The sequence below is a fragment of the Phalacrocorax aristotelis genome, chromosome 16 (assembly GCF_949628215.1).
Source record: "Phalacrocorax aristotelis chromosome 16, bGulAri2.1, whole genome shotgun sequence".
Taxonomy (NCBI): Eukaryota; Metazoa; Chordata; class Aves; order Suliformes; family Phalacrocoracidae; genus Phalacrocorax; species Phalacrocorax aristotelis.
Window position 1 is genome coordinate 13,063,878 of NC_134291.1, and position 129,372 is coordinate 13,193,249.

General features: G+C 56.8%; 6 protein-coding genes across 20 annotated transcripts; 5 read left to right on the top strand and 1 right to left on the bottom strand.

Moving 5' to 3' along the window:
* Nucleotides 1-5,368: 5,368 nt before the first annotated feature.
* On the top strand, nt 5,369-34,858 carry PRPSAP1 (phosphoribosyl pyrophosphate synthetase associated protein 1). 5 transcript variants are annotated; one of them, XM_075110980.1, is made up of 11 exons: nt 5,369-6,035; nt 6,734-6,845; nt 15,508-15,560; nt 17,157-17,223; nt 21,551-21,723; nt 22,112-22,227; nt 23,156-23,211; nt 23,765-23,910; nt 30,140-30,210; nt 30,904-31,050; nt 31,734-34,858. In XM_075110980.1, exons 2-11 carry the CDS (start codon nt 6,763-6,765, stop codon nt 31,890-31,892), a joined length of 1,071 nt encoding a protein of 356 aa, XP_074967081.1. In that variant the 5' UTR covers nt 5,369-6,035; nt 6,734-6,762; the 3' UTR covers nt 31,893-34,858. The 5 variants fall into 5 exon arrangements, with proteins under 5 accessions (XP_074967081.1, XP_074967082.1, XP_074967083.1 ...); XM_075110981.1 differs by lacking the exon at nt 5,369-6,035 and adding an exon at nt 6,139-6,601; XM_075110982.1 differs by lacking the exon at nt 5,369-6,035 and adding an exon at nt 6,162-6,179.
* A 494-nt stretch (nt 34,859-35,352) lies between these two features.
* Nucleotides 35,353-47,041, top strand: QRICH2 (glutamine rich 2). The gene is made up of 19 exons (XM_075111327.1): nt 35,353-35,930; nt 36,934-37,038; nt 37,546-37,614; nt 37,824-37,868; nt 38,816-40,451; nt 40,559-40,653; nt 40,786-40,877; nt 41,021-41,135; nt 41,306-41,509; nt 41,780-41,902; nt 42,144-42,218; nt 42,514-42,678; nt 42,835-42,956; nt 43,989-44,054; nt 44,355-44,456; nt 45,018-45,171; nt 45,347-45,434; nt 45,574-45,681; nt 46,061-47,041. The coding sequence occupies exons 1-19, from the start codon at nt 35,559-35,561 to the stop codon at nt 46,258-46,260; spliced, it is 3,936 nt and encodes a 1,311-aa protein (XP_074967428.1). The 5' UTR covers nt 35,353-35,558; the 3' UTR covers nt 46,261-47,041.
* Nucleotides 47,042-48,627: 1,586 nt separating this feature from the next.
* On the bottom strand, nt 48,628-54,248 carry UBALD2 (UBA like domain containing 2). The gene is made up of 3 exons (XM_075111179.1): nt 54,018-54,248; nt 53,307-53,369; nt 48,628-49,777 (listed from the first exon to the last, which is right to left on the bottom strand). Exons 1-3 carry the CDS (start codon nt 54,135-54,137, stop codon nt 49,457-49,459), a joined length of 504 nt encoding a protein of 167 aa, XP_074967280.1. The 5' UTR covers nt 54,138-54,248; the 3' UTR covers nt 48,628-49,456.
* A 4,089-nt stretch (nt 54,249-58,337) lies between these two features.
* On the top strand, nt 58,338-82,954 carry RNF157 (ring finger protein 157). Of its 5 annotated transcripts, none has more exons than XM_075111113.1 (20): nt 58,338-58,557; nt 64,085-64,203; nt 68,629-68,717; nt 69,274-69,420; nt 69,918-70,035; nt 70,136-70,202; nt 70,349-70,392; nt 70,794-70,841; nt 71,139-71,210; nt 71,788-71,947; nt 72,190-72,302; nt 72,611-72,849; nt 72,944-73,052; nt 73,251-73,362; nt 73,708-73,931; nt 74,082-74,147; nt 74,472-74,520; nt 76,030-76,140; nt 79,848-79,888; nt 80,335-80,425. In XM_075111113.1, exons 1-19 carry the CDS (start codon nt 58,470-58,472, stop codon nt 79,886-79,888), a joined length of 2,016 nt encoding a protein of 671 aa, XP_074967214.1. In that variant the 5' UTR covers nt 58,338-58,469; the 3' UTR covers nt 80,335-80,425. The 5 variants fall into 5 exon arrangements, with proteins under 5 accessions (XP_074967214.1, XP_074967212.1, XP_074967213.1 ...); XM_075111115.1 differs by having other exon boundaries at nt 58,384-58,557; nt 73,738-73,931; XM_075111111.1 differs by lacking the exon at nt 79,848-79,888 and having other exon boundaries at nt 73,711-73,931; nt 80,335-82,954.
* Nucleotides 82,955-84,864: 1,910 nt separating this feature from the next.
* Nucleotides 84,865-92,477, top strand: FOXJ1 (forkhead box J1). Its single transcript, XM_075111117.1, has 3 exons — nt 84,865-84,947; nt 86,102-86,675; nt 89,524-92,477. Exons 2-3 carry the CDS (start codon nt 86,145-86,147, stop codon nt 90,322-90,324), a joined length of 1,332 nt encoding a protein of 443 aa, XP_074967218.1. The 5' UTR covers nt 84,865-84,947; nt 86,102-86,144; the 3' UTR covers nt 90,325-92,477.
* Nucleotides 92,478-101,622: 9,145 nt separating this feature from the next.
* On the top strand, nt 101,623-124,774 carry EXOC7 (exocyst complex component 7). Of its 7 annotated transcripts, XM_075111621.1 has the most exons (21): nt 101,623-101,825; nt 102,607-102,672; nt 103,764-103,948; nt 104,619-104,724; nt 105,250-105,472; nt 106,761-106,928; nt 107,985-107,996; nt 113,005-113,097; nt 114,069-114,137; nt 115,489-115,634; nt 115,971-116,123; nt 116,825-116,923; nt 117,545-117,607; nt 117,927-117,993; nt 121,454-121,519; nt 122,228-122,348; nt 122,775-122,870; nt 123,157-123,220; nt 123,768-123,809; nt 123,991-124,124; nt 124,524-124,774. In XM_075111621.1, the coding sequence occupies exons 1-21, from the start codon at nt 101,628-101,630 to the stop codon at nt 124,624-124,626; spliced, it is 2,274 nt and encodes a 757-aa protein (XP_074967722.1). In that variant the 5' UTR covers nt 101,623-101,627; the 3' UTR covers nt 124,627-124,774. The 7 variants fall into 7 exon arrangements, with proteins under 7 accessions (XP_074967722.1, XP_074967724.1, XP_074967726.1 ...); XM_075111623.1 differs by lacking the exon at nt 114,069-114,137; XM_075111625.1 differs by lacking the exon at nt 113,005-113,097.
* Nucleotides 124,775-129,372: the final 4,598 nt, after the last annotated feature.

Below are 129,372 nucleotides of genomic sequence, written 5' to 3' on the forward strand. Positions count from 1 at the left end.
CATGGCAGAGGATGTGAGAGCATCTGTCACGCTGCTCCTGGCAGGTGCCACGTCGTGACAGGGCTGCTCTGGGCTCTGTCCTCACCATGCTACATCCGTCGGTGGCTCTGTGCCGCAGAGATCCCCCTCACCCTGCCTGCCTGTGCTTTAGATTGGAGTCGAATGCCCGGCTGGGCTCCACAGCCACGGCCGTGCTGCGGGCTGGGGAAAGGGGCTGAGAGCGGCTTCATCGCGAGCTGTCGAAGCCGGCAATGCCGCAGCACTTGGGCACGGGAAGGGTTAGCGCAGGGATGCCCGTGGGGGGATGCCCAGGGCACGGAGGGGGCTGCAGCCAGGTTATCCCTGGATGGGGAATGGGACCGGCACACTCTCAGCCTCCGTGACAGCACATCACACCCAGGCAGAGCTTTCCCGTGTCGGTGCTGGTCTATGGGGACTTCACGTGAGCCCGTCCCAATGCCATGCCACCCTTGGCAGATGCCCGCTCTGTGCCGCAGCCAGCCCACTGCCCACCACCAGCCCCACGCGGGTCCCTTTGCTCTCTGTAGCCGTGGGCTGTTTCCACCCGGTCCCGCGCGGATGTCACTTGTTTGCCTCCAGATGCGATATCTAATGCGGAAGTGGGATCGCTTCCGTCACCGCTCCGTGCTGATAAACAATTGTTTGGGGCTATCTTAATTATGAGAGCCTTAATGAGCTCCCTTGACCCGACTGGCAGCCTGAAGGGTGCTCAGCAGCCAGGGCTCCCGCACCGTGGGCAGGCATCTGCCCGTCGGGTTTATCCTGATCGGCTCCATTCCCGCCCGCCCAGCACCGCGGAGGCCACGTGTGCGGGAGGGCAGCATGGGGACGTGGTGTGGGGACGCAGCATGGAGCCGGCGTGCCGGTGGGGACAGCGGGTGGTGAATCCCCCTACCTCCTTTCTCATTGCAAAGGGGGCTCACCCGGGGCACAGGGTGTCTGGTCCAGCTGTGACCACGGAGGCCACCAGGATCCCTTCAGGAGCAAACACTCCTCAAGCCCCTTCCTGGGAGCACTTGCGGGGTACCCCAGGCCTGAGAGACGTCATCTGGGGGAGGAGGCTTCCACATCCAGAGCGCCCTGCCCCGGCCTTTCTGGAGAAGGTGATGGATGCTCTGTGTTTGGGGAAACTGAGGCAGAAGCAGCAGACAAGGTTTGCCCTGAGTTGTGCAAGAAGCCAAAGGTTAAATATGGCAATTAAGCACCCCCTCAGCTCCCTCCTGCCCCCAGGCCCTTCCTGCTCCTGCCCCCAGCTGCTAGAGGAGCTGGTCCCCCCAAGGAACATGTCCTGGGGGAAGAAAGCAGAGAGGCTGGGGGCTTCCCAGCCCTGCCATAACCCTTTGCCACCCCAGGCTGATGCTTCCCAGCTGCAACACAGAGCCACGGCTCTCTGTGCCAGGGCAGGCCCGGATTTCAGGCTCCTGCTGCCTACACACAGCGACAGGCAGCCCCGGAGGAGGCGTGCAGAGGACACAGCTCTGCTGCAGGATGAACTGCAGCATTTCGCTTCGAGGCACGCAGCTCCTCCAGATCCCTGCCTGTCCGTTGGTCCACTGGCAGCCACCTGGGGACGGGAAGGGGATGCATGCATCCCAGATCCATCGCTTTTAGCATCGTTCCCACTGCTGAAGGTACATGTCTCAAGGTGGAGCCAGAAATAGCGCGGCTCTGCGCTGCATCGGGGCTGGCAGGGCTGCAGGGTTTGGCAGGGGGACAGGCACCGACTGCAGCAGTGGGAACTTTCCAGCCAGCGCCCGCGGGAGCGGCCGGTGCGGAGACGGAACCGTTTCGGGGCAGACCCAGCCCCGGGACTGTGGCTCGGCCCCTCAGCCCCCAGCCGCGGGGGCTCGCAGGCAGCGGTCACCTTGCAGCTCCCCGGGGAGATGCTGGTGCCGACGCAGGGGACCAGCACTGAGCAGGAGGGGACAGAAATAACAGAAGGTATCTCCTGCAGGAGAGCGACTGGGATCGTGAGGCGCATGAGCGGGACAGAGGTTTCGGTTCTGCTACCAATTTGCTGCAGGACTCTGGCGAGTGGTTGCACCGCGGTCTCTGCCTCCGTGTCACCCGGGCAGCAGGGATCACCCACAATCCTGGCTTCGCATCGGGCCCAGGGCTTGACCCAGGAGGTTTCTCAGCCTCTGAGGAGCTGGGGGTTACGGCAGCTCTTAAATCACAGCCAGGCTCTGCAACCCACCGTGGGCTGGGCTGCTACCCAGCCCTGACCCTCGGCTGAGCCCTCAGTGGTCACTGGAACAGTCCAGCACCACGGGGCTTTACGGGAAGCCCTGCACAACACTGGGAAGCTGGGCTCATTCCTCCCAGCTCATGATTTACTCAAGAATATTTCTGAGGTCAGTCGTCCTCAGGGGAGACACTCCCGAACGCCCCCCGAGAAGCTGCTGAGTCTGGAGTAACCGCATGCACCGCTCGCTCAGCCAAAAAGTCACTCCAGTGACTAGCCCTGGCGTCAGAGGGATTGAGGATGAAGTGCTGCTATTTGATCTCCCCCTTTGCTGGGAGAAGCCAGATTTCAGGACATTGCAGGGTTTTCACCACTTCCCAGTAGCGGTTTCCTGCCATGATGTGAGCGCAGGCATTTTTGGGAGGTGAGTCAGAGGCTGCAATGAGAACCACCTGGCTGGGCTGGGAGGCTTGATCCCGATCCCAGGGCTGAGCGGGATCCCCGCTGCGATGCTCAGCATGTGCGGGCAGCATCCCCGGGACAGAATTACTTAGGGGGGACACAGCGTCCCACCACAGCCCACCATTCCTGGCCTGGGTAAGAAGAGGGATTTGCTGCTGCAGTTCCCGCAGCTCCTCTTCCCTTGCCGGGCTGGGATCAGTGTGCTCCGGCCACCCCACCCGGGCTCCAGGGAGGAACTCGGTGAAGGAGAAAGGGCAGAACTTCACCCAGCTCTGCAGGAAGCTGCCCGCAATGGCTGTCCTGCCCCGACACCATGTCGGCCCCGTGCGAGAAACCACCCCAAAGCCCCCCGACGTGCACGGGGCAGCACCGAGCCTCTGGTTTTCTCCAGGGTGAGGCGTAGGTCTTGGCAGGGCTGAGAAACTGCCCTCCTTGGTCACTGAAATTCAACAAATAAAGCCAGATCCTGGTAAAGGAACCTGCCAGGTTTTCCCTGCTGGACTTCACCAGTTTCTTCTATTAAAAATGCACGACCCCCTGCTCACCCACCCCCCCCAACATTACACAAACTCCTCTGCTCAGCGAATAACTGCATCACAGCCAGAGAGTGAGACTGAGCCTGGATAAGCCTTTTCAAAGGAGCTAAACCTGCTTAAAGCCAGCACTGTTCCCTGACCCACCCTCCTAATCCTGCCAGGCTGATAATGAAATAATAAAGGGCTGCAAAGCCTTGCTCTCCGTGCACTGTGGGGGAGGTTTCTGCTGCCTCTGTACATGCCAGGAGCTGGGACATTAATTACCCCCTAAGTAAACAGAATTGCTTCTTTCTCCTCCTTTGCCTGGCTGTAAAACCAGGTGTGACCATCAGCCTGCAGAGCAGCAAAACCAGAGTCGCTCCCTTTTCCAGGAGAAAGGTTGGTTGTTGCCCTGCCTGGGCTCCTCAGGGACTGATCCCAACCCCACAGCTCCACCAGCCACCCTGGTGGGACCCACAGGGCGGCCCCCGCGAGGCTGCTGGGCCTCTCCCCGCAGGGATGAAGCTGAGGACACCAGGGGGGAACCTCAGGAACACGGGAGTGGGGTGGGTTTGGGGCAGACATGTTGTCAAGCCCCTCCGAGGCAACTGTGCGCAGAGGTGCTACCCGGGGACTGCTGTGCCGGTGACCGCCCAGCAGCAGAACGCACAAACTCGTTGCATCTCAGCCCCAGCAGCTGGGAAAGCTTGGGGAGGTGACAGCACAGGCAGGATCTGTCCCCTGTGGGCGGGACGGCTCTGAGCACCCCGTGGGGCAGCAGGAATGAGGACCAGAAGATGGTGCCAGGGTTCGAAGAGGGCAAAGCGGAGGCTGAGGGCTCTCAAAGAGGCCACGGCATCAGCCCCAGGCTGGTGTGCCAAGGCTGCCAGGTGGGAAGGGGTTAAACAGCCCTGTCTTCTCAGCACACCTGAATTGCAGGCCAAGCCAGGAGGGAAGGGCTTTAAAAGAGGAGGACAGCAGTAAGGCGCTTCCCTAGGGGCTTGGGAGGGAGCTGGTGGGAGGCTGAGCACACTGCAGAGGTGCTGTGCCACGGCCCCCAGAACGCTGCGTCCTCCCCTTGCTCTCCCCTTCCTGGGTGCAGCTCTGGGGTTTGTTCCCTGCTGTTGCCTTTCCTAGGGTGTCCCTGCAGGAGCCTGTCCCTGCTGTCCCCATCCCTTGGGGTGTCCCTGCTCCCCTGGGAGCTGCCATTCCTCTGGCGGGTGCAGGAGGAACCTCAGGAAGCAGCCAACTTCCTACATCCCAAAAATAGTCTGCCCCCCCTAGTTTTTTCCCCAGCTTCTTCCTTTTGAAGGGCAAAGCCAGCAACTTGTGACAAGTGAACGGCTGCAGCGTGGATGCCATGATCGCTGTCATATGATTATGCCTTGCAGGGCAGCAGTGGCTGTCACTAAACGCACACGGCGTGTGTGGCCGAGGGAGAGCCTGGCCCAGGCTTGGGGGTGCCTGTGAGGGGGTATCGGGGTGCCTGTTGAACAGATGCTGCTGGTTCATCCCAAGCTGCAGGGTTATCGCCAGCCTGAAGGCTGGATTAGCATCACCTGCCCGCTGCGCTGCCTTCTCAGAGTGAATCCAGGCAGCTGGCACTGTTGTACACCAGGTAAATAACTGCGGGGCTGGTCCTGAGCGATCGTGGAAGGAGATGCGGGATGGAAGCACACCGCAGGGCCAAACACACGCCATCAGGCATGGTGAAGGGAGACAAAACTTTTTGTCCTGGTGCTCGGGCAGTGCAGCAGTGCCGTACAGAGGGGACACTTGTACTGTGCACTGAGGATGCTGCATTTTAACAAATGCTGGAGAGACACAATCTTTAATGAAGTGTTCAGCAGAAAGGGACTGACGGTGGCACTGCAGCGCCCAGCTAAACATGAAATGTTTCTGACAGGAGCCATCACTGGAGCTCCCACCGCTGTCACGTACCCAACCCTGAGCAGCTGGCACACACCAGAGCAGCCTGGCAGCGGAGAGAGATGCTACGGAGTAACCGAGGCATGTGTACATCCTGCATCCTCCGTGTCCTGAACAAAGCCCGCTGCGACCTCCCTGCTCTTCACTGGGAGGAAACAGGCCAAGGGACGAGGACCTGACACAGCGGCTCGGAAAGCTGCCGGGAAAAACCTCTCCCTCCAGGGCAAACAAAGCGACGCGGGGTGATCCTGGTGATGAAATCAATGCAGTTCACACTTCCTGCGACATGAAGTGTGTTCTCTGGGCTTGGAAGGGTCAGCACAGAGCTCTGCCAGGCGGGCTGGAGCAGAAGTTTTCTGCTTAGATAAGTCATTTAGCGCCTGCACCCACGAGGGACTTTGTCCTCGCATCCAAGGAGCCCGGAGGACCTTGGCGAGCCCAGGAGCGAGCGTTCCCTTGGGAAATGGTGCAGAGACCAGGCTTAGCTCCAGCAGCACCTCCTGAGGGCCGCCATCCCGCCGCCACCATAGCACTGGGGTGCTGAGAGGAGCACCAGGCTCAGCGTGCGGCCCGGCAGAACTCCTCCCGAACACCGTGGGGCCCCGGGAGGGCTCAGGCTTAGGCCCTATGGGGCGGGAGGCCTCGGGCCTGGAGCCAGTGGGGCAGGCCGACCCCACAGCCGGCCCCACAGCGCTCCCACCCGCCTGCCATAGAGTAAGACCAGAGCGCCGCCGCACAGCTTCCGTCGGGCCGCGGAGCGGACGCCATCTTAGGCGCGGGCAGTGAAGCCGCCGCACTGAAGCCGTGCTTCTCACGGCCGGGTAGAAGCGGGAGGCGGCCGCGCTGCCAGCCGCGCTCGGGAAGCGCGCGGTGCCGCCCGACGAGGAGGGAGAGTTTTCGCCGTTCTCACGCTTCCTCCTCAGGTACCGGCGCTGTTCGGGCAGTGGCTGATGCCCCTCTCCCGCTGAGGGGAGAGCGCGGCCGCCGTGCCCTCACCTAAGATGGCAGCGGGGGCGGTCTCCGCCCGCGGAGAAGATGGCGGCCGAGGGGAGCGGCGCTCTAGCCGGGTGGCGGAACTCTCTTGGCTGGGCGAGGGGAGCGGGAGGAGACGCCGCCGGCCCCGGAGGGACCCCCGCCACGGGGACCCCCCCTACAGCCTTTCTACCTCACAGGGGAACCCCCCCCAGACCCCCCCATACCTTCCCGTGCCCCCCTCAGGTCACCCCCACCTTCCCCAGCCAAGGGAACCCCTTTCTGCCTTGCTGCCCCCGCCCCATTTTGGGGGTCTCCCTCCCCCCCTCCGGTGCAGGAGGTGCCTCTGGGTGAGCCTGGGGCGGGTGGGGGTCGGGGTGACCCGGGGCTCCTGGGGGCTGCTCTGCAGGCAGTGTGCTGCGCCCCCCCCCCCCGGCTGCTCCATTTTATTTTAATAGTCGTATTTCCCACCCCGCATTTTATACTTTGCCACAGGAGAGGACCAGGAAGACCGTAGGTAGCGGAAGGGTTCCCCTCCTCCTCCTCCCCCTCCCCACCCCTTAAGGGGCGGCGATCGTGGCGGAGAGGAAGAAAAGGATGCCACGGAAGCTGTTGTTGCCTTATAAATCTGTTTTTTCTCACTTTCGAGCTCCACGGGGGTCGCATGACTCTTTGGCGATGAACGCAGCCAGAAGTGGCTACCGGGTCTTTTCGGCCAACTCCACGGCAGCCTGCACCGAGCTGGCGAAGAGGATCACGGAGTAAGTTCCCTCTCTTTCGAGTTGCTTTCCCCCCCAGAGCTCCTCCGAGCAGGCAGGCTATCTTCCAAGCGGCTGGGGAGGCTTTTGGCGTCCTACCGCCTTCCCAAGCCAACGCTGTTTGCTGCGAACACCTTTGCTGCAGAGGGTTTGCGCTGGGAGCCTTCAGCAGCTCTGTCCTCCTCCTCCTCGGCGCTGGCTCATCCCTCCCGACGACTCAGTTTGCCCCAGCGACGAATATGGACCGGCTGCTTTCTGCCTCTTGCGTCTCTGACATCCGTTTCCATGCTGGAAAGGCTGGGTTGCAGCAAAGGCTGTTACTTTTGGGGAGGGAGAAGGTGAAACTCGGCTGAACGAACCTCGGAAAGCGTTTTAGCTGTTTTGGGAGATGCTCAAAACTTTCTCCGCTGTTTTTGATGGGAATGGGCTGGTGAGCTGGTGCACCCAACAGCTTCGCTGCTTGGGGCGCAGGGAGCGTCGCCTGTGCGGACCTCGGTGCAACGCCGGCAGTTGCACGGACCAAAGCGGGCTGGCGAATCCACGCTTTTGTGGGGTGGGAGAGGTGGGCAGCACGGGCTGACAGAAGAGAGTTTAGTTTGGGGATAGAAGTGTGCCCATTTTGGGCTTTTTTCCAGCCCATCGATTTGGGCAGAGTTTGACCTTGGCTTGGCAGGGATGGATGCGCTGGGTTCTGCTGAAGGAGGTGTGTAACAGCTGGCTCCAAAACGGGGCTCTTGCTGTGCAGAGGGGCACCGAGCTTACCCCACACTTGATCTTTTGTTTTGAATTAGTTTGGTTCAAATCAGGGCGCTCCCGGTCGAAGGGGCTTTTCTGAGACGGGCATCTGTGTATTGGGGAGCTGTCATCCTAAAGCAGGGTTTGGTTGGCCTTTCTGCTGCTTCTCAGCTACAGCTGCTCCCAAAGTCGAGGGGGCTCAGTGCTTGTTTGCGTGCTGCAGCAGATAGTACCCTTGCTACGCATTCAGCTTGTTCCTGTCTCCAAGGGCATGCTTAAATTGGAAATATTACTAAATACAGGTGTGCTGCCCCCTTAAACCGGAAGAACATTTTGCTATTTGTCCAGCTAGCGTAATAAACAGTGTGTTCAATCCTTAGCACAGATTATCTCCATGAAGCTGACTTGGCTGTTTGGCTGGGATTTCTGGTGCTGATGCGATGACTGTTGGGTAATAGTGATGGACTTCTCTGGGTGCGAGGCAAAGAGGGAAATCCTTGTGTTTGGGAGTGGAAAGCTTTTTTTTGGTTCGTGTGTTTTTGCTCTCATTTGGTCAGTTCCCTATCACTTTCTGTTCACTGATACAGCTCTGAAAATAGGCTCTCTATATAAAAAAGTAAGCTTTGCTGCAACAGATGGGACATGGTTTTACAAGGCCTGTCCTGTTGCGTCAATGCAGAACGTAACAGAAGTCCCCCAGGGACGAGCTCCAAGTTCTCAGGACTGAAAGAGCAAATGGGCAATCTTTATTCTCTGCTCTTTGTCTTAAAAATAACTCACTTTTTTTTTTTTAAGATGTAACGAGCAGAGGCACGGAGCAGGCTTCCCCGGGCTGCGGCACACACAGCTGGCTGTGTGATGTGCTGCTGTAACCCTCTGCAGGGTTCCCAGGTTCCTCAAGGGTGAACGACAGTGGGATCACCCTGAAGGTTCCTCTGAGGGTGAACCACAGCAGGATCCAGAGAGCAACCTCCCAGCTGTCCTTCACAAAGTAAACTTTTAATAGAGGCGATGTGGGCTTTTTGCCTTAGCTCTAATGTCCGCGAGGAAGTTGGATGCTCTGGTGGTGGTATGAGCACAACGGTAGGAGACACGGCTACAGCTTAAGCTGAGACTTAAGGACACGTAGCTTTACTGTCTGTAAAATGGGCATAGTTGCCACTCTGAGATGGCAAGATGTGAAGCATTACACACGGGTGAGGTTTTGTTGGAGGGGTGCAAAATCTGGAACCATCAATAGTATGGATTTTCCCCCAGTAAAAAGTCTCCCAAACCCGAAGGTGTTTTCAGCACCTTGCGTGGTGGTGTTGCGCTGACCTCAGGGACTCAGGGGCTGCTTCAACACGTTTATAATACATCCGTGTTTTTCCAGGTCACAAAAAAAAAGATGCGTGACTGCTGGCTTTCCCCGTGTCGCATCCCAGCCTTACCTTGCTGGGGAGGTCAGTTGCACCTTTTATTAGAGTTGGAGCAGCCTTACAAGGGTGAGTCTGTCCTCTAATATTGTGCGTTCTTTTTAAAGTTTTTTTATGACCTTTAGTATAAGTAGTAAAAGAACTTTAAAACAACACGCAATATTAGGAGTAGGGCCCCTTGAGACACTTGTCCGTCTAGGCTGTGTCGCTCTTTGCCTGTAGGTATGATGTTAAAACGGATACTTGCAGAGTCCTGGCTTATCCTTTTTTAAAACCTCAAGCCTGGGGGGGGAGCAGTGTGACATAAGCCAGACATCTGAAAGCTGTTCAATCTCCTCGCTTCATTTCACGCAAAACTTCCAGAGTTGCTTTCGATTCAGGCTCTGAGCGTGGCGTTGTGGCACGCTTCCAGTCTTCACAATTTCCCATTACGCCTTCTGGGCTGGTTGGGGGCCCCCCGCAGCCAAAGGGTTGGGGGCCCAACTTCCACTTTGCGTTTTCAGAGCTTTTGCTTACGTTAGCGTCTGTCAGGGAGAGGAGTTTGTGCTGGTTTATAAGAACCAAATACCTTGTGAAACTTTAAACAGTAAAGATGCTCCTTAGATTCAGGAGCCCTAAAATATAAAAAACCTCATACTTTTATTTGTATCTTATAAATTGAGGGATGCTTTGGTTTTTTAATTGTTTCCCAGATGGAAAGACAACTCCTGTAATTAGGCCACTTGGCACCTGATTACAAGCTGCATTTGTAGGTGAGAAAGGTAATTTCTGTGACCAGTGCTGATCCCTAACGGGCCTTCTGTGCTGCTGGGGAGAGGGAGGACTAGCAAGCCTTTTTAGTCTCGGGAGTCCAATAGATGCATTTAGATCTCCCTCTGCCTGCAGTGTTTGGCACACAGGGTATAAATATTAACGTTTTACTCCCTGCTTGTGTGCTTGGGTTGGAGGGTATTGCTGATTGAGGCTTGCTGGTGCCTCCCCAGCGTCCCGCAGGTCTGCGTTATGTGGGATGTGATACTATCGTGAACCCTTGGCAGACTGGATGAGGGTATTCTAGACGTTCGTTTGGTTCGCAGCACGGAAAATGCTGGTGATCTCAAGATAAAAGCAATGCCGTGAGCCTAAACAACGTGAGTAATGAGGGGAAGATGGAGACCTGTGTTCTGACCTCTTGTCCTCGGGGGCTGGGTACAGAGCACTAAAAGCAGGGTGGTGTTCTCTGTCAAGGAGCGGGAGGCAAGCCCTGCTTTCCGAAGAGTCTGTATGTTAGGAGGGCTTGCAGCAGCCTCCCTCAGCTGAAGGAGAATTTCTCATGGGATGGAAGAAGAGTAATGTCTTTAGGTCATCTTGCCAGCATGTGAGAGGATGGCACAGAGGAGTCAGATCACAGCAACCTTGCGATGTTGCTCTCCCCCATCTCCAATCCTTGTTCTTGCCTTCTGGAAAGAGCTCTTGAGTGATGCTACAGGAGGAGAGGAGGTGACGCCAACCTTTTTCCGTCTCAGAAGACGCAGCACTGTGGCAGGAGGCTAACATATGATGGAGTGAAACTGCATCAAAGGGTTTTAGAAAGGAAAAAGAATAGCCAGCTAACAAGTGCTGTAGCTGGAGAGGGTTACAGACGGGGGATGGCGCTGGAGTAGGGTGAGTGTGGAGCAGTTGGCCTTTGAGGTTTTCTGTGCAGCTTACATGGAGCGAGCACTGTGGCTGAGCAGATTGGCTTCGCGTGGTAGCTGGCTGTGCTGGCCGGTGCCAGGTTTAGGGGAAGTTCCTTCACAAGGAGCAGACTGGTAGGACTAGAGGAAAATCTGTGTGGTGTTTGCTGGCAATTCAGCTGCACGGCTTTGGCATGGCTGGAACAAATGATGCAAGTGCTGGATGGCTCTGGGTCCAAGGGGCAGATGAGCAGCAGGGACTGTTCTTCAAGTATCCAGTCGTGCCGGGTGAAGGAGGAGAGCTAAAGGAGAGCTCAGTTATAAGGATATTTGAGCAAGGATATTGCCTTGTGTCCAGGAAGCTGCTGTTCCCTTTCGCTTTCCTGGCTTGTTCCTGAAGCAGGAGATCAGGAAATACACCGTAGAGCTGCCGCTGTGCTGGCTGGGCCAGCTGACTGATCTTCATTTGAAGATTTGCTCAAGTTTGGAAAGCAATTCAAAGCCAGGCTGTGGCTTGCTTTGGCCACGGTCAAGCACGGAGCAGATCCTCTGCTGTCAGCTCCAGCTCCTTCTGGAGTCTGCAGCGGTTCGTGGAGTCTGCAGGTATGGGGAGAGTCGGGTATTTGCAGAGCTGAGACCAGTGAAAGTGTAATGAAGAGGATATTGCCAAAATAAAATCATATCACGGTCAAGGGCTTTGTCTGTGCGCAGATTTCTGTTCAAATCGAATGTTTGCACTGCGAGCTGGCTGGAAGCTTCCTTTCGGGGGTAACTTTACAAATGTCTTTTAGGTGCTTGTCACAGAGTGGGAGAAGGAAACACAGCCCGGGCTGAGAGCCCTTCCCAGCGGTACCGAAACGTGCTTTGATGGCATGAAATACTGCAAGCGCACTTGCCTCTTGAATTTTGATTCAGCTAAATGTCAAGTCTCTTTTAACTGACTGTTCTTTTTCTGGAGAGCCTGGTACAGTGGTTTTTGACAGTCTTCGGAGGAGCGTTTTGAAGTACAGTTTAATACAACCTTATAGTGTTTCCTAAAATACTGCAGTGTGTCACTTCCTTGTTTAAACTATAGGTGATTTCTGAGCTGTTCGCGTTTAGGCTGTGAATTTGAGGCAGATTTTATAAACGCTTTTGTATCCACATCTTAATATCCTCTTGGCATGTGTTGAGACTGCAGAAGGTTAGATCATCTTTCCTGGACAATGTTTACAGAGACTGATATTCCAGATCAATATAAATTTTTACTGGCCAGTTGCTCTGAGTAGGATTTTTAAAGCTATAATGAGAATTTTTCTCTTAGATGCTATCAAGTCCTAGAGGAGTCGGTTTAGTGATGGAGCTGGTGCGAGGACGGCCGAGCAGAGCAAGGAGCAGTGCGTGGTCACACAGGGAGAGCTTACGCTGAGGTGGCATTAAAAACTTTAAAAGCTGGGAACAGCCTGGAGTAGTAATCGTGACCCGGCTGTGCCCAGCCCTCTGCGCTGAGCTTGGCAGGGCTGCATGTGCAGAGCTGTTTTAACAGATCCCAGTTCTGAAGACTGCTGCTTTTAAAAACAAAAACAATGCCAAACTGAGTTTCTGTCTCTCTTGGATGGAGAAGAGAGCTTCCAGAAGTGAACAACTCCCCTGATGTCTGCTTGGCGCTGGTTAACAAGTGAGATTTCTGCAAATACTGTAAAATCAGCCTGAAGGTTCTCCAGTCTTAAGTGCTTCGGTATCGGCAAAAGCCCCCGCCTCCCTGTAGCCAAATACCACATCGCACTGCAGGGATTTTGTCGATGGAGCTTGTTTTGCTTGGCGAAGTGACTTGTCTAGAGGACCTAGAGTATTACTTTTGCCAGAAGAAGCTGTTCCTGTCTGCGGGGCTGTGTGCTCTGGGTCAGCCTTTTCTTTCCTAGTGTAGATCTCGTGTCTGCAGACAAGTCATCCGGTAATTGTGATACCCTCTGTTCAGGACTAACAGCCTGACTGTATGAAGCAGAGTTCTTGCTGTCAGTTTAGTTCCTCTATTGCCTAAAGCAGCGAGCAATTGTGAGCTTCTGCATGGAGAGGATTTAGAGAGAGAGGAGCTGGGGACGGAGGGGAAAAAGGGAGAGGTGACAGGAAGGCGGGATTTATCTTTGAACGCTATGGTTGCTCTCAGGCTGCGTAGTGGCTAAGGGTGTGCTCTGCCCTTGACTTCTGTGGAAATCTCCCTTTTGACCCAAGTCCTGTGGAATTCAGTGTTTTACAACAGGAGAAGCACAAATAGTCCCTTCTTTAACAGCCTTGGCCAAACCAAGGTTTTATCAGACTCCTGCACTGGCTGAAGTCTCTGCTTACGCAAAGCCTTCAGAAATGGATTTAGTGGAAGGTGTGCCCCTTGGGTAAACATACCTCAACTGCTTTGGTGGAGCTGCCTCATGGTCCATCGGCCGTGCCCGCAGCTTGCGGGGCTGCAGAGCGCTGCAGGTGGGGTGATGTGTGACTTTTGGGGGCAGCTTTATCTCGTATCCTTCCCATGGCCGCCCCTCTTGTTTACTTGCAGTCAACAGTTGGAGCAGAGGTGGGATTTATTGGCTGACCAGAGCAATCTGCTACCGTTCATGCCTTTAAGTTGGCAGCTGCTTGCTGTCTCTTCTGCTGCTATCTGCACCCAGGTTTGACAAGCTGAGCTGTTCAGTGTCCCTCTTTCTGTCAGGGAGCAAACTTGCCTTTCCGATTGCTTGTTTCGGCAGCACAGACACGGCATTGCTGCTGTACGACCTGAATTGGGGACTGCTGGGCTCTGGTTTCTTCTTGCCAGCTACATCCTCGCAGAGCATCGCAAACCTCCGCTGTGTTTGTTCGCCACCTCTTAGCATTGGAAGTGCCACCCTCCAAGGGGCGTTTGGCTGAGATGTGTCCAGCTGGGTTGTTTTTGAAGCTTTCTTTCTTTCCATGAGATGCAGGATTGACAAAGGGCACTTGCACGGTCTCGTTAATGGAGTTTTTTTTTCCAGTGGCGAGGTAGGAACGTGCTGTCTGCTGTGAAGTCAGGGCGCACGTGCCTCCAAAGGGAGCTTGCAAGACTTGCCGTGCAGTTGTGGAGGAACAAGTGTGAGTCATTAAACATTTCCCCCCACACACTGGTTTGTTTTGTGTGCGTGTGATTCTTGAGCTTGTTTAGACTTGGATGCCTTGGCAGCGATTAGGACGAAGCTTAGTGGTTGCAAATCCCTGACTGTCATTGGAAAGGCAGCGGGATCCCAAAGGGTGGCAGTAAGTGCTCGATGGATCCCGTCTGCAAAACTCACCTTTACCGTGCACCTGTCCCCAGGCTTGCCGTCGCTTGACGAGCTGCCAAGGTCTTTTTTGAAGATCTGAAGGTACTGAGGATGCCTTTGTAGTGCAGCAGCAAGTTTTAACCCAGCGGGGCTGGTGAGAGAAGCCAAATTAGAGGTTTGGGTGGCTTGCCTGCTCTGGGCGATGCTCCAGTCGGTGCCCGAGCTGGGCTGGTTACAATCTCGCACGTACGGTTCTCGATGCAGGAGTTTACTTACCGGTCCCAGCCGTGGCATAATGTGCTGCCAGACACACAATCGGGAATGTCTGTGTGCCAAATACATGCTTTGTAGCCAGATAAGCAAATATATCACGTTACATTCGAGTATCTGTTATCGCAGCTGTCCCGGGCACGTTTTCCAGGCCAGCTTCTAGCTGAGACCTCCAGCTTACGGGCTCATATCTGAGCCCAGCGGTTGCTGGTGGGCCAGCAGCACGCCAGCGTCAGGCTGTCTTGCTCATTGACTCCTGAAAAAAACATATCTTTGTGACAATGTCAGTACGAGGCTGAGTCTGTGGCTAAGGAGATCGAGAGAGACTGACTGCTGAAGGCAGTAGACCCGGGGAGAGCCGGCGACAGATGTGGGCTCTTTAGTTAGGATTCGTCCTGATTCACAAAATTTTGGCATGTGTCCCGGTAAATACAGTATATGTGCGGGCAGGAAACTACTGCCGTAATCAGCATGTTGAGCAAAGGTATTTTGCAGGCATAAACTGTTTCCTAATCCAGCATGTGGGCATGGCCACCGAGCAGACCCTAGAAGAGAGGAGGGTCTTGCCCTGTGCTCCAGCCAGCTGAGTGGCAGCATCACACCTATCCCAAGCGTCTCACCGCTGCGGGGTCTCTCAGCTGAGGCTCACACTTAAGGCACACGTGCCTCTAAATACTTACTAATGGATTTCTTGTCAGTACAGTTAAATACAGAAGTGTCACCCGAGGGAATAGTCTGCCTTTAGGAGCCTTTGAAAATGCTCTTCAAAATTAATTTCTTACATAAGAAAGAAATAAAAAAAAAAAGGGGGGGGAGCGACTGTAATCTTTGTTGTGATGAATGTTGTAGGTTTGACATTTTGAGAAGGAGTAATTTGAAAAAAATCAGAATTTTTTTTTTAAGTTAAAATCTCAACCAGCTGAGTTGTTTGGGGGGCAGGGGAGAAAAAGATGTGGGAGTCAGCAAAGGTGACTCAGTTGCCATTAATGAAGCCTTGAGTAAATCATTAATGTTTAGTTCCACAGCAGATCCCCCTAAGGTGGCAGTGCATAGGCTAGCAAGATGTCCTCTGCCATCAGGAGGCCCAGCCTCTGCTCAGACGTACAAGGACAGGCTCTTTGAGTACGGTGTGGACCTGCCGCAGAGCAGCTTGCCCCAGCGTCCGTCGGAGGGAAGGAGACCCCCGGGGAAGGGGAGGACGCGTAGTTCCGCAGCCTGGCTGGCGCGCTCGGCTCCCTGTTAGGCACTGCTGCGCTTTGTTGGTGTGTGATGGCTGGTCCAGCCTCTCCCTTGGATCCCTAACTGCTGGGTTCCTCCATTTTTTCCTTTTTTTCCTCTCTAGGCGTCTTGGTGCTGAGCTGGGGAAATCCGTGGTGTACCAGGAAACCAACGGAGGTAAGATAAATCTTTATTTGCAACTGTTTTGAGGTAATATTAGAAATGCTGGGTAACTCCATTCATTGGCCAAACCTGAGTAACAAGTGCAGTGATTGAGCTGTGATGTTACTGCTGCTCCTGGCAGAGCTAAACCTCCGTGGCCGACCTTTGACAAAGCGATTAAATGCGTTCCTTCTTTCCCCCTGTTATCTCGTTTGTCTGCCATTAGCTAACTGCCGGCTAAAGGAGAGTCCTACTTCGGGTGTTAGCTGCTGCAGAGTCTTATATGCTTTTGTGCTTAGCAAAACATCGCCCAGGTTTAAAAGTAATGGCCTGCTTTCTAAGTGTCTGCCTTGCAAACTTTTAGATTATCCCTCCTCCCAGCCCTCCCCCGCCACAGGCAGTTTGCAGCTGCCCTAGCAAGGACCTGTCCCCTTGCTTTAAAGAATGCAAATGCAGGGCTCTGCTGGGGAGCTGCCACTTGGAGCCTGCTTTTGTCTCTTTAAATGTAGCAAGTGTTTTCAGACGCTGGGCTAAAACACAAGGATATTGGCTAACAGAGGTCAGTGGCTAAGAGTCATTTACTGTTTCAAAGCCTCGGCTACCATATTTGCAAGAGAGACTAGAACCAGAGAGCTGATAGAGGCGAGAGGAAGGGATGGAGATGGTGCTGGCTCGGCGTGAGGATTTATGATAGTGCTGCTGCCCTTGCAGCCAGAACGGGCCGTGCGGTGTGTAAGCTGCCGTGGTTATGGTTGGGTTGGCTGTTGTGCTCACACTAGTGAGAGCTCGCTGCCCGTCAGGGTTAGTTTTAAATCAGGTCGCTTGCTCCAAGGTCTGGAGTTGTTCCTCATCACTGCACAGCAAACGAGTCTGCTTTCGGCAGAGTCCCTTAAGGTTAGACTTTGAATTTGGTAGCTGGGTAGGTATTTCTCTCCTTTCGCTTATCCCTGCCCTTTAGTCCACGGCTGTGTAGGAGATGAGTGGCTAAGGCACCTCGGGAAACCTGGCGTCATTGCTTTGGCTTTGCAGAGCTGCTTTGCGGCTTGGCTTTTGCATTTTAGTCTGGGACCGTAGGAATTGTGTTCAGCAGAGACCCGGGTTTCCAGCTGGTGTTGAAATGTCTTGACCTTGGTGGGGAAGTTGGGGAGTTCTCCTGAACTCTGTGCTGCTGGTGTTGCCTTGGGCTGTCCAGCCTGTACGGAGCTGTCGGGGCCATCGAGTCCTAGAGGTTGTTCTGCTTTTGGGTGGCTCATTGTTCACCAATGAATGTGGTATTGACAGCTTTGGGCACGGAGGAGTGAAAAGGATCTCTCATTGAGAGTTAGGTAATTGTCTTCTATGTGTAAAAGAACCGCTGTTCAGCCTGGCTTTGCGTTGTGAATGCACTAACTCACTGGTGTGTCATGCGAGCTCTTTACTTCTCAGGACCAGCCCTTGGCAAACCCACCTGGCTTCTCTGTGTGTGCGTAGTGGTGTATGTGCACAAAGGGCAAAGGGGCAAGTCCTCTTCTGCCCCGGCTGGTGGGCAGAGTTGCTGCTGAAGCATGGCATGTTACCGCTGTAAATCTGATGTTTGGAAACAAAATTGACTGTGTTTTCAATCCTCTCCAGAAACAAGAGTTGAGATAAAAGAGTCCGTCCGGGGACAGGATATCTTCATTATACAGACAATCCCCAGGTAAGGGACTTGTGGCTCCGTTTTACAGCTGTGATACGCTTTGAATCTCCGGTTCAGCGGTGTTCGGTAGGTTTGCTCGCCGTTAGCCAGCACGATAACCGCTCTGTTTCCAGTGTTGTCACTGCTTTGCCTTACATTTAAGACACCACATAGCGTTAAGCTGTTAAAATTCCCAGAGGATCGCTTGTGCCACAGCGAACTGAGAAGCTTCCCATCAAATAGCTTAAGTGTGTCACTTGAGGCAAGAACAAGTATGACTGATGGCTTCAAGTGAAACATCCCTGGTCTGTGTGTTGGTGTCCTTGCAGGCTCAGTTGCTTGGTGATTTCTGACTGGCATTTCTATTTCAGGATGTGTAATTTCCTCTGCCTTCCAATTACCAAGCAGCAGAGCCAGAAACAAACAGCAGCTATTGTTTCCGTTACCGGCTGGATTACTCTTCACCTTTCAGTGTAGTGATGCGAAACTGAACTCAGGTGGAAGCCTGTGGATTCCCTCCTGTGTTCTAGGGTTCTTAATGGTGTTGGGTCTCTTAAGTGAGCCTGTTTCGTTTTTATTTTGGGCTGTTCTAGCCTTCGAGTAAGAGGAAAAAGAAGTGCTGTGAGTAACCAGGGGCCTAGACTAGAAAACCAGCTGCTAACCCCAGGAACCTTGCTGCTCACTGGCTGAGGAAGAGTGTCACGAGATCGCACTGGGTTGGTGGGAAGGAAGCCTACATACGAATGGTAACTGCAAAATGACAACCTATGAGCAGGGGAGGTGCTGTTTTCAGAGATGAGGTATGGATAGGATGCCTTTGTGCAATTAGCAAAACAAGGCTATTCCTGCTCTGATAGCTTTTTTCCAAGTTACCAAATTCTGCTCAAATTTTGGAGATCACAAGAACTAATAAGCATCAGAGCTCAAGCAGGTAGCAGAATACCCTTCAAACAGAATTTTTCCTTGCTTGCCAAAAAAATAGAGCCCAGTTAGATTTCAAGTTCATTTCTCTTTGTAATGCTTGGCCTGTTGTTACAGAAATCAGTAGGAGTACAAGATCAGCTTGCTCACTTCTGGAGTTCCTCTTCCAGGCTGAGACATTTTCCTAGAGCTCATCTCTCTGCAGAGAGATGCTCCAAGTGTTTCCTCCCTCAGGGAGCAACTAAATCTTTGCAAGATGAAATTCCACTGGTGCAGGGTTATGTTTTGGGTGAATAGTGCCATTGTTGTCCCTTGCGAGAGAGTTCTCTGAAATAACTTGTAACCCAGAGCTCTGTAAACATAAAACAAACTGATAAGGTGTTCAGAGAGAGACAACTCAAAGCATTAGGGACAGCAATAGTTTTGGGATGGAAGAACCTCCCCTGCTTTTAACTTGTTGATCCCCTTGTTTTTCCATAAACTGAATTCAATGTTGTGAGCCAAGAAATGCATCCTTTTTAGCCAGAATGTTCAAGGCCCTCCAGGTGAGGGGCCACCATTGTGCAGCCAAGTCATCTTTTATTTTAAGCTGCAGCTGTGCCTTGCTGCATTGCTTGAGGGACAGGTTCAAGGGCATCTCACTTTAGCAGCAGGTTTCAGGGAGCTTTTCAGGAGTAAAAACAGCATCTCTGTTGAATAATCTGAGAATAGGACTTCTGCACTCAATAGCAGTTTGAAAAACAAATAAAATACTAGGACTTAGTAGGAAAGGTAGAGAGGGAAACTACTTTGTTATGCTGCAGTGTGAATTCACAGTCTGCATCTTAAATGCACAGAGAAAGACTGGCAAGACCTGAATATTTGATACAAGCTCCCTGTCCAAAAAGCATATAGCAGAACTAAAAACATTACAAAGACAGGTATCGTCCAGGACTGTTGGTGTGTGGGCTAGCATTTGTATGAGGGAAGCCAAATAGCTCATGTTTAGACCGTAGAAAATGAAGGACGTGGTGATTTAGTGATACACTAAAAGCAAAAGGAGTCTTCTGGTGCTGAGAGTTGGTGCTGGTTGTTGCAAAGTCGACTGGCAGCTTCACGTACGCCATTTGCTCAGCCCCGAGAACAGGGGTGGCTCAGGCAGGGACGGGGAGCAGCGAGGGAGGCTCCAGGCTGCTGGAGAGGGGTGGTAAGTAGGGCGTGGGGGAGAGCTGAGCTGGCTCTAAATGTCCTGGTAATGAGCTGACGGTCCCTGTGTGCGGCCTTGGCTCGGGCTTTCCAGCAGTAACTGTGAACACGGGGTCAAGGCAGGCGGTGGGGAGGGCAGCAGGGAGACTGGGATGCTCTCCTGGGTAACTGTTTTGGAGATGCTGTGGTGGGGGTTCCAGTGCAGATGTTATTCCCCTCAGTTGATCCCCACCCCGAGCCGGGCCCTTGGTTCATGTCGGTGCCCCTTCTGGAGCAGTGGATCGGTGTGACGGCTGGCTCAGCGCGAAGCATCCAGGAGGGTGCTCCTTGCCTCGGTGAGCCCCCAGCCCACCCACCTGGGCCCTCCTGGAGGGACAGATGCTTCCACCTCTGCCTAATGCCTGTGCTGGGTGGTCTGCTGGAGCTTCCCAGAGTCCAGAATGGGGTCCTGCTGGAATATTGAGAGGTGCTCCTCCTCCAGTAATGTCTCCATCGATATGGCTACCCATGTCCCACAGCAGCACCAGGACCGCTGGCACCTTCTGAAATCAGTGGTAACCCTTTCTCCCAGGAGCAGTCTTGTTCTCTCTTTGTTTTCCATGGGAATATATATATATTTTTTTAAAAAGTAATTTGAAAAATAATGAGGGAATATATTGAATTTCTGAGATGAACCTTAAATAGGCTTAAACTTGGCCACTTTTCTTTTATACAACACTGATAGTAGCATCTTCTTCTCCTCTCGCGACCCCACTGGCACAGCTAAAACACCAAAGGGAAGAAACAGTTCTTTGTTTGGCTGTTGCCCTACGTGGCAGGGGGCTATGTTTTATGTAATTCTTGGCTGGGTGCTTCAGAGCTAACAAAGCTTTCTTGTGTGTAAACGCATTGTGCGCGAGGGCTGGCGGGGCCAGCGGGAGAACAGAGACCCAGAGCGCTCGCAAATGAAGAGACACGAACGGAGGTTAATTTCCAAAGGAAGGGGGAGCGATGGAGAAATGGAAATGGTTAGAGGTTTGTCACGGGTCACACAGACGGGGAGTCGGAACACAGTATCTCCGAGCTCTTGTGGAAGCCGTCGCCGGTGGTCAGGAGGCAAACGGGTCCTTGAGCAGTGCCTCGGTGATGTGCAAAAAAGCTCTGCGGAGCTTTAAGCTGCTCTGTGCTGTTTATTCCTCTGCTGCTGTGTGGAAAGATGGCTCTGTCAGCCCCTGCTCCGTCACCATGGGCTCCACGGCTGAGCTACCGCCAGCATTGCCCTCCTGGGGACCGGTCTGGGGATGTGGTGTGTCACTTGAGGCTGTCCATGCTGAAAACCCCCAAGCAAAGGTGTCTGCATTGTAGGAGGATCGCCTGTCCCTCTGTCTTCTCTGAAGCGCATGTTCTTCAGTTCCCAGGTGGTCTCGAGTCAGTTTGTGACGATGCAGACAGTGTCTCTTGGTGTTGGTTTTATGGAACTAAAGGGGCTTGGGTTTTTTTCCCCTTCCCCAAATGAATGAAAATGCAGATCAATGCACTCCTGCTGGGCCACACCAGTCATCATGGAGAAACTAACTGAAAATGAGGTTTATGTGTATTCCTTGCTGTGGTCTACAGATAATGTTCTGCCTCGGTTGGTTTTTGTGTTTTTTTTCTTTCAAGCAACAGTCATTTAGCATTTACTGCGCTGCTGTTCCTTCCATCTCTAGATAAGCTAGATACCGTGGAGATGCTGACCTCCACCAAAGTGATGCTCTGGACTTTGTACTGCTCCAAAATGCAGTATTTCTTAAGGCAGGAAAAATAACCTGCCTTACATTGTTAAAAATAAAAATACCCTAATAAATCTAGTGTGGATGAAGTTGTGTTGGCTGCGTGTGTGCTGCTGCTTTAAAAGACTATTTTATTTCAAAATACACTCTAAGAAGTGACATTTGTTCCAACATAAGTGAAAAAAGGCCTTTTTTTCTGTTGTGATGATGGAGGGAAATCGTCATACGCCTCATGTTAGAAGAAAAAAAATCAAATTCTAGTCCACAGCTCTTGAGTACTTGAGCCACGTCCTGCGCATATAAGAGTTGATCATAATGTGCTGTGGCATGATGGAAGGAGCTCTGCAATTACAATCTGGGTCCTGCATCCATTAGCGTAAGATGTACCACTATTTGCTTGAAAGTCTGGTGAGGAGAGGTATGGGTATAAAAGGAAAAGGAGTTACACTGGGAAAACACCTACTAATACTTGGACTGGTTTTCAAATCTAGAGATGTGAATACCGCTGTCATGGAGCTGCTGATAATGGCGTATGCACTGAAGACTTCCTGTGCCAGGAACATCATTGGGGTCATCCCTTACTTCCCCTACAGCAAACAGAGCAAAATGAGGAAGAGGGGCTCTATAGTCTGCAAGCTGCTGGCCTCGATGCTCGCCAAGGCAGGTGAGTGTCACAGGGAGCAGCAGCATGGCAGGCTTGGACGCTGCGGTGCATCTGTCTGTCCTTCCGTTCTTCTCCCGTTCGATGTGGGGACGTGCTGCCGAGCCCTTGAGCCACCTTGCGGGTATTCATTTTCTTCATCTAGATTTTATCTCTTTGTAACTTGCACTTGGGAAGTGGCCTGGAAGTGTTGTACCGAAATACAGTGTCGGCCTAGTGCTGTGGCTTATCGCATGCCTGTTTCTCACTCTTTTACATTAACCTGTTTATTTTATCACATGGCATAATAGTCTGAGTAACAGCTAAGACAGTCTGGAAAATGGAGATATTCAAGGATCTCCAGCCATATGGGAGGTCGTCCCAATGAATCGTTTTGGTTTTTTTTCCTTAGGTTTAACACACATTATCACTATGGACCTTCATCAAAAGGAAATTCAAGGCTTCTTCAGCTTCCCAGTAGACAACCTGAGAGCATCCCCTTTCTTGCTTCAGTATATACAGGAAGAAGTGAGGTTACTCTAGTTCTATATATATCAACTTGTCTTAACTTGTCTTAATGTGATAGCAGCACTGGGCCTCCGCCTATGCAGAGGTTGTGTTGTCAGGCTAGCTCAGTCTTCTCTTAATGAACTCTCTTGGGGGGTACCTATAGCATGTTTATTAGGAAAGTGGGAAATGTTATATTTTATGATTGTACCTGGATAGAAATTGAACTCTTGACCATAAGCAGAAGATGAGTTTGCTCTCTGTAGAGTCAGTGCCATTTGAGAGATGCTATTTATGCTCCTGCCTCTAATCACCTTTTAAATCCCGTTAAACTGTCTCCCTTCGCCCTTTGTTCTCTGGTGGATGTCTGACTGCTCTGAATTATTGATAGACTTTGTCTTGGGCTGAGTGTAGGAATGCTGAGTGCAGCAGGACTGGGAGCAGGGCACAGAGGTTTTATTTTCCATGTGCAAAAGATGATGATTTATGCCCATCCGGTGAGAGCAGGGCTTCCCCATACGGGGAGAGCGGGCGCTGGGTTCAGACCTTCCCCTGCAGACAGAATTAGCCGCCGCCAGCCCATGTAGGGTAGGTTAAGCACGGTGACCGTGCTGTTGGGAGCCGGGGTTTGATACCTCTGGCCCCCAGGGCCCATCACCGCACCTTCCTCTTCCTCCCCACGCTGCGTGTGGTGCCCTGTGGCTCGGACGGCTGTGCTCAGCACTGCAGAGTAGGACCTGCAGCATCGCCTGTACTAATATTTGTGTTGCATTTGGGGCAGAATACACAAATACTGCTGTTGAAAACGAGTGTGATTGCCTCTAGTTTCTTGCCACAGAATGAAGATCTGGGTCTGGGGGGGGAGTGGACACGGTTATTCAGCCATGTATCAAATGAGTTACTCGCTAGCAAGAAAGTCTTTACTTAAATAACTTTTTATCTCATCCAGATTCCGGATTACAGAAATGCAGTTATTGTAGCCAAATCTCCTGATGCAGCTAAAAGGTAAATGGATGCTTTGCTAGCTGGCTAGAAATAACTTGGAAAAGATGTGGGCTAATGGGAAATACACTAGGAAAAAATATGGGAAATATACTGGGACAAATATGGGAGAGTCACAAATGGATCAGCGGTCTGGTCCTGAAGTCCTTTGTGGCTGGAAACAGATGCCTGCCATGGTGTGGATAGGCAGCTGAATTCTGCAGTCCCAACCCTGTTGGGGTAAACTCTGGAGGTCTCTGCTGCTGCAGAGCTGGGTGGTTCCCCTGGGCCAGGATCAGACCTGCTGCATGAGTTTCAGCAGTGCCTGACCGTCTCAGAAAGCATTTAGCATATGGAGGAGCGCGAGGAGACCCCTGTGGTGGAGCCAAGGGGTAGAGTGGGCTGTGGGATATTAAGGAAGAATGAAAAGTCACTTCCAGTGAAGCTTCTTGCTGGGGAACAGCCACAGAGGGTGCAGCCTTTGCCTGCCGTGTTGGGTCTGGGAGGGCCCTGCTGCACTGGGCTGTGAAGCTGCATCAGGCCAACATCTTCCTGACATGCTGTGGTTGTCCTGCAGGGCTCAGTCTTACGCTGAGAGACTACGGCTGGGACTGGCAGTGATCCATGGAGAGGCTCAGTGTACAGAGCAGGACATGGATGATGGACGTCACTCCCCTCCCATGGTCAAAAATGCAACTGTGCATCCTGGTCTGGAGCTGCCGTGTAAGATTAAGCTTCTCTGCTTACCTTTGGGCAAAAAAGAGAAAAGTTTGGTGGGAAGTGGCTGTTGGTTTAGCTGTGTAGGTATAACCAGCCTAATGGCAGTTGGACCAGTGGGATTTTTCTCATGGAAAGGTTGGTATCAGTGAGTTGTAAGAGAAGGTACAGGGAAAGGTTTTTATTTGGCTCTTTCTGGCCGTGCAGAGCATCAGTATTGTTCTCCTTGGCTGTGCCCACTCAACAGTGTCAGACTGACAAACCCCTGTTAAAGGTGGGGCTTTTACGGCGCTCAGCAACAGAATTCATTGAGCTGATGAAACAGAAGAGAAATGCAAAAGTGTAACTGACAGGGGAACAGCCACTGGGACAGGCTGCTGTCCCCAGCGCGGAGGGGAGGGCTGGCCTTCGGCTTCCCCTCCTGCTGCAGCCATTGTTACTGCTGGAAGTTTTCTTCATCTTGGCAGCCAGGTGATCGTGTTCCAGTGTGCGTGTTGACAAGGTTCTAAGGTTTGTGGGGCTAGGGTGAATAGGTTCTCCGGGAGAGTTGCTGAGCCGCTTCCTGTGTTCTTGCCATCGATCGATAAGATGCTGATTTGGGAGCACAGAGCAAAGAAAAAAGGAGGAAACCTGTGTTCTAGGAAATGCCATCCTCTTAAGATTGCTTGTATTCCTGCAACAGCAGCAGTCAAGTAACAACAGTACAATCAAAGCCCAGCTCCCTCCTGGGAGGATTTTAGCTTTCTAGGTAGATGGTAGGTGGTAGGACAGAAATGGAGTGCAGTGAATGTGGCTGAGAAGTGCCCGTGGGAAAGGATGCATGCTGCTGTGTGTGGTGAGGAGCTATCTATCCATCATGCAGCCAAACTTAATTATACCAGCAGTGGCTAGAGCTACTGATAAGCGTCTCCTCTCTTCTTTTGAAGTTTAGGGAGAACACCCAACCAGTTTGTGGGCAGGTCGTGAAGGGGAGGCAAGTAGGACTTCAGGCATTTTCCATTACCCCAGTCATTGCTCACTGTAACACAATCAGTCAAACAATGCTTACGTTGCTGGTGAAACTCCTCTTGGGCCTTGGGGGACAGGTGGGGTTTGGCAGTGAAGTTTGGGACCTCATCTTGATCATCCCCCTTCTGACAAGGGGTTTTTTTTTTTTCATGCCCTTGCAACAAAACAGGAGTTTGTGTGGTTACTCTTAGCCTTTTCCTTCCCCTCCTACTCTGAAGAGGATGCTGTCCTCCTAAATATCACTAGCTGTCATTTGTCTGCTGCTGGGGCATTGATGTGACTGTATTTTTATTTCCAACCACGTAGCTTTAAGGAAGCTCAACTGTGGGAGCTTGTGCTGCTGGAGAGACCTGGAAATGGTGGCTCATAGAGAAATGTGCCTTTGTCCAGTTCAATAATGATTCCAGTGGAAAATTGCTTTCACTCCTCAGCTATCCAAACACAAACTATTTTGCTGTACGTGTCACCACTTCCTTGTTTTATCTCCTGCAGAAACTGAGCTCTTGACTAATGTCGCTACATTCCTGCATATGCCTAAGGCACAAATGTAAAACAGACGAGCTGTGGCTTGGTAGCTGTCTGTCGGCAAGATGTGGTGTGGATTATGGGGCAACCTTGTCCAAAATGCTCAGTAGGAAGTTGTTTTTCTCTAAGGTTTTCTAATCTGATAATACCTGGTTTTGAGCGAGCTGGGCTCCGTTACTGGAGGTGCAGAATACTGAGGTAATACCTGTCTAGAACAGTCTCTAAGCTTCTAGTGCGTCCTGCTTGTGTCGCGGCCTCTGCCAAGGAACCGCGCTCTGCCAGACAGGGGTGAAAATGCAGCTATGGTTAGGGTGGCAATGCTGTGAGTGTCTGTACTTACCCTCTCTGCTACACCTCCTTTCTTGTCCGATTCAGTCATTTGAAAAGCATCTTCCCACCTCAAGTGGCACGTCAGGCAACCCTTGATCAGCCCTTCCTGCCGTGGGCACCGTCACCAGCAATGCCGGTGGTATAAGGTCTGATGGCAGAGGGAAGCAGGGTTCAGCTATGTCCCTGTGTTGTTTGTGAAAGGCAGGACACGTGCTACTCGCCCAGAGCCGTAGAGGCTTCCTTACACCAAAACTGGCCAGAAAAACCTCTGGTTGTCAGAACAGAACGAGTCCCCTGGGTCTGGGCAGTTAGCGGGCGGGTGTACTCCTGGAGGGTGGCTCAGAGTAACCGTGGAGCGTCCTGCTCTGGGCTGCAGCCGGATCGGTGGGGAGCATCCTATCCTCCCTCTCTAGACTCTGCAGTTCAGGCTCCCCAGCAGTTGTGTTACAGTCAGAAGAGAGGCGAAACCCGTGTCTGGGAGCAGCCCTGGAGCCCTGCAGCGATGGCTTATGCTTTATGCCATTCTTTATGGGCTTCCTAGTGAATTGGCTGGGCTCCTGTGCCCTGGCACGTACCTTTTCTCCCTATTCTAGCGGAGATCGTGTGCCTTTAATTACGAAGTGTTATGCAGTGTAATAGCTTATTTATTGTCCTGAGAGTGTAGCCTGATGCCGTGCTCTGATTTGGTGTCATACGGAGCCGTAACACAAAAATGCCAAAGGTGCTTCCAGTTGCACTTCTTAAAGCGCTGTGCTGAAGCGGCAGCAACAGCTCCCGTCACTCAAAACCCAGAAATCGGAGCCTCTGAGACAGGATGTCACTCCGAGGTTATTCTCTTTGATTGTGTGCTCTTTGTGTCTCAAAGCTTGCAGCTGGCTTGGGGCTGTGCTTTAACAAACGCATGCGGACTCTTTGCGTGTTTCCTCGTCCTTGAGAAAAGGAGTGGAGCACCATCTGTTAAATCATTTCAGTGGCTTTGAAATTCAGTACTTTATACAAATAGCTAATGGCCTGCTTCATACCCAGAGCCCAGCACACTGCCGTGAAGGAAGAAAATTTGGGTGGAAAGCTGGACTGACTGTAGGTCTGTTCCTAGTTCCCTACCCCCATCTCTCTCCTGTGTTTAGGCTGGGCACAGGGCTGTTATCTGTCCTTGCAGGTCTATCTCTTCACAAAACAGTTTGTTCTTGAGCAGCCTTTTGCTCACAGACTCTGTTGTAAATGCAGCATTATTTTTCTTGGTGATTAGCACTTTAATGCATGCTGTCAGCTCCAAACAGAATTTGTTTAGCGTTTCTTAGCCCATTTTTGACCGCTTAATTAAAGCAACAGGTTTATGCACCTGGGAATGCTGTTGGTTCGGGCCAGTGATAATCTTGCCTTTAACGCGTGGGACTTTGGCGTGTATTACTCACATCAGCATGGGAGCACAGGGTAGAGCATTGGGCTAATGAACTTATTTCCCCACCACCCCTCAGTGTTCTTTTATATTCTTGTTTTGTAAAAATGGTGGTTGGTTTGGGTTTTTTTCCCCTCTTTTCTTTATACTTCCCCCCCCCCAGAAGCTACAGGTACCGCAAACATCTTTTCTGACTCCCCAGAAAGAAAAACAGCAACTCTTTTAACCTGAACTCATCCATAATCCAAGGGGTTTCACCACGCAGAACTACAGCTGTGGCTTACTTCTGTTGCCCTCTTTTGTCTACGTACAAATAGAGGTTTTGTCTGGGAGGAAAATGTTCTTTTTTTATTGGAAGCATTTTTCAAGCCACCTTCTCGTAGCAATTTTGACTCGCACATCTTGATGTGTCCAAAGATTTTGAAGAAAAAGAAACTGGCCGCAGTAACCCTTGCATAAGCGCTCATCGCATTGGAGCAGTTCTCTTGAGATTTGATGTGGTTGTGGGCAGATCTTTGGCTTGCAATTTTTTTTCTTTTCTTTGCAGAGAAAATTGAACAAGAAAAAGGGAGAGCGTCTCTTTAGGATCCGGGTAGGTCGACATGTTGCCTACCATATTTTAAAAATAGAGCAAAATTGAAATATAGCATTTAAAAACAGAGAGATGTGAAGCACTGCTAATGCTGCTAGCTGTGTGTTAGCCTTTAAGCATAGCAAGGAATGTGTCTGCTTCCTTTATGGAATAGGAGGATACTGATTTGCTAAAACTTCATGCGTTTGTGAGTAAAATAGTGCTGAATTTCAGCTTCCTGGGCCTGTTCGCCATTTGCTCAGGGAAGAGTTTGCCCTAGCCTGGCTGTGGTAAACAGCAATGGTACTCATCTGAGAATGCACACCAAGGACGGGATGGCAGCCAGGTGCAATCCTTTTGGTATTCCACAGCTCCCACCAGAAGTTCTATTACTGTCCAAACGAGATAATAAGCTAATAACTAAGCAGATAGGTAGGGCCTGTAATTGAAATTTATGGTCTGCTTATCTCTTGTGACGCTTAATCCTAGTTCATTACAAGTACACTTCCTTCTCGTAAGAGTATTTTCCCTTTAGGATTTAGACGTGACTTTACATTTGATAGGAGACTCAGAAACAACAGTGCAAGGGAGGCTGGGGAATCTGGGCTCCAAAGAGCAATTAACTCTGAAGCCCGAGGTAGCTGTGACTTTAACTGCCAAACCTAGCAATGAGTAATGTAACTTTGGTCAAAACAGAACTATCGGACACCTTTCATACCCTTTTAGTAGGCTTACGGAAAACCAGTCCGTGGAGTGGGTCGTGTGTATGAAGAGCAGCTCTTCGCACGAATCTTTGGAGCTGTGGTCCTTATAATTGCTTTCATCACATCCCTCAGTCTGACTCACTCACCCAGCTGTGCTTGCACTCTAAGCATTCCCAGGCACTGATGAGTTGTGGGAATAGCACTGGATCAGCCTGCTGTGCAGGACGGGGAGTTTCGTGTAGGACTTTTTTGACCCAGGAGGGAAGAAATCAATATTCATACATGCTTTCTGATGGGCGATGACTTGTGTTCTCATGCTGCTCAAGTGTTTTATTGAAGTAGGTTATCTTAAAGGAGAAAAAATCTTGCTATCTAGGGTGTCTGAAATGCCTCGGCACTTGGCAAGCCTCCGTGGCCAGAATCCTGGCAAGACCTGAGGTTCTGAAGAGGAGGGGTACGAAGTGCCTCACTAGGACACTTTGCTGCACTCCCCATAGCATAAAATCGGGGCGGGGGGTGTGCGGGTGGGCCAGGTAGGTGTTACAAGATGCTGGACGTTCCTCTTTGCTTCAGTGGTTAGGTCAGCCCAGATTATCACCTAATGACACGTGCGTGCCCACCACCGCTCCGCTCCGTGCTGGGAGCTTTTGTACTGCATCCACTGTATAAACCGGCACCCTCGGGCAAGTGAGAGGCTTGGCTTGGGGACAGCGGGTGCCTGGCCAGTTTCAGAGGCTGACTGCTGTTTGGTGCAAGTCTGAAGACTGTGTTACATCTGGGCACTCTCAGTGCATCCTAGTTCGTCTCTGTTTTCTATACTGCTGCTGGAAGCTTGTTAGGGTAAAGGATAAAGCCCATTACACATATAGTTTTTGTATGAACCGTGTCGGTGCCAGAGTAGAGTCAGGAGCGAGTGGAACCGTATTTCCCGGTACATCTCTTCACCGTGTGTCAGGTAGCACAGACCACCAATGTATCCTTTTGCTTCTGATTGTCCTGAGGTTGTAGAACTGAGTTTGAACTGGATTTCGTCCTGCTCTTTCCATTAATCCACTTAACAACAAAAGAAAACCCAGCAAGTTTGCTTCTGCAAACTTCCTTAAGCTTTCTTTGCCTGAGCAGGTATTATTAAGGTCCTTACGTCCTCTGAAAGAACCTTGTGTTTGGTGATTTGAGAGGAAGCAAGCAAGCTGCAGTGCGAGTCTCAAATCCCTCAGATGAATTAGTGAGTCCAGCAGGTGAAAAATTGCACCTTGTAAAGCGTATGCCCTTCGAGAGGTGTTGCTTGGAGAAGCCCATTTCTTGTTCCCCATCATGAGGTACCCCTTTGTTCAAGTCCTGTTCTGGAGCACAAAGGAAGTCACTAACATCTCCCGAGAACAGGTGCTGCTTTGTTGCTCTCCTTGCACAGGGGTCTGTTAGATATTTGGATTTGGTTGCTGTCTCCGAGGTCAATACGAGGTCCCCACAGAAACTGAGAGTTTAATCTTTATGCAGCAGTGCTATTCATCTAAGGAGGAAAATGATGGTTAAACGAGTGGTTACTCACTGAGGTGGGTGTCTGGATAATGCAAAGCACATGTTTGTGTCTGTGCACCAATATAAGACGTAGTTAGGGGCTGGGCCTCTTGTGTGGTGGAGCTGTTGTGGTTTGACTCAAGGCTAACTGACCTGGGCTTTTTTTTATTGCTTCTTTAGTGATGATGGCCAAGGAGAAACCGCCAATAACTGTGGTTGGAGATGTTGGAGGAAGAATTGCCATCATTGTGGTATGAGTGTGATGGAGAGGTGGGGCGGGGGGTGGCTTTCTCCCAGCATCTTTTCTTGAGCTGCTTAATCCCAGAGGGCAGGAGGGACTGCTGGTGTAGGGGTGGGAACGTGAGTGGTTCCACTGTTCTCTGCAGTTTTGCTGGTGGCTTTGGTGATTTCAGCTTTCTGTTGAAAACCTTGCACTTGGAGCTCTGAAATCTCCTTGCTCCCTTGAATGTCTGCAAATGTCAGATGTCTACGAATACTCTAAATATAGGACATGCAGAGATATCTCCTGAAGCGTTTAAAAGCACCCCAAACAAACAAACAAAAAAATCTTGCTGAGCTTCTCGTGCTTGCTGTGCCACGCTGCAGTGTAAGTCATCAGCATGCAGCTACTATCACCATGGGGAAAAAAAAACCTTGCTGAAGATAAGCTCGGTTTGTGTCTGTGCACATGCAGGGACTGATTTGTTTCCAAGACACAATATTTGTTCTGCGTGCTAGCAAAAGGGTCGGTGAATTAGGGAAATGGCATTCACAGGTGTACGTTGTGCACGTGGCTGTCCTTGCATCTCGACAGCAGCTGAAGTAGCCAGGGATTATTTTTTTTGGCTGTGTGCATGGCCAAAGCTGCAGTACCTTGCAGATCCACTCCTGCCCTATAGACGTGGTAAACTTCTGGTTTTCATGTTATTTCTGTTTCTTCTCAGGACGACATCATCGATGATGTGGAAAGCTTTGTAGCTGCTGCAGAGATCCTGAAGGAGCGGGGAGCCTACAAGATTTTTGTGATGGCTACTCATGGGCTCCTGTCAGCAGATGCCCCCCGTCTCATAGAGGAATCCTCCATCGATGAGGTGCGTCCGCTTCCTGGACTGCGGAGGAAGGGCTGGCTCTGGTGGCTGGGTTGACCTAAGGCATGAAAACCCACAAACTGATGCTCTTCCCCTGCCACATAGCTCATCTCTGAAATGAGTGGTTTCATCAGGTGCTTTCAGTTAGCTGGTTCTTCACTGAAGGGAAAAAAAAAAAGCATGTGATTAATACTTGTTCAGCTCAGTTCTGCTTCTCTGTGTATGTTTTCCCCCAGTGCATAGATATTAGTCATCTGTGCCCGGACACTTCCCTTACCACAGCTGGGTGCTTGTGACTGCTTTCTCACTGTACAGACCTACCTGTCCCTCTCCCCCAGCTGATGATGGGCTGTTGGGTACATGAAGAGGATAAGATTTCAAACCTCGCCCTTAGTAACAAACTTGTCAGACCCTGTGATCTAAATGGACCCGTCAGCCTGTGTGGAGGTGGCTGTTGTAGGGGGCTGGTTACGCCGGTCCCCTCAACAGATTGACTGGCACGTAGGGGAGACCATTTATTTGAATCTTTTTTTTTTTTTTTTTTTCCCTAACATACAAGGATTTCTCCCCCTGAACTGTGAAACAGCAGGCACGTGCCACTCGTGGAGTTAATCGAGGGCAGCTGTTGAGGGGAGTGAGCGTATCAGCAGCACGGCTAATGGTCTTTTCTTTCTGGCACTCCGTAGGTGGTGGTAACCAACACAGTTCCTCACGAGGTACAGAAGCTGCAGTGCCCCAAGATAAAGACTGTGGATATCAGTTTGATTCTCTCTGAAGCCATCCGACGAATCCACAACGGCGAGTCCATGGCCTATCTCTTTCGCAACATCACTGTCGATGACTAGACCTGGCGCTGCCCCTGTCCTGGCTTCCACAAGAGAAGGAAATATGCATGAAAAGGCAATACCATAACTTATAGGCATAACACAACTGTTTATTCTTGTAGGAGCATGAAGGTTTTCAGGGTCTTGAGCCATGAGATCTAATAGACAAAAATCAACCTGACCAGCACTTTACAGGTGACTAGAAGAGGCCACTGGCAATGGGGAGGACTACATCTTAATTAAGAGAGATGGAGAAATGAGGTGATGTTGAATTTTTAAGTTCCTTTAATTTTTTTTTAGTGTGTTATCTCTTGCCCTGTAGGGAGGGAAAGAAAAGCAAAAAAAGTAGCAGCTGTCAGCTTATGAGAAGGGAATAGAGACTGCTCTTTGCTGCGTGTGGGCAGCGCGAGGAGACAGCCTCTGGGTTTCTGTTTCTGACCGTGACTCGCAGAAGGGAGTGTTTCACTCAAGCAGCTGCGCAGGACTGCTTGCCGCTGGCAGGGCCGATCGGCAGAGCAGCTCCTCGCCAGCTGAGTGGCCTCTCATCTCTTGCACACCACAGCCAGGACTTTCATCAAAACTAAGTCAGCGGGACATCCAGAAAGGGCAGCTTAGGGCAGCCCATTTGCGGGGCTGCTTGCATCCTTGTGTCGGGGCTCTGGCAACAGGCTCCCGTGTGCCTCCCAGCAGGGCAAGGGGTGCTAGTTAACGTGCTGGCCTTTTCATTTTGCAAGCCTTGGATCATTATTGTTCTTCGGTGGCAAGTCACGTGAGGGCCTAGGTCCTCGCTTGACCACTTGTCTGCACTGCAAAACCAGGCGCGGTGTCTGGAGTTGCCGGGGGCTGGTGAGTTGCGGCAGCCTTGTGGGGAAGGGGAGTGGAAAAAGATCTGCCTCTAATGCAGCTGTGCTCTCCAAAACACTAACACTTGAACCTGCAATAAAAAGCATAGGATTTTTCATTTTTGGTGCTTCCCGTGAGCCCTGTACCCTCTGAGGAGCTGCGCAGTCTGTACCATGGGGCTGTTGCTGTAAACGGGCTCACTTGGCAGCCTGTGGCCTTCTTCCATGGGGAAGCAGGACTCGCTGCTTGCTTCTTTCTTGAGTGACACTAATCCTTTGCTGGAGGGGACACTTGAGAAAGCCACACAAGGGGCTTGTGAAGGGCTTTGTCTCCAAGATGATATAAGAATAGATCCCCAAGCGGTGATCTTCCCCCTTGCTGAGGCAAACAACCACGCTCCAGTAAAACCTATAGCACTTTCTAGCCTGGTGATGTGAGGAACAAATCCTGCTTGGAGGCAGTTGCTTCAAAAGAGCACTGCTGCTGATGGGCTGTCTCAGGCAGGCAGTTGTTCTGTTTTGCTTATCCTTCTCTTCCATTCCAGTATCTAAAATGTGCACAGTGCCGAGGGGCAGGCAGTGGCTCTGTGAGCAGGAGAAGCCTTGAACAGCAGGCAAACGAGCGTGCCTCAGCCCTGTAGCTGGTGAGGGTACACAAAAGCCCAGAGCCGTGGGATCATCTCCCCTATTGGGCACAGATTAAACCTCCAAGCCACATCCCATCAGGGCTGGGTGAGGGCTTAAGGCTGTTGCTGGTTTTTCCTGCATTTTCAAAGTACTACAAACAAATCACAGCCGTACTCTGTGACCACCGTGTGGCTCCTTGGCCTGGTGGAGTAACAGTACTGTGCTGTACCCGTTATTGAACGGATCGACTGAAGCGTGTGAAGTCCCTGTAGATGTCTGCGTGCTCCCTCGCTCTGAGCCAGTACTGGCCCATGCTCTTCATACTGGAAACCAGTGTTAAAAATGTGAGGTGTATTGCTCTCCTCTCCCCTTCAAACTGCTTGTCAGACCTGCCAGAAGCAAGGTCAGGGTTGGTGGAGTGCTGTTGCCCCGTTCAGCCTTGCTTTTATGGGGCTGTATTTGGGTGGAAGCTGTGGAACCACAGCACCGGTGAGCAGTGGGTTGTGCTGGTGTCCCCCGGGTCGCGCTAAGGACAGCAACCCAAGTTACCCACAGTCTTCGCTTCAAACCTTATCCTGGCTAGAGGCCAAAAGCAGTTGGCTAAAGTGAAGCCAGGGGACATTCACACCTCAGAGTCCCTAACTGCTTTAGGAAAACTGGTGTCCTGTATTTGCTAGGCCCACAAGGTCGGGGGTGACGGTGGGTTGGGGCCAGTGTGTGCTAGGACGCAGCATCTGCCTGCCCTGAGCCAGCCTGGACCTCGGTTGCCATCCCATCAGCATGAAACCTCAGCATCTTCCCTTCTGCTACACCATCCCCCCTCCGTGTGCTGCTGTGGTCCACTGCTGTTTTAGGGGTCTTACAGCTTTTCCTGCCACTCCTGAGCCCTGCCTAGAGAGCTTGACCAGTCCCTGGGTGTAGCTGTAGAGCTCCTGAGCCCACAGCTCTGCTGCTTCCTCGGGTTAAGGCTTAGGATCCTGCCTAAGAGGGTCAGCTTCTTGCCTCAGTGCATCTTGTTCCCACCTCTAAATCTCTCTACTCCCTCCCTGAATGCAATCCTCCCAGCTTGGAAGAGAAAAATACACGTGCAGAGCAGATCTCTGTGTTTTAATGCCCAAAAGCAGATACCTCCTACAAGCGAGGCGCAGGCTCTGTTCCCTGCTTGCCCATCCTCATCCTTGCTTGGAGCTCGTTGTCAGTGCTCTGGGGGTGTCCTGGGCCGGCCTGGGGGCTTGTGAGGGAAGAGATGGTGTCACTGATTATTTTTTAAGTGCTTGTCTGACAGATCGCTGGCGTTCAAAGATTTTCCCCAACATTTGAACACTTCCTCGGGCTGCCTGGATGTGTTGATCTGCGTTCTTGTTCCCTGCTGTGGGGCGAGATGCTAGAAATCCATGTGGTGCTGCTGCCAGCAGCAGCCTTCCGCCATTCCCACGCCTGGGGGAGAGGGTAAAGCCTGTCATGCGTGTGATGCCTAAAAATACACAAATAAATTGAGGTGCTCCTGCACCAGGACCCCTCGGCTGCTGGGTGGCTTCGGGCCGGGCGGTGGGTCCCTCTGCCGGGACAGCTCACCCTGCGGGGGAGCCGCGTCACCCCGGGCGCGGGCTGCGTGACGCTACTTCGAAATATTAGACGTCACCGGTGGCGTTTTAGGGCTGGAAGTGGGAAAGGCGGGGGGGGGAGGGGGGGGGAGGCGCGGCGGCCGCCGGGGGCGGGGCGTCGCATGGCAACGGCGGACGCTACCCGCCCTGCCGCGACACGGGCAGCCGGCTCGGCCAATGGGCGGCGAGGAGGGGCGGGTGGTGGCCAATGAGGAAAGAGAAGGGGCGGGGCGGGGCGCGGGCGGGGACCGCTGGCCGCGGGTGCGGGGTCGGGGGGCTCGGGGTGTGGGGGGACCGGGGGGCTTGGGCCGGGGATGGGAGGGGTCCGGGGGGGCAGGGCTGGGGACTCGCGGGGGAGCGGGTGGGGGGAGGCCGGGGATGGGGCCGGGGGCGGCGGGGAAGGGGACATATCCCCCCGGAGAAAGCCCTGCCGCCGGGGTGCGCCCCGCCGGTTTGATCGCTTTCTGCGGCGGGGAGGAGGAGGAGGAGGAGGAGGAAGGCTGCTGGCTGCCCACCCCCTCCGCCCCCCAGGGTCCCTCCAGCCAGCAAAGCTCCTGTCGTCGTGTCCCCCCCCCCCCAGGTCGGGCTCGGTGGTCCCGGGCCGGGCAGCCGCGATGGCCGCGCTCAGCCTGTCCCAGCTGCTGGACGTCGCCATCGGGACGCCCGAGGTCGGGGCCGTCAACTTCACGGCGCTGCACAGCCTGTTGCAGGCCGTGCTGGGGCACCTGGGCCTGCAGGACCGGCCCGCCCGGCAGCGGGGGCACAGCCCCAGCCCCCTCCCGCGGGGGGACCCGCCTGCCGAGGCTCACCGCGGCCGGGAGGAGGAGGGGGACCGGGACCGGGGCGCGGGGCAGCACCCCCGGGAGCCGGGGGAGCGGCTGCCCGGGAAGGACCCGCTGCAGGGGACCCCCCCGGTCGCCTCCGTGGCCCCCGACCTGGGTCAGATGAAGGAGAAGATCGAAGCGAACGAGAGCAGCATCTCCAAGGTAGAGGCTCTTGCCGGTCCCCTGGGTGCTCCCCCACGAGGATGCTCTCCGCCGGGGTCTGCGCCACTGTCGCGCTGCCCTTAGACCAAGGTCTGGTTTAAGCCCGAGCTCATGGTGGCACGTGGGGCTCCGCTGCAGGAAAGGGATGGAGTTTTGGGGAGGAAGAGCTGGGTCTGAAACACTGCTCCAGTTGCTCTGGGTCTTCCCCACATTGCCACCAGCAAGTCGTAGTGGGTCCAACATAGCAGCTGGTGCCCTCGGCTCTGCCGGCTGTGGGTTCAGCATCGCTGCAGGTCCGGCCCCACTGCCCGCTCCATCCCTCCCTTCCCTGCTCCTGACCTACGGCCGGGTACCGCGGCCGCTCCTCAGGCAGCTGAGAGGCTCCATCAGCACCTCACGGGTCTCATCTCCCACTGCAAATCCCCTTGGCTCACCCAAGGGCTAAACCCAGCACTGATGGGACCGGAGACGGGCCTCATCCTGCATGGCACCAAGCTGTTCATGGCTGCGCTTCGCCTGAGCATCCCCAGTGGGAAGAAATAAGCTCAGGTTCAAGGAAACAGCCACCTTCAGCGCTGCAGGGCCGGATCCTGCCGGGGCTGGGACACTTACAGAGAAGGCAGCAGGGAGGGAGGGTTTCCCTGGCAGGTCCCCAACCGATCGCTCCTCGCTTCGTTAGTGGCGGTTGCCGCTGCCCTCCCAGGCCAGGCTGTGCTTGAGGGGATGGCAGCGGCTCTTGGCCCTTCGGATGGGCTTCATTAGTCTTGCACAGAGCCTGACACGGGCAGGCAGGGCTGGATGCATCCCTGCTGGCTCGGGTTGCGCGGTGGGGGTCTCTGGGGCAGAACTGGGGTTCTCTGGGGAGCTGCTGCTCCTTGGCTGTTGAAGATGTGATGAATGGTAAGTGCTGCCCACAGTGCCCTGTGCAGGTCACAGCAGGGTAAAGGTCCCAGTCCCTGGGGACCCTCCCCTGAGGCTTACCCCCACCACCCCCCTCTCCCAGGCCATGGCTCTCTCCCAGGATCTCCTCGAGGAGATTGGCGGGATGAAGGCGGCGCAGTCCCGCATGGGAGAGGACATCCGGACGATCCAGGAGGTGCTTGGCTTGGTGAGCTGCTGCCGGTGCCCCCCGGGAGGGAGCTGAGCCCTCACCCCTCACCCTGCCCCTCTCGCATCGTCCTGCTGCCCCTGCCCTGCAGCCCGGGTGTCGCCTGGCGTGAAGGGCACTGGGGGGAAGAGTGGGAAGCGTCTCCCAAGGCAGGGAGCGGGGGAGCTCAGTCCAGCCCACCCGGAGCCCCCCACTCTGCCTACCAGCACTGCCTGGGGAGGGTGGAAAGAGGCACTGCTGCCCGCAGTCAGGCTGGTGCTAACGAGGTACCTGCGTGCATCAACCAAAGTGATGCTAAGGCAGTTCTTAACTAAACAGCCGTAAAAAAAGAAATGTGGGTGCTGGGAAGGAGGTGGGACAAAGACCTACCTGTGCAATACAGCCAGAGCCCCCAGGCACAGCCCTGCCCAGCATCCCTCTGTCTTGTGCCCAAGTTAATCTGCAGATGCTACTTTTAAATCCCACTGTCATGTCCGGACTGCCGTCCCTCTCCTCCCTCTGCTCCAGGGGAACCTCCAGGACGCTGCTGGCCGACTGCCAGGCCTCCGCGACCAGACAGCGTTGGACAGTGATGTGGTATGGCCGCACGCACGCCTGGATCACGCCCGGGCACAGGAGGCAGCCGCGTCTCTGGCTCCCCTGGGGGGTCCAGTGCGCCCAGTCCCTCCGCATCAGGGCATGGTCCCAGCAGCACTGGGCAGCCACGCTGGGAGGTCAGCGCTCCTGTGGGTCCCATCGCCAGGCTATGTGTCCCGGGCTGACCCCTTGATCCCTTCCTTCCCCAGAAAAAGCTGAAGGAAAGGCTGAGCCTCTACCCGGCCCCGGAGGAGGTGAGCAACATGGTGCGCTGGGAGGTGCTGGAGGATTGTCTGGTGGGCAGCAAAGCAGGAGGAGGAGGAGGAGGAGGAGGAGGAGGAGGAGGAGGAGCAGGAGGAGGCCGAGGTCGAGGTCTGTTGGTGGTGAGTGCTGGGGGATCCTGGCTGCGGGAGCAGGACCCAGTGGGACCGCAGTCCCCAGCGCCTCCAGCCGCTGCACGCCCTGGGGCCTCTGCAGAGGATTGCTCAGCGCTTCTTTTCCCTGCACATCCTGCTGGGAGGCAGGACCTGGCACAGGCAGAGCCAGGGCATCTCCTCAGCTGGCCCAACAGACAGACCTCCATCGCCTGTGCCATTGACATCCCATAACAGCTCCTCCATGGGGCAAGCGAGCACCCAAAGCCCTCGGGGTGACCGCACAGCCCCGTGTCCTTGCTTGACTTTGGGCAGGACCACAGCTCCCTGCCCTCCCGGTCTCTGGGGCTGGTGGGTTGGTGCAGGGGACAGCAGAGGGATGTTTTGGGGCAAACCCCAGCATTTTGCACCATGAGTTGGTTTCCAAATCCCGCCTGGGGCTGCTGCTCCTGAAACGCAGGCACAGCCCATTGGGCTGGGAAGCGGGTCTGGTCCAGTACTGAATCCCACTGCTAGAGGAAAAAATGCCTTGCTGTTGTATCAGGTGGCATCAGCAGGGTGTTTGCTGGTCCCCTGGATCAGCTGCTAAAACCACCGTGCAGGCGCGGAGATGACCAAAGCACTAAGGGAGCTGGGGAGGGATGGGGCAGATGTGGCCACAGGAGCGCAGGGGTCTCCGTAGAGTGGGTAGTCTTCGCCTTTGGGCTCTCGTGAGGTTCTTAGGTTTGGCTTCATGAGTTGGGGGGGTTTGGGACAGGGTGGGGGGCCCTGGGTCTGCCCTTGCTGCCCTTCTGCCCATAAACCTGCTCCCCTTTGCCTCCTCTTAGGAGGGCAGTGGGGGCCAGTCTGCCCCCGCCAAGACCCCTACTTCAGATGTGGACCCCCCATGTGGGGCAAGCTCAGCGCTGGGGCTGAAAGGACCAGGGACACAGCCTGCACCCAGGACCAGCAAAGGGATCAGCAAGGGGACTCCAGGAGTACAGCCTGGCTCCCTGGGGATGCAAGCAGGGATGCAGAGAATACCAGAAACCCCTGAGAAGTGGGCAGGCACACCCTCAGATCGGACGGGGACTTCTGATGCCAGCACCACCACCCCAGGGATGCAGCCAGGATCCCCCGGCACCCAGATCACCACCCCAGGGATGCAGCCAGGATCCCCCGGCACCCAGACCACCACCCCAGGGATGCAGCCAGGATCCCCCGGCACCCAGACCACCACCCCGGGGATGCAGCCAGGATCCCCCGGCACCCAGACCACCACCCCGGGGATGCAGCCAGGATCCCCCGGCACCCAGACCACCACCCCAGGGATGCAGCCAGGATCCCCCGGCACCCAGACCACCACCCCGGGGATGCAGCCAGGATCCCCCGGCACCCAGACCACCACCCCAGGGATGCAGCCAGGATCCCCCGGCACCCAGACCACCACCCCGGGGATGCAGCCAGGATCCCCCGGCACCCAGACCACCACCCCAGGGATGCAGCCAGGATCCCCCGGCACCCAGACCACCACCCCAGGGATGCAGCCAGGATCCCCTGGCACCCAGACCACCACCCCGGGGATGCAGCCAGGATCCCCCGGCACCCAGACCACCACCCCGGGGATGCAGCCAGGATCCCCCGGCACCCAGACCACCACCCCAGGGATGCAGCCAGGATCCCCCGGCACCCAGACCACCACCCCAGGGATGCAGCCAGGATCCCCTGGCACCCAGACCACCACCCCGGGGATGCAGCCAGGATCCCCCGGCACCCAGACCACCACCCCGGGGATGCAGCCAGGATCCCCCGGCACCCAGACCACCACCCCAGGGATGCAGCCAGGATCCCCCGGCACCCAGACCACCACCCCAGGGATGCAGCCAGGATCCCCTGGCACCCAGACCACCACCCCGGGGATGCAGCCAGGATCCCCCGGCACCCAGACCACCACCCCGGGGATGCAGCCAGGATCCCCCGGCACCCAGACCACCACCCCGGGGATGCAGCCAGCACCTCCAGGGACCCAAGGAGGGCAAGCAGGGGTTCAGCCAAGCCTTCCCTACATGGAACCCAGCCTTCCTGGCACTGAGAAGGTCCCTGCTGAAGCCACCCCTGGTGCTCTGGGGACACAGAAGGATGCCACAAGCCCCAGGGAGGGAGGCAAGGCTTTTCCCAGCACACAGCTTGCCCGGGCAGGCCAGCCAGCAGTGGGGACCCTCTCACCGACAGCCCAGGGGTTTGAGATCCCCCTTGATGCCGCTCCCAAGGCCAAGTCCCCTTCGCAAGAGCCAGAAGTGCCCTGGGGGTCCTTGGCCTCCAACAGCGCCTCCAGCCGCTACGCAGAGACGGTGGAGGCTCTCCATCAGATCGGGCAGCTCGGCCACCTCTACGCTGCCCTGAAGGAGCAGGTGGCCCAGCTGGAAACCACCAAGTCAGACCAGGCTGAGCTTGAGAAGCTGCGCCTACTCTTCCCAGAGGCAGGTGGGAGCCCTGGGGGGGCTGGCAGGGGGCGTTTGGCACCTGGAGCCTGGCCCTGAGGGCGAGACTCCCTCACCGACAGCATGTCCCCTTGGACCATGTCCCTCTAGACCAGGAGAACAGTACCAGCATCCTGGCCGACCTCCGGGGCCAGGTATCATCCCTGCAGGGCCTGGCCAGTGACCTGCAGGGCGAGAAGGAGAAGGTGAGCCAGCAGCGGTCCCCGAGGGGGCTGCGGTGATGCCAGGGGTTTGGGGGGGGGTGCGACTGAAGGGTCCCTGTGCTGGGACGGCGCAGGGGGGCCATGCCCTGACTCTGCTGCCACCACTGTCCCCAGATCAGGCAGCTGGAGGATGCCCTTGGAAAGCTGGGGGTGGCCGGAGCCGACTGGAAAGCAGAAGGCAGTGACCAGATCACCCTGCAACTGGGGTAAAAAGATGGGAGAGGGTTTCCTACCCTGCAGGGATACAAGGGAGCAGGGGTCTGGGAGCATCCCAGTTTGGGGGCAAGGCACATCCCCCGAGCAGACCCACAGGGGCTAAGCCTGCCCATGCCCCCCTCTTGCTGACCAGGTCCACGCTGCAGGAGATAAAGCGGGAGCTGAAGGAGCTGGGAGAGCAGCAGGAGATGACCAAGGCCATGCTGGAGCAGTTGGTGACCAACACGGCTGACCAGCTGCAGGAGCAGGTGAGGTCTGGGTGGGTGGAAGTACTCCCACCGCCCGCCAGCTCGGTGGTCCTAGCGGGGGTCCCAGCCACGTCCCCTGGCTGGATGGGCCCATCGAGCCTCCACGGCACCCGGGCTTGTTGGCCGCATCCATCCCATCTCAGAGCCGATTCCTTCTTCCCTTCCTGCAGCTGGACGAGCTGAGGGCGACGGTGGAGGGCGCGGGGCAGGAGCCGGCAGAGGCGCGGGCCGAGTGCCCCGTCTGCAGCACGGACATCAGCGTGCAGGTGGGGCAGCTCCTGCAGCGCTACGAGAAGCTCCAGGAGCTGGTGGACTCTCTCATATCACGGCAGGCGGTGGGCAAGGGGGTGAGGCAGCTGCCGAGGAGGAGCCAGGTAGGGAGATGCCGGCATGGGGGACTTGGGAGGGGGGTTGCCTGGATGCCCCCCAGCTGTTTGTCCTTCACTGTAACATGGGGGAACCCTTCGCTGCTCCCAAATTGGCCTGTACAAATCAGCAGCGTGGAAGGAAATCAAAGCCTGATGCACATGTCCTGCTGGCACTGACAGCCCACGGCCACCGGCCGAGAAACCCGGGTCTGTCTCCCTGCGGCAGCCGCCCCACCCTTGCATGGCATTGCCTTGTCGTCTTCCTCCCTGAAGCAGGATGAGGAGCTGCTGAGGCGCATCCAGGCCACCATCGTGCAGGTGCAAGGGGACTATGAGAAGCTCAGCTCCGTCACTGGGAACCTCCTGGATGACGGTCAGCAGAAGCAGAAAGATATCGAGGCAGGTGGCTGAAACCCCCGCGGGGTCAGAGCCTCCTCCAGCAGACCCCAGGCTGGGGACCACAAGGGATTTGTCCCCCTGCCAACTTGCCTGCAGCCGCTCGCAGCCCTGCAGAGGTTCAATGTACCTTTCCTGGAGGGTTTTTTTTTTTGGGGGGGGGGCGACAGTGTGGGGTGCTGGGCTGGCCAGGAGGCAGCTCCGACCCTGCCACTGTGTCATGGGATGCTTTCTGTGTTGGAAGGCTCTGTTCCAATCCCTGGAGAGGCTGGAGAAGGAGAAAGCAGACAAGGAGGAGCTGGTGCTGGGAATCGATGTGGTATGGCCTCGAGGGGCCCTGGTGGCAGCCAAGGGGGTCTCGGGCAGGGTGACAAATGCCCCTTGTCCCCTGGGGGCTTGGTGGCAGAACTGGCCTGGGGGAGGGAGGGTTTCCAGACCAGCTATGGGTCCCTCTGTCTCCCCCCCGAGTCCCTTTGGCTGGTGGGACCAACCCCACAGGGGTGATGGGGTGAGTGGGATCACGTAGCCACTTCCTCTCGTCCTGACAAGAGCTGGCCCTGCCCATCGCACCTCCATCCCTTCCCCACCGATCTCCTGCCTTTCCCCGTTGCTAGAAAGCAGACAAAACCGCCCTGGCCAGCAAAGTCAGTCGCGCCCAGTTTGACGCAAGCATGGAGCGGCTGAATGAGATGGTCCAGGAGATGCTGAGCCGGGTGACGGGCCAGGAGCAGGGCTGGCACCGGGTCCAGCGACAGCTCAGTGAAGAGATGGGCTCCAAGGTGAGGGGTGGCTCATCCCCACGGTACAAAACTGGCACCTTTGGGGCTTGGCAGCCTAAGGCAGCATCCCTCCGAGGGTCCCCCCGTCGGGCTTTTCCCCGGGACCGCGGTGGCCCATCCCGGGGCGGCTGGCTGAGGGTGTGTGTCCGTCTGCAGCTGGACCGCCTGGAGCTGGGGCCTTTCCGGCAGCAGCTGGAGGAGCACTGGAAGAGCATCCTGGAGCAGCTCAAGGAGAAGGTGCCACAGACAGAGGCTGATGATGCGGCTGGGATTAAGAAGTGAGTGTGACCGGGATGGTGATGGCTTCGGGGACAGCACTCGCCCCGCTCCCTCCCGCTATCCCGGCCGGTGCCTGCGTGGTACGCTGGCATGGGACCAGTTTAGCCAGCGGACTGTGGGGATGCTAACGAAGTAGCTGTGCCTTCTCCTCCCACCAGCAGCCACCGCCAGCAGCAGGTCCCTGGCATTAGAGGGGGCACTGAGGAAGGGGCACGTGCAGGATGGAGCCCTCCCGAACCAAAACCGGGGTGTGGGTGCAAAGGCCTTCTGGGGCGAGAGTGGGGGACGGCGGCTTGTCCCCCTGGGCAGGGGCACGACACGTGGCACCGCGGAGCTGGGTTGTGACCTGCCCTCCTGGCAAGGTGCAGGGGGGTTAATTAGCGCTGACAAAGCAATGAAATCAGTGCGAGGGCTGGTTCGGATGGCAGGCGTGGGCACCTGTGCCCTTCCCCTCGCATCCCTGCCTGCCCCAGGGAGGCCACGGGCAGCTGCTGGGTTCTGGGGGTGCCGTTGGTGCCGAGGTGAGCGTGTCCTGGTCCTCAGGGCCAGTTTTGAGTGACAAAACTCATCCTAAAACCTGTGGGAATTCTGCATCCCTCAGGCCCAGCTTTTGCTCCCAGGCTGGGAGCATTCCACCCCAGCAAGAGGTACAGGAAACCCCCTGGTTTAACCCTGACAGCCCCAGCACCCCCAGTTCCTAAAGGACTGGAGTGCTGTGGGAACCCACAGAGCAGTTCCCACGGTGATGGTGGGTTTTGGGCACTTGCTTCTGTGGCTTTCGGGTTACCGAGGTGGGAGCCCACAAACAACCCTCTCCCCCATCGTACCCCCTTTATTTTGTAACCATCCAGCAGCCTGGGACCTTGCTGGGGTGGTGGGGCATAAACCAGGCTCAAAACTGCACACTTCCCCCTGCAAACACTCTAAGTGCCCAGCACCTTGCTGCTGCCTGCGAGCTGCCTGCCTGCACACAGGCAGGGCTGTGTGTCCCCCCCAGGAGCCCACCCAACCCTTTTCTCCCCGCTCCCCAGGCAGCTGCTGGCTCATTTCCACTGCATGTCCTGCGACCGTCCCCTCAGCATGCTGGTGCCCGGCCCGTGAGTAGCACCCGGCACCGGTGCATCGGCGGGGGGCTGCGTGGGTGGGGTGGGGGGAGATGGGTGCTGGCGGTGCCCTGTTGTGCCAGGCGCAGGGGTTTGGGTGTCTGCCCGGGGGGTCCAGACCTGCCGAGCCCCCTCTGCAGCCCTGCCTGGCAGCTGGGGGACGGGGACCCGTCCCCGGGTGCATCGGGCAGGGGGGTGCTGTGGGGTGCAAGCCTGTGGGTTTTGGGGCGCTGCCCTGAGCCAGGGTGGGTCGTTTGTCCCCTGTCACCTACGCGCGGCTCCTGCCCTCCCCAGGCACATCGTGGCCATCCCATCCATGCCGCCGCTGCCCCCCCACCTCGCCGGGCGCCCCCATACCATCCTTGAGCTGGAGCAAACGCAGCAGCACGGCCACAGGTAGGGGACACAGGGAACCATCCCTGGCCCCTGGGGTGCAGGGTGGCCCTGCTCTGGCACGGGGGAGCTCTTCCTGGGGGGTGGAGGGGTCTGGGGGGCAGAGAGGTCTGGGGGGACCTGGGCAGGGCAGGGGCGCAGAGGCGTGTCATGGACAGCCAGCTGCGCTTGCCTCAGCTCTGTGGGGTTTTACAGCTCCCCCGCACTGCCCTGTCTAGCCCAGGTCTCTGTCTCAATGGTGTAAAGCCACATGTGACGAGTTGTGTCCAGTCTCAGCCTGACCTCAGGCTTGGTGGGCAGTCGGGCAGCCTAGCTCCGGCCTCCTGGTGTCCCTTGCGTAGGCTGCAGGGACCTGCCCTGGCCATGACCAGCTCACTGGGGCGGTGGGGAAAGCAGATCCAGCATGGTTGGATGGGCGTGGGGTCTCCTGCAGCAGTCGCAGAGGGGCAAGGAGGGGACACACCCCACCGGGAAGCACCCCCTGTCCCCCTCGCTGGTGCAGTAGGTTGAAGCACAGGGTGCCACTGTGCCAGGTGCTGAGCATCCCCGTGCCCCATCCCACAGGGAGCGGGCGGCCGAGTGCGGGTACCCCAGCGTGCCGCGGCACTGCGGGGGCCGGCACACCCTCACCCACCCGCTGCAGCGCTGCCCGCGCCTCCAGCCACTCCCGCCCGGCGCCCCACGGCCGCTCCAGCCCCCCATCCTGCTCCCCTTCAAGGTAGGGATGACGATGGTGGGAATGCGGTGGGGGAGGCTGAGGCTGGGAGAGTGATGCTGAGCATCCCGGGGCGATCTGTGCCTCAGTTTCCCCAGGGAGAGCTGGGTGTGGGAGGGTTGCCTGGGGATGCTGACTTCGGCCCCGCGTTTCAGCCAGCCTGCTCTCTCCTTCCCAGCATGACGAGATGGAGCTGTTGGGCCAGGACGGCCACATCTACAGGGGCCGGTGGGACGGGCAGCTGCCGGTGCCCGTGGGCAAGGAGGGTACGGCCGGGGCAGGTTTGGAGGGGGGATCCGGCGGGTGTGAAGGGGACAGCGAGGGTGGGCAGGGTGTCTGTGGGGTGCCAGGTTTTCCCCCACCCGTGTCCCCCCCACCCCAGCTCCCTCTGGTCTCTCCTGCCAGGCTTCCCAAGGGACAAGCCCACGCTGTCCCCAAGGCGGTGGGACGCCCGCGACACCGGCCACCTGCTCTTGCGGCCCCAGAGCGCCGGGTCCTCGCTCAGCCAGCCGGGTACGGCCCCATCAGGGCACCGGGCGGGGGGAGAGGGCACCCCGCTGTCTCCCGGTGGGTGGGGGCGAGAGGGGGTCTGTGCCCACAGCCGGGCAGGGCAGGATGGGGTCTGGGGTTGGGGGTGGGATGGGGAGGGGAGGAAGCAGGATGGAGGGGGAGGACTGGCAGATGGGACAACTGCTGGAGCGAGGTGGGGGGATGTGGGGTGGGGTCGTTCTGGCCAGTGTGGGACAACAGCCTGTCCGCTTCAGGGTGGGGGCCAGGACCCCATTTCTGGGTAGCTGCTGCTGGGCAGGTGCCCCTGCTGCCTGCCCCGTGCTGGGCTGGCAGAGCTGCCCCATGGGCTGCCGGGGGGCTGACCCCTGCCCCTCGCTCCCAGGCACTGCCGCCTCTCTGGAGCACAGGCCCGCTTCGTCCCACGGCCACCTCTTCCAGGCACCAGGGCCCCTCCCGCCCCTCCAGTCCCCGCGGGACGGATCCAGCACCCCGTCAGCCGTGCGGGACTGGGGGTCCCCGGCCGAGCCCCCACCACGCCAGCTGTCGAGCAGGCGAGCGAGCGTCTCCAGCCAGCAGCAATAAAGGCGACGAGCAGCCAAGCGCCTGCGTGGCCTCTGTGGGGTGGCCCTGGGTCGGGATTTTTCCATCATGCAAAAGGCGGGATCGGCACCATCCCTCGTCCCGCGGCCACACATCTCCAGAGGAGCTGAAAACAGCCCTGGTCCAACCCCCTGCTGGGGTCTGTGTTGGCCCCCCCACTCCCCCTGACACCCCCCAGCCTCCATAAGCCCCAGTGGCCTCTGCCAGGGGAGCCCCAAAGGGGTCTGGGGGAAGCCGGTGGTGCAGCAGGAGGAGGATGATGCTCAGTTGCTGCCGAAGGTGATGGGAAACGGGGATCCCAGCAGGAAGAGCAGCAGCAGGACACGGCTTAATGCTAAAAGCAAATCCCACCCCAAGCCCGCTGTTTTGCTATCGCTTATCCCGAGGGATGAGCACCACCAAGCTGGTTGCCTTATCTCCTAGTGGAGAAACCCCCCTCTTTGGCACCCCCTGCCCCCTTCCAACTCTGCCATCAATGGAAAGAGGAAGGCACCAACCTGGCTGCTGCCTGGCTTGGGGCAACTGATGCTTCGCACCTCTGGAACCAAGCACTAGAACCCCTTCTTTTCCCCCAATGCTGGGGGGAACATGTGCCCCCCACCTTGCCCTTATGCCTCCATGGCTTGGGGCTGCTTTTCCCCACCCCCTTTCTGCCACCCATCCTCTTTCTGTCGGGTGGGAAAAGCCCCACTCTGCGCTGAGACCTAGCACAAGTTGTGTCACAAGTGGTCAGGTACTGGGCAGGGAAACTACAGTCCCTGGAAGCAGCATGGGGGGGACCTGGGGGGGTGTCACAGCTGGGGACAGATGGCTGTGCGCGTGGGGGAACAGCAAAGCGCTGGGGACAGCCCCGGCTCCCCCACGCACACATTGTGGGGGATGGACGGACACACAAAGCCGCTGGCACCTCTTGGGTGAGTGGGAGGGTGAGAAACCCCGAGGGGGAGCCCAGGGACAGCCAGGAGTGACCCAGGCATCCGGGGAAGCACCCCCTCACCCCCCTGTGGTGTGTCCCAGGGGGCTGCCCTGTGGAAATCCTGCTCTCCCGGTGGATGCTCTCCCCAGGTTGGGGAGGGGGTGGGGACCCCCCAAACCAACCCCCCACAGCAGCAGGCCCCATCCCTGCCCACCCCACTGTGGTCCCCACACACCAGGGAACCACCCCCAGGGATGCTTTCCCTGGTGAGTTTGGTTTTTTCAGGTGAAAAATGGGTGGTAAAAACACACTTTGGGGGTGCTCAGGTGTATCCAGCGGGATGTGGGGTCCCCCCCAGTGCCACCTCCAGTGGGATAACTGGGAACTCAGCAAACCAGTGGGCACCAGGGTAGAGCTGGGCCATCCTGCACCCCATGGGTGGGGTACAGTGGCGATGGGCTAAAAACCACCCCCTGGGACTAATTGCATTTGCAGGATACGGCCCAGCTGGGGCTGATCCCCCTTGGTGCTCATCCCCGCTCCCCCCCAGCCCCGTCTGCTGCCCCTGGGACCCAGCTGTGCCCTATAAACACCCCCTCCCACCTCCATAAACATAAGCACCCAGCCTCGCTTCCCTCCTTGGGTGCTGTCTGTGATGCTGGAGCGGGTGAGTAGCCCCAGGCAGGGGCTTTATTTTTTTCCTGGGGGCTGGGCTGGGGGGGGGTCTTTTCATCCCCAAGGTCTCCCCATCCCCTGGGGGATGCTTTGCTGCTGTGCCTTGAGCCCCCTGGTCCTTGCTGGCATCTCCAGAGCTGCTGCATTCCTGTTTTGGGGGGCAGGTTACCCCAGTTTCTTGTTGTATGAGCTGTGTGATGATGTAGGCTGTGGTTTTATTCAATTTTGGCTTAATTTGGAGGTTTAAGCACTAAACCAGGAGCAGCACGGGACTGGTAGTGGCTCAGTGAGTGGCTGGGGAGGTCAGGGACCCTCCCCGTGTCCTTGAGCTGGTGCCCTGCCTGTGGTGGGGGACGCTCAGGAGGCATCACCCCCAGCACAGGGTTTGCCTAAAAACCCAGCAGCCCTCGAGTATCACAGGTGGGACTGGGTGTCCCTGTGGTGCTGAGGCCTGGGGGCTCATCACACAGGTGGGTGATGGGGCTGGTGGGGGGACGGGCTGCTGGAGGGGGGTGCAAGCCATGGTATTTTGCGAGGATGCAGGATGGGCTTTTGACCGCACCCCTACAGCTCCGGCACCTCCCCTTCCCTCTGCCCCCCGCTTTGGGGGGCGCAGCCATGGCCTCTGCAGGCAGGGCATGGGGGGGGACCCGTCGCCACTGGTGATGCTGTGGGGGGGCTGGGGGGGCTCCTCACCCCCATCTCGGTGCCCTGCCAGGGACATTCTCCCAGCAAAGAGAAAAGGCAGGGACAGCTGGTGTTAAAAAAGTGATTTTTTTTTTTTATTATTTTTAAATTAATAAAAAACCTTCAACCTGTTTTTTTTTTCTTTTTGGTTTTTTGTTTGTTTGTTTTTTAAGCAAGATTGATTTGAAAACTAAAAAAAACCCCCAGCTCCCCCCTGCCCTCCCCAGGGAAGGGCTGTGAACGGTGACCACAGGGACACGGGGGCATCGCCTTGATAAATCCCAGCCCCCCATTCCACTTCCCCCGGCCCCAGAGGGGTGCTGAGGGAAAGAGGCTGGGGTGAAAGGGGGGCCCGGTGGGGGGGTCTGTGCAAGAAGCTGGGCTGAATTTTGGAAGCCAGAGGAGAGGCGTGCTTTGCTCTGGGTGCTGCCGTGTCATAGAAAGCCAGAGCCTGTGGGAGGTGGCCCAGCGGCTCTGTGCCCCCGTGGCCATGGCCTGGGGTGCCGGCAGCTGCCTCCATACTTCTAATTTTTGTTATTCCCCCCCCCTCCACTTCCCTCTCCTGTGATGTGGGGGGGAAGGGGGATTGTAGGGACCCCACACACACACACCTGGCTGCCTCCTCCATGTTGCTGCTCCTTCTCTCTGGATTTATATACATTAGATATATTTATATATTATAGTTATATATTAAAAAAAAATGGGGGGAGAAAAGACCAGCTAGCAACTCTTGTGGGCTGGTGCCCTCCCCGGCAGCATGTTCACACCCCCCCAGAAAAATAATAATAAAGCCTAGAAAATGATTCCAGTGCGTTTCTCAGGGAGCCCCCGCTCCCAACGCCCTGGCCCAGACCCCCCCCCCCCCCCCCCCCCAATTCCCCCTCTTCCACCAACCCAGTCTTATCTCTGGCCGTCCATGGTGGCCACGGCTTTCTGTGGGGGGGCGGCGGGCGGTGGGGCGGGGGGCCAGGTGGGCTGCGGGTGGTGCAGGTGGTGGTGGAGGCCGTGGGCGGTGGGCGAGGAGGGCGGCAGCCAGGCGGGCTGGTGGCTGGGGGGCGAGGAGGCCCAGAAGGGGCTGAAGCTCCCCGGGGGGGAGCAGGCCATGGAGGTGATGGGGCTGTTGCTGCTCTGCAGGCTCTCGGAGGTCCGCAGCTTGGAGAACATGGCCAGAGCGTCCGGGAAGTTGGGTGGCGTGGCCGGCGTGTTGCTGGGGGTGCACATCTGTGGGGGAGAGGAGAGGGTGGGAATCAGCTTGGTCATGGATGTTTTTGGGGTCCCAACCTGCCTGCAGGAGCTGGACCCATCACCAGGGACCCCCAGCCCCAGGGGATGTTTGGAGCCCAGGTCTGGCTGACATTGGGGTCCCCAGCACTGCTGTGCAGCCCCCAAGGGTCTGGGTGGCTCCCCCACAAGTGCAGGGGCTGCATGGGGAGGGTCTCAGGGCCAGCCTGGGCTGGGAGGGACATTTTGAACCATCCAGGGTGCTCAAAGTGCTGGGAGGCAGCAGATTTGGGGAGGGGGATGCTGCTCTGATGTCAGCTGCTCTATGGGATAGGGCTGCTGCCACGGGGTCTGGTGTGATGGGTGAGGAGGGTGTTGGGGACCCAGCTCCCCGACCCCCCCCCACCTCCCCTTTGCACCCTGTTAGGGCACAGCGAGTGAACGGCAGGCAGGGCCCCCCCGGGACACGTGGTGGCAGCCAAGCCCTGCCGTGGTTCCTGGTACGGCCCCTCTGTGTACCCGGCTAAATATAGCACCCCCTGCCCCCCGCCCCCCCAAGCCGGAGACGGATCCGGCCCTTTTCACAGCCAATCTCACCAGCAGAGGAAAATCCGCTGGGGGGGGACCCCGTACAGGGTCTGCAGGGGCTAGCAGTGCCCAGGGCCCCGATTCAACAAAGCACTTGCTACGCTGAGTAGGTGGGGGGGCTAAAGCCCCCCCAAAGGGGCTGTGCAGGGGGGCTTCACCCCAGCAGTACAAAATAGGGTGGGCACCTGCCCTAATGCCCCTACCCCCTCCTTTTTTATCTCCAGAGGGGGGTGGCTGTCAGGGAGCAGGGTTCTGCCACAGGCTGCTCTGAACATACGCTAATAGCTATTTATATATATATATATATATTAAAGCTAGTGTATGTATGTAACTATATACTAGCTATATATATTATTTATATATATAAACTAGCATATTGTATATATAAAACCATATAGCCAGAAATAGCAGCACTTTGCCCAGCCCAGTCCCTGGAGAGGGAATAGTCTTGGGGGCCGTTTCCCCCTGCCCCGCTGGACCTGTTGAGCAAAACTCGGCGAGGGCATGTGGGGTGCACGCAGGGGGAAGGGGTACGTGTACGGGGTGTGCATGCAGGCGGGGGGAGCTCTGGGAGGGGACGCATGGACATGGAGGCGGTGCGTGTATGGGGGGCTTCACCCCTCTGGGTTAAATCTACCCCAAACCCCTGCTGTCCTCGTGGAGCCACGGCTCCTGTGGGAGCCCGAGGCACAGCCGAGCAGCGCATCTCGCTGCCGGGCTGCTCGTGGGAATGTCGAGTGGTGCCACGGGGCTGGGGCAGCGCCTGCTGCCTCCAGCTTTTCCTGCCTTTTGCAATGGGGGATCAGGGAGATGCTTCTGATGGGGAATAGCTGCTGCATCTTCCCCTTCCTGGGGCTTATCCCAGGGTTTGCCCCCGGCTGGTGCTCAGCAGCCACAGAGGTTCCCCCAGCACAGGCAAACCCCCAGATTCCCCCTCCCTGGTGATCACTGGGATCAGAGGAGCAGCCGGGCATTCTGCAGGTGCTCCCTGCTCCCCCCTGCTGCAGCCAAACCCTGGCCGGGGGGTCCCAGCTGGACCCGTTCGAAGATGGGGCATTCCCCCAGCCCGGGGGAAGCAGCACCCGGCGGGCCTGTATCGGCAGTGGGACGGGCAAGGTCCCGCTGGTGTGCAGGGCCAGGGCACCCCAAAAACGTGATTACAGCCAGGCTAGCACTGAAGAGGTTTGTGGCGAGCCAGGGGTGTTCTTCCCTTGCTGCACAGACTCTGGGAGAACTCATTTCAGAGCTGACCTCAAAGCAGTGGTAAGCCAGCTTGCTTTTTGGTTTTTTTTTAAATAGCCTATAAATTTGGCAGTATCTTAAGAGATACTTGTTGCAGAGAAAAAAACCCACCAAAAAACCCCAACAAAAACTTCAAGTGACCGTGTTTTGAAAAATTAAAAAAAAAAAAAAAACCCCAAAGAAACCACCAACACACACCCACACCCACCCCCAACCCCAGCCCTGGACTGAGGTCAGACGCGATGCTGGAGGGGGGGACACAGCTTCTGGGGTGGTGTTTGCCGGAGTAATTTAAAAACATTAATTTTAAAAAAAAAAAATATTGCCATGTAATTACTGCCTTCCTCCTCCCACACTTTCTGTTAAGGAGCCGCTCGGCTGTCAAGAGGGTCCCACCGTGAGCTGCCGCACCGACACCGAACGGCTCCGGCGCGTCCCCCTCCCCGCAGCCCGGACCCGCGGGGGTTCTGCCGGGTGCGGGGAGCCTCCCCTGCGCAGGGGCGAAGGCGACGTGCCGCCCCGCGCCGTAGCACCGCTGCGCTCGTGGCTTTGTTCTCTGCCCCTTGAAAAAGAAATAGAAACCGCGAGGGTAAAGCCCCTCGTCTCGCCCCCTGCCCTGAGCCGTGCGGGGCACTTTAAGCTGCAGAAATCAGGATGCGGGGGGGGGGGGGGGCAAAAGAAATGCCCAAAATGTGAGGTGGGAGTATGTGGGGAGAGGGGGGAACGGTATTTTGTCACCACGCGGAGCGCCGGGTGTCAGGGAAACATCGCGGGGAGGGGGAGAGCCGCCCGGCTCTGTGCCGGGCTGGGGGACAGTGGGGCACCCCTCGGGCCGGGGCTGGGTCCCGCTCACCCCACGGGGCGCAGGGATGGGTTTCATCGGAGCCGGTTCGCGTCCCGCATCCGGCAGCCGCCCGACGGGCATTGCCCCGGCGAGGCCCGGACCGGGGGCGGCAGCTCCCGTCCCCGAGGCCCCTGGGGAGGGGGGCTTCCCGCGAGGTGGCCCTTTGCCAGCACCCCCGCGGCGGTGAGGAAACGCGCAGGGGAGGAGGAATTCAAATAAAAGGGGTCCAAGTGGGAGCCGGCCGGCAAAATGACTTTCTCGGAGAGGGCGAGCGCTTGCTGCCGGCGATGCCGGGCCGGCCGGTGACATCCTGACAGCACGAGAAAAGGGGGGGGGGGGGGGGAAGGAAAAATAGGCTTAGCCCGGACCTGCTCCTGCCCCCGCGTGCGGCACCATTTAGTTCCCTCAACAGGAAAGAGATTAAAAAAAAAAACAACACACACACACACAACACCCAAAACACAACAAAAACCAGCCGGAGGGGAACAACTTCCTCCCCTCGGCTGAGGGGCCGTGCCCTCGGCCAAGGTCAAGCGGTGTTTGGGGAAGGGGCGGGGGGCACCAGTGACCCCCCACCCCACCCCCGGCCCGGGCAGCCCAACTTCCAGCGCGATGCTCTCGGAGACAAACTATTTCCTGGCAGACATTTTAGCTCGTGTTTACATTCGCCGGCTGCGCGTTCCTCCGGGCGCCCGGCAACATGGCTGGCAGGGGAGCTGACAGCTCCGCCGCCCGGGGGGCTGCGGACCCCCGCCGGGGCGGGGGGGGGGGCGGTTTGCAGCCGGTGGGGTGGGTTTAAGGGTGCTGTTGGGGATGGGGAGGGGTTGTGGGGGGTGGGGTGCGGGTCCCACTTACCATCTGGGGGGGGTGGTGGCTGCTGGGAATGTTGGTCTCCTGGAAGAAGGCGCTCAGGGCCGTCTGTGGGGACAAGCGTCAGCCCCGACCCACCCGAGACAAAGGGGGAAGGGAAACACGCACACCGCCACCACCACCCCCCCTTACCCGCCCCGCAGCCCCCCGCTCGCCCCCCCCACCCCCGTGGGACCGCCTGAGGGGCACCCATGGGTGCTTCCCCCACCACCAGGCCTAAGCAGGTGGAGCCTGGTGCTGCCCTTCACCCGACCCACTCGGGATCGTGTGTGTGCCCCCGCTCCACGCAGGGGCTCCCCACGCGGGGGGGGCCACCCACCCCCCTTGTTTACACCCACCCACGGGCCCCAGGGTGAGGGGGGGGCGCCCCGCGGGGGTGGGCGCTGGGCCGCAGCTCGGGTTACGGCCCGGTATAAATAGACCGGGGGGAACTCGGAGCCGGTGTGTCCGTCCCCGTCCGTCCGTCCTTCCCTCCCCCCGCGGCGTGGGTGCTGGGGGGGGGGCCCAGAGGCCCGGCCACGCGTGTCGGTGGGCCGCGGCTGGGCCGGCCTCCCCACTCCGCTCCCCCCGCCCCACCCCACACCCCCCCCCCCGGCTCTACGGGCAGGGGCTGGCGGGGGATCCCGGTTTGGAGGGATCTCGAGGGGGGGTGTCCCGGTTTTGGGGTTGGGGGGGGACACGGGGACCGGCCCGTACCTCGAACTGCCAGTGGGCCGCCTGCAGCAGCTGCTTGGCCTGGTCGGCGGCGCAACCGGCCGCCAGCACGAACTGGTTGATCATCACCTGGTGCCGCAGCTCCTCCATGTTGACCGACATGGCGGGGGCGCCCCGCCAGCGCCGCCCTGGCTGCCCGCAGCGCGCCCGCCGCACCGGGGGGCGGCCGACGGGGAGGGCGGGGCCGCGCACGGCGGGAGCCCGCCCCCGCGCCCCGATTGGCCGCCGCCGCGCCGCCCGCCCCGACGGGCCTTCGGTTCGAATCTTCCAGCTGCCCCAGCGCCGCGCCCCGCCCCGCCGCCCTCCCATTGGCCGGCGCTTGTGTTTTGGCTGCAGACGGCATTCTGATTGGTCGGTGGACCCCGGGGAGGGCGGGACGGGCGGAGGAAGGAGCGGCCCGCCCGCTGATTGGGAGCGTTGCGAGGGTTTTTTCGGAAGGCGTTGGTGACGTCAGGTTCATTGAGGAGGTTCATTGAGAGGCGCGGCGGGGGGGGGCCGCTCCCGCGGGGTCCCCCCTTAACCGCCCCAGCCGGGCCCTCCCCGCCCCCCCGCGCAGGGACCCCAGCCCCAGGAGGGGTCCGGGGCTGGCAGAGCGCCCGGGGCTGGCCTTTTGGGGTGATTTAATTTTTTCCTAATATAAATATATATATATTTAAATATAAATATATTTTAAATACTGGTGACACTGAGGTGCAGCCGCAGCCTGCAAGGGTGAGCGCCCCCCCCCCCCACGCGCCCCCCCCCCCCCCCCCGGGCCTGGGGACCAACAGGGCCGGTGCGATGCGCGCCTGGAAGCGTTTAATTAAAAAAGGAAAAGCAGCATTTTTATTTGTTTTCGGATTTTTAAATCCAAACAAATAAACCGGGAACTTCGCAACCGGGTGGCGTGAAAATAGGCTGAGCTGAAAAGAAGTGTTGGAGGTCTGGATGTGGCGGCGGTGACAGGCCGGCCACGGGAAGGGGCAGAGGGATGGAGACCTCAGAAGCGGCCCCTGCAGCCGCTCGGCCCCCACAGCCGGGTGCGGGGCTTGTGCCCAGGCCCGGTGGTTCAGGGAGCGGGGTCCAGCAGGCAGCAGCCCACGTTGCTCCCCAGCCCCCCCGGCTCAGCCGCCCGGTGCAACGGAGAAGCGCTGCTGGTGCATGGTGTCCCTGGGCTGGGTGTCACCCTGGGGCGTGCCGGCGGGGGGATCCCACTCACCGGGATGCAGCAGTGGGTACGGGACGTCCCACTTGAGCAGCTGAGATTGTGGCAGCTTCATCCTCCTGGGGCAAAACCAGCCCGAAGGTGGGTGGAGGTGCCAGAGGAACAATTCCAGGAGACGCTGGCATCCCGAACCCACCTGCTTCCTTTACACGGAGCCCCGAGAGCGCTCGGGACCTCCTGCTTGCCAGAAACACCCGCCTGCGTGCACGGCGTGGCTCCTAGCTGAGTTAGCAAAGCTGCGAGCAGCCGGCCTCGCGTGGTGCCTGCCTGCAAAGCCCACGGAAACGCTGCCTACGAGCCCTCGCTCGCAACCCCAGTGGGGCTCACGCCGGCAACGGGCCCGCCAGGCCGTGATGAACCACAGCATTTGTGACGTTTGGAAGAGCAGGCAGGACCGTCAGTCCTTTGAAACACAACTCTGCGCCTGGCCTGGCTGCGGAGCCACAGGACTCTTGCAAACACCTCTGCTTTTCCCACTGCAGTGACCGGCTGGTGGAAAAGCCCCTTTTGGGGACAGGATTTGCGGCAAGGGCAGGATTTGGTGTTGATCCTCCCTGGCCTGATCCTGCCTGAGATGCTCTTCCACCCTCCCCGGCAGCCACACTGCCCTGCCACCCCCCCTGGGAGGGGTGGGGTGTGGGGTCACCCCTCCGCACAGGGTGTGGGCTCCCAGACCCCGCTCCACCTTCCCAGCCGGGACAGCTCCGGGAACCAGCCTGGGGGGATGATGACGGGGCAGCCCTTGTTGGGGCTCAGCCCCAGCTAAGGAAGGGCCCGTCCCCTCCCCAGCCGGTGCCACCCCGTGGGGCCGAGGCAAGCCCCTCCGCTAGGCTGGGTGGGGGGCACTGGGGCACCTTCTGGGGAAGGGGGAGGGAAAATGGACAAGGGAGGGCAAGGGCCAGCCCGGGGGTGGGCTGTTGGCCCTGCAGCATGTGCCGGTGGCTGATGGAGGAACTGGGAGTGGACAGGGAATACTAGGTATATGGACAAATGTTTTCTGCCATGGGAGAGCTGCTCGCTCTCCTGTTACCTCCGAGCAAACCGCTGTGGCCTCTGTGCCTCAGTTTCCCTCTCAGCACGGGGAGGCAGGAGCAGGGTCCCCTGTCCCTGCCAAACGCACGCACCAAATCCCACGGCCGGGCAGCACGAGCGCTTCAGACTTGCATCTTGCCCAGCAGCAGGTGCATTTTGGGGTTAAACGTTGCTTTTTTTCTGTGCATTGGATTCCCCCTCCTTGCGGCCCTGCCAGGTCAGCCCTGCTGGGGTTTGTTCTGGCTTTACATGTTCCGGGGTCTGGCGCGGATACGGCCGGGCAGGCTTGGGAGGGAAGCTGCCCTCGAAGCCGTATCGTCACCCAGCTCCTGCCTGCGCTCCCGCGCTCCACTGCGGCACTGTCCTACAAAATCCTCTGCTGCAGTAGTCGCCGAACCCCCCCCCCAAGCCGTGCATGCATGCAGCAGCTCTGCGTGTAATGACTGCTGGGTTATGGATCTGCACGGGGATAACTTTGAATTATTATCCGCACTAAAACCCTGCAGTCTGTTGTGTGCTGGTAATGAAATGTGCTGGCTCCCTCTCCCAGGCTCGCATTCCTCGCTGCCGTCGTTGGCTGGAGCGAGGCAGGGGAGCGGGGCCGTGCCGGCAGCTCAGCGATGCTGGGCTGTGCTAGATTTTTAAATGATCCAGAGGCAGAACAGGCTCCCCAAAAGGTGTATTGGGGTGAGCAGGGATCAGCCCCTGGGGTCTCGGGGCTCCCAGCTAGGCTCCAGCTCCAAGAGCCAGAGCTCCCAGTGTCGATGTCGCCCTCGGCACCTCTCCGGCCAATGCTCCCGTTGGCACCCAGCCCGGGCGTGACATCCAGTGGTGCGGACACGGTGTCACTGCCGGGGCCACGGGTCCTGCTGTGACAGCAACAGGCTGACAAACGGGGTACAGATCTGCCCCCGGGCTTGCCATGGTGGTGGCTGCCCTTTGGTTTGGCTTTTTTCAGCTGCCCTTGGGGCTGTGCTGGTAGAAAGCAAAGAGGAAGGGAGATGCGTGGGTCCCTCTGCGGGGAGGGCACGATGTCGGCAGCCCCGGGGACGGCCTTTGCTCATCACCGCTGAGTAGCTGAGGACATCGGGGCAGCCGATCACCGCTCTGCACATCTCCCGTTTGATATTTATAGCACTCGTGTTATCAACTCAAATCAAAATCATGTGATGCTCCACTAACTTGCACTGCAGGACTAATTCATCACCAGGGATTTTAAGCAAGCGGTTGAAGGGTCCATCCTTCACCTTCATCCCCCAGGGGGAAATGCAAAGGTGTCCAGTGCTTCCCAGTAGCTTAATGCTGGGGAAGTGGGGGAACCCGGGGGTGTGTTGGGGTGCACTGGAGCGGACAGCCAGCTCCCCGCCTCCAGAGGCTGTGCCTGGCAAACACAGCTGCTCGTGGTGCAGACCAGAGCTGGGAAGGCAGGATGGAGATGGGGGTGCGCACCGGGGGGGCTTAATGTGAGCAGCGCCGTGCGGCTCCGTCTCCTTCCCCCTGCCCCAGGTGACCTGCTGGGAAAAGCGGGGGCTTGGTCTTCTCCCAGGGGACACCCCAGTGGCTGGGGGGTACGGGGACAGAGGGGCCATGCTCTGAGCCAGCCTTGGGGGCCCCAAGCTGCCCCTGGGCCAGGGGTCCGTGGGGGGGGTGTTGCTGCTCACTGTCACCTAGCTGGTGGGACTGGGGGCAAGGGTGGGAGATGGGTGATACAAGTGGGGGCAGTGGGGTGGGCAGTGGTCACTGGGATGTGTGACTGTGGGGGGGGCCTAGATCAATGGTGTGGGGGCAGGTGATGGCAAGGGGGACCAGTGGGAGGTACTGGAGGCAACTGGGTGACACTGGGGGTGGCAACTGCGTGGCACTGGGAGGACCATGTGCCACGGGGTGGGCAGGTAAGCGGCCCTTGGGGGGGGCCCTGCTGTGCGGGTGGGGGACGCCGGGGCAGGGTGGTCCCGGGGGCAGGGGCAGCGCCTTGGCCCCTTGGCCCCCGGCATCCCGGGGCGGGGCGGGGCGTGGCGGGGCGTGGCAGCCCCGGCCCCGCCCCGCATTGGCGCAGCCCCGGCGCTAGCGCGGAGGCGGTGCCGGGCGCGGCGCAGAGCGGAGGATGCTGCGGGCGGGGGCTGCCGCCGCCAGCCCCGGTGCCGGTCCCGGGCCGGAGGGCCCCCCGCCGCATCCCGCCCGCTGAGCCCGGCTCGGCCATGGGGGCTCTGACCAGCCGGCAAAACGCAGGGGTGGAGGAAGTGGATATCCCCGCTAATTCCGTCTACAGATACCCCCCGAAATCCGGTGAGCCCCCCGGGGGGGTCCCACGTCCCGGTGTCCCGCTGGGCGGGGGGCGGGGGGGAGCGAGCGGGGGGGGACCGGGCACGACCTTGCTGCGGTTGGGGTTAACTCCTGCGCACCCCAAAGCAAGCCCTGACTTTGCGCGGCTGGGGGGGGACACCCTAAAAAACATAGGCCTGGTGCTGGGCACCCTGGCTCCGTGAGGTGCGGCAGGGATGGGGTCACCCCCGGGTCCCCCCGCGGGGTGCCCCCTCTGCGGGTGCCCCTTTGCCAGCCAAACCCAGATCCCAAACTTGGCCGAGTTGACGCGACTTTAATGATATTATCGTTATTTGTGCCTGCAGTCTGCGGCACTGGGCTGGGAAGGCTGGAGCTCTTTATAGCTGGTCGTTCCAGTGCTGGCTGCTCGGGAAAAGCCTGGGTTTAAATTCCCGGGAGGCTGAGGGAGGCTAGGGTGGGAGGGATTGGAGGGGATCCCTCCTTCCCAGGGCCCTGCCCCATAGCAGCACCCCAGGCTTTGCCATGGGGGGACTTCGCCTCCCCCACCTCCTCGCCCTGCCTCCAGGCTCGGCGGCGATGCCTCTCCCGCTCCCGAAGCTGGCCCTGTCTCAAACCTTGTGCGTGACCTTGGAAAATCCGTCCCTCCCCTCTGTGCCTCGGATTTCCCTGCAAAGGGCCGGGCTGAGCGGGTGTCGGGGGGGCCATGCGGGGGTCGTGGTGGGGAGAGGTGATGGGGTCCGGCCCTCGGGTGCGCAGTGCTTCAGAGCTGCAGAAATACTGATATTGGCGGATGATGCCCGGGAGCACCGTGCGTGTGCGCAGGGATTGCCACAGCATCCTTGCGGCAATGAATATTATTAATAGGTAACTATTTTGGTAGTTAATAGGATAAGGTAAACACTTGGATCATTAGCACTGTGACAAATTACTTGCTAATTACAAATAAAGACCTCCTTAGGAAGAACCTGGAGCCAACACAAGCCCCACTGTTGTCCTGAAAAGCTGTGCTTGGATTTTTTTTTTTTTAAATTTTAATCTAAAATTGGTTGCACAGGTGGCTGGCACATCTGCGGGGGGGGGTTAACTGGGACGCTGCGGGCTGGAGACGGCCAGTCCTTGGCAGCCTGTCCTCCTGCGGGGCTCCCCAGCTCCCCCTTTTACCCGGTTTCAAGGCCCTCGTCACCTTGATGCCAGCCGAAGCGGGACCACCCCGGTGTGGGTTTGCTCTCTGCAGGGGCGTGGCTCCGTGCATTAAGGGTTTTTCTTGGGTCTGCTTCTCGTTTAGGGGCTCTTGAAATATCTGGACACGGAGGGGTGGAGGGTGCCAGCCCTGTGCCCTGCTCTGGGGGAGTAAGTGCACCCAGCTGAGCACTTCCAAACTCATCTCAGCTGGCAGAGGACACCAGGCTGATGCTTAACTCTCTCTTTCAGGGAGAAACCGGGGCTTTCAGGTGTGCTCAGCTGGTCTGGTCCCACCGACGGGGCCTGGGCAGAGCTGGGGGGACGTCTGGGTGCTGCCCGGGGCCCTCGGGGAGAGGGGCAGGAGGTGCCCAGGTGACAGGGGCATCTGCGCTGGGACGATGGCAGGCTGGTGACTGTGGGAGATTATGGCTGGTTTGCTTTTAATCCGAGAGGGGATTTGCCTTCAGCACTGCTGGCAGCCAGGAGGGAGGCAGGGGAGGACGTGGTGGGCAGCAGAGCCGATTCCTCCGTGGCGGCAGCGCGCTTTTCACCTCAAATGCTGCCTGGAAGCAGCCGCTGGCTTTGGAAATGTGGCCTGGGGGGGGGTCTCACGGGACCCTGGGGCATTTCCCTGTCCCTGCAGACGTGGCTTTTGCTGTTCAGCTGCAGGCTCGCTCGGGGTGGCCAGTGCAGCCTGTGGGAACAGGGCAGCTGTGCCTTGTCCCAGTCAAGCATCTCCCCTTCCCATCCCGGGGGTTCTGTCCCCTCCAGGCGGGGTGCAAATGGGATTAGTTAAGCCAATATTTTGAAGCAAAGGCTGGGATTTACTTCAGTGGCTCTAATCTCATGCTGGCAAAGGTGATGGGAGGGTGGCTGTTTTGTGGAGCCTGCAGGGTGGCTGCTGGGGCAAGTCTCTGGTTTTTAGCCCCTGTCCCTGGCTGAGGCGGGAACCCAGCTCCCCTCCAGGCACTTGGGAAGGGGCACAGGGAGCAGGGCCCTGGCTGGGAACAGGCATGAAGGGCTTAACCAGCCAGTGACACCCCAGTCCTGGGGAGCACAACCCCACGGTGCTGGCAGTGCCACGGCACAGGGAGCAGCACCGTGCCTGGGGTTTGGGCTTCACCTCCAGCCACCGCCAGCTCCGGCTGCCTGCTTCAGAGTGCTGAATTAAATAAGCCGCAGTGCGCCGGCTCGCTGGGCAGCGATGGGTTGCCCCAGGGCAGAAGCACCCAGCGCCTTTTAATGGGCCCAGGCGGTGCCGTGCCCATCGCGGCACCCCGTGCTGGCACCCGCTGCTGCGGGGTGTCCCTGTGCTGGCACCGTGCCCTGGCCACGCCGCTGGGACGACTGCAGGCTGAGTGAAACCTGGTGCTTCCCTCGCTGGGAGCGTGCGGATGGCCTGAGAACGAGCTTTCCTACTTTAGCCGCTTTGGAGGGCCGGGCTGTGACCCTGCCGAAACACCTGGGCCCTGGCGCGCGAGAGCCAGGGGTTGCGTTACCGGCGCCGAGCCGGACGCCAGCAGGGCAGCAATGGCTCCGGGGGCAATGCGTGACGTGTGCCGGAGCCACAGGCACGGCCACAGCACGCGGCGGGGTCTGCGCCCGCGGGGTCCTCGCCGGTCCCTGGGCATCCCACCGCCCTAAGCAAGGTGGCGTCTGTGGTGCTGATGGAGAAAAGGGGTCGATGACGACATTGGGCTGGTGCCGGGTATGTCCTGCGTGACGGTGCCCACGGGCACGCAGGACACGCTTTGTTTGCCAGGAACACCAGGCAATTTCGGTTTATTCCTCCTTTCCAGCAGCTGCTCGGTCCAGCCCTTGCTGCACACTCACCCGGCCTCCGAAGTTTAAGATCTCATTAAAGCCTGGCTTTCCCTCGGTGACGTGACCGTCCTTGACGGGCTTTCCTTCCCCGGGGACAGGCGTTGGTTAAGGATTTATAATTAGCCGATAATAAGGAGGCTGTGGCTGGAAAGGTGCTTCCTTCCTCTGCCACAGAGCTGTGCCCACAGGGTCACCGGCACCCGGCGGGGCTCCTGCCGATGCCACGGGCTCTCCCGTGCCGGTGCTTCCCTGGCAGAGCCCAGCATGGCTTGATGCTCTTGTTTAACAGCTAAGTTTTTGGAGGACCCTCCCTGGGAGGGAGCGCGGGGCTGGTGCTGTCCGCTGCAGAAGGGGAGCTGAGGCCCCTGGGCCATGCATGGGGTGTGCTGGGAGCCTGCAGCACCCAAGGGTGCTCCCAACCCCCAGCAGGGAGACTGGGTGACAGCAGTGTGGTCCTACCCATCCCATGGGAGCCCCCAGCGCCCACCAAACCAAAGCTGGAGCTATTGCAGAGAGCCTGTGCTCCATCCTCCAGCTTTCCCCCAGTGCTGGGCAAGTTTTTCTGCAGGTTTAAATATAATTTTTTTTTTCCATCTCCAAGTCAGTGCCAGGAAAAGCTCTGGGCGGCCCTGTCCCCCCCAGCCGTGCTGCTGCAGGTAGCTCCGAGGCACTTTGGTCTTGGTTTTTTTCCCCTTTTTCATGTGGCTGCATCCTTCTCCAGGGAGCTGCCTATAAATTATGTACATGGAAAATGGGACCAGAAAGCAGCAGGCATCAATAATTGATGGTTGACGTTTCCTAACGGGTGTGCTGCATCCGGGCACCCCTGTGCCACGGGGCCTTCGGGTGAAGCTGTGCGTTCCTGCTCGTCCCTCCTGCCCTGGCATTAGATCCCCTCGCCTCCTCCCTTTGGGCTTTGGGCTCGGTTTTGGTTTTTAAGTGCAGTATTAAGGCCTGATCCAGGCCTGGGCAGTCGCTGCATCTGCTGGAAGCCAACTGCAACCTCTGACTTGAGTCCCCACAAGCAGAGCTGCAGCTCAGGCTTGAACTCCTTTGATCCGCAGACCCCAAAGGTTAGACCCCGGCGGATCTGTGCGCGGCTCTGTGCTGCTGGGTTTGGGGCTTTTACAAGCCGGACCCCGTCCCCGTGGCAGGTGGGACACAGGACTCTCTGTCTGTCCTCCTTCTGTTGCTTCTCCTGACTCCCAGTGCTTCTGCTCGCCCCTCACCATCCCTGTTCGACTCCCCCTTTCCCTTCCTTTTCGTACCTCTAAGAAGTCCCGACCCCGCTGCCCCGGCTGGGTGCTGTGCCGCAGTGTGCTTTCCCGCCAGGCTGGGAGGAAAATCTCTCTTCTGGTTCGAAGTGCCTGACCTGGGAGCTGCTCCCAGCTCAGGGATGGGACACGCTGGTGTTTTGGCTCCGTGCTTTACCCTGCGAGGGAAGAAGGGACACTGGTCATTGCCTGGTATTCATTAGGGCGATGTGGAGCACTTTGCAGGGGGTTGCTGACCTCCTGGAGGGTCTACGGCCTCCCCCCAAAATCCTCCCTCCTGCAAGCAAGCTCTTCCTAGGGAAGGCTGCAGGCTGAGAACCGACAGAACTCAGTTCAGCTGTGCTTTGCCCACCTTCCCAGCAGCAGCAAACCCAAGCAGGTACCTGGCTACGGACACGCGGCCTCGGACGGCACACGAGGTCTGCGACGCCAGGCTTTGGGCAGGAGGAACCCAGCCCGCTCCGAGGGCTGCGTGCCTGGCCCGTGCTGCCCCTTCGCGGCAGCATCCGCGGGGGTGCGGGAGCCAGCCCGGCTCCCCCAGCGCTCCCAGGCTTTGGAAGACGTGGTGCCCTGGCAGGACGGGCTGCGGTCGTGCCCCTCGGGAAATTAGCTGGTGTTTACACAAGGGATTAGTGCAGCTTTCCTGCTCGGCCGCCCCAGGAGCCGTCTCCCCTTCCCGCTCGCAGGCCAGGATTCGGCTGCCCCTGCCAACGTGGGGGTGGTTGAAGGTTGGGGAGACCTTGGGCGGCTTAGGCTGGGCTGGGGCTCACGGGGATCTCCTGGGGAGGGAAAGGGGAGTGGGCACCGCGCTCAGGGGAGGGCAGCAGCCAAAGCCCCAGGATGGGAATCTGTTCCCGTTAAGTCCCACTGGACGGAGCAGCCCCCGAGCCGGGGGGGCTGGACCCCGGCACCAGGCTCTCGCCATCCCAGCTCTGCCCAGGCTTCGGCCATTGCGGCGGCCGGCCGGGACGGGCTCGCTGCCAGCCGGGGGATGCAGGCAGGGAGAGGGGAGGGCGAGACAGGCAGGCAGAAGGCAGCCAGGAAGGGTCGCTTTTGGCCAGCTCCCCCTTTGCCTCCGCCTGCTCGGAGGCTGGTGGCACCTGAGCTCAACCCAAAAGGCTCCCAACGAGGTGACCTTGGGGACGAAGCCACCTCTGAGCCGTCGATTCGGTGGCTTCGTGCTGCTCCGTCGCCCGGTTGGAGCCCCGTCCCCCTCCTCCGCTCAGGCGGTCTCTGTGCTTTCCTTGCAGGGAGCTACTTTGCCAACCACTTCATCATGGGCGGCGAGAAGTTCGACTCCACGCACCCCGAGGGTTACCTTTTCGGCGAGAACAGCGACCTCAACTTCCTGGGGAACCGGCCCGTGGTGGTGGGTGCCGGGGGGTGCGGGGCCGGGCGGGCGCGGGGCCCGGGTGTGCCCCTTCCCAGAATGGTGGTGACGGTGTGTGTCATGGGGGTGCATGGTATAAGGCTGCCGGCTGTCACCCCTCCAAGGGCAGAGCCGCCCAAGCATACCTGGGGCGGCCCGGGTGTATTCGCTGATGTCTAATATAAGGGTTGGCTACTCGCTCCAGCCTGTCCTCCACTGGGGACTAACATGGGTCTCCTCTCAGCCTGTCTGCCCACACCCATGTGCTCCACAGCAACACGATATTATTGCTGTATCTCTCACCTCGCTGCCAAACTTGAGTTGCAATGGGTGAATAGGTTTGCAAGTGGTTGGGAGCGGACTGGGCGATTGTGTGATATCTGCCTTTGGGTGCCTCTGTGCCGCACCCGTGCTGCGGGTCATCGCACCGGCATGTATTTTCCGACCCACAAGGGCTGCTTGCATGCGCAAACCCACCGGCTTCAAAACATCAGCTGGTGAAGAAGATGGTGAGGGGTGATGGGCTGATTTAGACGAGCTCCTTTCTTGCTCCCTCTCCAAGAGATGCTTTTCCTCTTGCCTTTCCCAGCCAGCAGCCATCTCCCAGCCTAGATGGCACGGGCTGGGGGATACGCTGGGAGCGGTGCTGGTGTGGTATGGGGTAGAGTAGCCTGGAGGGGAGCAGGTGAAGGTATTCCCCAGGCTCTAGCACAAAAAAGGGGGGGGAAATAAGGGGGTTGGTGGGGGCTGTGGGCAGCCTGATGGGTTTCTTGGTGCTGGGTGCTGCTGGCTCCATCAGGTCCCAGGGCACAGGGAAACCCAGCTGCAGGGGAGGTCCCTGGACCCCACAGTCCTGGAGGTGTTTTTCTGCTCGCTGCCTTTGGGAAGGGAGGCGATGAGAGTGGGGCCGTCCCCATGGAGGGTTTCAGCTGCGGGGGTAACAGCCCCCAGTCCTCCGGGTGCACCTCAGCAGGGTGGCTCGCCAGCATCGGGTGGAGCGGTGGCGGGGTCAAGTGTCAAAAAACCCTCTAAGGTGAGGAATTAAAAGGCACCAAAGCTTTTCTATTGGGTGGAGATAAGCTTGCCTGGTGCCGCCGGCCCTGCTCTCAAACGCTGCCTGCTCTGTGCTGGGGCTGGCGAGGCTGCTGCCATCCCAGTTTGCGTTTCCTCCCTGAAATTGGCTTTGGCAGCATTTTGGCAACATCGTACGGTCCTTCAGCAGGGAAGAGCCCGGCCCCGGGCTGTGCCAGAGCAGGGATTGTGGCAGAGCCGAGAGCAGGAGCGCCCCTCAAAACCCATGAGCGCTGGATGGGGAAAGCCAGCGCCTTTCTCTCCATCCTCTGCGCTTCCCCAGAAAATGCAAAGTCAGTATTCGGGTCCTCTCTCCAGCAGTGAGCTCTGAGAAATCCTCCTGATTACAGTAAAAGCCTCTAAACTGCCCAGCAAGAAGTTCCTGAGTCAGACACCCCGACTGCAGAAGCAGTGGGGAAGGTAAAGGAACAGCTTGGAAACAGCAGAAAGAATTAATATAGCGTTGCAAACTAAATTGCATTGCTCCGGCTTAATTACCGACAGCCCTGGGCTGCAGAGCTGCGACCGCGCCTCATCTCCCCGGGGAGCGGCGGGTATTTTGGGGCTGGGCGTTTGGGTCGGGCCAGTCTGGGGGCTCCGGGAGGGGTCCGGGAGGACCTGTGTTGTTCCTGGCCCAAGCCTGTGTCCAGGTATCATTTGGGTATCTCTGATGCCGCCTCCGAGACCTGTCCTGATGCTTCTTGGCTCCGATGCGTTTGCGTTCCGGCCAGCTGTCGGAGCCCTGGCTGGGCTGGGAGTGTCGGACATGGCCAGCGCTTTTTGGTGGGGGATTTATTTTGGGTTCCTTGGCTGTTGAGGGCCAGGAGGTCTTGGAAAAAAATTGTGTCCCAAGACCCCTCCGAGCTGAGCGCCTTGGCTGAGCTATAACAGCGCTGCTGCCGTGGGGATGTACAGAGCACGCAGCGGCTCCGCAGACTCTCCCTTCCACAGATACGGGATAATCTGGATTTTCCAGCTCGGGACTGGTTCCCAAGGGGCTGGGAAGGGCGTTGCAGGTTTAAGTAGATGCCACCATGCTGGGGACACCTCTGCAGGGGCTGAGGAGCAGAGAAGCTGCTTGCAGCACCCAGAGAACACGGGGCGTTCTGGGGAAGCTGAGGACTGTTGAAATGTGCCACCAGGTTTCCCTGCCCATGCAAACCAGCCCGGGTCTGCCTGTAGAAAAACCCCAAGAAAGATTTTTGAGGTTTGGGGTTTCTTTTTTTTTTTACCCTAACAGAAGCCAGCCTGGACCAAATGTCCCTATAGATGCATGGACGGTGTTTTAAAATGCGTAACGGTTGCAGTGAGGTGTTTTTTCTGTTCTTTTTCAGCCTGATTTAAATTGAGGAGATGCAAAAAAAAAAAAAAAAAAAAAAAAGGTCCTTTAAACAGCCCCTTTCTGATGTGCAAATCTGGCTTGCAAAATTTCATTCAGAAAGAACACCAACCCCCCCACCCCCCTCCAAAAAAGGGCCCACACGTGGGTGTGAAAGAGCCCAACGGCGACGGCAAAGCGGTTTCTGCAGCAAGAAATTTGCCTGCGGCGCTTCCCCATCCTTCCCAGCCCAACGGCCCCCGCGGGGCTGCGTCCGGGGTACCCGGCTGCCTGCTTCCTCCTCCATCGCCCACCCCTGGGTGCTGCAGCGGGAGGGGGCTTGCACCCGTGGGTGAACTCTGCTTCTTACCGCGGGCTGGCGTGGGTACGGCTCGGCTGGGCAAGGTGCAAATGAGCAAGATTGGATTGCTTCATTAATTTGAATAGCAGAGGCTGTATCGAGGCATGGCACGGCATGTCGCGACACGGCTGCGCTCCGGCTCGGAGGCCTTTTCTCACTTGCTCCCTTGCAGCTGCAACGGACGATTCTGCAGGTGCCCGTTTAGTGCTCGTGACTCATTAAAAAGCTCATTAATACCAGATTAATGACTCAGCTGCCCTTTTCCCCCCCCCCGGAGGGGAGGGAGAAGGTGGCAATTCCAAGGTGCCACAGGTTCACCTTCAAAGCGCCCTGTGCCGTCTGCGCTGCCTCCAGCCCAGGCTCTGACGTGCCTTTTGATGCCACCCGTGGGGCTGGAGCTGCGGGGTGGTGGGATGTGCTGGGTGGTGTCTGGCTGGTGGAGGAGGGATGGGGCAGGCCCTTGCTTGCCCGTCCTGTCCCGCCGAGCCCTGCACAGGTCCCCACTGGGGCGGTTGTGTGGCCGCAGCTGTCCCGCTCCGCGGGGCTTTGGGGACAGGGAAGGTGACGGTGGCTTTCCCACGCGAGGGCGCCAGGGACATGGGAAACGGGCTCTCAGCGGGGCATCCCCGAGTGCCGTCTGCAATCCGGCTTGTCCCCTTGGAGCCTCGCTGTCCCCGAGCCCCTGCTCCAGGCCGGGGGGACGAAGGGACCCAGGCAGCCTGGCTCGGTGGTTATTCCCTCTCCCAGGGCAGCAGTTGAGCCCTTTGGCTCTTGTGAGCGTCTGCCATCCACGATGGCACCTGATGCTCTCCTGGCTCTGGCTGTCCCCTGGCATGCGGTGACAGCTCGCCAACGAGCTGGGTGTTAATCCTGGTGTAAGCCTCTGTCCCTCCAACATGTGGTTGCGTTGTCCCCCCGGGGAGGCTGATCCCTTCCTGGGGAGGGGGGAGGTGGGTCCTGCATCCCTTCCCCAGTGCTCTCGGTCTCCCTTGGGTGGCTGTAGTGCCAAGGAGAGGGAGTCCCCTGGCTGCCACCGCGTCCCCTCTCCCCAGCAAGCCCTGCAGCCCCTGTGCAGGTGGACAGGAAGGACCAGGAAGGGCAAGGTCACCTTGGAGGGTGGCATGACACCTCTCCCTCGTAGCGCTGCTGCCTGCCTGCTCCTGCCCAGCCGCCCGGTGGGCTCCCTGCTCTGGGCACAGGGCTGGCAGAGACCCCACTGCCCAAATCCCATCTATCCTCAGGAGAAAATGGGGACACTTGTGTCTGTGCTCTGGCTGATGGGTGGGGAGGGAGCTTCAGCCTCCCTCTGCCCAGCCTCATCCAGCAGCATAAAAGTACATCAGCAGCCGCCTGCCTGCCCTGTGTCCCCCCACCCTCCAGCCAAAGGGACGAGGAACAGCCCCTCTCTGCGTGCCCCTCCCCGCAGTGAAACTGTCCCCTGCAAGGAGTTTTGGGCTTGCTCTTTGCAGGGGGGATGTCCCTCTTGTCAAGCTGCCTGGCACCCAAGTGCCAGTGGGAGCTGCAGGTGCTCAGCACCCATCAGGATGTGCAGCCCACCCTGGGCATGCAGGATGTCGGGTTGGGGCTGGGTCACTGGGGGTCCGGGGACAAGGTCTGTGGCTGCTGTAACGCCCCCAGCGTGCATCTGTCCTCACCAGTGTCTCTCTCATCCTAGTTCCCTTATGCTGCTCCACCTCCTCAGGAACCCGTGAAGACCCTCAGGAGCTTAATCAACATCCGCAAGGATACCCTGCGCCTTGTCAAGTGAGTCCTGTTGGGGGAAGGCAGGGCCAGGCACCCCGTGGCCACAAGGCACAGGGAGGGAAGGGTCCACTGGATGCTCCCATGGGATGCTGAGCACGGGGATGCTCTCATCTCAGCACAGGGAGACAGAGGGGATGAGCCATTGCTGTCTAAATGTGCCCCTTCCCTTCCTGGCACGGGTAAGCATGCTGCTCTGGCTCCATCACGGGATTAGAGGAGCTTAGTGCTGCCTTTGAAGTGCTTTGCTTTTTCTTCCTCCCCCGCCTCCCAAAAGCTTTGTTGGAGGGAGGCTGGGGATTGCAGACAGGCCGGGAGATTCAGGATTACGGCTGAAATCTGCCTGCGGCGCTTCCCAGTCTGCAGGTTTGACCTTGGCCACGCTGGGCCCTCCTGGCGTGCCTCAGTTTCCCCTGATGGAGGGGGCAGCCCTCTTTGGGGCCATCGGTGCCAAGGGGAACCTCACACTGGGGGAACTGCCTCTGCCAGTGGGACAGTCCTGGGGCACCCCGAGCCCTCCCCGAGGGGTGCCATCTCCCGGACCCTCTGTGCTCGCCAGGTGCTCGGAAGAGGTGAAGACCCTGGGGGAAGAAGTCAGCAAAGCCAAGGTGCACTACAATGTGGAGTTCACCTTCGACACAGACGCCCGCGTGGCCATAACCATCTACTACCAGGCGAGCGAGGAGTTTCACAACGGGGTGGCGAGGTGAGGAGCCCCAGACTGGTGTGTCTCACCCGCCCCCAGCCTGGCCTGTGTCCCCCCGCGCCCGGTGTGGGGCTCTGCCGATGGAGATGAAGCCTCTCATCCCTGGAGCATCTCCCCTCCTCAGGGCAGGAGGCAGCCGCTGGGGGTGCTGAGGCTGGAAGGGGGGTCCTCGCCTCCCCCAGGTGCCACCCCAAGGTCCCTGCCAGCCCCCACCTTCTCCTTCCCCATCCCATCCTGCTCTTCCTTGCTACCTTCAGGTCAGAGCTGAGGCCAGGAGAAATCATTGCCCCTCCTGCCCCCTGTTGGCTGCCCTGGGGTTGTTTTAGCCCCAGGATTATTTTAGTTCTTCTTAAGACCTCCTGACTCAGCCCCAAGAGGGGTGGGGAGGAGTGACCCCCCTCTCTCCCATCTTCCCAGCATCCTTGTGAGCTGGGGGACTGGGAGGAGCGCGGGGACGCCCGCCGTGCCCCTGACTCTGTCCTCTCTCCATGGGACAGCTACATCCCCAGGGACAACAGCCTGCAGTCGGAGACGGTGCACTACAAGCGGGGGGTGTGCCAGCAGTTCTGCGTGCCCTCCCACACCGTCGACCCCTCCGAGTGGAGTGAGGAGGAGGTGGGTCCCACTGGACCACGGCATCGTACGGTTACCGACGCGGGATGAAGCCTCCATCGCTGCTCCATCTCACCAAGCCTCTCCTCCTGTCTCTCTCCAGCTGGGCTTCGACCTGGACCGGGAGGTGTACCCCATGGTGGTGCACGCGGTGGTCGATGAAGGAGAGGGTGAGGAGGGCGTTCCTTGCTGGGCTGGGCTTGCCCTGCTGCTGGCACCATGGTGCCAGCCCGTGCGCCAACCGGGCAGAGCCTCCTGCTTCTTGCTGCCGCCGCGGCCCTGCCCTGAGCCCTGCCTGTCCCTTTGTGTCTTGCAGAGCACGCTGGGCACTGCCACGTGCTGCTGGCCACCTTTGAGAAGGTAAGGGCCAAGCTGGGGCTGTCCTCCCCCCTCCCACCCCTTCACCCACTGGGTGCGAGAGCCTGGAGAAACCCCGCGGGGCTCGGGATGGTGCTGCTGGGCTGGGGCTGTTTTGGAGCTGCTCCTGAAATTCTGCGAATATCCCCCAAATCCTTGATTTTTGAGGTATTTGGTCTCAACTCCATCTTCCTCGCTCCAACAAGTCTCCAGCCTTGCAATGTGTGTGACATCCCACACCTGCCTGGTACCGGGGTGTCGGGGGAAAACCAGAATTGCTGCAAAACGGGCTGGTTGGGAGCGAGGTGGGAGCAGCGACAGCTACAGGGTGGGGGGGTGCTGGAGCAGAGCAGTCCCTGGGGTGCTCAGCCCCAGTGCCCACCCATGTGCTCTCCTCCCTCCAGCACAGCGATGGCACCTTCTGCGTGAAGCCCCTCAAGCAGAAGCAAGTGGTGAGTGTCCGGGTGCCCCCATGGGTGGTGGCAGCTATCCACCGCCCTGCGTGCCCCAGGGGGGAGGCAGCAAGGGGCTTTTGGGGAGCAGCAAAGGCCTGCGTGGGCAGCAGCCTGTCCCTGCCCTGCTCCTGCCTCCCAGAGGGCCTGGGGGGCCACCGGCAATTCGAAATGCATCGATGCAAAGAGAAACCACGGATGTTGGGGTGAGGAGGGCTGGCCCGAGGAGGGGGCCGGGAGCCGTGGTGGCTGGGGGACTGTGTCTCTGTTCCTCACCCCTTCCCCACGGGGTTGCAGGTGGATGGTGTGAGCTACCTCCTGCAGGAGATCTACGGCATCGAGAACAAGTACAACACGCAGGACTCCAAGGTACGCGCCCGCATCCCGCAGCCTCCATCCCGCAGGTCCTCCCTTTCCCCTAGCACAGGTCCAGCAGCTAAAACACATGCGGCAAGAGTTTGCAGCACAACATGGAACTGCCCGGGGTGGTACAGGTGTCTTGTTTTGACATCGAAGCCGCTGGAGGCAGAAAGCTGAAGGATTGAGCCTTTTTCTGTTATCCTTCGTGGTCCTTTGGGAATGTGCTGGCTGGGTCTTGCTGTCTTAGGAGGGCACCGTGGGGCTTGAAGAGTGGGACGTGCCTCCCACTCCACAAATATATATATATATACACGCACACACGTATATGTGGGTGTATATATATATGTAGAAGTTGGGGTGAAGGATGCATCCCTCTGTAGGGTGGCTGATGGCTCCATCCCCATCTCTGAGCCTCTAGGAGGGGAGGGATAAGGTCCCGGAGTTGTATTTCAAGAGCAGGCAGCCCAGGTACAGAGGCAGGACCCCGCAGCAAGCTCTTGGGGCACGCAGATGGTATTTTAGGGCACCCACCCTGTGGTGTGTGGGCTGGGGACCCCGAGCAGCTCCCGTCTCTCCTGTGGGGCAGGTGGCCGAGGACGAGGTGAGTGATAACAGCGCCGAGTGCGTCGTCTGCCTCTCGGATGTCCGTGACACCCTCATCCTGCCCTGCCGCCACCTCTGCCTGTGCAACACCTGCGCCGACACCCTGCGCTACCAGGCCAACAACTGCCCCATCTGCAGGCTGCGTAAGGGCCGGGGGGCTGGCATCTCCGGGGGGGTGGTTGGCATCTCCAGAGGGGGCTGGCGTCCTCGGGAGGCGACTGGCATCTCCCATCCTTGGGTTTTGGTGTCCCTCCAGCCCCGTATGCAGTGATGCCATGTGGGGAAGCCCCTCCTGGGAAATGAGGTGGCATTCTGGGGAGTGGGGGGGGGAGTGTCTCCTTTCAGCACCTGGTTTTCACCCCACCCTTCATCCTCGTTGCTGCAGCTTTCCGAGCCTTGCTTCAAATCCGAGCCATGAGGAAAAAGCTGGGTCCCCTCTCGCCCACCAGCTTCAACCCCATCATCGCCTCGCAGACCTCCGACTCCGAGGAGCACTCGGTCAGTGCCTGGCCAAGCCCGGTGCTGGAGCCAGGGAGGTCTGGGGATCCATGTGCTTCCCAGGGCCAGGGTTTGTTTATTTAATGCGAACGGGTCTTGCAAAAAAATGCAACGTTGATATTGCAAAAAGAGGGCTTTTGTTTGGGTAGAAAGACCACGGATTTGGGGCTTTAACTTGTGCAGGGGGTTCATCTGTTCTCTGGGTTTTGGCTTCTCCCTGGGGCATCTCGATCCTGCTGGGAGCAGGGGTGGGGGGGCAGCAAAATGGCCCGGGGGGGACCTTCACCCCGTCTCCCCTCTCTCTCCAGTCCTCAGAGAACATCCCCCCAGGCTACGAGGTGGTGTCGCTGCTGGAGGCCCTCAACGGGCCGCTGACGCCCTCGCCGGCCGCCCTGCCGCTGCGCGCACTGGGGGACCCCCCGGGCGCGGGGACCCTGCCCTCCTACGGCAGCGACGGCCCCCTGCCCCCCCTGCGGGCCCTCTCGCCCCTCGAGCGCCTCCCCGACTGCGGCCCCGCGGGGCTCAAGCTGAAGAAGAGCATCTCCAAGTGAGTACTGGCGTGGGCATGGGGGTCCAGGGTGGGACTGGGGGCTGCAGATGGGGATGAAGCCCTCTGCTTTGCCCCCCACCCCACCGCGCAGGTCCGTCTCGCAGAACTCCTCCATCCTGCCCGAAGAGGAGGACGAGAAGTCGTGCACCGAGTCGGAGATGAGGATCTCCAGGAGGAGATCCCCTGCCCGGCATGAGGAGGTGAGCACCCTCCAAAATGTGCTGGTGACCAGCTGAGGCACTGGGGGCGCAGAAGGTTTGGGGGTGGTTTGGGACCAGAGGGTCTGGCTGGGGTTTGCCCCTCCTGGCTTTGCCTCCATCCGTAAGGATGCCCAGGGGAGACGGATCCATCCCTGCCGAATATCCCCATCCTGTCCTTCCTATGTGCTCTTCTTCCAGGAATGTGGCGCGACGCCAGAGAGTGAAAACCTCACCCTGTCATCGTCAGGAGCCATCGACCAGTCCTCATGCACCGGGACCCCCCTCTCCTCCACCATCTCGTCCCCAGAAGGTACGGCACGGCGGGGCTCGTGGGTGTTGGCAAGGCAGGAGAAGTGGGATCGCAGTCTTGGGTCCGTGCCGCTGCGGGGGGATGCGGAGGGGGTTTGCGTGGCCCCTTCCTACTCTGCCATGGACATTGCATGAAGCCCTGGGGTGTCACCTCTGCTTCATCACCCATAGACCTGGAGATGGGGGGCTGCAAGCCCCGGGGACCCGCTCCTGGCAGCTTTCCACCCATCGCACCTCTGCAGCATGCAGCGGGTTCCTGCTCCATGCCCCGCTTCTCCTCATTAGCCCCATTTTTAATTAGCCAGTGCTGTGCTGTGACTCACGTCGGTGCGCTGGGGGGGCCCAGCAGCCCCGCTCAGCCCCCGCTCTCCCCCAGAGCCCGTCAGCAGCAGCCTGGCCCAGTCCGTCATGTCCATGGCCTCCTCCCAGAGCCAGCACTCCCAGCTCAGCACCGACACCGTGTCCTCCATGTCTGGCTCCTACATTGCTCCTGGCACGGAGGAGGAGGAAGAGGAGGGGGACATGCTTCCCTCGCCTGCGGCTGCCAGCGCCACAGCCTCTGACGAAGAGGTAGGCTCTGGGGGGGCTTTGGTGATGGCACCCATCACCCCCAGGTTCAAGAGCTTCCTCATGGGATGTAACTTCTCCTCCCAACCCACCCGCACCAGACTCTCTGGGCTTTTTTTTTTTCCTTCCATCTTTTCTACCTTCTTCCCGCAGTCAACACCTGTGGAGTCCCCGGATATAAACTTCGTCAGCGTGTCGGCCGAGGAGCGCGATGCCGAGGTAAGCGTAACCACCCCGCGCGGGGCCGGGAGCCGCGGTGTCACCCGGCACGGCACGGGAACCTCGGCTGTGCCGGCTCTGGGTGCCTGCGGAGGGGGAAGCCGGGCGGCGCCGGGCGCCCGGCACCACGTCCCCCCGGGGCTGGGATGGGGAAGGGGGTGCCCCGGGGGGCGGATGGGCTGGTGGGGCTGTCCCCCACCCAGGCTCATCTTCCTGGTCCACGGGTGAGGGATGTTCCCCCCAAAGGGACCCAGGGACGGCCCCGGCACGGTGCCGGGACACCGCAGGGCTGCTAACGCTCGCTGCCTCTCGCCTGTGCCACAGGGCAACGATGTGCTGGAGGACGAGGACGCCTCTCCCACGCAGGAAGACGGTAAAAGGCCCCGGGTTGTTGTTGTCCCCCTGTTTTCGGTTTGGTGTCACCGGTGGGCAGCCGAGCGAGTGACAGGCGCTGAGCCGTCTCCAGCTCCCCTGCCTGCTGGCTGCCATCGGGGAGAGCCCTGGCTGCCTCCGTGTGCACCGGGGCTGGGAAAGCATCCGCCACAGTGGGGCCACCCACGGGTGGATTGAACACCAGTGGGTCAGGGGAAGCTATGGGGACCCTGGTGAGCGCGGTGCGGGGCACAGAGCAGGCGACGGCTGGTGCGCGGGATCCGACAGCGTTTCCAACAGGCCAAGTGGGAAAGAGGCTTCTCCGTGTTTTTCCCCTCACCGAGGTCTTTCCTCGCATCTCTGAAAGCCTGACCCTTAGGGCCGCTGTCTGGGCTGGTTCCTGTCCAAAGGGGCTGCAAAACTGTTCCCTTTGGGATGCTTTCCTAATTTTTTTTGGCCCTCAACATGCTTTCTCCAGCCAACACACGTGCATTGAGGGCTCTTCTCGCCTCCTCCCATGCACTCAAATAGTCAAGGAAAGACATGATCACCCCTGTCCCATCGGCCACCAGCTGCCTTGGATTTCTTTGGGTGATAGGGAGTGCCCCCTCCCACGTTTGCAACTCTCTGGTTAGCAAAAATATAAAAAATATACCAAAACTGTTCCCCCATCTGACCTGGACACTCAGCCAAGCTGGAAAGCAGGAACACCCATCCCTAAAACATGACCTCTGCCCTGTGGGGAGGCTCTTGCTGATGGGGACACTCAGATATGACAACTGGGGAGCAAATGGTGGTGGCTGTGGTGGACATCCACAGGCATCCCAACAACTCCGGGAGCAGGACAGCCTTTCTCCTTAGGACACGGTCCTGCAGCCGTTCTCAGCGGGGCTACTGACTTACTTGGGAACATCCCTCCTGAGGTTTAGTGGCCTGCATCTGATGGATGCAGGTAACAGCCTGGGGGCTGATCTCCGGTACAGGTGATGCTAAGAAGCAGAGTTACTTCCCTCAGCCCCAAAAGCCTCCATCCCCCCCCTGCAAAGCTTGGCTACGGCTTCTTTTGCCCCACGCATCCAGTTGCTGCCTCCAACCAGCATCCCCGCGGCTCTCGTGCACGCGCTGATGGTGCCAGAGAGGCTCTGGCAGGAGGTGACGGGTGCCGCCGCGGCCCGGCTCTACCGGCCGGGGTAGAACCCGGGGCAGGCGGTGGGGGGGCAGGTTCATGCGTGCCAGTGCCCATCGCCGCATCGTTGCTGTTTCGCTGCCCTCCGATGCGGCCGGTGCAAGGAAAGGAGCAGCTCGGACCATGCCCACGTGCGTTATTGTCCGCTCTTCACCCATTCCCATCTAGATGCATCATTTTTTTATATATAATTTTTTTTTTTCTTTGAAAGAGGGCGGGGAGGGGAGAGGAAACAGACCCAGAAATCCCCCACCCCACCACTAAAAAGGCAATGGCAAGCCCCAGCGCCGAGCCGCGGCGTTAACTGCCTTAACTCCCTTCCAGGCCCGAGGACAGGCGCTTTCCTCGGTCTGAGGTGTGACAATAACAATGACTTGGGCATCGCACACGTGAAAGCGCTGGACAATAAACTGTGCTCTGAGGCCTGCTTACCTGGTGAGTGGCCACCTGCTGAACATGAACTTGGGGTGGGGGGACAGTTCCACTCTTCCCTGCATCACCCCCGCCCTTTGCATCCATCCTGCCTCTCCCACCGCCATCACCATCATTCCACCCCCCACCCCAACACCGTCCCCACCGTCCCCATCCCTACCAGGTTGTCCTCACGGCACCCCACCTCCCATCCCGCCACGGGGCGGAGCACCAGGCACGTCCCCACTGGGATGTCCCCGGGGGGGTGGGGGGTCACAGACTTGCTTTGCTGGGAGGTTTTGCCCCTTGGTCTGGGGGCTGTTGGCACCCTAGGGGGGCACCAGCCCTCCCCGTGAAGGGGGTTTGTGGCACGATGGTAGCCTGGTCTGGACTCGTGGTGGGTGCAGCAGTATTTTGGGTTGGGACACGAGGTACGGCAACTCCAGCCTTGCTGCAGGGGCTGCCTGCCTGCCTCCCACTCCTCTTCCTCCAGGGCTGGGGAGATGGGGCATGTCAGGTCTAGCTCTCCTTCTGCAGAGCGCCAGAGTTCATCCCTCTTTCCCATTTCTTCACGCTTTCTCTCCCATCCTCCTTCCACCTCTTTCCTCTCACCCTCTCTCCATCCCTTTTTTCTCTCCTTCCTCCCTCCCAGGCTCTGCCGTCCGTGTGAAAGTTCATGTTCGCTCTGTGCCAACACGGTTTTCTCAACCTACGCTTGTGTCCCCTCCCTGCCCAGAGTTGCCCAAAGGTGACAAATGTATTGGTGACCCCCGGTCCCTGCGTGGGCCAAGGGGGCAGCGGGCTGGGGACCCTGCCCGGCACCACAGGCTCCTCTCCATCAGCCAGGGGGTGGGGAAACAGGAGGGGAGAAAGCCAAGGTGAAGCCCTGGGAGGGTCAACATCTGCGTCAATACATTTGCGGACAAGCTAAAAGCAACTCTGCCCCTGCCTTGCCCCTTCGGCTCAATTTGTGGCAGGTCCCAGACCCGCAGCGGGTGCTGGAGGGCTGAGAGGGTGGGTAAAACCAGCCCAGCCCCACCCCCCCAGGAGGCGAAAGCTATTTCCCTCCCCACTTCTCCTCCAGGAAAGCTTCCTTTCCCACTGCCTTGCCTGATCTTGGCCGTTTGTGCACAGGAGAAACTCAGCTGAGGCTCCTGGGGAGAAACAGGCGCCTGCCACAAATGCCCCGTGTCCCCTTCATCACCCTCCGGCAGCAGCTGGCTGAGCCCCGCCAGCCCAGGGGGCTGGGGGTGTCCCAGCAGCCCCCCTGCCTTTGCTGGGGGTCCTGGCAAAGCATCCCCCATCTGTGGCACCAGCCAAAGCCATCCCTGCCTGTGTTCCCCTTGGTTGTGCCGGGGGAGGATGAGGAAGGGCGGGGGGAGCCTTTGCAGCCCAAATGGCTCGGAGCCAAATTCTTGCTCTGCTCCAAGGCCTGTGATGGCTTCATCGCCCTCCTGGGCTGGGGTGCAGAATCTGGGCCGAGCCCAGCCAAGGACATGCTCTCCACCCTTTGGCCACCACGTGCGTCCGGCGGCTGTGCTGCTTGGAGCCCTGGGCAGGGAGCCGCGCTGCCGCCCGCATGACAGGGGCGATCCGGCCTCGGCATTTGCTGGGAAAAGCGGGGGGCTGCTGCTCGCGCCGGGGCCGGGGGAAGAGGAGGTGCAGAGCGAGGGCTTCGGGGCTGCCCGTGGTCCCCTGGGGATGGCGGAGGGGCTGGAGGGAATAACTCCGGGGGTGCAGAGTTCTGCCTTAAAGGGGTTGCCGTGGGGTGCTGGGAAGAGCTCGGGAGCCGGGGTGGCGATGGGGAGCTGCCGCCCGCGGGGCTGTAACAGCCGGTTGATCGTTTCCTGGCTGCAATCGGTGTTTTGCAATGTCGGTTTTGTTCGTTAGAGTCAGGGCAGCTCCTTCCTTCCCCCGTCTGCTCCCGGTCAGCAGCCACCCCCTGCGAGGACTCGGCCGCTTTGCGACGGAGGTGATCTGAGGCACGCTTTAATTCTGGTGGTGCTGGATTGCAATGGCAGGGCTGGTTTCATGCACTGGAAAAGCCCTTTTTGGCAGAGGTTTCTTGCAGGTTTGGATGTAATCGTGTCCACAGGGGCAGCAAGAACAGGCTGGACTTTTCGTTTGGGGCCAGGTGCTGTTTTCTTGAAAGCTTTTTTAAGCAAATCACTTTAACCGGTGATGATGCTGATGATATTATATGTTATTCCTCCCCAAGTTTCTCTTGTGGGAAGATTTTGCTGTGACCAGACCTGTGGGTTGGTTTTTGCCCTCTCTGTAATGGATGAAGGTGCGGGCTGTTGTTCCTCAAAGTGGAAAGGTTTGCTCATCCCCAGCGCTGCTGTGAAATCTCTGCAGATTTCAGTCTGGTGGGAAAAGGCTTTGGGAGGAGTCGAAAGGCCCCATCCCAGGGATTTCTGGACATGAGGTTTAAATAATCCCCACAGCCTCAAGTAGCTCCTGCAGAGCCCCGGGGCGTGCAGCAGGTTGCAGGGGCTGTCCCCGGGGCTCAGCATCCTTGGCCACGGCCACAGCCTCTGCCAGGGATGGGGCGGCAGAAGCAGCGTTGGAAGGAGGAATGGGGGGAAGGCGCCCGCTGGAAAGGCTGGCGGCAAGGTGGGGAGCGTTGGGGAGCTGCTGCGTCGGAGGTGGCAGAAGACCTGAAAATCCCCTAAGGGCTTTTGCCAGTTTAAACCCGCGGACGATCTGAGCTGTAAGCGATATCGCAGCGGGCCGGCCGAGGCGGTTGGGTTTCGCCGCGATGCTCTTTGGGAGCTGGTCTGCGCAGGGCAGGTCTGACGGCTGCTAATGGCGGGGGGGAGCCCCCTCCTGCAGCCCGAGGGCAGGAAAGGCGGGTGGGCACGGGGCCAGGTCCCTGCGGCGGGGCTGGACTGTGTCCTGCTGCCCCCAGCCCGGCTCCTCGGCAGCCTCCCAAGGGTGCGCTGAGCTGAGCTGGGTCTCTGCACCGGTGTGCTGCGGTGACTTATGCAATATCAGGCTCTTAATGGGATTTCGGTGTGCGTGTGTATAGGGGTGTGTGTATGTGTGGTCCTGTTTAATTCTCCGTTCCCTCCGGGATCCGCAGACTTAACGTGCCTTGCTCTCCAGCCTGAGCTTGCCATGAAAAGCCAGTTGAAACGGCAGCTGTCACCTCCCATAAATCAGCAGGCAGTGGGTTTTATTGCTCCCTCTCTGGGAAAGCCTCGGCGCTTGCTCTTGGCCTTGGGGTGCCCTCACACAGCCCCCACCACCCTCGAGCTGCCACCCCCCCCCTTGGGCACAGGGCTTAACTTTGCCGGTGGGAGCGGCCGCCCCGCTTTAGAGGTGCACCCCCTTCCTAAGGGCACCATGTAGCCTCTGATCCTTTGGGTGGTGGGATGCAAGCCACGGGCAGGCAGGTCCCAAGCTCTGCCCATCGCCCTGGAGGGTGCTGCCTGAACTGGGAGCCTGCAGCCAGAGGAGGGGTGTACGGGGACATGGCTCCCTCGTGCCGCAAGCATGCCCGCCCCTCGGTCCCCCTTGGCACAAAACCCCGGGGGGGCTCCACGCATGACAGCCCCCTCGCACCGTGCCCGGCGGTGTCTCCCTGTCCTCGTCCCAGACCCGTTCGCAGGTGGCGAGCCCCCCGCCGGCCCCCCGCGGTCGCCCCGTTTACTCGCTCGCGTGCATGTCCCCGCGCCGCCTCCGCTCCCGCCTTCACCATGTGCCTTCTGGTCTCTCCTGCCACACAGCTGCCGTGCCGGACTCCTGCCCCATTAACATTGAGGAATAGGTATGAGACCCCAGAGCCTGCGCCCGCCTCGTGCTCTGTCTCCCGGGGGGTTGGCACCCCTCGCCCCGGCATTGCTGTCCTGGCCAGGGTGACGTCCCTTAGTGCCGAACCTGCAGCCCCCGCAGGGCATCCGCATGTGCCCTCTCACCGGGCTCGGGGGGGGGCAGAGGCAGCCCACCTCCATTTGGGTTATTAAAACCCAGCCACAGTGCATGATGCTTCCTGTTTGCCCCTCGGCATTCCCCAAAAATGGGGGGTCTAAGGGGCTCTCTGGCCCAGAAAGGTAAGTGGAGGCACTTGCCAGCCCTTGCTGCAGCCAAAACCCAAAGGGGGTCTGGGGAGGTGGGTGTTATTCGGGGAGACTAAATTGCATGCCCCATGGAAAGATGAGCGGAGCGCACCGGTGGGCTTTGGGGGTCCCTAACCCCCCGTTTTCTCCCCCCCAGGCTCAGAGGCAGCCAACAACAACGTGCGGCTGGAGCAGGCGCCCTGGCCCCGCAGCCCCCCCGGCACCTGAGACCTGGAGCAGGCAGCGGCTGCCCATCCCATGTGAGGGCTCAGCCTCGGCGGGGGCACACAGCCCCCCGCCCACCCAGAGGGACCCTGGTGTCCGGGCACCATGGGCATCGCCACCTTTACCCCTCAGCTGTAGCAGGACTGAATTTCGAAAGAAAGGACGGTAACCTTGAATTTTCCTCCCCGGCCCCCCTGTGCAGAGGGGAGGCCGAGAGCCATGTCACTTTGGAGCCCCCCCATCAGCACCTTCTCATCCTCCAGCCCCGATGGGGGCAGGCTGGGGTCCCTTCCTGCCCCCGGCCATCTCACACCCCTGGGCTCCTCTCTTCCAGAATGCGGAGCAGATGGGACAGGCTCACCCCACGAAGGGGGTCTGGGGACACGGACGGAGGGGGATGATGGGAGGAGGATGCCCAGGGGTGCGGGTTAAGGACAAGTGCTGACATTAGCATCTGCAGTGCATGAGCCGGTGACCTTCGTGGGGGGGCCGGCCCCCCCCAGGTTTGCTGATCTGTGCCCCATACCATGCCATGGGATGTCTCTGTGCCATGCCGTGGGACGTCCCCACGTCTGCGGTGGCGGTGATGGTGCCCTCCTAGGTCCCCTCCCTCCACTCTCCTCCTGGACAGCATGTGGGCTCTTGAGCCGGGCCCTCGAGGTTGCTTTTCCCCAGGGGATGGAGCAGGGTGGGCAGGGGACCTAATATGTCCCCCTCCCCGGGTCACCAGCCCCTGGGGCATCCCTAATTTAACTTCACTGTCTTCCGCCCCGCTGTGAGCTCGGGGCTCGGGGCTGTGCCCTCTCTCTGGAACAAGTGCCAAAAGTGTCACCCCCCCGTCCCACCTGTCCTGCCCTCTCCATTGCGCTTTGTAGCAGGGGGTGAATGAGGGGGTGGGAGCTGCCCCCCACCCCTCCATCCCCACCCCTCCATCCCCACCCCTCCATCCCCACCCCTCCGGCCAGCACTGGGCTGACAGTGTAACTGGGTTTTGCTCCAGGGGACAGACACACCAGTGGGGTAGGGAGGCAGCCACAGACCTCGGGGACGTGATGGGGCCATCCAGAGGCTGGGCTCCACACGGAGACCATCAGGGACAGTCAGAAGCTACTTTGCGGAGCATCAGACCCAAGATCCCAATCTAGTGAGCTCTGGAGCTGTTCGGGCCAGCCCAGGGCAGGAGGCTGAGCCCCGCTTCTCCCCACCGGGTTTTGTCAGGCAGATGTGATAGCAAAGGCCACCTCCTCTTTGCAGGAGGAAACTCTGTTTCAGAGCTACCTTAGGATGGAGATGTTCAGACCGTGAAAGCAACAGCCCACAGCGGCTGCACAGTGTGTGCGGGGAGCAGGTCCCCACTGCCCGTCCCCACGGTGGAGCATGGGCTGTGCTGGTGGCCGTGGCTCCTAAAGGGGGGTAAAAGCCCTTTTTGAGGCTGGGTGTGTGTGTGTGTTTTCTCTGCCTGGCTCATAGCTGGGGCCGCAGTAGCTGCTCACTCCGTGGGCCTGGTGTGGGTCCTGCCAGAGGTGGGGTCAGCGTCAGCCGCGCTGCTGCTCCCTCCTCCGGGCTGGCACCCCGCCGTGTCTCCTGTAAGCTCAACAGCTCCCACATTCCTCCCTGAGAACCCAGGGCTGGGTGCTTGAAGGGAGATGGCATCTCCAAACCACTGTCCCATGGGGTGGGAGCTGTGAACAGCAGGGAGGGCTAGAGCAGCGGGGACGAGCCTTGCACCCTATCTGGGGACATGCTGCGTCCCCCTGTGGGGCAGCCCGTGGGATTGGGTGTCCCACCCCCGAGGAGTCAGCAGCACCGCGCTGGGCACAGGCAGAGCTTTGGGGGTTCACTCTCACACTGAGCTGAGAAAACCAGGGGGGCTGTGGGAAGCCGGCTGTCCCCTGACCCTCCGGCATGGGCAGGGATGGGAAAAATCAGTCTGATGCTCCAGGGGTGGCTTGTCTACCAAAGCCCAACCTTCCTCGTGGCTTCAAGGGGACAACGAGAGCTCGCCTGGCCTGGCCAGGCACCGCAGTGTAGGGCTGCAATGGTGCTTGTGGCTGCTGGCAGGACAGGCAGGTGCTGGGAGGCGACCAGGAGGGTTTTCTGGCTGCTCCGGGCTGTGTGTCCCCAAGGCATCTCACGGGGTGGCTGCAGAGCGGGGTGGCTGCGTGCGGGCACCTGACGCTCGCTTGGAGGGACCGTGGCAGCCGGCGAGCACACGGCGATGGAGAGGAGCCGGGAGGAGGCTGTGGCCATGCAGCGTGCTGCGAGCAAAGCCACGAGCATCCTCCGCCGTGGCACAGGAGAGAGGGGCTTTTGGCACAGGTGACACCAGCGCTGCCCTCGGCCACCCAGCAGGGACGAGGGGTGGGCAGGAGCTGCCAGTGCCGGCAGCGTGGCGTGAAAAGCAACGGCCCCTTGCCTCGCAGGGCAGCCCCTTGTTCCAGGGATCCACCCGCCAGGGATTGAAGGAAGGAAACCAGATTGCTGCTTATGGCTTTGCTTTGAGCATGTTTTGGATTTTAAGAGTATGTTTAATAAAGGGTATCTTATGTCGATGAAGTGTCCAGAGTCGTTCTGTGGTTACAAGGCAAGGGCAGTCGGGGTCTTGGGGGCTCGGTGGGTGGAAACCCTTTTTGGCTGGGAGCATCCACCCACCCGTCCCCCTGCACCTCCCCAAAACCAGCCCAGCTGCTTCAAGTCTCCTAAAACACTTCCCAATGTGCCTTTCCTGACCCATCCTAAATCCGGCCTCCTCCGAGCCCTGCCAGGATGGAGAAGGTGCAAATGCAAACGAAACCTCTGCAGGGAGAGCCTGGCCGGGGGTAGCGGCAGCTTCCTGGTGCGGGGTGCGGGTGGCCGGGCAGTGGGCACAGGCGCCGGGGCCCCGGCACTGCGGGGACGGATGAGGACACCCAGAGGGGACCTTTCCTGGAGGGGAAGGGGAGAAGAGGAGCGCTGAAGAGAAATCCCTCCAGCGCCAGGGAAGAAACCTCGTGCTGGGAGCTGATGCCTGGAAGGTGAGGAGGGCTGTAAGGGGGGGTTATAATTCGGTTTTAATGGAGGGGCTGATGCGTGGGGGGGGGAAGCACCTTGCAGCAATGGGGTGCTCGCAGACAGCCCCACCCTGCGCAGGGGGAGGGTGGGGATGGGAGCGCTGAGGCCTGAAGTGCTTTGCTGCAGGCTGCTCAGGAAAGCCCTCGAGCTCTTGCTGCCTTCAGGTGTGTTTTTACAGAGGCAGGCCCTGCTCCCGAGGGAGGTGACTTGTTAGAAGGGCAGCAAACTGAGGGTTGGGGTTGGTTTCTGGCTGTCGGTCTGCTGAAAAGGGAGATAGAGATTCCCGTTCCCCTGGGAGTCGCCTCCTCCCTCCTCCACGGCTGGTCCCAGCACCCGCCAGCTCCCAGCCTGCGGCCGCTGGGGAAGGGCGCGAGCAGAGGGGACTCTGCCCGTGTGCTGGGGAGAGGGTTTGACCCTCCCAGCTCGTCTGGCCCAAACCCCCGGGGGTCCTGGCAGGAAAAGCCCTTGCTGTCTGCACCACTGGTGGCAGCAGCAGCCCCCGAGAGCGGGTCTGGCCGCCCCCCTGCCCCTTGCTCTCAGGGGTCCTTCCCCCGTGGGGCAGTGGGCAGGAGGAGTGCCTGGTGGTTAAACCTTCCCGGAGACACCCCGAAGCCCCCCACCCCGCAAAGGGCAGGCCTTACAGTGTAAGGGGAAAGCAAACGGCTTCCCTTGGGTTTCATGGCTGCTCTTGGCCCCCTCGGTTGGGGTGCTGGGGGTCCCTCCCTGGTCTCTGTTAAAGCCCTTGGGCTGGTGGAGGGGGGTGTTGGGGAGTTCTTTTAACTAAATAAGGCAGGCCCCATCCTTGAATTTGGGGGTCTGCCAGCCCCCCTGCCCCCTTCAGCTTTGCCCTGGTTGCCGTGGGCTCCTCAGGGGTCACAGTTTGGGGCGGGGGCGGCAGGCAGGAGGGAAGGGCTGGGGTTGCCCCTGCGCCAGCCCCACGGGGGGGGGGGTGGTGGTGCCGGGACGTGGGGTTCGGGGTTGCTGGGGCTGAATTTGGGCCCGGGTGCGGGGCTCGGTGGGATCCCGCATCCTCCCCGCCGCATCGCCGCGTACCCCGACCCTGCCCATCCCCACCGCGGGGCTCCGGCCCCCAAACACCCCGAGTCTCAGCCCGAACCGGCTTGTTCCGCCCCCTCCCCCCCTCCCCTCCACCTCCCCATGGCAACGCGGGGACCAATGGCAGGGCCGGAAGCTGTTTACGGGGCGGAGCGTTGCCACGGCAACGCGTGAAGCCTTTCGGAGCAGCTACTTAATGGCAGCCCCGGGGCGGCGGCAAATCACGGCGGGCCGGGCCGGGGCGGCGGCAGGAGCGGCGGGCAGCGCCCCCGCACCCCCGCGCCGCTCCCACCGCCGCCGCAGGGGGGGTTTGACCCCCCCCTCCTTTTTTCCCTTCTTTTTTTTTCTTTTTTTTTTTTTTTCCCCCCCTCCTGTTTTTCCAGAAGCTTCTTGCTCTCTCGTGAACTTTGGAAGTTGGGGGTTCGTCGGCGGGACGGGGTACGGCACGGCGGCGGTGGGCAAAGCGGGGAGCGGTGGGCTAGCTGGGGAGGGCGGTGGGCTAGCTGGGGAGGGCGGTGGGATGGGCCCGCGGGATAGCACTGCCGACAGCTCGACTCAGCTGCTGGGGCGAAGCAGGCCGTCATGGGGCCATAGGGTTGCACAGTGGGATGTTTATTCATATTTTTCTTATTATTTTTATTTTTTAATGTTTGTTTTTAATTGTTATTTTTACTCCCCTCGTCACTCCCCCGACCGCTGCAGCGAGCGTTTCTGGGATCCCCCTTACCGGGGGCACAGGAATTTGCAGGGGCTGGGTGGTGACGCTGGGGATCAGGCATCCGAACGAGCCGTCGCTGCGCTGAACCTTATTTTGGGGGGGAAAAGCCTGTTTTGTGGGAGCAGGGCAGGTGGTTCCGCTCCCCCCACACCCCCCGACTGTTGATCGCAGCATCGTTAAAACTGCGGCACCCTCGGCCCCAGCTGCCCCAGTGCAGCCGGTGCTGGGCTCCTCGGCCTCGGGGGGCTCTCCTCGCCCAAAGACACGGGATTTGGGGCTCACAGCCCAGCAGCGAAGCCAGACACCACATCCCGAGCCCGGGAATAACGGATGCCGGGATCCACCGGCTTGCCCTGAGCGAGGGTGTGCTTGGGCTGGGCCTGTGCCCCCTCCCCGGGGTTGTTTTAGGGGTGCTACGTGAAAGGAGAAGCAGAAATAGCATGAAACGGAGGGAAGCTGGTAGCAGGAGGGGAACTTCAGGATATTTTGTCGAGGCGTTGGATCCTGAGATTTTGTCCTGCTAGCAGCAGGTGGGAGAAACATCCTTGCTTTGTGGGATGGCAGGGCTGGATTTTGGCTGTTTGAGGAGGGTTTCGTTGGGTTTCTTTTTTATTTCTTTCTTTGGCTGAAGGCTTGCTGGGCAGCACCAGCCCTCCAGGGTTGGGGTGACACCGTGGCACAGGGGTTTGAGGGAATTTCCCTGCGTTTGGGGCTGCTCAAGCACCCCGGGGGAGGCGTTGCGGCTCCGGTGCGCAGCACCCTGGGGATGGGTCTCGCCCAGCGGCACCCGGAGCACCCAGGGCCAGCCCTGCCCAGGTGCTGGAGAGCAGCTGCACTTCGGGGAGCCTCAACCCTCTCCCTGTTGCTGTTGCAGGATCTGCCCCATCCCCTCCCTTCCCTTCACGTGCACCCCGTGAATGCAGGAGCTGCCGAAGCGCCGAGGCATGGCTGAGGGGTGGCTGCGCTGCCTGCAGGCAGGAAAGGATGGAGGGCTGGAGGGCAGCGCGGGGGACTCGGACGACCTGGACGACAGCCTGACCAGCCTCATGTGGCTGCAGGACTTCTCGATCATCAACGCCAGCATGGGCAAGTCCTCCTGCTGCCCCAGTGACCCGGACCCCCATGACTGTCACAGGATCCCCAGCTTTGCCGCGCCGTGCTCGCCCCTGGCCGCCGACCCGGCATGCATGGGCATGCCCCACACTCCCTGCAAGCCCATCTCCTCCTCCACCTTGAGGACGGCGCACCACCCCATGGCCGTGCACCCTCAGCTCGCGGATGACATCGACTACAAGACCAACCCACGCATCAAGCCGCCCTACTCCTACGCCACCCTCATCTGCATGGCGATGGAAGCCAGCAAGAAGCCCAAAATCACCCTCTCCGCCATCTACAAGTGGATTACTGACAACTTCTGCTACTTCCAACACGCCGATCCCACCTGGCAGGTAGGAGACTTGGAGACTTCTTGCCTTCTCCCCTCTCCCCGCAGGGCTGGGGAGGGCTTTTCGCAGCCTCCACGGTGCAAGGCAAGGTCTCGCGGGGACGCTGGATCCCGCTGGCAGGAGAGCGATGCCGGCAGCCGGCGGGGAAGGGCTGTAATGGGAAAGAGCTTGGGTGTGCAGAAATGCCACAGCCACGAGGGCGGCGGAGGGAAGGAGCCATTCTAGGGGAGAGCCCGGGGCCGTGTTGGGAGCGGGGAGGTACCCCTGGCCTGCTGGTCCCTCCAGCTCCTCTTGGCGCTGGGGCGAAGGCGTCTCTGTGCCCAGCTCCACCTTTCTGGAGCTCTCGTGGGGTCCCGAGTCCCTCGGGGCTGAGCACACATGAAATCGCCAGGCCGAGTGCCTCTGGGGGCTGAGGAGCAGGTGTAGGAGAGGGACGGAGCCGACCCCCAGGCAGACTGTTGCGCAGATCCCTCGCTGCGGAGGTCCAGAGCAGAAATGCTGCTGCTTTCCAAGCAGGGCAGAGGGCAGGTCTCCTGACCCCCGGGACAGGCAAAGGAGGCTCCATCACTGTGACGAGGCGGTGAGGCCTCAGAGGGAAACCCAAGAGAGGTCAAATAGGGCTGCTGTCCCCAGCCAGCACAAGCGTGCCCTCGGGGGGCAGGGGCCAGCCCCCACGCTCACCAGCTCTGGGGACAGCCTGAAGCACAGGGGCTTTTCCCAGCCACCTTGGCTCGCTGCCCTCCTCCGGCACACGACGGGACCTCCGGCACGGGGGGCTTTCTCGGCTGTGGCAGGGCAGGAGGGACCCGGGAGGCTCGTCCCTCTGCTCGGGTTATTCGCAGCCCGCGCCCGCAGCACGCCAGCGATCCCGGCAGCGGTGCTCGCCCGGGCAGGGCAGGGCGACGGGGCTGCAAACCCCCTGCCCGGGTGCTGCCCACCTCCTCCCTGCGCAGGGCGGTCGCCAGCGCCTCTGGCAGCCCAGCGCAGGCAGGGGAAGCCCCCGGACCCTCCCCAGGGCCCCGGGTCCTCCAGCCCCCGCTGCGCTGGGGGGACCTGCGGGAGCGATTCCGGAGGAGGGGCTGTGTGCCAGCGCGCTGACTTCCTCCTGCAAACTCACGGCTGGATAATCGCCACGTTTTTAATTAAATGTGTTTATTAAAAAAAAAAAAAAAAAAGAAGGTTTTCAATCCCTCTCTGCGGAGATGCAGGGGGTTCACGGGATTGTTGCAGGCAGGAATGATAAATATGTTAACCGGGCGGGTAATAAGGGAGGGCAGCCCAGGCTGAAGGAAGTTTGGGTGGGGAGGGGAGATGGGGAGCAGAGAATTCAGCTTGCGAGTCTCTGACCCTTGTAAAATTTCGTTAAACTGTAAATTTGGAGTTACGACAGCCTGGATTGTTTGCAAGGATATCCCTGTTCCTACTGCTTTTTTCTTTCTCTTTTTTTGCCTTTTTTCTTTCTTCTTTCTTTTTTCTTTTTTCTTTCTCTTATTTCTTTTTCTTTTTTCTTTCTTTTTTTGCCTTTTTTCTTTTTTCTTTCTTCTTTCTCTTTCTCTTTTTTCTTTTTTCTTTCTCTTTTTTCTTTTTTTTTCTTTTTTTTCTTTCTCTTTTTCTGCCTTTTCTCTTTCTCTTTTTCTATCTCTCTTTCTTTTCAAGCTGTGTTCTCATCCCCTATCCCAATTCCCGTACATGAAGACAGCCTGGAAAGGTCATGCCACCCATACTCCGGGGGGAGATGGATATATTCCTGTGGGAGCTGAGTGCTTTGGAGAGGAGCCAACACACCCAAGGAGCTTCAGCCCAGAGGAGGGTTTTGTTGTGTGTGTGTGTGCGTGTGCGTGTTTTTCAACAGCTCTAAGCATTCAAGCCTTGTTTTTCCTATTCGGCACTACGGATTATGGATGAATAAGCATAAAGATATCCAGGCAACATTAAAAAAAAAAAAACCCTCTACCATATCCAATCTTTTAATACAGTCTTGGCTTTGTGGAGTCTAACGCTGGGTTATTTACCCAATAACTGAGTTTCCTTTCTGATTATTCACATCACTCCAGGCACATTCAGGGTTTCAGAACAGCTCGACAGGAGCAGAAACTCCTCTTTTTTTTTTTTTTTTTTGCCTCTCCCCCCCAGGCTCATTCAAGCGGTGTCTGATGAAGATGCAGTGATTTCACACCGAGCTCCCCCCGGCCAGGGGGCACCTCTGAGGACACACAGGGCCCAGTTCTGCCCGCCTGGTTTGTGTCAGCCTAGCCGTGGGGAGGCATGGTGCCTATTTTTTGGCCAGATATTTTTCCCCTCAACATAAGTAACAGGTGCCGATGAACTGGGGGATGCAAGGAGGGCCCTGATGATGCCATCCCCCACGTGGCTGCCAGGTGTTGCCACTTCTAATGGGGCTGTGACCACACTGGTGTAAAGATCCTCCCCTTTCTTCCTTCTCAGCCATGAAGGAGGACCTGACCTCCTCCAGCTTAGCTCCATGCCTAGAGCAAGTCTGGCTGCTTTCTCCCAGTGCTTTGCATGATCGAAGGCCCCATGGCCCCAGTTTACCGCCAAGGAGAGTTGCCCAAGAGCTTCCCGTTGGTTCGCGAGTCCTAGCTTGAACCCCTTGGCTCCTGCCACCTCTGGCTGGATTAGACAGGAGGCAAGAAAACTCTGCTGGTGACTCGGGGCAGGGGAGTTTCTGCTGGGCTCATAGCCCAGGATGTCTTGACGTTGCCATTTCTGCTTTCTTTTTCCAAAAGGTCCTTGCTAAAAATGTGTTTTTCCACCAGCCTCCCCATGCAGGTAGGTGCCGTGGCAGCAGACGAGCATTCAGCCTTGGTTTTTTTTTCTCTTTTGGGTCTAGAACTCCATCCGACACAACCTCTCCTTGAACAAGTGCTTCATCAAGGTGCCCCGGGAGAAGGGTGAGCCAGGGAAAGGCGGGTTTTGGAAGCTTGACCCCCAATATGCCGACCGACTCAAGAACGGTGCCTTCAAAAAGCGGAGGATGCCCCCGGTGCAGATCCACCCGGCCTTTACCAAAAGAGCCCAGCAAGAAGCACGGTGCGTCGCCAGCCCGGCCACTTTGGCTTGCACCTCCAATAACATCCTCAACATCAATGTGGAGTCACAGCAGCTGCTGAAAGAGTTTGAAGAAGTCACCGGTGACCAGAACTGGAACCCAGCGGATGGCAAAGCAGGGCACAAGCGCAAGCAGCCCTTGCCAAAGCGAACGGCCAAGGTGTCTCGGCTTTCCAACCCTGCCTTGCTGACCCAGGAAGAGCAGACTGAGCTGGGATCACTGAAAGGCAACTTTGACTGGGAAGCCATCTTCAACACCAACCTGAATGGAGACTTCTCCACTTTTGGGGACCTGGAGCTCACGCCTCCCATCAGCCCCATAACGCGCGACCTGGACTTGACGGTACACGGGCACCACATCGACTGTCCCCAGGGGCAGGAGCAGGTCCTCACCGAATCCAACCAAAACAACCTGGACTTTGATGAAACCTTCATGGCCACGTCCTTCCTGCAGCACCCCTGGGACGAAGGGGCAAACGATTACCTCTCCAACTCTGTCAACGTGGAGAAGTTGTTTGAACTCAACGACGCCTCTTTGCCAGCAGATGTGAGCGACTGGAGCAGTCTGGCGTCCCTCTTGTAAGAGGCCAGTCAATATTCAAAGCCCGCGCAGGCTTTAGTAGGATGCTCCCCCAGAGCTGCTGGGACTTACAAGGGACAAGATTTTCTAGAGACAGAGACATTCACAGGGACTTTTACCAGCTTCACTGTAAGATTATTCACAGAAACACCACAGGGAGAGAAAACCAACACCACAGGAACTGCTTGATATATCTTTAAAGGACACATCAGAAGTCTCTAGTCCATGAGTTTCCTCAAGAGAAGAAATATAACACTACTTATTTTTTTACTTTTAAAGGAAGAAATGTGAATTATCATATTTTTTTTTCTGTGGAAATGGACACGGCATATGTTCCTTCAGGGCTAAAGGAGAGCACCTGCTAAATCCCATCCAAGACATGAGATTCCTGGTGGCTTAAGACTCGATAGACTAAGTGCAATTTCCTCACCCCTTCGTGTCTCTGTTTTTCTCTCTTTCTCTTTCCTTTTTCTGTCTAGGGTAGTTGGTAGGTATAGTGTGATAATTAGCTAGCAAGCAAATAGAGGTCCCTTCTGGATTCTCTGAGTTCAGCCTCCCTCCTGACTTGTGCCTAGGGAAGAAGAAAAGGTTTATAAATTCAGCAAGTCTGCCTCTTTAGATGTTTTTATATAATCTATTATATATTATATATTCAAAGAAACCTATATTTTTAGCACTAGAATTTCTTAATAGTGGGGGATAGGGGAAATACAAAACAACTTCCAAACTGCATTTTCACTGTTTAAAGGCTTGTGTTCGTTGTTCTGTAAACCAAGGCCACGCGAGGGAGGATTCCTGCAGCAGCAGCAACAGGTTTCATCAAGGATCCAGGAACTGGCGCCGGCAGAAGAGCAGCAGCGGGGACGGGGTCGCTCCCAGAACTGGCTTTGGTATTTTTTGTACCCAAAACCCTCACTGTGGTTGCCGAAGGGTCTAGACCACCATAAACCCTCTCTGTCTTTCACCAGCTGACATAGGCCCTCTCTGATTTTTTTGGTCCAAGACTGTTGCTCCCCACTTCTTTTGCTCCTCCGTCAGGCTCCGAGCGGCTTCCAGGGCACTGCAGAACCCCAGTGAAGGGCATGCTTTTGGGGGGCTGTAAGGAAGACACCGTGGCATGGCCATCAGCTGGTGGTGATGGGGTCGCTCCACATCGAATGCTCCCAGGTGGGACTGGGGAGGAAAGACATCCACATTCAGGCTCCATCCAGGAGCTCAGGCCAAAGACTGCGTGCGATGGCCTCTGGGGATGGCAGCAGAGATGAGTCCCCTCCGGGCGGGAGCAGCTCATCAGCCGGGACATCCGCCGGGATTGACGCTAACTGAAGCTTTGGCCCTTCGGCTCGGTGTACAGCGAGAGCGTGGCAGGGTCTCTGCGAAGCAGCTCAGAAACAGTTGAGTGGAGCCAAACTCTGCTAAAATTTGACTTGAAGCTCTCAAGAACTGGATTCTTCGCCTCTCCTTCGCTGTAAGTTATTAGAGGTAGAGTGGCCGTTAGGTAGGAGTAAGTAGAAGCTGTAATTTCAGTGGTGTGCCTTAGACTTGCTGAAAAATGAGAGATTGTAAAGAGTTTCTTTTTTGGTTACCAGAGCACTTAGGACCTTTAATGTGAGCAATATAATTTAGTGAGAGTATATTTGTAGTGTAAGAATCAATAAACAAGCCTTAAAAAATACAAATTACCCTTGGAGTAATTAGCACCCAAATGTGGGGAGAGGGTTGGAGCTGTGGAGGTGGGAGTGCAAGTCCCTCGTCCCCCCGGTAAAGCGTGGGGCAGGCTGAGAACCAACACCTTCAGCTCATGCCAGCAGCAGAGCTGGGGCTGGGGCCGCCACTTTGCCCAGGTGCCAGCATCCAAAACCCCCTGGGACGGCACCGCACGGCTGGGGACGGTGTCCTGCGGCCGGGGAGCGAGGGCCATGTCTCTTGCAGGCTTTGGGGGTCAGCGTAGGTGTTTTTATCTGTATTGCTGATGCTTCTTTTTATTTGTTGGGTTTTTTTGTTATATTTTCCTGTTTTGGGGCCTCTATACTGATGCTGAAGAACTGCAGAGATATGTGTGCAATTTAACGTTTTTCATGGAAAGTTATTTACAAATTAAAAAAAAAAAATGGAGAAAAAACCCCTTCTGCCTCCTTGCTTCCCTCCAGCACCGCCGGGCTCTGTCTGACCCTCTCTCCTGTGGGTAGGGGACACCTCAGCAGCCCAGCCCTGGCTGTACACCCAGCCCCGGTACGGGGGTGCCATCACCCCCCTCTGCAGCGGCACAGCAATTCTCCACGGGGAAACCGAGGCACAAAGCACCACCTGCGCGGCAACGCTTACACACCGCCCGTGTGGCACCAGGGTGGCCGTGCCTGGTGTCCGAAGTCCTGGGAGCTGCTCCCACCCCCCGGAGCATCCTTCCCTGCCCCTGCGGGGAGCTCCTCGGGGTGACATGATGGGAGCGCGTGGGACTGTCCCTCTGCTTGTGCCAGGGCCGGACCCAGCACCGCAGCTGCCCTGAGAAACACAAGTGGCTTCGGAGCCCTCCTGGGTACAGGGTGGCGAGAGGAGCTGCACAGAAGCCGCAGGAATAGCTGAGCCCTCGCGAGGCCAATTACGTCGAGGAGCAGTTGGGCTCTGCCAAGGCAGGGAAGAAAAGCATCGTACGCTCAGCTGCCAGCCCAGGCAGGGCGGGGGCAGCGGGGCTTGGGGCAGCAGCCCGGGGGAGCCCCTCGGGGAGGGCAGGTTGGCTCAGGGATGCAGGGCTGGGCGTGAGGCTGGCGGGGCCAGGCTGGGGTACCTCTCTGTGCCCACATCTGCGGGGCAGGGCTGCCACTGGGGATGGGGGAGAAGGGGGCTGCAAGAGGACTTTGGAAAAGGGTGGTCTGGCCCCCCGTCACATCTGAGCAACTCCAGGGACAGAGATCCCCCTCCAGACCCTCCCTGGGGCTTGTCCAGCTTGGTGCTTCGGTTGGACTCACTCCAGGATGTCCCGTCCCTCTTGCACCGGGGACGCAGCCCTTCCCGTCTCCCCCGCACATGAAGAGCACCCTACCACCTCCCCAGTGATCTACTGGATCCCATCAGCACCAGGCACCGCAGCTGTCAGCCCCAGGGCTGCCCGTTTGCTCTGCAGCGGTCACAGCTGCACCCAATCCGGCCAATCTAACCCAAAATAAGGGCTGGGCTCACTGCAGGGGCTGGCCTTGGCTTGTGTGTGCTGGGAGGGCAGGATGCGGCCCTTGGGATGAGGTAGGGTTATCCCTGTGCGGACAGCTTTGATGTGTTGGGGGGGCAGGGAATTTTGGAGGCAGGTCTGTGCCCTCCTTTCAGCTTGGGGATCATGAACCCCATAAAGGCAACAAGGAATTCCCTGTCCTGGCTTCTCCCCTCTCAGCTCCTTGCTGGCAGCACTGGGGAGCTGCTCTCTGCTCCCCCCCGGCAGCCGTGGTGCTGGCAGGGCTGCCAAAAGCTGGCAGCCCCCTTGTCCCTCCGTCCACTTACTTATTTTGTTTTGCCAGGCACAACCGCATAGTTTCTGTTTTTAAACCCCCTGGAAAAAGAGGAGTGCCCAGCACCCCCACCCTGCCAGGGGACTGAAATACCGACCTTGCCAGGAAAAAGTATTCCAGCCTGCCGGAGCCAGTCGAGGGTTTTAAAGTGAGAAAGGGTGAATATAAAGGAGGCACCAGGCAAGGCCTGAAACAACCTTGTTTTGTTCAGCTTCTGAAAGCAACAAAACCGACTTGGATGTCAATTTTTCTTTCAATGAGATGGTTTGCTGGGGGGCGGGGGTATTTTTTTAAGCAGCAGCCAGGAGGTGCACAAGTGGGGGTGCTACGGGGTGGGAGCATCGCTTCCCGCGGGCGCGGAGGCCGGCAGGACACCGCGCTGCTGCGCGCACAAAGCCCCTGTGTGCTCGGGGCGAAGGCCGGTGCCAGGAGGGAGGTCGGGACCTGGCAGTGCCCGGCCTGCCCGGGCTTGCCGGTGGCAGCGGGCTCGCAGCCTGTGGTTGGGGCTGGTCCAGCCCTGCGGGCTGCCCCAGCTCGCCCAGCGCAAGGGTGCTGATGGGTGATGGGATGGGGACCCTTGGGCTGGCGGTGTCTCCCCTGCTGTACGCCTGGGCAAAGCGTGGTGTAATGAAAACCCAGACTGCCGCAGGCCAGAGCTGGCTGTGTTCTGGGACGTCCCACCACTGGCACCCACCAAAGCGGGGCTGCGAAGCACCCAGCTCCAAAAACTCCCTGCAAACTCAGCCCTTGCGGCCCCAGCCAGGTCCTTCCCCAGCCGGTTATTAAGCTCATGGCAATTATTCCTTTATTATTTATTTTTGCTATTCCCCCGGCCGTCCCCTCATCCATCATCCCTCCCTGATGGGCAAACATTGACACCTCAAACCAATCTCCCCTTCACAGAGGGGGGAAAAAATATACACATAAGCCCTTCTTTTCTCTGCTTTTCTTGCCGTCTCTTTCTTCCCCTCCATTGAGTGCGGGGCTGGCACGGAGCCATTCTGGCAACAGCCGGCTTTCACTTGCTAATCATCCTAAATATTGAAAATCAACGCCTACAATAAACAGCTCAAAGATTGGGGCCATCTCTGCTCTGTTTGGAAATGCTAATCTCGCTGCCTTTTGTTTTCCTTGTGTGGATTTGGTGCTGTGGGTTTGGAGGAGGTCACAGCTCACGGGTTCTCCCTCCACACTCAGATTTATTTATTTTTTTTTAATTATTCCCCATATCGTGGAAAATTCAGTCCATTTTACCATCCCAGGCTGGGATGGCCAGAGAGGTGGGGGGGGAGAAGGGGGAGACAGGATGGAGGAGGGTAGGGAATGCACTCGCCTTGCATAGCAATGAACTCCAAAGTTCAGGAAAACACAGGTTCCCAAACATGCATCCCGGAGTTCACGTGGGTGAGAAATCTCACGGGAACCGCAGCCAGGCAGGGAGCTCTGGTCCCAGGTACAGCAGGTCCCCGGTGGGGATGGGATGGGGGCGGTGCCGGGGAAGCCTGGCCCCCTGCCCTGCGATGAGGGGCAGAGCCTGGGGACGGCTCAGGGCCTCCCAACCCCTGCGATGCTGATTTTTGGAGGATTCCATACCCAAGGGGATGGAGGTGCCTTAGCAAACTGTAGAGAGGCTGGCGTGGTCCCCAGGGCTGGACCGTGATGTCTTTGCTGGGAGGAATCGGGCTGGGTGCCTGATCCTTTTGCCTTTCTGCAGGGTTGCAGGGGTTCTGGGGAAGGTGGCCCTGAAAACAGGGAGGGGGCAAAGCCCCTGTACTGCTTTTCCAGCGCCAACCTTGCGCTGCTAGCAGAGCCCGGAGGGACCTGTGGCGTTCACATAGCATCCTGATGGGGAAACTGAGGCAGGGCAAGGCGCTGGTCTGATGTGGACCAGAACCTGATTGTCTGGGCAGCACTTTCAGAGCGTGCCTGCACCCTCGTGTTTTCGGCTGTGGCTTTTTGCCGTGCACGGGGTGTGCACCCTCTGGCACCGGAGGGCCCCACCAGCAAAGCTCCCTGCCTCCCTCCGCGCCCCAGGACGGGTCAGTGGGCCGTTGCCAGCGGCCGTTCCCAGCGGCGTGGCCAGCACAATGCGCCGGCAGGCCGGGGCTTGCCCTGCGGCGGGGGGAACGCCGGCGGCCGCTCGCCCGAGCCACAATGCAACGGCCCCTGCGTAAATGCCATCACGAGGAGACGCTCGGCATGCTGCCCTTTCCTCCTCCTCCCCCCCCCCGCCGTCCCCGTGATGCGTGCCCAGGTAGGGGGCTGCAGCCCGCGGGGCTCCTGCTCCTCCAGCCCAGCCCGTGCCACGGGAAGTGGCCCCTGTGGGCCAGGGGGCCGCATCCAGCCCCTGCTATGGAGGGGCTGAGCTGCCGGAGCAGTGCCAACATTGTCTCCTTCTTTGGGAAACCACGTCACGCCGAGGTCGAAACTTGGCTGGTTTGCAAACAAGCACTGGGGCCATGGGGATTTCTTTACAAAGGCTGTTTTTTTTCAGGTGATTTATTTCCAGGTTTAGAGCGTTAGGGCCATCCCACCTCCTGAGAATTTGTTTTTTTGTCACTGCCATCAGGACAGTGACAAACTCGCTTTAGAAACCCAAAGCAAACACCCTCCTTCAGTGTCTGACTCCAGAGGATGGGCCTTAAACTCCCAAAAAAAGGGTGCAAGCAGGGGCAGGCCACGGGCTTTGCGCCCAGTAGACCCAGTTCACCCACAGGCGCTGCTGCGGGCAGAGCTGGGCACCAAAGGCAGCACGAGGGTGAGCAGGTGCATTTGGGGAACAGCCTGGTCCTGGGCAATGTGGGCATAACAGCCGAATATCTGGGAGTTATGGATGGGGCTGGGCAGTGTGGGGACGCTGGGTGCGGATCCCGGGGATGCTCCCATCCTGCGAGCGGGGGCTGCTGGGCTGGAGGCTGGCGCAGGTGGTGGGAGGGCTTGGGGGCATTACGAGCGGCGGGTGTCGACCTAGAAATCGCAAAGAATTTGGCCTGGCGTCGCACTGGCAGGCGGCGTGCCAGCCTGGCAGCCAAGGGAAGTGTGCCTCTGCTCCGAAACGGCGCTCCTTTTCCCCATGCCCAGCTGGGAGAGGCGACTGCTGTCTGTCCCCCCAGTCAGTGAGCGCTTTGGGCTCACTGGTGTCTGGGGGTGGGATGCCCATTGCTCCTAGCAGAGGTATTGCTGGCCGAGCGTGAGCCAGGGATTTGTTTTCGCTCCTCTGGGAAGCGTGTGCTCCCACCTGCCGTGGGGATGGTGCCGATTCCCAGCAGGGGAATGGGGAGAGCAGACCTGCAGGTGCTGGGGGGAGTAATGTTCCATCCCAGCATCTTTCGGTTATGAGACACATTAACAGGCAGGAATGTGCAAACATCCAAAGGTCGGAGCTGTGCGGTGGCAAGGTGGCTGTGGTGGCCCCAGTGCTGGAAGCGCAGCAGGCGAAGGCAGGACCCCCAGGCCCTGCTGTGGGCAGAGAGGGATGGCAGAGAAGGGTCCCCTCTGCATGGGGCTTGTTGGACCTGCACCCCTTGCTGGACTCCGCGGCCTTGCCACGCAGCTCCTCACCAGCCCTGGGGTCACCGAGCGCATTCCTGCCGGTGGGACGGGGCCAGCTGCAGCCCTGCACACCCTCCCCATCCCCGTCACGTGGGGGGACACGCGCCTGACACCGACCCGCATGGTAAACACCCCCCTTCCTTTCCCAGCAACGCGGCGTAGAGAGAAAACGAGCATTGCCCCAGCCTGGCCCCCAGCTCGTGAAAGACGGTGCCCTGTAGCTCCTCCGTCCCCGGGACCAAAGCTCCCGGGGTGTGCGTACACACCCCACCCCATCCCAAACCCAGCTGGGAACCTCAGATCCTCATCTGAGGTTGGGAGGAAGGGCTCAGCCATGTGCTGGGTGGCACCGTGTTGGTCCTAGTACGTGCCAGTTCCTCAGTGGTCCAAGGGGCTTGGCTGGAGGAGGGGGTCTCTGCCCTGTTCCCCCCACACTGGCAGAGCGATAAGTAAACAGTGATGAGGGGAACCTCGTTAATCCCGGTCATTCATTTACAAAAAGCCATTTAGAGCTTGCTATGCAGGCAGTTATCAGAGCACAGGGGAGGTTTTCCCAGCAGGACCTTAATTCCCTCTGCAAATAAGGCCAGAAGAAGGGAGAGCACAACTTGTGTCTGTGATAGATGGGGGCTTGGGGGCACTTTTGGGGCCAGATTTTGAGGGACTGATCCCCACGAACCCCCTTCCTGCAAGGAGCGGAGGGTCGTTGAGGGTTTCCCTGTTAGGTGATTGCTCAGGTGCTGTTTCAGTGCAATCACTGCCATGCTGCATCCTTCCCTGGCTCAGCCAGCCTGGCACAGCCCTTCTCAGTGCCGCATGGGAAGGGCTGGGGAGCTGCAGGAGCCCAAATGCCAACCTCGTCCCACACGGACGTAGTTTTCCGGGAGCACTGCACATCCCTACGGCACGTCGCGGTGCTCCAGACCCCCGTCAGGATCAAAGCGAAGTCGGTGGGGCTTGGAGGCGTTACCAGGGAGGCAAAGTCCTTTGGTGGATTTGGTTCCCATTTCAGCCCTTCAAGTTCATGGGCACGGTTACAGCCAGGGCGTGTGTCTGGGTGCATCCGTGCCCTGTCCGTGCATGCTCACTTCCTCTTTCAGGGGCTCTCCCCTTTTAACCCTACCTGGAAGGGAAAGTTGTGGACTTCTCAGCCAGCTCAGAGCTCCTGGTTTTTCTGGCTAAGATTAATCTGGCTAAGATTAATCGCCTTTTCTATCCGGCTGACCTAAGGGGAGACAGAATAGGCTGCGTCTGGGGAGGAGGCGAGGGCAGTGCCACCGGCGATGGTGTTCCCACGCGTTCTCGCAGCCCGGGGCACTGGCAGGTCACACCACGGGGCATGCGGCCTGGGACGGCCCTTCAGCTCATAATGAAAGTTTTGTTAATTTTATGTTAATCCTGGCTCCTCCATACCCTGATCTCTCTCCTCTCCCACATGAAATGCAAAGCCCTTTCGGAGGCTCCTGGCTGTATTAATCTCGTTTCGCCCTCGCCGCCGCACGCTGCGTGCCTCGCAGGCAGCTCCTGCGGCTCGGGGAGCGCTGCTGCCCCATCGCGTCCCCACTGTCCCCTCTGTGCAGGAGTGGGATTAACCCCACCAGTGGGAGGCACAGGCAGGCATAATTCATTTTTTTTGCAATAAAATGATTATTTTTTTAAGCAGGAACTGTTCCTGGGGTGAGCAGTACCAAGCCACAATGCAGGGGACAGAAAGTCCCCGCTTTGAGAGCTACTATTAATTGCTTTTATCCAAATCTTGTCAAGATTACACCTTTTGCGCAATGACTTTCACCACCATAAAGGCAGCCAATAGAAATGTGGATTTGGGGAATGTCCGAGTCTTTCCAGTGACTCGGAGCCAAGCCCTGAGCAGGCAAAGCAAAATCCCTCCCTGCCTCAGTTTCCCCACCTGCAAATCAGGTAGATTCTCTTTTCTGCAGTGTTTTGGGTGACCAACTCCCTGAACACCTCGTCCTCGGAGAGGAGCGACTGTCACGTCCCTGTGAGTGGGAGCCACTTCCTCATGCCTGTGGCGGTGAAAACTCCTGTTGCTGAACAATGGGGCCGTGGTGTTGTTCAAGCCCCACGGCCTCCAACAGCCCAAAGGCGTCAGGCTCCAATTTGATCCCGTGTCTTGGGGTTCAGAGCACTGGATCCAGCTTTGCTTGGCAAAAGCTACAAAAGGTACTCATTAGCTCTCTCGTTAGTGCACCGAAGCCCCAACTGACCATTGCACCGAGGATGTAATCCTTATTCAGCTGTGTTGGCTGCATTTTCCACCTTCTGTGCCCATGCCGATAGTGAGCACATCCATCTGTGTGAAAAACCCCATCTCTGGGGCAGAGAAAGGGTCTTTTTCTCCCTGTTCTGTCTCATGGAGAGGGAATCAAAGGGCGACTCAGCATTCCTCCGCGGTCACTGCTGAGTCACCACGTTTGCCTTTCATCCACCGCGGGAACTTCGGCGCGGAAAGCAATTCCTCCCCGGCCTGCGGGGATCCTGCGGCTGGCGGTCTGCAGGGCGGGAAGAGCGGCACGGCTCTGGCGGGAGGGCGGCGGGAACGGGATTGTCTTGGAGCTGCCGTTCCACCGGCTGCACCCACCACTGGAGAAACAGCCAGCAATGAGCTGGGGGGGTATTTGCAGCCTAGAGAGCCAAGGTGTGCTTTGCATCCTTTTGCATGGTATTTTAACACGCATTCAAACTGCAGCGTTTCTACCCTTTCTTTTTCATTTTACCAGAAATAACCCCTCCTGCTTTGACTCTTTGCGTTTGACCAGCAAGCCAGGTTTTTCCTGCTGCCTCCCCTTGGATGTGGCATTGCACCTCACATTTGCACAGACTCTGGCAGTTTTTACTGCCGATAAATCTATCGGCAGACTCACTTTCTGTAAATTTATTCACTCTCTACCTCCCCGCCTGGCAGCTGGGACGTGGGCTGGGTGCCTCTATCCCAGCTCCCCCTCTTTGCTCTGAGGGCTCAGTCACCCCGTGAGATGGTGAGGGAGCCTTTTCACTGGCTTTTCAGGAGACACACAGCACTATTCAGGGGTGAACACACAATTGTGGGCTCAGCGAGGGGAGATTTCCTTTTGGTTCTGGCTGCCCTTTGAATGAGGGGGTGAGTGTTAGCAGCAAAAGCATGGATTGCTGTAAAAAAAGAGATGGCTGTGATGTACGGGGGCAAAAAACCCTTTCCAATCACACCAGCCCAGCAGGGAAAAGCACAAGAGGTGCTGGGCACTGACCACGGACAGGGCCCTTCTCTATTACACCCCTAGGACAAGATGCCCTCTAGCAGGTGTCCCCATAAAACATGGCTGGGCAATGTCCCACACAGAAAACAGAGCACCCTGGCTGTGCATTGCCCCTCGCAGGAGCCAGAGCCCGGGCACAGCTGTTTCCAGCATGATAAGGTGGGTTATGAAACGCGCTGAAGTTGTTTAACAAAAGAGGCCCCGTCGGGCTGTTTCAGCTCCTTTCCAGAGCCTGGGGAGGTTTGACAAGGGGAAGATGGATGGGAACGCGCCGGTCCCTTCGCGCGGCAGGAGCCTTGCCTCAGAGCAGCACGAGACGGTGGGAGGCTGGGACTGTACTGATAAAACCGGCTCCCTGCTCCAGGCTGGACATGCTTTATGAGGATGCAGAGCCCTGTAAGTGCGCCGGTGTGTGATAAACCCAGCCGTCCCCACCTATGCTGCAGGAGGGAGAAGATGGCAGCTTCCCTGTGGCGGTAGCCTTTCGCTCTGGAAAATGGCTGCAGGACGGGGGGGGTGGGGGTGGGGAGTAGAGCAACCTGCACTCCTGCAAATGCCAACATGTCCATAATTCATATTCAAATTTGTGCACTTTCATTCCCCTGGGCCCAAATCCCAGTAATCTTCCTCCACACCTCATTTCTCCCCCCAGGTGTGTGGCAGAGCAGGCCTGGCTGCCCCAGCATCTTGGCACAGGGGAAATTGGGTGGGGACCCCGTGTCCTGTGGGGATGTCGCTGATAGTGGGCTTCGAGGCGTTCGGCTGGGCCAGGCCTAGTGGGGATGGCGGCCTCGGGGAGCCGGGCTTGCCCTAACGGTGCAGTGGACCACCACCAGACCGGCCAGGCCACTCCCAACATGGCGGCGCAGCCCGCCTGCCACCCCAAACGGGCCAGTACGGAGGGCAGTGCGCATGCGCCCGCTCGTCTCTGGGACAGTGGCGCATGCGCCTGGCGGCTCGGGCCTTCCCGGCCCCTACTTAAGCGGAGGCCACTCTCTAGATGGTGGCTGGCCGTGCTGCGCATGCTCTGTGTGTCTTGTCGCTCCCAAGATGGCGCCGCGGCAGTGACGGGGGGGCGGAAGAGGGTGCCCGCAGCGGGACTGGGTGGCGGAGCGCGGCCCCGGCACCCCGCGGCAGGATGATCCCCACCGAGGAGGTGTCGGCCCGCAGGAGGGAGATCGAGGACAAGCTCAAGCAGGTGGGACTGGGCCAGGGACCTGCTGCGGGCCCTGCCGGGGCCTGGGCCCGGGCCCTGCCTGCGTTGCCTAGGAGACGGGGCTGGGAGCTGGCCCGGAGGTCCCCGCTGGGCCCGGGAGCGTCCTGGGACCCCGGAGGGCCTGGGCACCCCGCTCGGGGCTGGCAGCACCCCCAGGCCCACCTCAGGGCCTGGGGCTCTGGCGCTCAGGGTCAGGGGGTGTCTCTGCCCCCCTCGTAGGGCCTGGCAGCTGCTGTTGTGGGCTCTTCCTTCAGGTCCTCAGGCCCAGCCTGCATGGCCAGCCCTGGCAGGCTGCTGTTCCCCCCAGTCTCTGGGATTCAGTGGCTTGAAAACAGCCCTTGGTGGTTGCTTGCGTTGGCCACTTGAGTTCATGGCTGCGTGTGGGATTTGGAGGGTGCCCCTGCAGCACCTCTGTTGTGCCGTAGCAGGGAAATGCGTGGTGTGGGTCAGCGTGCCTCTATGGTAAAGGTGTTGGGTTTATCTTGTGCTGTGACCATAGTGTGCTAACGCTCGTGGGTTCATGGTCTTGAAGGGAAATGAGCAATCCATAAAAGAACTCACTCATTGTGTTATGTGTCTCTCACCTTGGGTCAGTTGCCCCGATTTCTGTTAAGAAGTGGCATATTAAAATGTGGCTTCAGTGTCAGACCAAACACGGTTTGCTGCAGTGTTTACCAGGACTTGTAAAAACCTGCAAGTAACGTTTAGTGACTTAAATGCTTAGTGTTCAGAATTGAAGATGAATTTTTCATCCTGCTGACAGGAAGAAGAAACTCTGTCCTTTATCAAAGAGAGCCTTGAGAAGAGTGACCAGCTTACAAAGAACATGGTAAGGTGGTCCTTGAAGTTCAGCCCTAATACTGGTCCTGGGTTTACTTTTTCTTAGGAGAATGTTTTCAAGGCTGTCCTTGTGCCCATCTGAGGAATGCAGAGTAATGAACCACTTGCTCTGTGTGTTTTACACTTCAGTGGCTGGGCAAAGGGGAAAACTGATGAATATTTCAATCCTAAGCTTCTCTTCTGGGGAGATGAGGGCTCGAATGAGCTCTTGGCCTTGTCTCCTTACAGCCTGTCCTCTCTCTTGGGAAGACGTATTAATAGACCCCAGACTAGTTTGTGCAACGGCATCATGTTATTGCCTCATAAAGTCAGGTCTCGTTTGGAGTTGTATTTTGGGAGCATTCTGTTTAAGAGGTAGAAAGTAATTATTGTGCTCTAATTACTCATTCGCCCTCAGCTAGTGTACTATGTCCAGTTTTGGGCTCAGTGCTTTGTGAAAGTTAAGACTTAAGACTGGCGCTGCCAGGGAAGTGTGGAAAACATAACATAGGAGTGAATCTTGAAAATAATTTTGGCCTAGAAAAGATGATATTAAGGCACCCTTTATGAGCGTACTAAGGTTTTCCACCTTTCAGAAGCAATATCACAATCCTTTTTAAAAACTGAATGTCTGTGATGGAGAAGAAGGTTCTCACTTCACTGGTCCTGTGCCTCCCTGTTGTGTATCTTATGTTTGGTTCTTGGTGGTGTGGAACAAAGTGGCTGCTGCTTCATGCTTTTGTTGCTCTTTTTACCTGGGGCGCTTCCAGGCAATTCCTATGGATTTGTTTTCTGCTGTCAAATAAAATTTTGCTCCTCCTTAGTTTGGTTTTGGAACACTATCTTCACGCTTTGCAAACATTTAATTCAAGATTGGCTTTTCTCTGTACAGCAGGTGATCTGTTTTGTGGTTAGTAATAGCAATTGGGACATAGAGGGATTAAACAGCCTGCCTAAGGAGCTGTGGCAAATTAGTAACAAAGCCCAAAAAGAGAAGATGGGATCTGAAGGTGCCTAATTCCCCTTTTCTAACTACTACCCTGCTCTATGGATCCACATGGAAGGACGTCCTCAGCTCTCTGTTTCTCTCTTGGCTTGTAGGTTTCTATCCTCTCCTCCTTTGAAAGTCGTTTGATGAAGCTGGAGAACTCGATCATCCCTGTCCATAAACAGACAGAGAACCTGCAGCGCTTGCAGGAGAATGTGGAGAAGACCCTGTCCTGCTTGGATCACGTCATCAGCTACTACCATGTGGCTAAGGACACAGAGAAGATCATAAAGGAAGGGTGAGTTGAACAGCTAGATCATGCGAGGGAGCTTAATCCTGTTGAATGTTTGGGATAGAGGTAGGGGAGCTGACTCCACACACTCATCATGTTCCCTTTGCCCTTCCCACGCTCTTTTTCCCACCTTCAGTCCCCAATAAAGCTGCCTGACTTGACCTTCAGCAATCCCGAGCAGGCAAAGTCTGCTCAGACTCTGCACTGGTGACTCTTGCCATATGAATCTCATGAGCATCAGTGGCTTCTTTTCTTTCCTCTGCCTTTTCCTAAAGGTTCTTCCTGCCCTGTTGGTGGTGTTGCTGCATCCAGCATGAATCAGAACTGTTCTGGAGCCTGCTTTCAGTCTCCAGAAGGGGGTTGTGATGGACCTTCTCTGGGGTGGGATGTGCAGCTTCCTCTACCTTCCCATCAGGGCCTGACTGGGAGAGGAAGGCGAGGCCGAGAGTCATGTGCTGCTCAATCATCAGTACTTCAGCACTTGCTGCGTGGATCGGCTATTCTGCTGTGGCCTTGAGTGGAGGCAAAAGGGAATCCCATGATCTCCTCCTAGTCGGAGAAAAGGGAATTGAAATTTTCCTTGTTATTTTGATCCTGAATTTGGTCTGGTGCTTCCTTGATATCTTCTTTCTCTGCTTCTTGGGGGACTGCTTTTTAGTTTTGGTTTTATTTTCAGCCCCACTGGGAGGCTGGAGGAATACTTGAATTGCATGGACAAAATCCAGAAGGCAGTGGAATACTTCCAGGACAACAATCCGGACAGCCCGGAGCTGAATCGCGTGGTAGGTCGTGAGTCTGGAACATGGCGTGGATGAGAGAGGGACAGACGTAGCCCTGCTACTTGCCCTCTTGCTGTGAGAGGCTGGTGGGCTTGCTGCCTGGTGAAGAAGGTGTTTGGGAGCAGCTGAAGAGACAATTGTTTTGGCTTCTGTTTAAGCCTGCACTCAGCAGCATTTCTGCTTCTGGCGTTTTGCTCTCTCTGTGCATTGTGCCAGTAGGACTTCTGAAAGCATGTCTTGCACGTGTGGTGGAGCTGACTGAACCTCCTCCTGAGCAGCTCTTGTCAGTCCTTCAGCTGCTTGAACAGAACGGGAGATCTGTTTAAATCCCACTTGAAGACTGAGCGACTCCCAAGCATTTTTTTAGTTTAATTCGCTTTAAAAGTCTCTTGGTTACAGACGCTGTTGGAGTTTGAAGCATGTGGTACTTGATAGCAGTTAGAAATGCTGCAGGAGGTGTGTTCTAATGCAGAAATACTTTTGAGTGACTGATTACTGTGCTGATTCTGTCCTGCTGTTTTGTGCCAGAAATCCCTTTTTGAGAGGGGCAAGGAGTCCCTGGAATCGGAGTTCCGCAACTTGATGACGCGACACACCAAGCCGGTCCCACCCGTCCTCATCCTGGACCTGATCAGCGGGGACGATGAAATGGAGACGCAGGAGGAGATGTCTCTGGAGCACCTCCCGGAGAGTGTCCTGCATGACATCATCCGCATTTCTGGCTGGCTGGTGGAAAACGGCAGGAATCAAGGTTGGTAGTGGTGCGTGTTGTTCCCTTGTAGTTCTGTATCAGGTGAGCACCCTCCAGCTACTCACCGTGTGTGGCTGAGACCAAAAGTAGGTGTCGAGGGCTGTGTGTAGCACTGCACACTTGGCTGTAGGTCACACTCCTTCAGCCGCGAAGCCTCTGCACACGTGCTGCTGCGCTAACAAACCACGAGCCACGCACTGCTGGTCGCTAGCAGCACCAGAGAACTAGTGACTGCCTTAGAGGCACCGCTTAGGTGAGAAGTTCAGTCTCCTTTCCGTCACCTTAAGATCCTGCTTTTTTTTTTACAGTGTTTGTAGTGAGACTGAAGTGATTGTTTGTCAGTTGAACAGAATGATCTCCTGGTGGGTATGATGAGAGAAAGAGCTGTGTAAATAAAGCACAGATTACCTTAATGCATTTAATGCGTAGTCTGTTCTATAACAGAAAGCCTTGTGATGGAGCTGCAACTATCTAGTGCTCAGGTATTAGAAAGGCATGAGGCATGGGTCACTTATTCCCATTTGGGAACTATTTATGAACAGAACTTCTTGTATTAAACGTGACTGAGCACAGGGGCGTGGGGGAAGCAGCACAGAAGACTTGCTCAAGTCAGTACGTCTCTTTTTTTCCTGTTCTGCCGCATCAAAACCTGCCTACAGCTTTATACTCCTTTATTAACTTTTCCTTTAGGGTGAATGACTTTGTGCACTTGTTACAGGAATCCTGTACTTTGACATACATGTAGCTACTAGAATCACCCCCCCACCTCAATGATTTATGTCTTGGTGGGGATTACTGTGCTTACCAAGTGTGACGAGCCTCTTTAAAAGCTGCTTAAGAATTTTTCAGTGATCAAAGGCGACCCAAGCATATACAGCATATTTTGTTAGTCAGTTTGTATTCTGCTTTAAAATGATGAAGACCTCATTTCGTTCCTGAGTGTCCTGAATCATGAGAAGTGTATAAAGTCTCTCGTCTAGAGACTGTCGAATTGACAATGTCTTGCACAAATGTTTCCTATCAGTTCCACAACTCTTGGTGCCCTTGGTAGCGGCGCACAGAGTTAGTGTGTGCGGTGGGAGGGCTGGAATGAATACTGCAGGGGAAGGAAGAAGAAAAATAAGTAGTTTTTGAAGAAAATAGGGGAAGCTCTGGGAGGAACGCTTACCTGGGGTTCTACACCAATGCTATTAAGTCCCCTTAGGGGCACAGAGTTTCAGGAAAGGTTTGTTTTACCATATAGTGTTCCTTGTTTGCTTATAATCTTGTTTCTACCTTGTCTCCTTAGATTTCATGACCGTTTACTTCCAAATCCGCTCTGTTCAGCTCGACCGTTCCATCAAGGGGCTGAAAGACCATTTCCGTAAGAACAGCTCCTCCACGGGGGTGCCATATTCCCCTGCCATTCAGAACAAAAGGAAGGACACCCCCACCAAAAAGCCAGTCAAGAGACCAGGTGAGTCCCTGAAGGGGGGATCACTGTCTGTGTATCTTCTTGCCTGGGTATAGAACACATATCTGCAGGCCTCTTCACTGCAGAGGTAGCCTGTGTTTAAAATATGCTTTTAGGACAGGAGCAGGGGTGAGATTTCAGAGATACGCACCTCTTCTCTGCCCTGGATTCAGTATTGAGATTACAGACACTTTGTGTCTCTTTTTCAAGCCATCAGGTCTGTTCTCTGGCAACATAAGGGAGGAGAGGGGCCATGTATACAGGGGGAGAGAAGGCCCTTGCCTTAACAAAGGCAGTGAGTGAAAAGAGACCTGAGCGGGCTGTAAAAGGATATGCTCTGAGAACACCTATCCTTGGCCTTGGGATATGGAATATAGGCTGTGCACCAGCAAAATAGAAAATGCAGATCTGATAAAACTCATCGCTTCAATCATTAGTTATGAATAAATTATTACTGTGCTGGGGAACCAAGCACTCGTCAGGGGTTGAGATGGGAACTAGGTAGGTGCCTGCAGAAATGAGATCCAAAGTTGTCTGAGTTGTGGAAGGGCTGTTAAAGCTTTTGCCTGGGCCTGTCTTTGGAAGAGCTGTGAATGTGGCTGGCGGGTTCTTCCGCCTCTCCTCAGAATGGAGTTTTGCTGCGTTTTCTGCAGCTGGTGCGGCCGGTCACGCTGCTGTTCCGGAGCCCGGAGCTGGAGGTCCTGTCTCTGAAATGTGCCATCTAGCGGGAGCATGGCCAGAAGGAGGGCCAGCAAAAGCTAGCACATACCTCCCACAGCAGCCCAGTGATGTTGTCCCTCTCTGTGTCACAGCACCCTCTTGTCTCCTCTGTAATTGTGACGAAAGTCAGAAATGTTGATATTTCTGCGGGTTTACCTGGCCAATACTCTCCCACCCTAATGTTTTGTTCCTGTGTTGTCCAAATACTCTTACTGGTCTCAGGAAAATAATGAGAAATGTGGGTAGGGACTGGAAGTGGATGGGGTGGGGTAAAGGAGGACAGTAAATACCCATTTTAATTGTGTTGTGTTTATTTTTATAATCCTGATGTGAATGCAGTCCTCATCCCAGGTAACGTGTGTCTATGTGTGCGTGTGCTGGCCCTGGTGCTCGCTCTCTTCACTTCTGTGCGTGGAGAGGCTTTGCTGGGCCTCTTTTTGCTAAAGCAGAGGGTGTGCCTGGGATATTTGGAGAGGGAGGGCTGCCTGGGGAAGGCTGTGACGTCCAGAGATCACCCCTCTGGTCTTCTAAAATCAATCTGTGCCATTGCTGCTGTGCCCTGGAGCCGTTCCTGAAAGCTGCTGTGCGAGTTGCAGTTGGTGAATGCGGTCAGTCTGTGAATTTTGGTGAATTTTCCCCTGTCAGCAGAGAACCACATGAAAAGGGGATGTCTCACCCAACACTTGGCTTTCCTCTGGGCTTTGGCAGGTAGTTATTTGTGTAAGAATTTGCCCTCGGTGTGTTGGGACACCCGTAGAGGACAATATCCTCCTGCTAAGGAGAACTAGTTGTGCTGCAGATGGCAGAAAAACAGTGTTTAAAATTGCTCCTAAGCACGATGGCAGTCATTTGTGTTCAGCTGCTGAACAGTGGCTTCTGCCCAACGGCAGGATTACAATAGGTAAAAATTATTTTTGTGTGGCTCAGTAGCTCACTACTGGGAAGATGCCAGATGGGGATCTGTAGCTGAGCCGTGGGGAACTCAGGTTGTGGATGCTTCAGATTTCATCCTCAGTTATTGCCCAATACTGAGAAGATACCTGGGTTTTGATTGCTGTGAAGTCAGCACGGTCAGCAAGCGTTTCTGAGCAGCTTTCCAAATGGTAACGTCTCCCCTGTGCTCTAAGTAAATAGTCAGAGATGGAGGATATTTTTTTTCATGGGCAGATTAAAAAAATCCCAGTGATTTTTTTTTTTTTTAATGCCTCAGATCTTGGATGCTCACATAGAGAGTACACAAAGGAGCCCACGTGTTTGAGAGCACAAGCATTTGTCCCCTACAAACAAGGTTCCTCCAGAATGGATGCATTTGGGCATCTGAAATTACTTACCGTGACATCTCTCAGGTGTAGATTTACCAGGAGATTTTTAATGTCTCTTTGCCCAGTTTAATTGGAGTTTGTGAGATGGGCCAGGTAGAAGGCACAGAGCACAGTCTGAAAGCACGTACAGAGCTGACAGCGTATGAAGGAAAAAACATTTCAGATGGTCTGTTGGGGTGGTGTTAATCTCAAGAAAAAAATAGTGGCTAATTTATCTCCAGTCTTCTGCGGACAAGGACAGAGAACCAGACTGTAGCTCTTGAAGGACAGGGGTGGTTAAACCTCATACACCAGCCATCTCTTATGGCTACTAAATTGTACTTAAGTGAAATTAAAAATGGAGAAGAAAATAGTCTTTGAGCAGAGATTCACTGTTTTTTCTGCAGTTCCATCAGCTTTCAAGGACAGCTCTTGAGGTAGAGGTCTTACACTGGCACAATGGCCCTCTTCATAGCAATATTCTTCTGGTCGTGTTTGATTCTCCTGGTTTTAGCCTTTGTTCAGTTAATGGACAAAGCAATTTTTTTCTGTGCTCTTGCTTCAGTAAATAAAGTCAAGTTCTGCCAATTTGGGTTTCAGGCAAGAGGGTTTTCTCACGGTTCCAACAAGTGAGTTGATCTCCTCATTCCTTAAGGAAGAATATCCCAGCGCACACCCCAATGCACACTTTAACCTGTTGTGAGGGATAAATAACAAACTAAATCTGATGTGCTGTAACTTGTTTACCCACAAAGCAAAGTGCAAGAGAGGCTACAGCTAAAGGGAAGGTGAGGTATGAGGGGCAGGGTAACAAGGCAGAGACCCCACCTCCCCCCAGCTACTGTGTTTGATTCTGGAGAACACGCTCCATATCCATGTGTTCTTTCAGAGGGTCTTCATCTCTCTGTTATTGTTTTATTTGTTGGTGCACCCTGCGCTGTCTCCTGTTGTTACAGCACACAGTTGAAAATCTGGCTGCTGGAGATGCCTCTAAAGCAGAGTTGTCTCCTCTTAAATGAAACTTGCCAAGTCAAGTTGAACTGATGAAGCAATCTGTAGGTGTGGGGTTTTTTTTCCCCACTAGTTTGCTGTGTGAAATGTCAGCAGTCTGTCTCAGAGGGCAAGTGTATTCAGATTCCCAAATCATCCTGCTGCAAATGTATGCATGTAAAATATCGCTCCTTGTGATGCCTGTAGAGCCAGTGCTCTTTTGGCTGGAGAGCAGCAGGCAGCGCAGCAGCTCTGCAGTGCCAGGGAGGGATCGGGCCAGGCGGTGCTGGTAGGGGCACCCAGCCTGGCTGCCCACAGGCAAAAGCCAGAGAGCTTTAGCCAGTTTTGTAGAGATTCCTGCAGCTGGCACTTAAGAAAAGAGGATGCGTTGCCCTTCTGTTTGGTTAGAAAACTGCCTGATAGAAGAGAGAAACAAGAGAACAATGTGCAGTTGGAAAGCTGAGCCTCATATGTGCCCAAAACCCACTTTATTTAACAATTGGGCCACAGGAGCAAAAGTTTCAGGTGGCTTTTTTTTTTTTACTTTTGGGGGTTTTGGGGATTCTCTTCAATCTGTAGGGGAGCCCTTTTCTAGTTTACTTAATGCTCCAGTTTACCTAGCGGTGAGGTGCTACCTGAAGGCAGGCTGTGGAGTCTTTGTGTGGCAGAATAAAGAGCCTGTTCCTGCTTCCCATATTGATCACTGCCTAGCTTGAATGTGATGTTTTCATTAGGAGCTGAAACACAGTCCCATTTGGTTTGCGAGCTGCCTAATAAGGGAAAACAATCATGGAACAAAAGCATTTGGCTTCCACTAGAATCCATTAAAGCCTAATTACATTGCTAAGTAAGAGGGACACAGCAGCACTGAAGTGATGCCCGTGAACACGGAACACTTGTGTGTGTCGGCACAAACACAGGTAATGGTGCTTATGCAAATACAACGCAGCAGAGGTGTTCCAGCTCTCATCTGAGAAGAAACTGTCAGGGGTGGGCTGTGGAGGTGTGCACTGCATACCTGTGAAGTGAGATCCTGTTGACAGCAGCAGCAGTCGTACTGTCTGCTTGGTTTTCACACCAATTTACCCTCTTTATTATTCTTTTTTTTTTTTTCCCCTCTCTCCCCCTTAATGTTTGGAAGTGGGAAGGATGAAAGAACTGGTAGAACAGTACCCTGGATTGAGCTGCTCTGCATCAGCTGGGCCGTGGTAACAGCAGTAAGAAGGAGCTTAGTGCATTTCTCCAGAGCTTGCTACAGCTCTGCTTGTTCAGAGGAACTTGCTGTTGTGCCCAAGCTCTTTATTTGTCTGAAAGTAGCTAAGAATAAAGTGGAAGCGTTGGGTGTGAAGAGCGTTGGGAAGCTTGGAAGAAGAGGCGTAGCCCTCTCGTTGGATCATAGGGCAGAAGCTGGGAGCAAATGCATCAGCACAGCAAGGGTGTAAGTCTTCCCACCTCCCTCGTGTGGGTCTAGAGGGGAGACGTTTCCTGCTAAAAGAACGTCTTTTATGGATATGATATTTTTTTTCTTTACTAAGTGGTTGAGAACACTCTGAACTGGTAGAAGAAAAATGTTGCCAGTGAAACAATATGCTTTAGGAATCGTATTCTGTTATTTTGTAAGTGCACCACATTAAGGCTGCTGGGTAATTCAGTGGTAACCCCTCTCCTGTTCTCCCCTGTTAGAGACGCACTGTCTGGGGGACCTGAGCTTTCCTTCCTCCTGCTGTGTATCCCTTTATGGGATGAAGCTGTCCTGCACCCCAGGATGCTGTTCTGCAGCAGTATGGGCTTGGGCTTCCCCTCAGGATAGTGGTCCTCAGCATTTAGGCAGCCAGCGCTCGTTTCCAGGCTGCACTGTGGCTTACGCTTACTGGTGGAAGTAGGGATTTTCTCCATGTTTGAAGTATTTATTACTTTAAAGCGGAAGAACAATTCTTAATTTTGGCAGCAGAATTTTTATTTCTTGGATCCTTTTTCATTTGCTTAGCCCAGTTCCGTTTCATCTGGGTCTCCTATAGAAACTCCTTCTACCTTCCCAAAACTTTCTGCTCCCTGTTGTGCAGGCAACAGCAAAGCTCTGCTGTGAGAGGGTGTCCATGTGCTTGTGATAATTGTAGCTTGTTGCATGACGACTAACCTTTTAATGTGGAAACAGTGCTCAGTCTTCAGTTGTCACATTAATGCTTTGTTTTGTGCTTTCTAGCCGTATATCCAGCACTGGCTTTTGTTCAGTTCTGTCTGTTTTTTGTGTGTGTTAAGTATAAATCTTTTAACCCAGTGTTATTTTTTTTTTCCATGGTTTTAATTGATTTGCAGTTCCTTAGAAGAGAATTGTCTTGGGGATTAGGGTGACTTAATGCGAGTTAGACATGGGTGGGCAGCATCCATTATTCTGTGATTCCTATGATGGGAATCGCTGCTGCAATGGCTCTCTTGAGCCTAGAGGTTGTCACCCTTTTATCGCTTCCTGTAACACCAGAGATCATTCCTTGTCTTGGCTGTGGGGCTCCTGATGGGTCTATATTGAACATGCTCAGAAAATGCCCCTCGGACAGGCTCCTCTTTCGGCAGCTCTACCCAAGCGGCTGCGACTGTGGCTCTAGGGAGCGGGCAACGTGTTGCCCGACAGGAATTGCCCGTACTGCACAACCCTGCTTCCACAGCTGAGGAAAAGCAACAAACCTTGTATGCTTGAATGCAGAGTACCGGCTTAAATAAACCCTTAAAATTACAGGGAAGGATGCTTCATTGCTTCCCTTCTCTGATCATGTTTTCTCACCCAGCCACACCACCTCACCAAACTGATCTGAGCACTCCCTGAATCTGTAACCCTGGCTGGAATTCATGCCCCACCCTCAAAGCAGGGAAACAGTCTGGAAATGCCATTGTATCTGCACACTTGGCCATGAATTTGGGGTTCAGGTTCCTGTACTGAGCATGCTCATTGGTGCCCAGCACCCTCTCGCTGGGCCCAGGTGACTTGCTGGTGGAGGGCTGGTGTTCTGGGTTTGTTTTCTTTCACTCATTTTCCAGGTCTTCTTGTCTCTTCTCTCTGGCTCTGGTGACAGGCACGATCCGTAAGGCTCAGAACCTTCTGAAACAGTACTCTCAGCATGGTCTAGATGGGAAAAAGGGGGCCTCTAACCTCATTCCTATGGAAGGTAATCACAGCTCTAGCTACTTCACCCTTGACTTTCTCTGTGTATCAGCCTTGCTTTTCCAGGTGGGACTTCCATTAGCCTAGTGCTTGGTGGAGAGCGTTGGATGGGTACAGCCATCCTTGGGGAACCAAGGAGATGCAGGAGGACCAAATTAGTTTTCTGAATTTAGTGTCTGAATTTCAAAGTCTCTGTAAACATGAGCACAGGTGGAAAGGAATGTTACTTTAAAGCAGTTGACCCACCATAGCCACCTGGCTAATGGAAGCTCTGCTCTGATGACATCTGCTTGTGGTGTTTCTGTTCTCTTTTTCTTTTTGCCTGGATTTTGAGACATTCTATTTCCTAGTGACCTTTCCAAACCTGATGCTGAAGTGTCAGACCACAGCCAGCTCGGTGCATCATGCCTGTACATCATCTCTGTGGAGACCTACCTAAATGGTGGTCATCTTTATTCCGATCTCCTCTGCTCCAAGAGGTTGTACCAGATAAGGGAGAAGAGGTCACTTGCTTCAAAGCATCTGTAAGATCTACCACTGTGTATGTAGATCTCTTCAGCACGTACATTGTAGTATACTGAATCCCAGATGGCAACTAACATCACTCATTTGGGGGGAAAAAAATACTTGTGCTGAGCAGGAGATGGACTTTTTGTTTGGATTTGTAATGGTTGCGGGTACAGATTGGGCTTCTGGTGCCTGCTACCCCTTCAGAACATACGGCAGGAGGTTCAAGGGACTCCTGTAGCCCAACAAATTACCTCACACTTCTCATCAGGTTTCAAAGGGTTGCTACTGCTACATAGCCCGACAAAGGGATTTGGTCAGGTAGCGTTCCTGGGACTGTGTAGGGAAAAGTGTCCATCAGGTGAAATAAGCCAAGCCTGAAGCGGCTTCCAGCCAGTGTGAGCATCCATGCTGTAACCACCCTGGATAAATTGCGCCTTCTGTTTGTGCCGGCTGACATCTCACTAGGTCATGAGCATGATTTACGAGTTAAACACCTTTCCGATACCCTGAGCGACAAGCATGGGCCGGCTGCTGGTAAGTACCATGTTGTCACTTCATAACAAGCTGGCTAACATCCCTTCTTTTCAGCATGTTTCACAGTAGTTTTGTAGCCAGTGGCTGTTCATCTACATGGGCAGTCCTGGAGCATGGGCCTTCTCTGGCTAAGAAGCTCTGGCTCTTCTCAGTAGAATTCACTCCTACTAATAAAGCACACCCCGAGCCCTCAAACAGGGACCCCAACTTTGTCCAACCAAAGACTGGTGGCCACCATGCTGAGGGGCACTTTCCTATAGGTAGCTACTGGCTTGTTTGGTGCTGAAGTGAAGCAAGCAGGAAAGGGATCACACGTGGTGTGCAATACAGTGGGCCGCTCTCCTCCGTAGGCACTTTGTAAAACCACATCACATTTGTGTGTCCCCTGCTGACCATGACTTTCTAAAAGATTAACCTGAGGGGCCTGTCAGTGTAGGGAAGAACTGGTTCTTTCTCCATGAAAAATTGCAGATGTTGCTGGGAGGAGAGCAGCAGCAGCCACCCGCAGCTGAGGGGAGGCCTCTCTGTAATCTTACTGTCTTGTAGTGGTTACTACGAGGGTCTGAGTAATGCAGGATGGTGTCAGTCCATTTGTGTCTGTCCTGCTGACACATCCAGCTGGTGGTTGGCATGAGTTGGTGCAGGCCGTTGTATTGTACCAGCACTTCTTGTGCCTACCACGGAGGTTCTCTGATGGATCTTTGTCCGAGACGTTCGTATGCTAGGACTCAAATATTTGCATTTGTGTGCAGCGCTGTGTGGCGGATAGCTCACCTAGCTGTGCTGATATTCCTGCTTCATAGGATTTAAATGTTCATCTGCCTGTTTTTATCTTCTGTTTCTGCCTGTGGGAAGAGGCTGCCTTCTAGGACAGCCTCGATTTCCCAGAAATGTTGATGCAGAATGGCAGTTCTTCATCTGCATGACGGATGGAGATAAGGAATTCTAAAAATACAAGCAGAGATGTTGAATAATTCACCTCAGACCTTCCTGAGTTTAGTACTCTGTGTTCAAGCCCTTGATTAAATTTAGTCTGTATCCTAGAAGAGCTCCAAACTTGCCTTCTGTTATGAGGCTGGAAAGAGCTGGTGTCCTGATGTACCTGTTTCCTGAACTGCAGATGACGTTGCATGCCTCCTGCAGGGTATGCGTAGCTTCCCATGCACAAACCCAGGGGGCAGGTTTGGTGAGAAGATGACTCTTGTTCTCACACAAGTAGGGGTGCAAAGCCAGAGCTGCCTTTTCCAGGAGAACCTTGTGCTCCTTGTGTAAACCAAGGCTTGGAGTGAGCAGAGCTGCTGGAAGCTCGGTGCAAATTTCATTCTCTCTCAAAGCCATCTTGCCCTTACAGGGAGGGATGACGTCTTCGACATCGAGATTGATGCGTACATTCATTGCGTTAGTGCCTTTGTCAAACTGGCCCAAAGCGAATACCAGCTCCTGACAGAAATCGTCCCGGAGCACCACCAGAAGAAGACCTTTGATTCTCTCATCCAGGTCAGTTGAGCCTCTCTGCTTGGCTTCTCTTGTAAAGGATACACACAAAGTCTTTTTTCCCCGTCCTCTTCATCGTGGGGCTGTGGATTCCACCAACCGCTGTGGGTGCCTAAGAGCACCACCGCTGCTGGGCTTGTCTTCCAGGACCCGTTTAGGGAACGGGGGCCTGCACAGACCCTGGAGAACAGGTGCCCAGAGTCACTCACCGGGTACTGCAAATGACCCAGTTTAGCACCAGCTAAATTGGCACCATGAACTGGTGTCCTGCATTGAGCCCCTTCTGCTGCCTGGGCAAAAGTCATGCTGCTTCCTTCTGACTCTCTGGCTTTGTTGCAGGAGTCATTAGACAACTTGATCATGGAGGGGGATAACATTGTCTCAGCTGCCCGGAAAGCCATTATCCGACACGACTATTCGGCTGTGCTCACAATCTTTCCCATCCTTAAGCATCTTAAGCAGATGAAGCCAGAATTTGACCAGGTCTTGCAGGTAAGCATGATGGAATTGGAGAGGGTCCTGTGGCTTGAGTTGTCTGGAGAACTTCTTGAAAGGGGTTATCACAGTGGCTTTGAATAAAGCCTTGCTGCTTCTGTCCTCCAGCATGGACTGGAGGTTCACCGTCCTTTCTGTGATGGTGAACCAGCAACTCGGCATCTCTCAGCAGATCTCTCAGCAGCGGTTCTTTTCAGTTCAAGTCATGACCCAGTGATGAGCCGCCTGCATTATTGTGCTGCATACATGGCCTCTGAGGTGTTTCATCTCTGATGCTGTTGCGCTTAGTTTAGCCTGTGCTCGCTGACCTCTGGGAGGTGGGCTGCTCTGAGGAGAGCCTGCTTGGACCGTGTCACAGGGTTCTCCAGGTATCAAATATGGCATCCAGGTTTAGCAAGGCTCCTTTCCATCTGCTTCCAGCTGGTGACTGATGCACCAGCCTCCTGTATCAGGTACTGCGTAAGAGGAAACACGAGAGGTAGCAGGTCCCAGTCATCGTTAGGGTCACAACATCTTCCCGTTCTGGCTGGCAGAAGAATGCAGGATTTCACATGTTGTTTATGGTGCTGTAGGTATTCTTCTGGCACATGGAGTGTTGAGAATGAGGTGCTGGGGTGGGGGATTGGGGATGGCAGGTGCTGGATGAAAGTTAGATACTGTTTGTTTTCCTTTTCTGATGTGTTGTTGAACTGCTCCAGGGAACTGCAGCAGGCACTAAGAACAAGCTGCCAGGGCTCATCACTTCCATGGAGACCACTGGTGCGAAGGCACTGGAAGAGTTTGCAGACAACATTAAGGTAGGATTCTCCTCAATGTTCTCTCTGGCAAGACCAGCAGGCTTGGAAGAAGGGTTTTCTGAGCAGAACCCCTAGTTTAGCTTTCAGCTTTCCATGAGACCACGTAGCTTCTGACTTTGAAGCAGGAGCTTGCTGGATCGTTTTGGATGGTCAGCTGCAAATACCAAATGCTTGGTGCTGATTTCAAATACAGAAAGCCTCTGCCTAAGACTGTTAACATGCATGCTACAGATAATATGACATGAGCTTCCAGACCTCTGCAGATATCAAGTCAACCTCAGAATTCAATCCTATTTAAAAAGAAAGGAAAATTGCTGACTTGAAAAGTTTTGGAGGACTCATGTCAAACTGTCCCTGTAAGATGGGCTTGGTGAATGCACTGCCTGGTAGGCGAGCTGAACATTTGATGGTCACATGCTGAACAAAACCCTGTGGTTCTGAGCTGCCAGTGCATGGGAGTTGTGGTTTCTGAGCACCAGGAGATGGCACTGCAAGAGCCAGGTCTGAGGATGTTGAGAGAGGCTGGATAAACAAGCCTACAGCTTGCTTGCAGCAGCAGTTGTGTTGTAGATGCCTTCAATTTCCTTACATGCTTACCTTACGTCTCTCTTCCCTTCTTAGAATGACCCGGACAAGGAATACAACATGCCAAAAGATGGGACAGTTCATGAACTCACCAGCAACGTATGTGATGATGATTTGAACCGTTCTTTGTTAAAAACAGGCTCTGAAGAGGTTTTAAAAAGACCAGTAGGGAAATTTCTTCAGTTAAGCTGTCTTGGTATTGGAAGGGCAATTAACTGGCTTCTACAGGTTGGTTAGCTAGTTACCCTTGCTAAGCCATGATGTGACTGTGTGGGTAAAACCCAGCAACTCAGAGTGTAGTGGTTTGTTTCTTGAAGGATTTTAAGTGTGGGGGGACAAGTGGTCCTTCGTGATCCTTAATAGCAGAGCACAGGAGACCCAATGTCAGTTGCTCATAACTTCCCTCCCTTCCTTCCAGGCCATCCTTTTCCTACAGCAATTGTTGGATTTCCAGGAGACAGCGGGTGCCATGCTGGCATCGCAAGGTACATACATGCATGGGGCTTGTTTGGGCATGCAGTTCCTTCCCCAGATTGTCTGGACACCTTCCCTAAAAAGATCAAACCTTAGCATGCACTGTGAGCTTGTTCTCCTCCTGTCCTTCACCCTGTGGTTTGTCTTGTCCTCCAATGTGCCATGACCACATAGTTGGTTATCTGGAGAGCTCCAGGGGATGCAGAGAGTTTCCCTGCTGACCTTCCACATGTGATACAATCAGGTACTCTTGGCATGGTGTTTGTTGCTGATGTGCTCTGTGGTATCAAGAGAGGGTGCCTTGGTCGTTTAGCTTTAAATCTGACACTGGGCTGGTCCTCTGTGACTGTACTGGAGTGAGGGTGGTTGGTCCAGCTGAGCTAGCTTTAGTTAGGTTGGGTGTTGGTGAACTGCTGCCTTTCTCTGCCACATCCTCTGGTAGGAATATAACAGCAGGAGCAAGAATATTCTCCTCAGCATTCTAGCCATTGTCAAGCTGGGACTCCTGAGCTATTAGTGTGCCACACGCCCTAGTAGAGACAAGGTTTAGCTCTGCTCTCCAGGATGCTAAAGAGACTAATTCCAGAAAGAAATACATAGATCAGAAGCTGAGAGCTGCTGCCTCATGTAACAGGATGCTGCTGTATATCAGCTAGAGCATGAGTCTTGGTTCTGTGCAGAGCAGCGGCTCCCAGCTCTCTAGTGAGCCCTCGGCCTCGGCAGAGCTCATGCTTTCAGGTAGGTTGGAGTAGAGCAGGCTGAGAGGTGGAGAACTGGAGATGCAGGGGGTGCAGGGAGCTGAGGAGGCACAGGCCACTAGCAGGTGTTTGGAGAGGGTTAGGGGAGCCCATTAGGAGAGCAGGGGAAGGGGGAAGCTCACAGCTGCCTCCAGACTTTCAGCTGCAATTCCTGCTTGGAAAATTCTGCCAGTTCTAAATTAACTCAGGCAAGGATGTGTCTGCTTCTTGCCACCTCTCCTCTAGTCACTGCCTTGTGCCCTTGCCACTTGCAGGCTCGGTGTGCTCAGAGCTTCGCAGGCCTTGACTCTCTCCTTGGCCAAGGAGGTGGTCTGAGTTTTGTCTTGGAGAAACCAACTGTTTCCCATGTCCTTCACTGAATGGTGATGTCAACACTGTTGTTTCAAAGTCTTGACTGTTGTCATGCTGTAGACATCTGCCATAGGAGCTGATTCAAAAGGTAGCATAGGCTTTCTTATATTGGTCACATAACAAAATGTGACCATACCATGACACACAAGCCATTTCCATTTTAATTGTGGCTGGTCGTCCCGTCAGGTATAGAGGGATCCTGCTGTGTAAAGACAGCTTGAGAAAAATGCCTCTTTGCAGTCTGTTCAATTATTAAAGCTTGAAGTCAGCGTGACTGTAACAGATCTGGTAACTTAGGCTGACGTGTAGTACCTCAGAGCCATGAGATGACCCACAATCCAAGTACTGTGAGTTGTATTCTCTCCATCTGCAGTCAGGCCTTAGGGAGCATCTGCTGGTGTCATTCTCATGCAGAAACAGCTCTGTCGCTTGCTCCAAAAGCTAGGCCTGGCTCAACATGGGGCACCCACGCAGAGCAGAGCTGCTCTCATTTTGAGTGACGCTGTTTGCTGAATGTTGGTGAAATTGTGGTCCCTGTCCAGCTGTGGACCTGGCATCACCCTGGGCCAAGCATCGTCAGATCAGAGGTGATTCTGTCAGTGGAGATTAAGGGGGGGGGTGGTGACCTGCCCCAGGGGTGCCTCTGTAATGACAGCCTCCAGTTGCTGGCTCCAGTGTGGGTGTCTGGGGTTGGGTGAGAGAACTCCCCCCATGATCCCGAGTGGTAGGAAATAAATGCAGTGTTTTCTGCAATGTTTTCCTCAAGTGGCAGCAAAAGCAAAGTTGATCAGTCAATGCAGTGCTGCCAGTTTCTTGCTCTTGCCCACTGAAGGGCTCTAGGGCCCTGTGTAGCCATGCAGGGATGCTAAAGTGTGGAGTGAGGGTGGGATGGCTTTGCTCGGGTTCTTGGGAAGGTTATGTCGGCTCTGCAGTTCATTTCAAGGACCAGTAAACTGCTGCTGGCATGAGGGGAAGCTTTCCTTTGCCTTGAAAGTGGGTTTGAACTGATTTTGAATATGAAGCGTCTTGCTAAATAGGAACAGTGTCTCTAGCAGGGGAAGGAGGTTAGACTCTGCCTTTCCTCTGTGGTCTCCACTCCATTTGTGGCCTTGGAGGGACTCCTGCCTGCTCTCCTGTGTAGCTGTCTGGCTGCTCTGTGTTAATATCTGCTTTGTTCTCAAAGGGATGGTGGTCTCTAACCTGTCTTTTTGCACTTTGCGTTTCTTTTTCTCTCTCCTCCCTCCCCTTTTCTCTCTGCTCTGCCTAATCTTTGTAGTTCTTGGGGACACATACAATATTCCTTTAGATCCCAGAGGTAAGCAGACTTACCCACACGTACCTGTTCATATTGCCTTGGACTCTGGTGATGTATGTTAATTCTTTATCCCCCAGGAGTGGTAAATAAATTAACACATAATTGAAAAGAGAAAAAAGGGAGGGTAACTAACTCTTGCCAGGGGGCTGGAGAGAATAGGGAGGGCTTGTCACCAGCAGACAATGAGGGATGCCACATGAGCTGAAACAGGCTAAAGACACTTTCATGGCACTGAATTTCTCTGGCACGGGTAGCAAATTGGCCCAGCTGGTATCATGCTTTATCCCATGTGTGCTCGGCTCCTCATTGTCCAACTCCCGGCAACAGGAGCCTCGAGGCCTTTCCCATGGGGTGCTTATGAACTCGGACCACCCGAACTAGGCCTGGCTGCCAAGCTTTGTGGTGGGGGGAGGAGATAGCTACCCCACGTGTCCTGTGGGACCCAAGCCCACAGGCCCTTGAGGGCAGAAAGCTATTGCTTATGCATAGGCAGAGGAACATGTGCCAGCCCAGAGACGTTGCTTGTAAGGGCAGGCTCTCATGCTGGCGCAGTCCCTTGTACGGAGCCAAGCAGGGCCCTATCAGCAACCATGGGGATGGCTAAAACTTTCCAGAGCTTTCTGCTTGTTTCAATTACTGTTGTGTGCCTGCTGTTAACAGCTCCAGCTCGTTTGTTCTCTGACAGCAAATTTCTAGTGCATACAAACCCTTTTCAGGTGGTGGTGGAAGGAGGGGGAGGATGTATTTAATGACTCAATTTCTGAACAAGAGGATGTCCTCTGAGCACTAGGAAGGAGAGATTTCTGCTGGGGTGCTCAGCACTCAATGCAGTTACAAGGATTGCGGGGTGCAGAGCTCTTCCACCCTCACCCTGGAGAAGCTGCAGACAGTCAGCACTGAAGCAGGGAGCTAATTTCACTGTCGACAGGAGCTCTGCACTAATTCCATAGCAACAGGGACAAGGCTTGTTTGAATAGAGGCAGGCTGACCACACATACCCCCCTTCCCCATGGCCTGTTAACTGGCCTAAGATTCTTTTCTTTTCAGAGACCAGCTCTTCAGCCAGTAGTTACAGTTCAGAGTTCAGCAGGCGGCTGCTGAGCACCTACATCTGTGAGTACTCTGCACACCTTCCCGTTTCTGCCCCGTTGGCTGTCCTTCCCCTAGCTCGTTCTTGGGTGAAGGGTGCAGGCCGTGTCTCTTACTCCGCATGATCTTTCCATGTTTGAGCTGGAGTCTGATGGGAGGGATGGAAAAAAGGGTGAAACTGGGAGTTTGACTGTTAGAGTTAGACGGGACAAAGCACAGTGCAGCAGCTCACCTCGAACCGTTCTCACCCAGAGCTTTGCACCTTCAACCCTACACAGGCTCCCAGCTCTGTAAAGGGGCTCTGTAGAATCTTGATCCTGCATTTAACAGTAAGATGGTGAGTTCACAGTACTCCTTTGCGATGATCTCTTACAATGGAGATCAGGTCCTTTGGCCTCTTTGAGATCCAAGCCTGTGTTGTGGTCAGGCCGTGTCTCATCGCCCATGCTGGTCCTGGGGCTTATTCTGAACTCAGAACACAACTGTTTTGTCAGTTGCACCAAAGACACTAGTTCGCAGAGAGGTTATGGTGACTTGCTGGGGAAAGATTTTCATAAGGCTTGTAGGATTGTTAAGTACAAGTGATTGTACCCTTGTCTGCACACGCAGCTGGGGCTGAGCTCTTTGCTTTGCTGTGGGCCCACAGCGACGGTACAGAGCGCTCGGTTGGCATTGTTGGGAACGAGAAACTTAAGTACAAAACTTCTTGTTCTCTGCTTTTCCCTCTTTAAGGTAAAGTGCTGGGCAACTTGCAGCTTAACCTTCTTAGTAAATCCAAAGTTTATGAAGACCCAGCTTTGAGTGCCATTTTTCTGCACAACAACTACAACTACATTCTGAAATCTCTGGAAAAGTAAGTGTGTACCTGGGTAAATCCCCCTGAAGTCCAGGCTGGTTCTAAGCATGGTTTTGGTGCAGAGATCTGCACTGAGTGCATTTACTTGCTGGCCTGTCTAATCTCTGCTCTTTCTTCCATTCTTGAAACTGCCCTTTTGAAAGCTTTGCACTATTATAAACATCGCATTACATGAGCGTGGAACATAAAAGCATCAGAGATGCCTTAGGTTGTAGAGGATCCTTTGATCTTGGGAGGACTGAGGACATGGCTTTGGAAAGTAACTTGGAGTAGCTTCTGTCTCCCAGTTTGTGCGTTTCAAGATCTCTTTTATCATAAAGGGCAGAAAGGAACTTGTTGACAGGGGCCTGAAATGTTGCTATCCTGTGAGCAGCCCTGAGAGCAGCCGGCTCGCATATTTCCTCAGGTTTTCTGTTCTTTCAGGTCTGAGCTGATGCCACTGGTAGCTGTGACACAGAAGACAGCCGAGAGGTCCTACCGGGAGCTCATTGAACAGCAGATCCAGACCTACCAGCGCAGGTCAGGTGACAGCCCTCTTCCCTTGGTTTTGTCGGTTTGAGAGCTCCCTGGGAGCCAGTGCTGCTGGAGCAGTGGGAGAGGTTAGCCTAAACCAGAAACTTGTCTAAAACCAAAGCCAAGTATTTTGGTTTCCAAGCAGTTAATCTAACTTGGGAAGGGTCACCGTGGAAAGTTTTGGGCTGTGTATTGCCTGGGGTGGCCTTTGGGTCAAGGGTGAAGACGTGGGTGTTCTGGTGAGGTGTGAGTGACTCCTCTCTGCCTCTTTGCTATCTCATTTCACATGCAGCTGGTTGAAGGTGACAGATTACATCTTGGAGAGAAACCTGCCTGTCTTTCAACCAGGAGTGAAGGTGAGAGGATGGGCAAGGATGGTTTTGAGATTATATAAATTGCTGGAAACATCTTCTCCTTTGTCATATTAAAAAAAATTCCCAGAAACCTTTTTATCTCACGCCAGTATTGCTCTGCAGAGTGAATACTGCGGCTGGGACAAGGCAGGGAGCAGCACTGCCTTCTAATCTCCCCTGCCCCAGATCCATACAAGTCTTCTAACCTCTGCCTCCGTTCTTATATTCTCACCTCAGCCAGATACTTCTATTTTGGATTTGCAAAACCCTGAGACCTTCCCTTAGAAAGGGCTGGAAGCATCATAGAAGTCTATTTTTATGTCTGTCCTGGCTGAAAATTACCCTTGTTAAACCTACTTCAGGTGAAAGCCAATTGCTGAACGTAGGATGTGCTGCTCACTGCAGCTTTCTCCCCTCCCTGCTTTAGGGGAGGGAATTCAAGCCAAGTAGGTAGGCTATTACTAGGGTTGGATGGGGAGTTGTTGGCAAACACTGGTGTTGGGAATTTATTTCTGGAGATGAAATAAAATCCTTTCCCTCCTTGTTGCAGCTCAAGGATAAGGAGAGGCAGATGATAAAGGAGCGCTTTAAGGTAAGGAAGTATTAGACAGCGTAAGAACATCCCCTAGTTCATTGGGACAGACAGTCAGACCAAAGATCTGCCTAAGGAGGAGACCTGTCTGTTGGTGATCAGCGGTGGAGGGGAAGAACATCAGACACAGTACAGACACGTGACTGCAGACAGGACGCTCACTGAGCTTTACTTTGGACAGGGTTTTAATGACGGTCTGGAAGAGCTGTGCAAGATCCAGAAGGCCTGGGCAATCCCAGACGTGGAGCAACGGGACAAAATCCGCCGGGCACAGAAAACCATCGTGAAAGAGACCTATGGTGCCTTCTTGAACAGGTGATGACCTCTTGCAACATTATCCTCTCTTTGGATTTACTGAGGTCTTTGGGGCCTACAGCAGCCTGAGCCGAGGCACTTTCCTGCTGTCCTGTCTTAGCTTCTCTACCTTGCGCACTAAAACATCCCCAAGCTGAGCTCTGCTAGTTGCGAACGTCTGCTGTCACCCTGATTCCTTGACCAGGGTGAGTGCGGGTGTTCTGGCTAGCACAGAGCTCTGAGCCACCCTGGGCTAGTCATGTAAAACTCAGGAGACCAGCTGTAACCCAGTCACTCGCTCCCTACAAGATACCCTGTCAGACTGCAGTGCGATGTGCTGGGGTGGGGTGATTTGTGACAGAGAAGGGGCCTGTGGGGGTCTCTGCTGGGTTTGTCACGTGGGTTTGTCGTCCTTTGCAGATATGGCAATGTGCCCTTTACCAAGAACCCTGAGAAGTACATCAAATACAAGGTCGACCAGGTGGGGGAGATGATTGAGAAGCTGTTTGACACATCGGCATAAATCTCCAGCAGTCGTGGACTCTCCAGCTGCCACGTACAAGTCGGCACTCTCTCAGCAACGGGGCACCCTTCCCTTCTCCCCTGCCCCATTGTGGTGGGCAGGGTGTTATACTTGTATTTATCAGGTTTATAAACCTGTGGAAACACTACCTGCAGGCTGTCCTTGCCTCCTTCTGTGGATCTGGAGCAAAGGCTGCTGCGTGGCCTCTTAACGTTTGTGCATCTTGAGGCCTGGGTATAAATGTTAATGCTTTGATATGCAGCAGCCACGGTGAGTGTGTTTAAAAAAACAAAACCAAATCACCAGAACAAAAAAAAAACCCCACCAACACCACACCCCCACCCCCCACCCCACCCCCCAAAATCCCCAACCAAACAAAAACCGAAACAACCCACCACCCTATGGGTACAGCCCTTCCACTAAGGGCGGGAGGCCGTAAGCTCCAAATGGTGCTGCCCCGCTTCCCTGACAGGTTTTGGGGACCTTGGTTCTGTAGGATCCCAAAGGATTTTCACGTTGTTACTCTGAACTGTGATTTAGCTCGGCGGTGGGGCGAGGTGCGCGTTGAGTGGCGTGGTGGCGCCTGGCAGGCCTGCGGTCCAGCCGCGTGCGGGGGGCGGCTTCCCCCCAGGCACCGTGAGCTGCCCCAGGAGCGGCGCTGTCCCGCGGGAGGCGGCGGTGGGCAGGGTGGTGACGGGCTGGAGCCGGGACAGAGCAGTGAGAACCTGAGGGAGCTCCGTGGCACCTGGCTGCTTGCTGCTCCTCGCTGACCTGAGGCAGAGCACCTTCTTCCCATCCCTGTTTTTCTTTGCCTCCTGTCTCGTTAAAGCTGATGCATCTCTTTCCTGCAAGCAGCCAAGTCCGTTCCCTTCATTTAACCCACGGGCATCCCATGAGAAGCAAGTGCTGCTCTTCCATGTGCCTTGGAGTGATGCTGGCAGGGTTTGATATGGGAGCTGTGCTCTGCCACCTTCGCACCAAGGCCTTCCAGGGCTTCGGAGCACATATGTGGTTTCTGTGGTCTCTGGCCAGGCACCTCCTGTTCCCACCTCACCCGCTCCCGCTGCTCGCTCTATTGTGGGATCTTCTCCATCATTCGCCCGTGGTAACACTTGAAATAGGGGTTTCCATAGAGCTCGGATCGCTCACAATAGCTGCTATTTTGCAATTTGGAGCAAATCCATTGTCCACCTGAGTCCGTGCCCGCAGGGGTGAGTGTGCTTGTGTCCAATTAGCCCAGCCGCGGCAGAGCCTGTCCCGGGCACCGCAAACAGCGCGGGGAGGTGGAGAGGGCAAGGCAGACCTCAGAAAGGTGGAGAGCTGCGTTTTAACCCTTCTGTTGTACATCCACCGACCTGCCTTTTTCTTTTCCTAGCCCGAGGCTGCTCTGCGCGGGGTGTCGCAGCTACGCGGTGGCTGTTTCCCTGGGGCAGTCAGGGTTGTGCATCCTGGGAAGGGTCGGCCCCGGGCAGTTACGGTGCCGGTGGATAAGGGGGGCCAAGTGGCAAAGGGCAGAGAGGTGACGACCCATCTCGCCCAGTGTCCCACGGGAGTTGGGTGTCAGAGCCTGGATGAGAACGCAGGTCCTGCTGTGGCAGACCCGGCGCTCGCCTGGGCTGCTGCCTCTACAGACCGCTGTTTTTCAGGTAGCTCCTGGCCTTTCTGAACCCCTGACCACCTCTTCCTCCTCAGCCTGGACCTGAGCATGGTCTGAAACGCTACTACCTGCTCTCAGTGGTGTAGCAAATGCCTGAAAAACAGCAGATTTGACAGGCTCGACCAGCCCAGAGCTGGAGTGCTGCGTGGGTTCAAATCTCGATCGCACGTGCCTGGCGGTTTTCATGTGTCTGGCCACGTGGGCTCACAGTACTGACCCAAGGCAGGGACCTTCCCTCCTGCTCTCAGATCTCAAATGCTTGAGGAAACCTGAGACTTAAATGCTAGCTGTTTTTTCCTCTGCCAGCTCCAAGAGCCTCTGAAGGCTGGCAGGCGCCGGACAGTGTTTTTAAGCATAAGCAAAGCGCTGCTGGCTCGCATTATACATGGCGTCGAGCCTGCTGGATACGCGCGCTGACGTTCACCAGAAGGAGCTGGATTCCATCTTTCTGGATCTGTTTCTGCCACAGCAGCAGTCTGATCTGAATTTCTTTCTCCAGGAGAGTGTGGAATTCATTGTGCTCAGGCTGAGGCTGTAAAATGTTTTATTGCAGCCGACCCCAGGGTGAGGAGACTCACCTGGAACGGCTGCGGGCAGAGCTGGGGAAGGACGGGGGGAGCTTTGTCTGCAGCCTTTCTGGAGCATCTGAGCTGTAGTGTGGGGGCTGGTATCGTCCCTGTGCTGACGTATGAGACCCCTTAAGGTCTGGGACGGGACCACATCGCGTTCTCTGGAGAGTTTGGGAGCGCTTCTGCATGGCCTACGCTGGAAAAGGCATTTCTGGGCTTTGCTGCCAGCCTGTTCCCCAAGGAGACCTGTAGCAGTCTGGGGCCGGCGAGGAGCTGGTCCAGCTCGGCTCAGAGGCGGGGAGATGCAGGCGGAGACTGGGATGCAAAATGTCTCACTCTCTCCTGGTCTCTCCATGACCAGCAACAGAAGCTGGCTGGGTTGTTTTCTACCCTGAGGCTCCCCTGGCCACATCTGGAGGAAGAAAGAGGGCTGAGAGGCTGCTGGGGGCTGAGGACCCGCTCAGCTCTGGGAAGAGGTGGCTTCTGCTGCTCCCAGCTGTGTGGCTCTTACGTGGGAGTCCAAGACCCACGTTTTCCCTGACCTAAAGGGAAAGCGGAGCCACCCAGTCCCTGTTTCCTAAATCCAGCCTCCCGTTTGCCCTGGTTGTAACCCTTCCCGCACCGCCTGCCTCTGCCCTGCACCGGGAACGAGGTGGATGGGCTCCCGGCCCCGGCGAGCAGCTGCTGCGGCAGCCGGCCCTGCTTTGGGGGCAGGGGCACGCTTCGGCCAGAGCCACCCCTTCCTTGGGGCGGGAGCGGGGGGAACTGCTCGCCCCCTCGGGCCGACCTCAAGTGTCCGAGTCGCGTCTGATGCTGCGCAGCGCTGGGGAACGGCTCCAGCTCCGCGTGCTCCTTGGCTTTTTATGGTAAGGAATGTCTTTGCGATGTGTTAACTAAGCGCGATCATGGCAGCCAGCACCTTCCTGACGCTCTCACAGTCGAGCACTTCGCAGCCCCCGCTAAGAGCTGAGCGTTGAGCCATGAGCGATGCTCAGACTGCGGGAAGGGGCTGAGCCCCCTCTCCCTCCGTCTTTGCTTCCTCCAAGGCTCCTGGGGCGTTCAACGCCCTCCCCTCGCCTCCCGTTCTGCTCTGGCTGCCGGTGAATCCCCTGACACAGACAGGGCCAGGCTGGGGGACAGGTCTCCGATTCCCTGGGTTTTGGGGCTGGAGCCCCATTTCTCTGGGTTTTTTTTTTTTCCTTGCTGCAGTGGGCCAGGCTGGGGGGACGTGCCAGGGTCTGGGCGTGCTACCTGCTCTCGTGGCTTCCTTGGCACCGACCATTATTTTGGGGCAGGAAAAGGGGCTTGTCAAACCGCCCTGGGACAGACTCTGGGGTCCCTGCAGCCACCCAGGGCTGCTACTGGTGTGGTTTGCAGCTGGGAGCTGTGCACAGCAGAGACGAGGGTGGGAGGCTCAGAAGCCTCAGCCCCCACCTCCCTTGGCTGCCTCCTCACACTGGGGAGCAAGTTTGTCAGAGTAAGTGTTTGAAAACAAACCCACAAACCAAAGCAACTTCTTCAACCCTGGTGATAAATCCACATACTGGGAGGTTCGCGCTAACCTGAAGTTTCAGCGAAGTGCCCTTCGTGTCCCTGCCCACCGTTGGACTTGGTGGGCGCTGAGTTTGGCCTATTTATTTTCTGCTGCCTGTTGAATCTGCTTTTCTAAATTTTAACTGGAACACGGGGACTTCATTTAAGAGAGAACGTCCCAAGGGGACAGCCTGGGAGCCTGTCCCCACTCAGTCGGGAGCGCTGCGCAGTGGCTGGTCACGATGCTCTTGTCTCTTCCAGCTGGGCCTGAAACACTCCCTTGTTTGGGGGACAGTCGCTTCCTACCGTGGTTTTGTGTTGGCAGCAAAACCTTGTGCTTGCCCTTAAAGGGCTCGTCAGGGCATGGGCTGGGCAGGGGAGTGATGGCTTCATCCTCAGACGAGCAGGGGCAGCTGCACCTGAGGGGTGTTTTTAACTTCTCTCTGTTTCTGTAGCATCTTGTAAATGGTGCAATGATCCAGCCGCTGTCACCGGCTCCGCTCTTGCTGCCTGCAAACAAGCAGATGTCCATCGATGGGCGAGGAGGGCAGCTTGGATGTGCTGCGCCAGAGGCCTGCGGAAGCCTGGACCTCACTGTCCAACATCAGTAGAGCCTCGCTGCTCCTGCGTGAGGGTGAGAGCAGCCGCAGCGTGTGACGGAGGGGATTCGGGGGTGCTGGAGGCAGGGGTGTGCAGAGCCTGCCTCCAGCCCGCCGTCACCCTCTGGGGTCCTGCTGCTCAACAGTGACCGTGCCCACGGCCTGGGGGGAGGCGACGCAGCGATGCTTTGGGCTGGGAGCTGACTTTGGGGTGTCCTGGGTTGTACCTTCAAAGCAGTCGCAGGGGTGGTTGGGCAGCTCCGGAGCAGTTACATGGCAAAGCGGGGCTCGACCGCGGGCTTGGGAGGCTGTTGGAAAGGCTGGGGGCAGCCGTGCGCAGACCAGAGCTGCACGTCCAAACCCCTTCCTCTGCGCATCGGTTTTCTAC

Excerpts from the sequence above, each read along its gene's own strand:
- FOXJ1 (XM_075111117.1), top strand. The coding sequence starts at position 86,145 with ATGCAGGAGCTGCCGAAGCGCCGAGGCATGGCTGAGGGGTGGCTGCGC. Across the intron at positions 86,676-89,523 it reads ACGCCGATCCCACCTGGCAG|AACTCCATCCGACACAACCT; the intron begins GTAGGAGACTTG and ends TTTTGGGTCTAG.
- EXOC7 (XM_075111621.1), top strand. The coding sequence starts at position 101,628 with ATGGTGGCTGGCCGTGCTGCGCATGCTCTGTGTGTCTTGTCGCTCCCA. Across the intron at positions 117,994-121,453 it reads TGCCATGCTGGCATCGCAAG|AGACCAGCTCTTCAGCCAGT; the intron begins GTACATACATGC and ends TTTTCTTTTCAG. Across the intron at positions 123,810-123,990 it reads TGATAAAGGAGCGCTTTAAG|GGTTTTAATGACGGTCTGGA; the intron begins GTAAGGAAGTAT and ends TACTTTGGACAG.
- PRPSAP1 (XM_075110979.1), top strand. The coding sequence starts at position 6,682 with ATGCCACGGAAGCTGTTGTTGCCTTATAAATCTGTTTTTTCTCACTTT. Across the intron at positions 22,228-23,155 it reads TTCAGTATATACAGGAAGAA|ATTCCGGATTACAGAAATGC; the intron begins GTGAGGTTACTC and ends TATCTCATCCAG. Across the intron at positions 23,911-30,139 it reads TCCTGGTCTGGAGCTGCCGT|TGATGATGGCCAAGGAGAAA; the intron begins GTAAGATTAAGC and ends TTGCTTCTTTAG.
- RNF157 (XM_075111114.1), top strand. The coding sequence starts at position 58,470 with ATGGGGGCTCTGACCAGCCGGCAAAACGCAGGGGTGGAGGAAGTGGAT. Across the intron at positions 70,842-71,138 it reads CCCTCAAGCAGAAGCAAGTG|GTGGATGGTGTGAGCTACCT; the intron begins GTGAGTGTCCGG and ends ACGGGGTTGCAG. Across the intron at positions 76,141-80,334 it reads CTCTGAGGCCTGCTTACCTG|GCTCAGAGGCAGCCAACAAC; the intron begins GTGAGTGGCCAC and ends TCTCCCCCCCAG.
- UBALD2 (XM_075111179.1), bottom strand. The coding sequence starts at position 54,137 with ATGTCGGTCAACATGGAGGAGCTGCGGCACCAGGTGATGATCAACCAG. Across the intron at positions 53,370-54,017 it reads CGGCCCACTGGCAGTTCGAG|ACGGCCCTGAGCGCCTTCTT; the intron begins GTACGGGCCGGT and ends TTGTCCCCACAG. Across the intron at positions 49,778-53,306 it reads GCCACCACCCCCCCCAGATG|ATGTGCACCCCCAGCAACAC; the intron begins GTAAGTGGGACC and ends TCTCCCCCACAG.
- QRICH2 (XM_075111327.1), top strand. The coding sequence starts at position 35,559 with ATGGCCGCGCTCAGCCTGTCCCAGCTGCTGGACGTCGCCATCGGGACG. Across the intron at positions 37,869-38,815 it reads TCTACCCGGCCCCGGAGGAG|GAGGGCAGTGGGGGCCAGTC; the intron begins GTGAGCAACATG and ends GCCTCCTCTTAG. Across the intron at positions 41,136-41,305 it reads CTGACCAGCTGCAGGAGCAG|CTGGACGAGCTGAGGGCGAC; the intron begins GTGAGGTCTGGG and ends CCCTTCCTGCAG.